The sequence below is a fragment of the Lissotriton helveticus genome, chromosome 1_2 (genome assembly GCF_964261635.1).
Source record: "Lissotriton helveticus chromosome 1_2, aLisHel1.1, whole genome shotgun sequence".
Lineage (NCBI taxonomy): Eukaryota > Metazoa > Chordata > Amphibia > Caudata > Salamandridae > Lissotriton > Lissotriton helveticus.
In genome coordinates, this window is record NC_136058.1 from 453,764,357 (window position 1) to 453,884,738 (window position 120,382).

General features: G+C 48.9%; 1 protein-coding gene across 1 annotated transcript; it reads left to right on the forward strand.

Annotated features, from left to right (window-relative positions):
• Window positions 1-7,271: 7,271 nt before the first annotated feature.
• Window positions 7,272-80,382, forward strand: LOC144808023 (uncharacterized). Its single transcript, XM_078673586.1, has 3 exons — window positions 7,272-7,330; window positions 48,997-49,061; window positions 77,307-80,382. Exon 3 carries the CDS (start codon window positions 78,022-78,024, stop codon window positions 79,039-79,041), a length of 1,020 nt encoding a protein of 339 aa, XP_078529712.1. The 5' UTR covers window positions 7,272-7,330; window positions 48,997-49,061; window positions 77,307-78,021; the 3' UTR covers window positions 79,042-80,382.
• Window positions 80,383-120,382: the final 40,000 nt, after the last annotated feature.

A 120,382-nucleotide genomic window follows, 5' to 3' on the forward strand; every position in this document is an offset into this window, starting at 1 on the left:
CACTTGCCGGGGGGGAGCACCAGTGGGTGCTGGTCTTCCAAACAGGCGACACTTGGGGTCACTGGCTATGTGCCCCGGGTCACCACATCTGAAACAATTGAAGGGCCCCTTTGGAACAGGTCTACCTGTCGGGGCCCCACTCTGCTTTGGGGGTGGGGGAGGCTGAGAACCCTTCTGCTGGTTCCCTTGGGGATTACTTTGGGGGCCTTTAGGGAACCCTTTCTGTTTACCCCTGTCCCCCCCACTCTTCTGCTGGGGACCCTGCCCACCCTTGGCGGAGTCTCCCACTGGACCCTTGTGGACCCTGGTGCTGAGCCAGCGGTCCGCCTCCTCAGCAAGCTTCCTCGGGTTGGACAGCTTGCTATCAATCAGGTGTTGGCGTAACTCAGGAAAACAGTTATCAGACAAGTGCTCCCATGCAATTAAATCAAAGAGACTTTGAAAATCATTCACCTTGTTACCCTTCACCCAACCATCCAGGGCTCTGCAAAAAAAATTCACATACTCCACATACGTAGTCCCAGGACGCTTTGCACACCCCCTGAACCTCTGTCTATATAATTCAGGGGTAAGCCCATACCTGGTCATTAAGGCCTCTTTCATGTGGGGATAGGAAATCTGTTCTGCAGTGGGCAAATCTAGCAGGGTGTCCCGCCCTTCGCTAAGGAACCTCCCCCACAACCCCGCTCCCCAATCCTTTTCAGGGACCCGGTGGGAGGACATGGCTACCTCATATGCCCTAAACCACTGTCCTATGTCATCCCCCCTAAAGAACTCCTTAACCACATCTTTGGGGATGTACACCTTGGACTCTACCTGCACCGGCGTTGTGCTGCCACCAGAAGGAGTCGTTCCAGAACCTCTCAGCTCCAACTCCTTCACTCTTAGGTCATGGTCCAGCTGGCGTTGCTGTGCCTCCATGGCCAATCTTTGCTTGTCCATTTCCATTTGCCCAGCCAATTTTGCCATCTCCATTGAATGCGCCCTTTCTGCGGCCCTGTCTGCCAGCTCCTCTGGTGACAGGCCTCTGGGGGGCTCCACAGCGCCATCTGGTGGAATGATATCCACTGGGGTCTGGGGATCTCTTGACTCCTTCCAGGCTCTCAGCGCCTTGATGTATTGGGATTTCTTCTTGCACCCAGGGTGTGGAGCTCTGAACTTTATACAGAGGGCTTTCAAATCCTGTGCTTTGTAGCCCTCTAGGCCTCCTTGTTCCCAGTCCACATCATCAATTCCAGAAATGACAGAGGGTGCCCTTCCAGCAGGGAGTGAGCCAGGCATGGCTCCAACAATGGCAGATGTCTCAACAAAATTAAAAAAAAATGGAAACCTGTGGCTGCGTTATAGGTCTGCTCTCACTATGTGGTGATCAGCAATTCACTGTATGTCAACTACAAATGCAAATTCGCAAATCCTCACCGCTGCGTCCAATGTTAGAATTGGGGGTCTCTGGTTGGCGCAAGTATGCACTTGTGACAAGCAGGGACCCTCTCCTCTAAGTCAGGGCGAAGGATGACCCCTTAGAATGACCCTTGCTCACCCTCTAGGTGCGTGGCGTGAGCAGCCAAGGCTATTCTCCAGGCGTTAGTTAGTTAAGCATTTGTAATCACACACACAGTAAAATACACCAATCCCCCCACAAATGGACACCAAGCTGTGAGTATATAAAAATACGCTTCTTTATGTAAAATATATATATCTCTTAGGTCAGACTTATCACAAGACCAAATAACGTTTTTGTAGCACCACAGGTTGTAAATAGGCAAAGGTTCTTAGTTGTAGCTTTCAATGGTTGTTTGTTTGTTCCAAGAAAATAATTCAATTGCTTTCCTTCAGAAAAACAGTTCTGTAAGTGTTCTCTCCGTGTTATCCCCTTTCAAAGGATAGCCTCTCTCTGTTCCGGGGCTTTGGGACCCTCCCCGGGCCTTCGGAGCGCCTTGCAGCGCCTCTCCTGCCTTCAAGGGTGAAACTGACTCGGCCCCTACCAACTCTCACGCATCTCGCGGTAGGCTTTGAATGGACACCAGAGAGGGGCTTGAAAAACCCTGGGCCTTTTCCAGAGGTGGGGGCTGAGCTCGGAGCAGAGCAGCAAGCAGGCGATGAGAGGAGCCCCGTGAGGAGCAGGGAGGGGTGAGAGGAGCCTCGGGGTCCCTGACGGGGAGTGCAGACGGAGCACTCAGCTCTGACTCACCCGTGGGGGCTCCTGGGCACTCGGGGACTTCTCGGCTCGGCTCTCAGTCGAGCAACAGCTGGAGGGCAGGGAAGGAAAGCGTTGCGGGCCCCGAGCCCGAGGGAGACTTGGCAGAACACCTCAGTCACTTGGATCAGAGTCGGCACAGGCTTGTGCGACTCCAACGATGGGGGCACTCTCGGATCTTGACGCCAGCGGGCGTATGCAGGCAGGCAGGCGCGGCCCGCGACCCTGGGCACGACGGTGCGGGGGTCTCCTCAGCGGGGGCGGCGCGGCCTGGCCAACCTCGGGAATTGCGAAGCGGGGTCACAGGGCACGGACTGTGCAGCTGTCGACCCGGCGTGGATCACAATCCACCAAGGAAATTCCGGCGGGAGGGGTGAGAGCGCTTCAAGGCACTCCAGTAGCAGGCAAGGGGCAGAGGAGCAGGAAGCCAAGCCTGGGGGCAGAGAGCGACTCCGATCGGAGCGAGGCTCTCACAGGGCAGAGGCTGGCAAGCTCCCGAGTGCCACAGCCCTAGGAGGGGGCGATGAGGGGCGCAGTCTGGCTCCAGCAGGGAAGCACACACGGCTCGAAAGTCAAGACGAGCAAAAGCACCAAGGACCCACTAGTCCTGGGGTCCAGGTCAGGGGGCAAGCTCAATCAAGCCCTTGGAGAATGTTTAAAGCACAAAGAAGCAAAGTCTTTTCTCAGCAAGTCTTCTCCTCTCCTTTCTCAGCAAGGCAAGCAGCAGGCCAGTCCTCCCAGCGTCTCTTCTCCTTCTAGTCGGGTAGAGGTCCTTCGTGGTAAAACAGGATTCTGATTTACAAGGAGCAGGGCTCCTACTTTTATACACAGTTTCTTTTGTTCTCACTGGCCAGGGGGGCCTCTGCATAACTGCTCTCAGCTCCTGAGCACTTGTGGTGGGTACTTCAGCTTCTGCATTCAGTGTGAGGGCAGGCACATCAGCCGCTCCCCAGGGGGGCGGAGCCGGCATTGTGAGGACAGGGGCAGCTTGAGCACTTTGTTGACAAGCTTCGGTCCTTCCTGGGCCAGGTGCAGGCTGAGTCATCAGTCGCTCCCCAGGAGGGCGGAGCCAGCATTGTGGGGGCAGAGCACAGCCTGATGCATCATTCAGGGGAAACTCCCACCACCCACTAAGGTGTCATCCTGCTATTCACAACCTGTCAACTCCCAGCCCTGTCACTCACACAACTCAGACAGTCAGATACACACAAGAGCAGAGGCGGGCTGAAATGGTTAGACAAGCAAATGCTAACTTTCTAAAAGTAGCATTTGCAAACCCAGGATATTAAAATAAACTTTACTAAAAGAAGTATTTTATTATTCTGAGTTCAGGCATACTAAACATTAATTTCTACCATGTTCCCTGAGCCTGCTGGGATTATAGAGTGTAATAATTCCAGCAGCCCATCTGGCCTAGAGGGGAACTGGTAGCCTTACAATAGTGAAAAACGAATTTGGCAGTAATTCACTATTAGGACATGCCACACACATCAGGGCATGTTCTACCTTACACTTACAATGCACCCTGCCCTCAGGCCTACCATAGGGGTGACTAATATGAAGTTAAGGGAAGGTTTAGGGGCTGGCAAGTGTGTGCACTTGCCCAGCCAGCATGACGGTACCAGACTGCACGCAGGTTCTGCAATGGCAGACCCTAGACACATTTTAAGGCTGCTTCTGTGGGTGGCGCAACCAGCGCTGCAGGCCCACTAGCAGTATTGGCATTTACAAGCCCTGGCACTCCTGGTGCACTTTACTGGGGACTAACAGTAAATCCAATGAACCAATCATGGACATCAATCACATGTACACTTTACAGTAGGGAGCACTTGCACTGCGGCACGGGTTGGCCGTGGCGCAGTGCCCTGAGTAGCGGACACCAGCAAAAACATCTGAGGCACAACAGCAAAAAGTGGAAGGGAAACTCACGCCAAGGTGCCAGGTCTAACATTCAGTATGGATTGTGGTAACCTTTATGGTTAACCCACACCTGCCACTTCTAGGGTCTACCTGCTGGTGCTAAGACACCAGGGCTTTGAAGGTCGAGCTGGGCCTCCTAAGGTCTAGCATGGGAATATGCTCCCTCAAGAGAATGGTCTGGTGGTCTGGTAATGAAAGCTGAACCTGGTTACCCAGTAGGGGGCTGCTGACCGCGGCAGAGCAGGAGAAGCGGACACTCTCCCTGTCAGAGTAGAAGGCGGAAGTGCCTCTTTCTGGCCAGACACACCCAGGCACGGCCTGTGCGTCGATGGGTGCGTGAGTCTAGCCTCCCATGGTATAAAAAATCAGCAAGAATGAGAATTTAAATTTCCCTCAAATGTGCAGGTAAAGAAGTGTGGTGGCAAAGATTTCTCACAGTGCAGTATACAGCAGTGCAGTGATAATGCATCTCTCTGTCGTAAACATCAGTGCAGTGTACACATTTTCACTGTGAATGCCCTACTGTAGTGTAGTACAAAGCAGTCCATTGTGAACATAGACCTCATAGTGTAGTAAAAGTAGTACAGTGTGCAAAGATTTCTCATAGTGTGGTAAAAAGCAGTACATTGCACAGAGATTTCTTATAGTGTGGTAAAAGCAGTACATTGCACAGAGATTTCTTATAGTGTGGTAAAAGCAGTTCATTGCACAGAGATTTCTCATAGTGTGGTAAAAAGCAGTACATTGCACAGAGATTTCTTATAGTGTGGTAAAAGCAGTGCCCTGTGCACAGATTGCCTCTTTAAGCTGTAAATATCCCTCACAGTGCCCTGAAAAGCAATGCAATGTGCATATATTTCTTATAGTTAAGTAATAAATATGTGCAATGTGTACAGATTTCACACAGTATTGTAAAAAGCAATACAGTGGGCACACACAGTCCAGTGTGCAAAGATGTCTGACAGTGTAGTAATAAGTAGTAAGGTTCACATAGATTTCTCATACAGTATTGAAAGTCATGCAGTGTGCTCAAATGTAAAGATTAAGCGTTAAATACCTTTGTGTGCAGTGAAATGCACAGTAACATGCAGGGTTCCCCAGAGAGCAGGAAAAAGCAGCACTGTATGTACAGATGTTTATATAGTGTCTCTCTCCTCCTCCTGGAGGGGGGGCAGGGGCAGATCTGGGGTCTGAGGGGGGCAGCTCTGGGGGCTGAGGGGGGGCAGGTTTGGAGTCTGGGGGGGGGCAGGTTTGGAGTCTGGGGGGGCAGATCTGGGGTCTGTGGGGGGCAGGTTTGTAGTCTGAGGGGGGGCAGGTTTGGAGTCTGGGGGGGGCAGATCTGGGGTCTGTGGGGGGGCAGGTTTGGAGTCTGGGGGGCAGGTTTGGAGTCTGGGGGGGCAGTTTTGTAGTCTGGGGGGGCAGGTTTGGAGTCTGAGGGGGGGCAGGTTTGGAGTCTGAGGGGGGGCAGGTTTGGAGTCTGGGGGGGCAGGTTTGGAGTCTGGGGGGGGCAGGTTTGTAGTCTGGGGGGGCAGGTTTGTAGTCTGGGGGGGCAGGTTTGGAGTCGGGGGGGGCAGGTTTGGAGTCTGGGGGGGCAGGTTTGGAGTCTGGGGGGGCAGGTTTGGAGTCTGGGGGGGGCAGATCTGGAGTCTGGGGGGGGCAGGTTTGGAGTCTGGGGGGGCAGGTTTGTAGTCTGAGGGGGGGCAGGTTTGGAGTCTGAGGGGGGGCAGGTTTGGAGTCTGGTAGGGCAGGTTTGGAGTCTGGGGGGGGCAGGTTTGTAGTCTGGGGGGGGCAGGTTTGGAGTCTGGGGGGGCAGGTTTGGAGTCTGGGGGGCAGGTTTGGAGTCTGGGGGGGCAGGTTTGTAGTCTGGGGGGGCAGGTTTGGAGTCTGGGGGGGCAGGTTTGGAGTCTGGGGGGGCAGGTTTGGAGTCTGGGGGGGGCAGGTTTGTAGTCTGGGGGGGCAGGTTTGGAGTCTGGGGGGCAGGTTTGGAGTCTGGGGGGGCAGGTTTGTAGTCTGGGGGGGGGCAGGTTTGGAGTCTGGGGGGGCAGGTTTGTAGTCTGAGGGGGGGCAGGTTTGTAGTCTGAGGGGGGGCAGGTTTGGAGTCTGGGGGGGCAGGTTTGGAGTCTGGGGGGGGCAGGTTTGTAGTCTGGGGGGGGCAGGTTTGGAGTCTGGGGGGGCAGGTTTGGAGTCTGGGGGGGCAGGTTTGTAGTCTGGGGGGGGCAGGTTTGTAGTCTGGGGGGGCAGGTTTGGAGTCTGAGGGGGGGCAGGTTTGGAGTCTGAGGGGGGGCAGGTTTGGAGTCTGGGGGGGCAGGTTTGGAGTCTGGGGGGGCAGGTTTGGAGTCTGGGGGGGGCAGGTTTGGAGTCTGAGGGGGGGGCAGGTTTGGAGTCTGAGGGGGGGGCAGGTTTGGAGTCTGAGGGGGGGCAGGTTTGGAGTCTGGGGGGGCAGGTTTGGAGTCTGAGGGGGGGCAGGTTTGGAGTCTGAGGGGGGGCAGGTTTGGAGTCTGGGGGGGCAGGTTTGGGGTCTGAGGGGGGGCAGGTTTGGGGTCTGAGGGGGGGCAGGTTTGGAGTCTGAGGGGGGCAGGTTTGGAGTCTGGGGGCTGGGGGGGCAGGTTTGGAGTCTGGGGGGGCAGGTTTGGAGTCTGGGGGGGCAGATCTGGAGTCTGGGGGGGGCAGGTTTGGAGTCTGGGGGGGGCAGGTTTGGAGTCTGGGGGGGGCAGGTTTGGAGTCTGGAGGGGCAGGTTTGGAGTCTGGGGGGGGCTGTAGCTGAAGCTGTTCAGACACTGGGGGGGTCCTTCCTCCTCTGCAGTAAACTGAAGGTTTCAGCCTCCGCTGCTTGTGCTGACTCTCTCGTCACTAACCCGGAAGTCAAAGCTCACTTAGACTGGGCCGTGCACGAGACTGGCCGGAAGTGACGCGAGGATCCGCTTCTGCTGCCCCTGAAGTCCTTTTTCTCGCGATATAACGTCGCCCAGCGGGGCGGACGCGGCTCAGTGCGCATGCGCAGACTGCCGAGACTCCGGAAGTGTCTGGACAGTGCTCTGCGCATGCGCAGACTGCCGAGACACCGGAAGTGGCTGCACAGTGCTCTGCGCATGCGCAGACTGCCGAGACTCCGGAAGTGGCTGGACACGGCTCCTCTGCACATGCGCAGTCTGCCGAGACACCGGAAGTGGCTGGACACGGTATTTGGACATAAATGAGCCTGAAACTCTAAAGGTAAAATCACTTTCTCGATTAGGAGTGTTGTTGTTATTCACCAGCAATCCACGCCCTGCCCTTCACGTGAGAGACCCAACGCGATGTGGCGTAGCGGCCGGAGCTGCCGTCGGTGGGGCGAGTCCCGGCGTCAGCTCCGAGGCCTGTGACCCTGGGCGAAGCACTGCCCCGCCCGGGGCTGGAACAGGAGAAGGGGACCGGGCCTCATGGAAAGGGCCCCCCCAGCCCCCACCCCGAGGCAGAGCTGGATCCAAACAGAAAGAAGCAAAGCTGCCCAGGAGGGCAGGAGCAGGGATCAGCAGAGCCCCCCCCCAGGAGGGCAGGAGCAGGGGTCAGCAGAGCCCCCCCCCCAGGAGGGCAGGAGCAGGGATCAGCAGAGCCCCCCCCCAGGAGGGCAGGAGCAGGGATCAGCAGAGCCCCCCCCCCAGGAGGGCAGGAGCAGGGGTCAGCAGAGCCCCCCCCCCAGGAGGGCAGGAGCAGGGGTCAGCAGAGCCCCCCCCCCAGGAGGGCAGGAGCAGGGATCAGCAGAGCCCCCCCCCAGGAGGGCAGGAGCAGGGATCAGCAGAGCCCCCCCCCCCCGGAGGGCAGGAGCAGGGGTCAGCAGAGCCCCCCCCCCCAGGAGGGCAGGAGCAGGGATCAGCAGAGCCCCCCCCCCAGGAGGGCAGGAGCAGGGGTCAGCAGAGCCCCCCCCCCCAGGAGGGCAGGAGCAGGGATCAGCAGAGCCCCCCCCCCAGGAGGGCAGGAGCAGGGGTCAGCAGAGCCCCCCCCCCCCAGGAGGGCAGGAGCAGGGATCAGCAGAGCCCCCCCCCAGGAGGGCAGGAGCAGGGGTCAGCAGAGCCCCCCCCCCCAGGAGGGCAGGAGCAGGGATCAGCAGAGCCCCCCCCCAGGAGGGCAGGAGCAGGGGTCAGCAGAGCCCCCCCCCCCCAGGAGGGCAGGAGCAGGGATCAGCAGAGCCCCCCCAGGAGGGCAGGAGCAGGGGTCAGTCACCCTAGAGGCAGCATCAGCAGCAGACCCACTGGAAGAACAACTTTTGTTTTTCAGACAAATGAACCTGGACTGGGCTGGAGCTGCCCCTTCTCTATGAGTTTGGGAACCCCCAGCGTTATAGGGGATGGGGAACCCCCAGCGTTATATGTTAATCGTAAACACTCGGTTCATGAGACGCGGATGCACCCCCTGGAGAGGAGAGTTGGCGCTACCACAGGCGATGGAAGAGTTTCAACATGATACGTCAGGGCATCACTTTAGGCGACAATAGCTCAGGCCTCCTCGACTTGGTGGTCCCAGAACAGGGACAATAACCATTGGGTATCGCCGTGGGTTTGGGCCCTACATCCAGACCCCTTTTCTATAACTAGTAAACCAGGGCAATGGATGAATACAGCCAGGGGTGGATGGGATGCCCTCCCCAAACATCAGGGCTGCAGGGGGGCGAATGAAGGGAGCGGTGCAGGGGGGCGAATGAAGGGAGCGGTGCAGGGGGGTGAATGAAGGGAGCGGTGCAGGGGGGCGAATGAAGGGAGCGGTGCAGGGGGGTGAATGAAGGGAGCGGTGCAGGGGGGTGAATGAAGGGAGCGGTGCAGGGGGGTAAATGAAGTGAACGGGGCAGGGGGGTGAATGAAGGGAGCGGTGCAGGGGGGTGAATGAAGGGAGCGGTGCAGGGGGGGCGAATGAAGGGAGCGGTGCAGGGGGGTGAATGAAGGGAGCGGTGCAGGGGGGTGAATGAAGGGAGCGGTGCAGGGGGGCGAATGAAGGGAGCGGTGCAGGGGGGTGAATGAAGGGAGCGGTGCAGGGGGGTGAATGAAGGGAGCGGTGCAGGGGGGTGAATGAAGGGAGCGGTGCAGGGGGGTGAATGAAGGGAGCGGTGCAGGGGGGCGAATGAAGGGAGCGGTGCAGGGGGGCGAATGAAGGGAGCGGTGCAGGGGGGTGAATGAAGGGAGCGGTGCAGGGAGGTGAATGAAGGGAGCGGTGCAGGGGGGTGAATGAAGGGAGCGGTGCAGGGGGGCGAATGAAGGGAGCGGTGCAGGGGGGCGAATGAGGGGAGCGGTGCAGGGGGGCGAATGAAGGGAACGGTGCAAGGGTTCGTACCCAAAGAGCAGGGATCCACCACTCTCCTCAGGCCAAACAGCACATTATCTATCAGGAGCACTTATCTTAATTTACACGTGACTTTATTCATTCAAATTTAATTGATACACCAATACCTCGATGTTTAAAAAAGCATTTTTAACTTTTACATATGGACTGTTTAGGCGCTGTGCAGAGGGTGGGATGGGGGAGTTCTGGGTGAGGGACGTGGGGGGGATGAGGGGAGGGGGGCCTTGGGGTTAGTTCTTACATTTAAATGACTGATTGAATTGCTTGCAATGTGATTGTTGCTTTCATACTCACAGTTTTTCCGGGTTTTCGGAACGCTGTATGTCTTATGTCATTTTTCAACAGCTCAATAGAATTTTGTTCTGAAAAAAAAAAAGCATTTTTAGACATCAATCTAAGAAAAAATCAAACATATATTAATCAGCAAAAAATGAAAAACATAAAGAAAAAGAACAGTCAGACCGTGAATGAATAAAGTCATGTGTAAATTAAGATAAGTGTACTGTGTGGCCCCCAAACCTCCCAGAGCTACTCAAACCAACAGTCACATCCCCCTGGGTAAAAGCAGGGCCCCCACTGCAGACCCACAGCCCGCACGTCACGTAAACCCCGTTCATTCCTTCCTCCTTCTCTGAGCAGCAGCAGAGAGCACAGTAAAGGAGGTGGTTTCAGTGGCACCTCCACCAGGACCAGGCACAGGAACAAAAGATGCAATATACAGACAACTCTTCAGTCTCTTGACAGAGTTAAAAGGGGACACTAGTCCTGAGAGTCATTACAAACAGAAAGAGAGAAGGGGCTCATCATTTCATCCTGGATTTATACAAGTTCCTTAGATAACAGCAAATAAACAGAGAATCTGGAGGAGGAGGAGGAGGAGGGCCCAGAATCCAAGGGAGAGAGAACAATCCCAGAGGAAAGCAGAGCCCTGCCTACTGCACGGCGACTCACTCCCTTCCTGCACTGACACTCACTCCCTGCACTGGCACTCACTGCACTGATACTCACTGCACTGTCACTCCCTGCACTGTCACTCACTCCCTCCCTGCACTGCGCTGTCACTCACTCCCTCCCTGCACTGCGCTGTCACTCACTCACTCCCTTCCTGCACTGTCACTCTCTCCCTTCCTGCACTGACACTCACTCCCTGCACTGTCACTCACTCCCTCCCTGCACTGCGCTGTCACTCACTCACTCCCTTCCTGCACTGTCACTCTCTCCCTTCCTGCACTGTCACTCACTCCCTATACTAACACTCAATCCCTTCCTGCACTGACACTCACTCCCTGCACTGACACTCACTCCCTTCCTGCACTGAGATTCACTCCCTTCCTGCACTGACACTCACTCCCTTCCTGCACTGACACTCACTCCCTTCCTGCACTGACACTCACTCCCTTCCTGCTCTGACACTCACTCCCTGCACTGACACTCACTCCCTTCCTGCACTGACACTCACTCCCTACACTGACACTCACTCCATGCACTGGCACTCACTGCACTGATACTCACTGCACTGTCACTCACTCCCTGCACTGACACTCACTCCCTGCACTGTCACTCATTCCCTGCACTGCCCTGCACTGACACTCACTCCCTGTACTGACACTCACTCCCTTCCTGCACTGTCACTCACTCCCTGCACTGTCACTCACTCCCTGCACAGCACTGACACTCACTCCCTGCACTGTCACTCACTCCCTTCCTGCACTGACACTCACTCCCTGCACTGGCACTCACTGCACTGATACTCACTGCACTGTCACTCACTCCCTGCACTGACACTCACTCCCTGCACTGGCACTCACTCCCTCCCTGCACTGCACTGTCACTCACTCCCTCCCTGCACTGTCACTCACTCCCTCCCTGCACTGCACTGTCACTCACTCCCTTCCTGCACTGACACTCACTCCCTGCACTGTCACTCACTCCCTCCCTGCACTGCACTGTCACTCACTCCCTTCCTGCACTGACACTCACTCCCTGCACTGGCACTCACTGCACTGATACTCACTGCACTGTCACTCACTCCCTGCACTGGCACTCACTCCCTGCACTGACACTCACTCCCTGCACTGCCCGGCACTGACACTCACTCCCTGTACTGACACTCACTCCCTGCACTGACACTCACTCTCTGCACTGACACTCACTCTCTGCACTGACACTCACTCCCTGCACTGACACTCACTCCCTGCACTGACACTCACTCCCTGCACTGCACTGATACTGACTCCCTGCACTGACACTCACTCCCTGCAGTGTCACTCACTCCCTGCACTGTCACTCACTCCCTGCACTGTCACTCACTCCCTGCACTGACACTCACTCCCTTCCTGCACTGTCACTCACTCCCTGCACTGACACTCACTCCATGCACTGACACTCACTCCCTCCCTGCACTGCGCTGTCACTCACTCACTCACTCCCTGCACTGGCACTCACTGCACTGATACTCACTGCACTGTCACTCACTCCCTGCACTGACACTCACTCCCTGCACTGTCACTCACTCACTCCCTTCCTGCACTGTCACTCTCTCCTTTCCTGCACTGTCACTCACTCCCTGCACTGGCACTCACTGCACTGATACTCACTGCACTGTCACTCACTCCCTGCACTGACACTCACCCCCTGCACTGACACTCACTCCCTGCACTGCCCTGCACTGACACTCACTCCCTGTACTGACACTCACTCCCTGCACTGACACTCACTCTCTGCACTGACACTCACTCCCTGCACTGACACTCACTCCCTGCACTGACACTCACTCCCTGAACCCGACACTCACCCCCCCTGCACTGACACTCACTCCCTGCAGTGTCACTCACTCCCTACACTGACACTCACTCCCTGCACTGTCACTCACTCCCTGCACTGACACTCACTCCCTTCCTGCACTGTCACTCACTCCCTGCACTGTCACTCACTCCCTTCCTGCACTGTCACTCCCTCCCTGCACTGTCACTCACTCCCTGCACTGTCACTCACTCCCTGCACAGCACTGACACTCACTCCCTGCACTGTCACTCACTCCCTTCCTGCACTGTCACTCACTCCCTGCACTGTCACTCACTCCCTGCACTGACACTCACTCCCTGCACTGACACTCACTCCCTGCACTGACACTCACTCCCTGCACTGACACTCACTCCCTGCACTGACACTCACTCCCTGCACTGACACTCACTCCCTGCACTGCCCTGCACTGACACTCACTCCCTGCACTAACACTCACTCCCTTCCTGCACTGACACTCACTCCCTACACTGACACTCACTCCCTTCCCGCACTGACACTCACTCCCTGCACTGACACCCACTCCCTGCACTGACACCCACTCCCTGCACTGACACTCACTCCCTGCACTGACACTCACTCCCTGCACTGACACTCACTCCCTGCACTGACACTCACTCCCTGCACTGCCCTGCACTGACACTCACTCCCTGTACTGACACTCACTCCCTGCACTGACACTCACTCTCTGCACTGACACTCACTCTCTGCACTGACACTCACTCCCTGCACTGACACTCACTCCATGCACTGACACTCACTCCCTGCACTGTCACTCACTCCCTGCACTGCACTGTCACTCACTCACTCCCTTCCTGCACTGTCACTCTCTCCCTTCCTGCACTGTCACTCACTCCCTATACTAACACTCAATCCCTTCCTGCACTGACACTCACTCCCTGCACTGACACTCACTCCCTTCCTGCACTGAGACTCACTCCCTTCCTGCACTGACACTCACTCCCTTCCTGCTCTGACACTCACTCCCTACACTGACACTCACTCCATGCACTGACACTCACTCCATGCACTGACACTCACTCCATGCACTGACACTCACTCCATGCACTGACACTCCCTTCCTGCACTGACACTCCCTTCCTGCACTGACACTCACTCACTCCCTGCACTGACACTCACTCCCTGCACTGACACTCACTCCCTGCACTGACACTCACTCCCTGCACTGTCACTCGTTCCCTGCACTGTCACTCACTCCCTGCATTGTCACTGACTCCCTGCATTGTCACTGACTCCCTGTACTGACACTCACTCCCTGCACTGACACTCACTCCATGCACTGACACTCACTCCATGCACTGTCACTCACTCCCTGCACTGACACTCACTCCCTGCAGTGACACTCACTCCCTGCACTGTCACTCACTCCCTGCACTGTCACTCACTCCCTGCACTGTCACTCACTCCCTGCATTGTCACTGACTCCCTGCACTGTCACTCACTCCCTGCACTGAGACTCACTCCCTTCCTGCACTGAGACTCACTCCCTTCCTGCACTGACACTCACTCACTCCCTTCCTGCACTGACACTCACTCCCTTCCTGCTCTGACACTCACTCCCTGCACTGACACTCACTCCATGCACTGACACTCACTCCATGCACTGACACTCACTCCCTGCACTGTCACTCACTCCCTCCCTGCACTGCGCTGTCACTCACTCACTCCCTTCCTGCACTGTCACTCTCTCCCTTCCTGCACTGTCACTCACTCCCTATACTAACACTCAATCCCTTCCTGCACTGACACTCACTCCCTGCACTGACACTCACTCCCTTCCTGCACTGAGATTCACTCCCTTCCTGCACTGACACTCACTCCCTTCCTGCACTGTCACTCTCTCCCTTCCTGCACTGACACTCACTCCCTGCACTGACACTTACTCCCTTCCTGCACTGACACTCACTCCCTGCATTGTCACTCACTCCCTGCATTGTCACTGACTCCCTGCATTGTCACTGACTCCCTGCACTGACACTCACGCCCTGCACTGTCACTCACTCCCTGCACTGACACTCACTCCCTTCCTGCACTGAGACTCACTCCCTTCCTGCACTGACACTCACTCCCTTCCTGCACTGACACTCACTCCCTTCCTGCACTGACACTCACTCCCTTCCTGCTCTGACACTCACTCCCTACACTGACACTCACTCCCTACACTGACACTCACTCCATGCACTGACACTCACTCCATGCACTGACACTCACTCCATGCACTGACACTCACTCCATGCACTGACACTCACTCCATGCACTGACACTCCCTTCCTGCACTGACACTCCCTTCCTGCACTGACACTCACTCACTCCCTGCACTGACACTCACTCCCTGCACTGACACTCACTCCCTGCACTGTCACTCGTTCCCTGCACTGTCACTCGTTCCCTGCACGGTCACTCACTCCCTGCATTGTCACTGACTCCCTGCATTGTCACTGACTCCCTGTACTGACACTCACTCCCTGCACTGACACTCACTCCATGCACTGACACTCACTCCATGCACTGACACTCCCTTCCTGCACTGACACTCACTCCCTGCACTGTCACTCATTCCCTGCACTGTCACTCACTCCCTGCATTGTCACTGACTCCCTGCACTGTCACTCACTCCCTGCACTGTCACTCACTCCCTGCACTGTAGTAGATCCAGAGCATACGACTGACTGACATCTTCTGAGCCAACAGTCATTGAGGGAATGTGTTCCCATGCCCCCTTACCTGCCCTCGTCCTCAGTTACTGTATCGCCCGAGGTGGGTGAGGTCACCACCAGGGATTGGGGGTTGGGAGAGGGGGATTGTTAGACCTGTCTGCCCTAGGGTGGTCTTACCCCGCATTTGTTCCCTTTCTGCCTCCATTTTTACCACCATTTGTTTGTTGGACCGAGGACTCTGGGCGCCTTACCGCTGCTGAACAGTGGTAAGTTGCTGGTGCTCTCTCCGAACAATATGGCTGCCAACGGCCCCTGCTACTGCGGAGAGGCCACTGTCCTATCTGCGCGCTCGTAGTTGGGGACAGGCTGGGACATTGTGACACTCTAACCCGGACCGTCCCGCCCCTTGTCACCAGAGAAGCCACCACAGAGTCCCCAGGGCCTTTTGGGATTTGGCGCCAGAACTTGCCGCCTTTTTGCAGGGTCACCTGACCGAGGGGTATAAAGGCAAGGGAGTGAAAACCTGACAGTTGGTGCACGGCTGGTCCTGGGGACCCTCTGCCTGAGTATAGGCTGCTGAGCTGGGGGGAAACGACACAACTGAGGCTGACTGAGCTTAGGCCCTGCTGACCCCAAGATAGCTGAGTGTTCCTGCCTGCCTGACTGACCCTACGCAGTGTGAGGGTGTGGGGCCAGAAGAGCGTAGACGTATATGTGAGTTAAAATAAAGCTAGGAGTACCCGTATCAAGTTTATTCTGGGGGTCCCCTGCATGAATTAAAAAGAAAGACTTGCCGATACTCGTTGGAAAGTTTCCTATATGAGTCTTGGTTAGTGTGTGATCTAAACAGTCGACATGTTTCTCGCGCGTGTGTGTACAATGACTCGCGATTCTTCAGGACCTCAGTAAAGAAAGTATCTTTAGTGGAAGACTGTCTGCGTTTATAGGATCTACCCGAGTATCCAGTGTACTATTCTAAAGATCTGTGAGGCCCCACGGGTTGAGAGGATTAGGGCTCTGCATCTGAACGCAACCCCGCTGGACTTCTACCTGGGTATGCAACCTTTACCACGCATTTTTTACCACGCAATACCATTACCACACATTTTTTACAACGCAAAAACTTTTACAACGAATACTTTTACAACGGATACTATTACAACGCAAGTACTTTTACAACGCATGTACTTTTACAACGCATTTCGTAAAATAAAGGGGTATTTTTAGAGTTCAGGGCTAGGTTTGGGTTTTTGGGTAAAGGGGTATTTTTAGGGTTCAGGGATAGGTTTGGGTTTTTGGGTACAGGGGTATTTTTAGGGTTCAGGGCTAGGTTTGGGTTTTTGGGTAAAGGGGTATTTTTAGGGTTCAGGGATAGGTTTGGGTTTTTGGGTACAGGGGTATTTTTAGGGTTCAGGGCTAGGTTTGGGTTTTTTGGTACAGGGGTATTTTTAGAGTTCAGGGCTAGGTTTGGGTTTTTGGGTACATGGGTATTTTTAGGGTTCAGGGCTAGGTTTGGGTTTTTGGGTAAAGGGGTATTTTTAGAGTTCAGGGCTAGGTTTGGGTTTTTGGGTACATGGGTATTTTTAGAGTCCAGGGCTTGGTTTGGGTTTTTGGGTACAGGGGTATTTTTAGGGTTCAGGGCTAAGTTTGGGTTTTTGGGTAAAAGGGTATTTTTAGGGTTCAGAGCTAGGTTTGGGTTTTTGGGTAAAGGTATTTTTAGGGTTCAGGGTTAGGTTTGGGTTTTTGGGTAAAGGGGTATTTTTAGGGTTCAGGGCTAAGTTTGGGTTTTAAATAAAATTAAATTAAAATTAAATTAAATTATAATAATTTTAATTACTTAGATTTAAAAAAAAATTATATACTTACCAATACTTACGTTGTAATGGTATGCGTTGTAAAGGTATCTGCGTTGTAAAAAAATGCGTTGTAATGGTATTTCGTTGTAATGGATCCTGCGTTGTAAAAAATGCGTTGTATAGGTATGCGTGGTAAAAATATGCGTTCTAACGTCATACATCCTTCTACCGGCCACCCATGAACCCTGCTTTCACAAAAAAACTGCCCCATAATGGTTAATGCGGGCTTTGAGGACCCTCTGCCTGAAAGTGAAAGGTGTGGTAGTGGTGCAGAGAGTTAAAGACTAAACCAGACTTCTTACCACCCGTCAATTGATTAAGTCCCATAAAGTCAGGGCCACAGGAACTATGGGCTTCTGCAGCAGCAGCGTTTTCCAAATAATTATTAAGCTGTTATTACATTATTTTATACTCACTTAAATGAATGTGAAAACACAAAACACTTTGTATTGTATTGTAATTGCATTTCCATAGCTTTTGCTAACCCTGGTGTGGTGTCGAAGTGCTTTTTCGGCGAGTAGCACGCTACTCTGGAACCCGTACAGTATTCGGGGTGAATTAGTATAGTGAAATATGAAAGTAATTTGAGTGGTGGACTGTTAGTCAGGGATTTGGATTGAAAAGGATAGAGACGGGGTAGAAGAGGTAAAAAGGTTGACATTTATATAGCGCTTGCTACCCCTCATGAGGTGTTGTAGCGCTTTTTCGGCAGTAGCACGCTATCCTGGAAGCCATAAAGGATTACTGGTGAATTAGTATAGTGAAATATGAAATTAATTTGAGTGGTGGACATGTTAGTCTGAAAGAACTAGGGAAAGTCCCAAAGTTACTCAAATAGTCAGAACCATTTAGTGTATTTCCCATATATCTCGAAATGTCAGATTTAAGCATAAATGTGAAAAACCATTTGATCAACAAATTGAAAAAAAATTAAAAAAAACCTTACACAATGTGTGTATTATAAAAATATGCAATTTATTACAAATCAATTAAAACAATGGTTATACAATGTGATAATAGTGCCCAAAGTCACAAACATGTTCAATTAAAAGAATGAAGACAATAAAGAGTACACAATCTTTTTAAAATAACACAATTCTTAAAAATAATCAAGGGATCACAGTTGTTGTAGATGTCTACAACAACTGTGATCCCTTGATTATTTTTAAGAATTGTGTTGTAATAAATTGCATATTTTTATAATACACACATTGTATAAGTTTTTTTTAGTTTTTTTTAATTTGTTGATCAAATGGTTTTTCACATTTATGCTTAAATCTGGCATTTCGAGATATATGGGAAATACACTAAATGGTTCTGACTATTTGAGTAACTTTGGGACTTTCCCTAGTTATTTCACCTTATGCTCCTTGTCCCAAATTGCACTATAAAGGAGGCCTCATTTTCTTTTCTATATATGGACATGTTGGTCTGTTATTTGGATTGAAAAGGATAGGGGAGGAAGAGAAGAGGGAAGGATTGAATTTTGTTTGTTTTGAGCTCATAGCAGTGGGAGGCTAGGTATGAGTAAAAGGGACGTGGAGGGGGTTGAGGGCAAAACATACCCCCGTAGAGAACGCATTGGACCACCAAGACACCAGACCCAGCATTGCTTTCCAGAGGGAGCAATTTGTTGCATTTCACACATTTCTAAACCCACCGATTCCCCCCCGCCCCCCCACCTTGCTACCTTACTCGCGGCAGGAAACAAGCAGAAGTTACCCTGGTATGCACCCAATGTGCGCAAGTTCTGCCAGTGCCAATGAAATACACTGACGAGTGTGGCAAAACCAAGGAAAATTCACACTCGCTGTGTTTGCATTCAGATGTGGAGCGCTGTGAAAGACCTAGTGTTGATGACAGTTGTAGACGAGCACCTTGAGAAGGCGGTATTTAATTTTACAGAACATTGAATATAATATCACTCTGTTTCGGTCATTAATATATAAAAAAAATGTGACATGGTGCAGACACTGGTGATACAACCTGCAAGAAGATATAAGCTTTTCTTTTTGAAGCAAGAAGAAAACCGGTAAATATGTAATATTAGTTTTCTACCAGCAAATTCGTTTGGTGGATGCAGCTCAGTTTACTCAAGTCAGCCATTTTCTAGGTTAGTTTAATCACACTTCAATTATTCCATGGGTCAAATGTTTTCTGTCACGAATGGAAAACCTCTGGCGCACGTTTCATTATTTTTGCCAATAATCATTAAATAATATTTCTTTTATTTTGAAGAGCCCAAAACAATGCTCACGAATTAGGGCAATGAGGTCCCAAACAAAATGCAGTGGCTAGAATATTCTTCTTATAACAATCTTCCAGACTCTCACCAAATAACCGTAGACACATTTGCTGAAAGAAAACGCACTTTCTTTCAGAAGTCTTCAAAATGTGTTATTCACGTGCAACCACTGACTGGGGGCCTGCTCGTGCCCTCCAGTGATGGCCCTCTGGAGTGAAACAGAACACGCAGATGAGGCCTCACGGTGGCCCTGGGATCCGACCTCACCCTGCTGCCATCCCGCTGAGCCTTTAACCCCTTCCATGCTGGTGACGAACCCCAGCCGTCACGCTCCACGGTGCTCGTGTGCTGATGACGGCTGGGGTTCGTCATGGCCCCGCCCTGTTCGCGCGGCTGCCGCACACGGGGGGAATCGCAGCCGCACGGAAGGGGTTAAGACCATTGACTGACGACGAGTACAGGCAAGGCAGCTTGAACTTGCTGGTGAGGGTTCCTCTTACAACATGCAGAGGATGTATCGGCACTAACTCACTGACCTCACTTCCTGTTCCAGGAGGACGTGAGGACGCAATTTCAGGCAGCAGAGCAGAGTATTAGGAACATTGTAGCAAGCACTGAGTCTGTGAGCGGCAGAGCAGATTGTTAGAAACATTGTAGCAAGCACTGAGTCTGTGAGCGGCAGAGCAGATTGTTAGGAACATTGTAGCAAGCACTGAGTCTGTGAGCGGCAGAGCAGATTGTTAGGAACATTGTAGCAAGCACTGAGTCTGTGACTCTTGTGAGAGGCAGAGCAGAACTTTAACTGTTGAGCTGCTGCTGCCACCAGTGAGTGAAGTTTGCTGCGGCCCGGGGCACACACACGGCTGTCAGTGCCAGTGCTAGCACCTAGGGTTAAGTGAGCAGCCATGCAGTCAGTGGCAAAAATGTGGTGATGCGGGAACACCACAGTGAAATGCGTTAGCATCACGCCTGATGCGTGATACTTGGCAGGCCTGCCTTGTCGCACTTCCTCTTCTCCTGGTGCTGCTGCAGCAAAGATTCAGTTTGTGCTGCTGAACCTCCAGTCTCATGTTACTGTGAGACAGTGCCAAGGTCTTCAGCCTCAGCCACGGTGGTGTTTCCTGTCACTGGTGGAGGCTGCTGGGTTACACCCCTGCACTTTCACCCAAGAGTGTCCAGTTGCAGCAGTGTCTTCACTTCCACTGAGCTTCCTCTTCCTGTCACAAGTGGAGGCAGCAGGGACACAAGCCTGCTCTTTCATCAGGTGTGTTTTGTGCTCTGTGTCCTGTTTCTCCTCATGAGGTGATATGCCTACCTCTGAGCGTGTTTCGACGTCCTGACTGCTGCATCTTGTTCCTCTGCAGCCGGCTTATTTGTGCTGCTTGGCAACACTTCTTCACACAAGGAAGGCACCAGTTCCTCAGTGTGTCCCAACATCCACTTCCACAGCAGCCGTTCGCCTTCTGCTGCTTCACTGCTCCTCAGTGGGGCATCATTTTATTAAAAGGCAGTATCATCTTTATAGGTGACATTCATTTGTACATTGGGTGTTGATATTATTATATTGACACAACTTATTATCTTACCTAAGCCTTCCGGTCAAAGGACTGTATATATAAACCTTGTGTCCTTGGTATGCTGTACATTCGGTATCCTCGGTATAAGTTGATGTGAAAGAATTTCTGGGGATTCACCTTGATTAAGGAAGGTTACATTTCCTAGCTTTTGGGAACACATATACAGCGGCACGTCATCTCTGGGAGCTGTAGAATTGGTTCACTTCACTTTTATACCTTAATAGTTATCTGTATATTCTGAGCTAAGTGGTTTTTACATCAAATCACCACATAGTTTTGGGCATTTACTTTTCTTGTCATTAGTTATGGCAGCTGCGGGGATGAATCAACCTTCCCTGTTTTTAAACGACATTGAGGAGCCTGATCTACTGTGGTATAGATGGATACAAATCTTTAATTCCTATTTGATAATGATAGGAGGGGGAAAAGGTCAGGAAAGTGTATGAGGATATTACAGAGAATGACTCGGATGAAGCTAGCGGTGATGACAAGGAAGAGGATGTTGGATACATTAGAATGCCATTGCCAACTGAATGATATTAATTCCTGCTCCTCCTCCCCTGACACCGTGCTTGTGCCCGCTCACACACTTCACGCGCCACACGCCAGGAGAGAGGTGGAGGGCGGTCTACGGTCCAGGCTCCCGGTACTTGATGGCTGTTCTCGTGCCTGTACGTACAGGCTGAAACATGGCCCCTGATGCCTGAACGGGTTGGCTGGGCCAGTGAACGCTGCTAGCCGGAGCCAAGGGCTCTGTAACTGTCACCACTACCGCCATTGCCACGGGCGTTTGTGCGTACTGCTGCCTTGCCTCTTCTCGGCATCACTGTACCTGGCTCGCACATGGAGACGGGCTGGTAACGGGTGCACGGCAGGATGGTAGAAGGAGTGAGTAGGGTTGCATGGGTGACCTTGAGGGTTGAGCAGACGTGCAGGCTTGATGATGGCATGGGATGGGAAGGTCCCATGCTTTGCGATGCCATAATGTATGGCCCCCACGTCATACCTGTAACAAGGCCACTGAAGAACATCTCACTGCCTTCCTCAGCACTACCACACCGCATACATGGACAGACACCAACACCTCCGCACACAACCTTCACCGATGGATCGCCAACTGCGCCGACACTCTAGCGTCCCTCAAGAAGGCAACTGCAAAGCAACACTACAAGAAAGCCAGCTGGGTTACTCCCGCCCTCCACAAGTCCAGAAGCACCTGCAGACGACCCGAGAAGAGATGGAGGAACAACAAAATCCCGGAAACACACACAACCTTCAAAAACGCTGTCAACGCACACCACCTCCATCTCTAAACCACAAAGAAAACAGCCGTCCAAGACAGAATTAACACCAATGCACACAACAGCAAGAACTCTTTGCCAACATCAAGGAGTTCACCAGGCTCAACAGTGAGACCACAGACGTTACACCCTCCCAAGACCTTTGCAACAGATTTAGCACATTCTTCTACCACAAGATCAGGCAAATCTACGACTGCTCCAACACCCAAGACACCATTGCATGCAACCACGCTGCACCCCCAACAGATCCTGCTCAACTGGACTCCACGTACTACAGATGATATACTCAGGACCATGAAGAGCATCCACTCTGGAGCCCCATCCGATCCTTGCCTGTATCACATCTTCCATAGAGCAGCCACCTCCAGTGCCCCAGAGCTTCGCCGCATCATCAACTGGTCCATCAAAACTGCCACCTTCTCCGACAACTGGAAACATGCTGAGATGAATCCCCTGCTAAAGAAGTCATCCACCAACCCGACGGACCTAAGCTAAAGAGCTTCAGACTCATCTCCCTTCTCCCCTTCCCAGCTAAGGTCATTGAGAAGGTTATCAACGCCCAACTCTCCGAGTTCATCAAGGAGATCCGGCTTCCGAAGTAACCACAGCACCGAGACCCCACTCCTCACCACCACTGATGAGATCAGCCCTCTCCTCGGCCACGGCAAAATGGCAGCTCTCATCCTACTGGACCTCGAAGCCGCCTTCGATACTGTCTCCCACTGCACCCTAATCACTAAGACTACACGACAACGGCATCCGCAAGAAGGCCCTGGACTGGATCCACTCCTTCCATACTGGTGGAACTCAGAGGGTCAGACTACCTCCATTCCTCTCAGAACCTACAGAAATCAGCTGCAGAGTGCCCCAGGGGTCCTCCCTGAGCCCACCCTCTTCAACGTTTACATGGCCCTCTTTGTCACCATCATCAGAAACCACGGACTCAACATCGTCTCCTACTCCGACACCCAGCTGGTCCTCTCCCTCACCCACGAACCCACAGCCACCAGAATCAACTTTCATAGTGGGATAAAGGCCCTGGCCACCTGGATAAAAGTTACTTACCTCACCCTCAACTCGGACAAGGACCTGCCCCCTGAGCGTGGGACGACTCCTGATGGCCCACCACACTGGGAACCAACTCCCACAAACCACACACATAACCTCTGCATCATACTGGATTCCTCGCTCTAAATGAACCACCAGATCAACGCCGTATCCTCATCCTGCTTCTTCACGCTCCACCTGCTTCGAAAGACATTCAGATGGATACCAGCAGACTCGACTAACGCATAAACTCTACATTGGCGTTACCCAGGAACAGCTCAGCGAACTACAGAACATTCAAAACGCCACAGCCAGACTGGGCCTTAACACCCCCTGCTGCAGCCACATCACACAACACCTCCAACAAATCCACTGGCTCCCAGTCAACAAGAAATCACCTTCATGCTCCTCACGCATGCCTACAAAGCCTTCCACGAATCAGGACCACCTGAACCACCGCCTCTCACTCCACATACCCGCCAGACAACTTCGCTCCGTACCACCTGTCCTGGCCACCGTCCCACGGATTCACAAGACCAGAACCAGAAAAAGATCTGTCTCCTACCTCGCTGCTAAAACCTGGAACTTCCTGCCCCTCCACCTCAGGCAATCCTCATCGCTGACCCTATTCAGGAAGGATTTGAAGGCCTGGCTCTACGACTAAACCTCCATGCCCAGACAGATCAGCAGCCCCCCCACCCCCAGTGCCTTGAGACCCTCACGACTGAATAGCCGTGGGTTGATTGATGGCCTGCTCCCATCCCTGTTTTTGACATTATTACTGACTGTGGCTTTAATACACTGGAAAATCAATCTGCCCATGTCTACACCTTACAGCTGCCTCTTCAGTCCTTAACGGTTAGCACACTGTTCTGCTTTTCCAGCTTTTGTATGGGTGGGGGCAGTGGCTCAGGCCAGAACGGGGCCTGTTGGGGCTGTCTGGGTGTTGAAGCTGTCGTGGATGTCTGCTATCCTGCGGTGGAAGAAGGTAGCCAGCGAGTTGCACAGGTCTTGTGACGGCGGGATGTCATTGGTGTTGAAGCTGGGGTTGGAGAGTTCCTTCACGATGTTGAAGAGCTCCTTGCTATTGTGTGTGTTGTTGTCGAGGCGGTCTTTGAAGGAGGTCCTCTTGTCCGTGTAAGTCAAAAAGGGCAATCCCTGGACACTATTCTCCAAAAAGCGAACTCTTGCCACCAATATTGTAACATTCACTCATCCCACGCATACAAAAGTGTCAGCTAAATCACCGGTCACAAACTAAATCATAATGTTTACAATCTATTTTATTAAAAGAATATATGTTAAAAATTCAGTAAAGATTAACTGAATACATCAATTTAAACACATCTCATGAGGACATTGTGAAAACAAACCTATTCTTAAAAAAAACAGAAGAAAGGCATAATACACTTTCATATATAAAATATAGTAAGGAAACAATGTATATATATTAAAAAAGAAGACCACAGTACATTTTTCAAATCCACACGAATAGTCCCACAGTGTATCACAATTTAGACAAAACAAACAACATAACCCCTTTGCAATCAATAAAGCTCTTGATGTTGCTACGGATTGATTGATTCAAAAAACCTTATGTGGATGTTTGGAGTGCTTCTAGTACAATATAATAAAAGTATCTCAGGAGCCCCCTAGGTAAATTTGAATTCTATGCAAATAAGTGCGTCGACGCGTTTCGGTGTTGTAGCCCGTTGATATGGTCACACCTTCCTCAGGACAGTTTTTTATTTATTGGGGTCTTCGAGAGCAAATGTCCGTATCCTCTCTGTGTAGTAAAAGAGAATCAATGAGTGCATGTATATAATTCCATGTCAGTACCTTGGGTGGTACATCATTATCTGGTCTCACATGCATTACTGATTTAAACAAGGGCGTTTCTCAACTTACGACAACATATCTCACTTGTTTCTTTCTAGTGCGCGCCTGTATGTCCTTACATATCAGGTCTATGAACAGGAATACTACCGATTTTTACAGGGGCAAAAGATAATTTCCCACATATTTCTCATGTCTCTTTCTAGTACATGTCTGTCGTACCACAACCGCAATGTATTCATGTACTATTCCCTGATATCATGGGAATTACCATTTCTCACTAATATAGTACTATATTTGCTTATGCATCTTCATCGTATATCAATCACAATATCTTTTCTATATGTAATGGGGATCAATTCTATAAAGTCACAATTCTCTCCACTTATGTCATCTCTCGTCCCTCCATTATGGTATAGTGAGTGACCAGTTTTACTATATAGAGAGGTCCTTAAGCATATATAAGTCCACTGACCTCTAGAGTGTATTGTATAGATTCCTCGCATTCACCCGATCTTTCACCACTTCATACGTCGTGAGCAGAAAAATCCTGTTATGCGGGAAATTTAGAATTGGGTCTAAACCATAGCTCCAGTTTCATATTTACATTGGGATTTAAGTTGATGGATAAGCATTACCTCTATTTTTCAGCCAAACCAGACTCAAAATTCTGTTCTTTAGTTGGTTAGTTTTTAGTAGCTGTCGATTTGATATTCCTGTAGGTACACTTCATAGTTGTTTCATGTGGGTTCCTATTTATCAAAAAGGGAGTAGATTTTATTTCTTATTTCTGTTGTTACTACTCTATCTTTAGGGTCTTTCCCTTACTTCCACCCTTACCTTAAAATCTTGGATAATCCTCGTTCCCCGTGGTTGAACTATCTTTCCGGATCGTCTCTCGCGTCCTGGTACAGACTTATTAAATTCGATGATTTCTACAGTGGGAAAACAATAATAATGAATGTGCCACCGGTTCTTATCTATTTATTTCATTCGCTTTGTGGCTCTCACTCTCTATTTGCCCTTCTATATTGTCTTAAACTTATTTTAATTGCCCGAAATCTTCTCCCCTGTATGGTCCGCGGTATTTAAATACAGGGCGGGGATAACTATATTTCGCCGTAAACAAGGTCTCATCTGTGCCTCTGGCTGGTTCTGTTCGCCGTCCTGTTCACGCCGCTTAGATTTAAAAACAGACAGGACCCATAACCACAACCTGCCGCTTCGGTGTCCTAATCTATATGTTACAGAGGTGTATGGTTGACCTCTCTCTCCCCTCCTCTAGCCAAGACCTTACCGGGGGGCAGAATAACCCACTAAATTAATTAGTTGCCGTTCTCCCGCTTATCTCCGTTACACCGGTTCTTTACTTCCACGGGTACGTCTCGTCTATCTTCATCCCTTTGGTGAGGGCTTGTCCTTCATCTATTTATGTAGCTCTTACCTAATTTCTTTCAGCTGAAGTGGTCGAGTATGGCTATCCCCTTGCGCGTGTGCAGAGGGCACTGTTTTTCCTCTCTAACGCGGCGGCCATTTTAACGCTATGTTTTCTATCATAGCCCCTCACTATAGAAGCCGAAAATGGTAATTTTTTAAGGCTTCATAATACTACCCCAGGCCGTTCTACAAACCCGACCTGTCCCCTCTTGTCCGCCCTGATGAGGTGGTGGTGGTTGCAGATGGCGTCCTTGTATGCTGCGTGGCTGTCCGGAGTTTGTTCACTATGCCATTTCTTCTCTAGTTTCCGGCAGGCTTGCTTGGAGGCTAGGAGTTCTGGGGTGCACCAGCTGGCCCTCTTGCTGGTGTCTCTGTGGGGGGGTTTCTTTGGTGGGGCGAGGGAGTTGGCGCAGTCCTCGATCCAGCATCTGAGGCTATGGGCAGCGTCGTCGGTGTTGGAGGGTTCGGTGGGTGGGCTGACAGTGAGGTTTGCATGTAATTGGTCTTCAGTGAGTTTGCTCCAGCAGCGGCGGGGGATCTGGTGGGTGCGATGGTGTGTGGTGGGTTTCTGGAAGGCGAAGTGGATGCAGCAGTGGTCGGTCCAAAGGAGTTCGGTGGTGTTGTTGATTGAGACGTACGGGCTTGAGGAGAAGACGGGGTCGAGTGTGTGGTCAGTGGAGTGGGTGGGCATTGTGATGAGTTGCTTCAGTCTGAGGTTGGCGATGTTATCGATCAGGGTTGTGGAGTTGTTGTCATTGTTGTTCTCAAGGTGAAAGTTCAGGTCTCCTAGGAGGATGTAGTCAGCGGAGGTCAGGGTGAGCGTGCTGATAAAGTCGGCGATGGAGTCGCTGAACTGGGGGCAGGGTCCGGTGGGTTGATAGACGAGGGTGCCTCTGAGGGTGGAATTAGGGTCTGTGTGGATCTGGAAATGCATTTGTTCGGCGGTGCTGAACGCGTCGTCGGTGCTAGTCGAGACCCTGATGCTGTTCTTGTGGACGATGGTGATTCCTCCTCTGACTCCGTTGGTGCGGTCTCTGCGATCTTGTAGCCGTCTGGGATGGCTATGGCGATGTTGGGTGCAGAGGAGTCGTTAAACCATGTGTCTGTCAGGAAGGCGAAGTCCGGGGATGTTGTGTCGAGCAGGTCCCAGAGCTCGACGGCATGCTTGCGTGCGGAGAGGGTGTTCAGTAGTATGCATTGGAGATGGTTGGGGTCTTTCTTGGCGAATGGTTCGTCTGCTCTGAGGCTGGTTTAGCTACAGTTACGACAGGTGAAGGGGCCGTGTGTGCGTTTCGGGGCGGCCTTGAAGCAGGTGTGGTGCCGTCCGGAGTTGAGAGCACGCAGAGTGCTGGCGTCGTAGTGGCGGCGGTCATCGTGGCGGGTGCAGGGGACAGGAGTTCTGGCATTGGGCGTGGTCAAGGCACGGACGGGCACGCCTTTAGGCGTGCCTTTGGTGCGCCAGCGGCGCGGCCGCGCAGCGGCTGGCATATATGGGGAGGTGGGAGGGAGGAGCAGTTGGGTGGTGGGGGCAGCGAATGGGCAGTGGGCAGTCAGGGGGGCTGGGACGCAGGGGACACAGCTGCGAGGGCGGTGAGGGACAACAAAGGTAACAGAAAGAAAAGGGACACAAAATTGAGGGTGCAATGAGTGGCACAGAAGGCAAAAGGGCACAACACCGAGTTGAACAAAAGGCAAGGGCACAGAAATACCAGAGAAACGAGTGGCACAGAGGCAAAATACAGAACCCAGAATCTCCCTCCAACATAGTGCTAGTCTGCATTTACGTAGCTTGAGTTTACCTCTTTTGATCAAACTTGAAAACTTGTCCAACACAAAGGAAAATGTGGTGTCTTTGTCTGTGTCACTCAAACATCCTCGCAAAACATGAGGTGCAATTCACAAAGCGATTTCTATGTTTCTTTCAACATAAAAGCACTGATAGTCTTTCTTTACCAGCATAAACGTCACTTTTACTGCTCACAAAAGCTGGCTCTACACCTTTAATATATTTGTGTATTGCATAAATTGTTATATGTGTGAATTAATCTTCTATCGGGGATAACTGTTCCGGACGAGAGGCCCTGACAGTTCGGACACATCAACAAACATATTTGGTAAAAACAAATCTTTTCTCAGCCCCTTCAAATTATGAAAGATGTACTCCTGCCATGGCAGACAGGGGTAAGTCTGTTTCTAGAGAGGTAAAGAGAAGGGAGCTCTCTTAAGATTGATAGAGGGGCGGTCAGTGTGATTCTCCAGAGGGAAAAACATGTCCTTCATGGAGGAAACACAACTACACGTGTGCAGCTATAATCAAGGAAGGCCTGGCTCACAAATACTTTTCAAGCCTTTTGGAGAGCTCTGGGCCCTGCTGTGGGCTCAGAGAAGCCAGTCTTATGTACAGACAGACACACACACACACACACACACACACACCCACACACACACACACATACACAGACTGACACATCTCCCACACATACATCTCTCTCACACACACAGACATACAGACAGACATACACACACACACACACACACACACACACACTGGTGTGCAGCTCTGGGCCCTGCTGTGGGCTCAGAGAAGCCAGTCTTATGTACAGACACACACACACACACACACACACACACACACACAGACTGACACATCTCACACACATACATCTCTCTCACACACACAGACATACAGACAGACAGACACACACACACACTGGTGTGCAGCTCTAGGCCCTGCTGTGTTCTCAGAGAAGCCAGTCTTATGTACAGACACACACACACACACAGACTGACACATCTCACACACATACATCTCTCTCACACACACAGACATACAGACAGACAGACACACACACACACACTGGTGTGCAGCTCTAGGCCCTGCTGTGGGCTCAGAGAAGCCAGTCTTATGTACAGACACACACACACACACACACACACACACACACACACAGACTGACACATCTCACACACATACATCTCTCTCACACACACAGACATACAGACAGACAGACACATACACACACACTGGTGTGCAGCTCTGGGCCCTGCTGTGGGCTCAGAGAAGCCAGTCTTATGTACACACACACACACACACACTGACACATCTCACACACATACATCTCTCTCACACACACAGACATACAGACACACACACACACACACACACTGGTGTGCAGCTCTGGGCCCTGCTGTGGGCTCAGAGAAGCCAGTCATATGTATAAACACACACACACAGACTGACACATTTCACACACATACATCTCTCTCACACACACAGACATACAGACAGACAGACACACACACACACTGGTGTGCAGCTCTGGGCCCTGCTGTGGGCTCAGAGAAGCCAGTCTTATGCACACACACTGGTGTGCAGCTCTGGGCCCTGCTGTGGGCTCAGATAAGCCAGTCTTATGTACAGACACACACACACACAGACTGACACATCTCACACACATACATCTCTCTCACACACACAGACAGGCGGACACACACACACACACTGGTGTGCAGCTCTGGGCCCTGCTGTGGCTCAGAGAAGCCAGTCTTATGTACAGACACACACACACACACAGACTGACACATCTCACACACATACATCTCTCTCACACACACACAGACACACACACACACACACACACACTGGTGTGCAGCTCTGGGCCCTGCTGTGGGCTCAGAAAAGCCAGTCTTATGTACAGACACACACACACACACACACACACACAGACTGACACATGTCACACACATACATCTCTCTCATACACACAGACATACAGACAGACACACACACACACACACACACACTGGTGTGCAGCTCTGGGCCCTGCTGTGGGCTCAGAGAAGCCAGTCTTATGTACAGACACACACACACACAGACTGACACATCTCACACACATACATCTCTCTCACACAAACAGACATACAGACAGACACACACACACACACACACTGGTGTGCAGCTCTGGGCCCTGCTGTGGGCTCAGAGAAGCCAGTCTTATGTACAGACACACACACACACAGACTGACACATCTCACACACATACATCTCTCTCACACACACACAGACATACAGACAGACACACACACTAGTGTGCAGCTCTGGGCCCTGCTGTGGGCTCAGAAAAGCCAGTCTTATGTACAGACACACACACACACACACACACACACAGACTGACACATGTCACACACATACATCTCTCTCATACACACAGACATACAGACAGACAGACACACACACACACACACACTGGTGTGCAGCTCTGGGCCCTGCTGTGGGCTCAGAGAAGCCAGTCTTATGTACAGACACACACACACACAGACTGACACATCTCACACACATACATCTCTCTCACACAAACAGACATACAGACAGACACACACACACACACACACTGGTGTGCAGCTCTGGGCCCTGCTGTGGGCTCAGAGAAGCCAGTCTTATGTACAGACACACACACACACACACCGACTGACACATCTCACACACATACATCTCTCTCACACACACAGACATACAGACAGACAGACAGACACACACACACACACACACACACACAGACTGACACATCTCACAAACATACATCTCTCTCACACACACAGACATACAGACAGACAGACACACACACACACACTCACACACACATACACACATGCATCTCTCTCGCGCACACACAGACATACAGACAGACAGACACACACACACACACACACACACACTGGTGTGCAGCTCTGGGCCCTGCTGTGGCTCAGAGAAGCCAGTCTTATGTACAGACACACACACACACACCCAGACTGACACATCTCACACACATACATCTCTCTCACACACACAGACAGACAGACACACAGACTGACACATCTCTCTCACACACACAGACATACAGACAGACAGACACACACACACACACACTAGTGTGCAGCTCTGGGCCCTGCTGTGGGCTCAGAGAAGCCAGTCTTATGTACAGACACACACACACACACACACCGACTGACACATCTCACACACATACATCTCTCACACACACAGACGTACAGACAGACATACACACACACACACACACACACACACACACTAGTGTGCAGCTCAGGGCCCTGCTGTGGGCTCAGAGAAGCCAGTCTTATGTACAGACACACACACACACACACACAGACTGACACATCTCACACACATACATCTCTCACACACACAGACAGACAGACATACACACACACACACACACACACTGGTGTGCAGCTCTGGGCCCTGCTGTGGCTCAGAGAAGCCAGTCTTATGTACAGACCTCGATGCACAAGAAACAAAACAGAAACAAAAACTAAAATTTCAAAGAGCTAAGGATGCCTGAATTTACACTGAATTACATCCCCTCCAGGGACACTTCTCAGGTTTGACTCAAAACTAGGTGAAGATGGATCCAGTTTGGTGTTTGTTGAAGAAACAGGAACTAGAAGTGTCCTGCTCCTGCTGGAGTCTCACAGAGGATCCCTGTGAGTCCTGTCATGGACTGTGAGTGTCTTAAAAAACCCATGTCTGAGTATTTGAAGGCGCCAATGCTTGTTTCCCTGCTGGAGGCGGCGGTTCCGTCAGCGGCAACCAGAGGGCGCTCCTTGCCTGCAGATGAAACACTGAGCTGCACATGGGATGGAAGGAGAAGGGTTTCCTCTTCCGGGTCAGCGGCGGCAGAGACAGCACCAGCAGCGGCGGTGACATCACTTCCTGTCTCTCCCCCCTGTGTGCAGCCGGCAGCCGAGGAAGAAGGATCCATTGCCTGTGTGTGCAGCGACCTTCATCTTCAGACCCTCAGAGACCCCCCAGACCAGCCCCCCCAGATCTCCCCCTGCCCCTCAGACCCCAGATCTGCCCCCCCCCCCTACGGCCCCCAGGAGGAGGAGAGCGCCTGGACACGTCTGCACAGGTTTCTGCTCAGGTAGGAGATTGTCAGCACCTTCTGCTGTGTTTGTAGAAATAGACTGAATAATCCTGGAGGGAATCTCTGCAGGAGCCGGGCTGAGCTGGGCCCTTCTATCCGGGGCCCCTGGGGCTGAGCTGGGCTCTTCTATCTGGGGGCCCTGGGCTGAGCTGGGCCCTTCTATCCGGGGCCCCTGGGGCTGAGCTGGACTCTTCTATCCGGAGCCCCTGGGGCTGAGCTGGGCTCTTCTATCCAGGGGCCCCTGGGGGTGAGCTAGGCTCTTCTATCCGGGGGCCCTGGGGCTGAGCTGGGCTCTTCTATCCGGAGCCCCTGGGGCTGAGCTGGGCTCTTCTATCCGGAGCCCCTGGGGCTGAGCTGGGCTCTTCTATCCAGGGGCCCCTGGGGGTGAGCTAGGCTCTTCTATCCGGGGGCCCCCTGGTGCTGAGCTGGGCTCTTCTATCCAGGGGACTCTGGGGCTGAGCTGGGCTCTTCTATCCGGGGCCCCCTGGGGCTGAGCTGAGCTCTTCTATCCGGGGGGCCCCTGGGGCTGCTCTGGGCTCTTCTATCCGGGGGGCCCCTGGGGCTGCTCTGGGCTCTTCTATCCAGGGGCCCCTGGGGCTGAGCTGGGTCCTTCTATCCGGGGCCCCTGGGGCTGAGCTGGGCTCTTCTATCTGGGGCCCTGGGGCTGAGCTGGGCTCTTCTATCCGGGGACCCTGGGGCTGAGCTGGGCTCTTCTATCCGGGGCCCCTGGGGCTGAGCTGGGCTCTTCTATCCAGGGGTCCCTGAGGCTGAGCTGGGCTCTTCTATCCGGGGCCCCTGGGGCTGAGCTGGGCTCTTCTATCCGGGGGCCCCTGGGGCTGAGCTGGGCTCTTCTGTCGGGGGGCCTGTTGGAAAGGCGACCCCAGGGGAGACAGAAGGTGTCTGACTGTCCGTCCCGAGACCCACCTCTCTCTTCGGAATAGGCCGAGCGCCGTAGGGAGGCCTCCTTGGCGAGGCTCCTCTCCTACAATCGTAACAGCAGAGCAATTACACTACTTACAGATCGACACCACACAGGAAGGATATTCACAAGAATCTTTATATAAGTAATCAAAGCAAGTTCTTGGCAGGATAGCGGGCAAGGATCGAGGGATCCGTAAAGTCTTGGTCTCGGGGAAAGGGGGTAGCGGGACAGTCTTGGCACCCACTGGTGCGTGGATAGTTCAAGGGGTCAGGCTGCGACAGCGTCAGCAGGGCCTCGACGGTGGTTCAGCTTGGTCAGGCCGCGACAGCGTCAGCAGGGCCTCGAAGATAGTTCTGCTTGGTCAGGCCGCGACAGCATCAGCAGGGCCTCGAAGGTAGTTCAGCTTGGTCAGGCCGCGACAGCGTCAGCAGGGCCTCGAAGGTGGTTCAGCTTGGTCAGGCCGCGACAGCGTCAGCAGGGCCTCGAAAGTAGTTCAGCTTGGTCAGGCCGCGACAGCGTCAGCAGGGCCTCGAAGATGGTTCAGCTTGGTCAGGCCGCGACAGCGTCAGCAGGGCCTCGAGGATGATTCAGTTCGGTCAGGCCGCGACAGCGTCAGCAGGGCCTCGACGGTGGTTCAGCTTGGTCAGGCCGTGACAGCGTCAGCAGGGCCTCGAAGATAGTTCTGCTTGGTCAGGCCGCGACAGCGTCAGCAGGGCCTCGAAGGTAGTTCAGCTTGGTCAGGCCGCGACAGCGTCAGCAGGGCCTCGAAGGTGGTTCAGCTTGGTCAGGCCGCGACAGCGTCAGCAGGGCCTCGAAGGTAGTTCAGCTTGGTCAGGCCGCGACAGCGTCAGCAGGGCCTCGAAGATGGTTCAGCTTGGTCAGGCCGCGACAGCGTCAGCAGGGCCTCGAGGATGATTCAGTTCGGTCAGGCCGCGACAGCGTCAGCAGGGCCTCGAAGGTGGTTCAGCTTGGTCAGGCCGCGACAGCGTCAGCAGGGCCTCGAAGGTTCCAGGTGCAAGAGTTCGGATCAGGATCAGCCGCGACGAGGTCAGCAGGGCTTCGACTCCAAGATACAACTACCGTCCTAATCCAGGGCTGGCCCAGATATAGGACTGGAGGGCTTTGATGTCCGGACCCTCGCGTCTGGGGGTCAGAGGGGCCGGGATGAAGGTGTCCAGACACCCAGCAGGGGGGTGGAGGCCGCGCCCAGGGAGGCTGGAGAGCGATCGATACCAGGCGTCCGGGGGCGGCTAGAGGCCCATCGAAACTCTCCTCCTCCGGGATCTTGTCAAGTGGCCACTTTACCACCTAGGAGGATCTTGGTGCCTCGATGTCGGGGCTTCGCTGGGGCCGGGGCCAGGGATGGCTGCGGCCACGTGTTCGGGTCGTGATGGCCCCAAGATGGAGTCGGGCCGGAAAGGGTGGCCTGGTCAGGTTGCCAGGCGGGCAGCGTTGGCGAGCAGGTTCCAGGGAGGGGGAGAGTTGTAGGTGGCCGGGGAGGCTGCTCTCGCCGATGGTTCGTGAATGTGCGTGTCAGGGGGGTCGATAGTAGGTAAATGGAGGGCCGATGTCGTTCTGGGCCCTCCATGCGGAAGGGGTCGGACCACGCCACGAAGCCGTGTCCAACAGGGCCCTGGGGCTGAGCTGGGCTCTTCTATCCGGGGCCCCTGGGGCTGAGCTGGGCTCTTCTATCTGGGGCCCTGGGGCTGAGCTGGGCTCTTCTATCCGGGGACCCTGGGGCTGAGCTGGGCTCTTCTACCCGGGGCCCCTGGGGCTGATCTGGGTTCTTCTATCTGGGGGCCCTGGGGCTGAGCTGGGCTCTTCTATCCGGGGGCCCCTAGGGCTGAGCTGGGCCCTTCTATCTGGGGGCCCTGGGGCTGAGCTGCGTTCTTCTATCCGGGGGCCTATCCGGGATCTGTGCGCTGCAACTCATCTAACTTCACTATGAGGAATCTATGCACAGGAGCTGCCCGTGAAGTAAAGGTGGTGGGGCAGGGTGGGGTGGGGAGGGAGTCAACAGCCGACGATGAGGGAACATTTAAATTAAAAAAAGAAAACCGCTTACCTTGTGCTTGCTTATTTTTAATGGGTTTCCATTTTGAACCTCTGGTACCTTTCAAATGCCATTGCGCTAAATCAACATTGTACCTTTGCACGGAAGGATGAATCTGACACTATCAGTGTGGGAATGGATGGATCAGCCTTCTGTCATGTGAGCAGCAAGGCGTGAATATCTGTGAGCTGTGCAGTGCGGTCGCCAAAGGTTTTAATGTGAGTCTATAGTGGTTTGAATTTGGCGTTTTCACAATTTCCCTGCATGCAGCACATGTCACTGAGTATTTCTGAGACATAACAACCACATGACGTGCAGAGCCATCTGTATAGAAGACTCTCTTTTAGTCCTCAGTGGGTAGGATGTTGGGAGTTTGTGGTATATTTTGTGTATAGTGCATAAATTCTTGAATGCCGAGAGTCGGATCATACTCAAATGTTACATCAACTCCACTTAAAGATGCAGGCCATTGCGTCATCATCTGTTGCTGCCAGTATTATTACTATACACTCCCCCCTGGTCAGGTGTCGTTCCGCGTCATCATCTGTTGTAGTCAGTATTGTCACTATACACTCCGCCCTGGTCAGGGGTCGTTCCGTGTCATCATCTGTTGTCCTCAGTATTGTCACTATACACTCCGGCCTGGTCAGGTGTCGTTCCGCGAAGGCAATTCAACAATCAAATCCATAGTCACAGTGTGCCAGGAAAATGGAGGGGTAGGCAAAGGTCTCAATAAACCCTGGGGAGCCAGCTTATCTGTCTTCCCCATTGCACAAATCTCACAGCCTTCCACATGAACTCGAACATCTTTGGACAACCCTGGCCACCTAAACTGTCTCCTTAATAACTCCTCCGTTTGATAGATTCCAGGGTGACCAGCCAATGGACTGTCTTGACAGTCGATCAATGCTTGTTGTTGAAGTTCTTTGATTGGTTAGTACAAGGTCTTGGAATGAAACGGTAATCTATCGACAATTTCTCAAGTTGACTCCTTCTCTGCCCAGGTCCGCATTTCTTCAGAAGTTAAGGCTTCATTCACCTTGTCTACGAGAGTTTTCTCACTAGTGGCTCCAACGATCTTAGTTTCAGGAATTATCTTTTGATCTCTGATAGATTTGGGGGTCTCTGGTTGGCACAGGTAGGCACTTGTGACAAGCAGGGACCCTCTCCTCTAATCAGGATAAGGGGATTAAACTCCTGAAATACCCCCTGCTCACCCTCTAGGTAGCTTGGCCCGAGCAGTCAAGGCTTATTTCAGAGGCGTTGTAAGTTAAGCAGCTGTGACCACATACAGTAACTGTTAGAAATGGGGTTTCTGGTTGGCTGAGGCTTGCGCCAAAGCCAGGCAGAAACCACCACTCTAGTCAGGGCAAGAAAGTTACACGCCAAAGATAACCCCTGCTCACCCCCTTGGTAGCTTGGCACGAGCAGTCAGGCTTATCCCGGAGGCAATTTGTAAAGCATTTGTGCACGCACCCACCAGCAACAACATCCCAGGCCCCCCACAAAAGGAACTCCACACAAGGTTATATCAAAAAGAGCCTTTTGTATTGTCAAAACACATCAGAATAATAATCACAGGATGTACATTGTGCCAACTGACACGGGCAATATTTACAAGGGATTATGTACACAGGACAGGGCCACATGGACCACTGTCAGGATCATCACAAAGTGAACTTGGTAAAGGTGAACTAAAACCTACAAGTAACATTAGGTCATAGAACGTACAGTCAGTAAACACTGATAATCACTGCACTTGCAACAGTCTGTGCCATGAAATCCATCGTACACAGTATCCAACCAGTCTAACTACATTAGACCCTCACCACCTAAGTAAAACCTTTCACTAGGGGGTAAATCACACAGGGAGGTACAATCTCCCTAACATACCTAAACAGGTAAAACAACCTCCTATGCATACATCATATCTAGAGGCTTCCAACACAGGGTGCGCAAAACATACTACACACAGAACATTTCCTAACACCCAAAGCATTAGCACATAATTCACATCAAGGTCCCGGTTGCGCCACTGCTCCAAAACGTAAACGTGGCAGCTGCCCACTACTTGCTGGGCAGCTGAGGACAAGAACAGGGCCTAAACGCTGCAGCTGGCACTAAGTGCTGCTCAGCTGTGGAAGACCAAGGTAGGGGCGAAGGAGTGCGACTCACTCCTGAGTCCAGAGACAGGTCCCAAGAAAGAAAAACCTAAACGGTGCAGCTGCCCACTACTTGCTGGGCAGCTGTGAAGCAAACTGCAACATGGGCCCTCAGTGGCCCTTAGGGGCAAAACTGCGCCAAATGCTGGAGCCCTCAGGCTCTAGAAAACATATTGCGCACTTTTGGAGCCTTCTAGGCTCTGGAAGAAACAGTGCACCGCGTTGGAGCCCTCTGGCTCTGAAACAACTGTGTGCATTGGAGCACTCTGGCTCCTTAAAGAAAGAAATACCCCCAATGGGGGAGCCCTCTGGCTCTAGGAATAACGTTGGGGCGGCCCACTGCCATCCGGGGCTGCCCTAAAGGCACCCTGGCCGTGGTGCCTCAGTCAGGCACTGGGGGCTTTTAAATCAAATTAGCCCCATCGTTGGAGCAGCCCCACTATCAGGCTGGGGCTGCTTGACAAAAAAGGAGGGATCCAGCGCTGTGCCTGCACGGCATCACGAGTGGTGCAGCGAGCACCTTTTGCCCCCCTGCCCCCACGGGGGCTTCTGACATCAATCAAGGCTGCCTCACTCACCGGACCTCAGGCAGGACTTCGGGCGGGCTCTGCTCGCTCCCTGGAGCAGCGGCCATACTTCGCTTGTGGTGCGGGGCTTCCCTGTTCCTCTCGGGAGCCCCCCGCTGCCTATGGCGGCCGCTGCCACCTCCTCACTTCACTTCTAAATGGAGCCGGCGAGGCTCCGGGCAGATCTCGGGCGGCGGGGACTTCCTGTCTTCCAGCAGAAGTCCCGCCCCGCTTCAGGCATCGACTACCTGACTTCCTGCTATGCCGCAGCTTTGGCGGCAGCACTTTTTGGGGGATAACAAGGGGTAGGCACCCTCGAAGTACAAAATAAAGGTAGAAATAGGGTGGGCACCCGTTAAGGTGCATATAAAAAGGGGTTGGCATGCTTAATAATTTCCACAAGAAAACGAAGATGCAGGGTGGGTGCCTGCGCACTCGGGGGCATTAAAATAAGCGGGGTGGCACCTGCGCTGCCGGCAAAAGGGCAGGGGCGCTTCCCCCCGAGGGAAAACGACAGCGCTCTGCCCAGCAACCATGATAAAGCACCCACAAGGCGCTGGGGGCCCAGAAATCACCAAGAGCCCCAGGAAATGACCCACACAACATGGAGGGTCCCAGCAACAAAGTCCTCCTAGGTGAAGAGGGCAGGAGGGTGTCCAGAAAGAAGTCCTCCAGCAATCCAGGGGCTGTGCAGGTCCCAGGGAGGCAAGGCTTCCCCTGGGCCCCAGTAGCAGCACGCCCCTGGAAATTTCAAGTCAGGAAACAAGAACCAAATCATGGGGTCACAGCCCCTCTTTTATACACCTAGGGCCCGATGTAGGTAGGCCGTTACCGATCGGTAACGGCCGAAAATACCGATTTAGGGCCCTTACCGATCGGTATACTGGCATCGAGATGTAGGGCTTAAAAAAAAGTACAAATCGGAGCGAAAACCGAATCGGAATGATTACCGAATGTAAAAGAATCCGATACGTACATACCGAAAATCGGATACTGTACGAATCGGTAACACACCGAATCGGATGCAAACACTGAATCGGTGCATGTACCGAATCGGTAGTGACACCGATTCGGACATAAGCCGAATCGGTGCATGTACCGAATCGGTAGTGACACCGAATCGGACATAAGCCGAATCGGTGCATGTACCGAATCGGTAGTGACACCGAATCGGACATAAGCCGAATCGGTGCATGTACCGAATCGGTAGTGACACCGATTCGGACATAAGCCGAATCGGTCCATGTACCGAATCGGTAGAGACACCGAATCGGACAGAAGCCAAATCGGAGAACCTACCAATTCGGTAGAATCACCGATCGGGAAAATCCCCGCTTCGGACAGATGGGGAGATGTAGGGAGGCACAGAAACACCGATTTTGGCTCAAAATCGGTAGAATCCACTCGGTAATTACCATGGATTACGATCAGGTGGTAACCAACTCCAACCCATAAAAACAGCCCCAAAATGCATTGCAACTTGCAGGATGGCAGCTTTTTATGTCATAGCGAGGCGGCTACGGCTACAGCAGCAAGGAGAGAGGGAATGGCAAAGAGAGGAGCAGGTATACAGACAGCGTATCACCCTGGTCATGCTGACAGATGCAGAGATCCTACAGCGGTACAGGCTGGACTCCGAGACCATCACAGACCTCATTAGGGACCTCCAACCCCTGTTGCAGCACCCCACCCCAAGGGCACACGCAATCCCTGTGCAGGTGCAGGTGCTATGCTGCCTACACCTGCTGGCGTCTGGCAGCTATCAAAGTGTAGTCGCTGTGGCAGGAGGGGTGACCCAGAGCAGCCTGTCAAGGTTCTTCCACAAGTTCCTTGATGCCATGATCCAGAGGATGGCCCACTACATTTCCTTCCCTGCAACCCAGGCAGAACTGGTACAGACCAAAGCAGACTTCTACCAGATGGCAAGATTCCCCCACATCATTGGCTGCATAGACGGCACACACATTCCGATTTGCCCACCATCTGACACAGAATACATCTACCGCAATCGGAAGTCCACTCACACCATCAACGTACAGGTGATCTGCAATGCGAAATGCACCATCACAGACCTGGTAGCAAAATTTCCGGGTAGTACCCACGACTCCTACATTTTCCAACAGAGCGGCATCTATGCACGGCTGATGGCTGGGGAATTTGGAGAAGGATACCTCCTAGGTGAGACACATCATCAGCCCCCCATAACCAAAAACAGCAAAGTGAAATACATGTATGCATGTAAGTAATTTTACCCCTTTTCCTTCTAGGCGACAGTGCATATGCCCTCCGCTCATTCATTCTCACCCCCTACCTCAACCCCTCTACACCCAGCCAAAGGAGGTATAACCGTGCCCACAAAAGCACCAGGAATGTTGTGGAAAGGACATTCGGCATCTGGAAAAGCAGGTTTAGATGCCTGCACAAGAGTGGAGGTGCAAGGCAGTATACCCCCATCACCTGTTGCAAAATCATAGCTGTCTGTGCAATGTTACACAACCTTGCGGTGAAGAAGGGCACTGAGGTGGAGTTGAGTGACTACGAGGACCATGATGACGACGAAGCTGTGCCACTAACACAGCCAGCTGGGGTGTGTACGCCAAGTGATGGCAGATATAGACGTGAGGAGATAACAGCAAACTATTTCTGAGTGAGTACAAATGCACAGACAGGTGAATGGTTGTGTTGAATAAGCAATTTTTAATACTGTTGCTACACAGTTACTGCACTGATGTGCAACAAAAAAAAGGTGTAATACCAATGAAAACAAAAGTCTAGGGTCCAGGTTGCCTCACCCGCCCTTGCTAGGCTATTTCTTTGAGCGCTTTGCAGCCCCACTGTGGTGTCCCTCACCCCCTTCAGAATGACCAGCGGCATCTGCGGAGCGCCTGGTGCTCCTGCGTGGCTCTGACGCAGCGCTGGCCGGGCTGCTGCGGCTGCTGCTGTCCCCAGCATCGCCCAGGTCCAGGGCAGGATTTGCGGCAGTGTTAGAGATGATCAAGGCCTCCATTGCTGTCGTGATGCGGGCCATTCCCCTTGTCAACTCTGCGGTATTTTGTGCCAGACTAGACTCCATGTTGGCACCGCGCTGACAGAGTTGTGCCGTTGCTGCAGCAAGGCGGCTTAAGGAGCGGTTCTGCACCCGGGCATCCCGCCTGCGCACCACCTCTTGCTCCTCCAGTCTGCCACATAACTGTGTGATGGCAGTGGTTAGCCTGGCTAAACCTGCTACTGCCTCCTTGTTGGAATCCACAAAGGCCTGAAATCCTTTCACCATTTCCCCCATCTGCAGGTTGTGCTGCAGGAGCTGGCGTTGGCATGCCATGATGGATTTCGCCTGCTGCCTTTGGATCTTCACCATATTACCTTCGAGGCCCCGGAACACACTGGCCTCCCGTGCTGGGTCTGCAGTGGTGGGAATGGCACGGCGCCGGGTACTGCTGCTGCCCGCCTGCTGAGTGGGCTGGGGTGCCACTGGTGGGGGTGTGGTGCTGGCCGGGGCCTGAGCCCCTGCTCCCAGGACAGGGTGTACTGGAGCCACAGTGGCAGGAGCTGGTGTAGGTGGAAAGAGCTCCCTTGTCGGGGAGTTCTCTGGGGAGAACTGCAAGGGGGGTGTGCTTTGCATTTGTGGGGAGTGAAGTGCATCAAAGTCAATTGACAGGTCTCCCTCAATACCCAGCCCTATGGTGTTTTCCTCCTCCTCCTCCTCGGCAGCCTGACTCGTGCTCGGCCCTGCGAGTGCAGTGGTAGATGGTGCTGCTGCCTCCTTTGGCAGTGGTTGTCCGCCTGATGGTGCCCCTAGGTACAAAGAAGCATTTGTAAATAGAGTGCCGATGTATTACAGTCAGTACAATTAAAGCATTCCACATGTCCTAGCATCTCCGTAGAATGTGTTCCACTGTTTCATGTCTTGTGATTCTGCACTGCCATATTTTGATACCTTCTGCTGACTGGATGTACCATGATGCTTGTCTCTTGTATGTTGGTTACAGTACTGTGCTGGGGTTTGGCTATGCATTGTGTCTAATGGGGAGGTGTCTGGTAGGGTGTGTCCTGATGCGCATGCCTCTTACCTGTAGCTGTAGCTCTGGCTGAGCTGTCCAGGGTCCCAATTCCGGTCACGCTCTCCCTCTCAATGGTGCTGGAGACCAGTTCCTCCAGCTCGGTGAGGGGTGGCGCCGGGTTCCTGCCACCACCAGTGACTCCAGCCTGCTTCTGGATCTCTGCCATCTTCCGTTTGGTCAGGCTGCGGATGTCGTAGAAGCGCTTCTTCAGCTCGTCCAGGGACCTGGGGGTGACACCCACAGCGTTGACCTTTTGGGCGATTGCGCTCCAGAGCCTCCTCTTGGTGCTGTCTGGCACATTGAGGGACAGCTTTCCGAATAGCTGCCGGTGCACCCTCACCACCTCCTCAACCAACACCTGCAGCTCGGTGTTGCTGAACTTAGGCTTCCTCTTCTGGCTGGACTTCTGGCTCTCACTCTCGTTTGCCATCTTGCTCTGTAAAGTTCACTACCTCCTACTCCCACTGCTGCTAACTGTGACTGTTCAGCTCAGGCTGGCTCTCCAGAAAGTTCTTAATTGGCTGCACCTGCCAGGGTTGCCACTCCCTGTTTGGGTGGGGGAGGGGGAGCCACCTCATTGGCTGAAGCGGCTTTTACCGAATCGGTAAAATCCGAATCGGATGATACCGATTCGGATTTCACCGATTCGGTAATATCCGATTCGGATCTAGCCGATTCGGTTTCTTCAATGCATTCCTATGGGCTTTTTGGCCATGGGTGTGTTTTCATACCTCCGATTCGGTAATTGCCGAATCTGATTTTTCCGACTCAGCTATTTCCGATTCGGTGGTAGCCGATTCGGCTAGTTCCGAATCGGTGGTAGGCGAATCGGTATTTTCCGATTCGGTCAATGCCGATTCGGTACGTACCGATTCACATTACCGATGCCGACCGATTCCCTATTATTTCGCTGTTTGTTTGCTACATCTCGTTTTCCGATTTCAGAATACCGATTCGGCCCGCCTCGGTATTTTGAAATCGGAAATTCCCTTTTACCTACATCGGGCCCCTAATTCCTTTGTGACACAGGTGCAGGGCAGAGACGTCAGACACTCCACAGGAGGTGGAGCCAGCATTGTGACAGGAAAGCACAGCCCTGTAGCACTTTGTTTGGCTCATCCCCTCTCCCTATTCAGAGGACAGGCTAGGGACATCAGCCGCATCACAGGGGGCGGAGCCAGCATTGTGGAGTGAAGGCCCAGCCCTATTCAGGTCCCAGGTACACTCCTCCCTCCCATCAACATGCAGATCTCTCCATTCACCACCGGGGCAGACACATCCTGACTCCTGGAGCCAGGCACACCAGCCAGCTCCAGCCAATCACAAGCCAGACAGTCAATTCACATTCACTGCCCAGACATGCCAACTTCTAACAGTGGCACTTGCACACTAGACACAATAAATCCACGCACATCATCATGCAGCATTTAATTACACGAGTTCGCACATACCAAACTCGACCCTGCACTCCCCACACATAAGGAACTACCATGGTTACACATATTCCCCATGCATTCCTAGGGGAGTGCAGGCTGCTCACCACACATACACAGAGAGTGCACGCACTTTACACTGGACCACAGTGAAAAAGTGCGCAGAGGCCTAAAATCACCAACACCAGGTTACAGAAACAGGCTAGGCAGTAGCAAAAAGTTTCGGGGTGAACCTGCCAAAAGGGCTAAGTCCAACAGTAACTCAGTGACAACACTACAAATTTATATAGAGTTACCACAAGACCATAAACGACAAAAATACACACTATGATTACTTTAAGATGGTAGATTTAAGCTTAGTTCAGTTCAGTTCTTAGATGCGACACTCTGCGGCAATGTACCTTAGGAATGCGTTGCGCTTCCACGACAAGCAATGTCGCAGTGATGGGAAATGTGGCAAAGTTCAGGTGCAAATAAATAAAGACGTGAAGATCTTCCAGATGCGGCACGCTTCTCAGGGATGCGAGAAGTTTTCGGTTTGATGCGTGGACTACAGCGGCGACATCCAACATGCGACGGCAGCAGCTCCAGCGGTGATGCTCTTCTCCCATGATGCGTGGAGCTTCCACACGATGCGACAACTACAGCGGCGACATCCAAGATGCGACGGCAGCAGCTCCGACGGCGGCGCGCTTCTCGGGGGATGCGAGGTGCTCTTTGTCGATGCGGTGCAATGCGACTGTTCCAGTGGCGACACCCTCCTTCGGAGTTGCGATGGCAGGCACAGCGACGGCAACACACTCCGACCTCGTTGTGAGATTCTTCTCCTGATGCGGTGCAGTGTGACAGATCCAGCGGCGACACCCTCCTTCGGAGTTGCGATGGCAGGCACAGCGACACACTTCTTCTCGTTGAGTCGCACTTCCAGCTCCTTGCTGTAGCGTGTAGCAGTTCCTCAGAAGGCCCAAAACAGCAGCAGGCACTTCCAAAGAACTCTGGGGAGCTGGAGTTGAAGTATGTTGTCCCTGAGACTTCAGCAGGAGGCAAGCTCTTTTCCAAGCCCTTTGAGATTCTTCACAAGTTGAAAGCAAAGTACACAAAGGTCCATTCTCCTTCCTTTGGCAGTACGGCAACCACTGCAGGCCAATCCCTCAAGCAGCACTTCAGCTTGAGAATAGTCTCTCCTCAGTTTCTTCAGGTTTCTCTCCTCAGTAAAGGTTTCTTCTTGTAGTCCAGGTGATCTAATTTCATGGGATCAGGGTCCCAATATTTATACCACAAAATCCTTTGATCACTGAGAGGAGAGAGGCCTTTGCCCAGGCAAACCAGTTCTGAAGCACTCTGTTTACCAGACTTCTCCTTTCCTTTCACAGTGCAGGGCAGAAGCATCAGAGACCCCACAGGAGGGGGAGCCAGCATTGTGGAAGGCAAGTACAGTCCTGGAGGACTTTGTTTACAGGACTCCTTCTCTTCTTTCAGTGTGCAGGGCAGAGACATCAGATGCACCACAGGGGGTGGAGCCAGCATTGTGGAAGGCAGGCACAGCCCTATTAAGATTTCAGGTGCAACTCCTCCCTCCCATCTAGATGCAGATCTCTCTGTTCACCACTGGGTGACTCATCCTGTCTCTTGGAATCCCCCAGCCCTGTCACTCACAAAACCAGACAAAGGAATACACAAACTAGCAGAGGCAGGCTTGAAAGGTTAGGCAAGCAAATACCTACTTTTTAAAAGTGGTATTTGCAAACACAGAATATTAAAACCAGCTTCACTAAAAGATGTATTTTATTATTCTGAGTTCAGGCATACTATTACTGAACTCGATTTTCTACCATGTTTTCTGAGTCTGTTAGGATTATAAAATGTAACAATTCTAACAGCCCATTCTGGCCTATAGAGAACAGGTAGCCTTGCAATAGTGAAAAACGAAAATGGCTGTAATTCACTATTAGGACATGCCACACACATCAGGGCTTGCCCTACCTTATACTTACAATGCACCCTGCCTACCATAGGGGTGTCTGATCTGAAGAAAAGGGAAGGTTTAGGGACTGGTAAGTGGGTGCACTGGCCCAGTCAGCATGACAGTACCAGACTGCACACAGGCTCTGCAATGGCAGACCTTAGACACATTTTACAAGGCTGCTTCTGTGGGTGGCACAACCAGTGCTGCAAGCCCAATAGCAGCATTTGGATTTACAAGCCCTGGGCACACTTAGTGCACTAGACTAGGGTCTGATAAGTAAACCAAATAGCCAAACATGGAACCACTGATTAATACATTAATTTATAATATGGAGAGCATATGCACTTTAGCACTGATCAGCAGTGGTAAAGTGCACAGAGTCATTAATCCAATAAAAATAGGTCAGACAAAATACAGGAGGAAGGTAAAAAGTTCAGGGATAACCCTGCAAAAAGGCCTAAGTCCAACAATCTCTAATGGGACTCTTTCTTCCATCTGTGTCAATGCGAGACAAGGCCTTTCCGTTATTTCTGCCCGGCCGATAATTATTACAAAGTCATAATCGGAGAAATACAGGGACCCCCTAAGTTGGCATGCTGTGGGCGTTCTGGCAGACTTCAGAAACTGAAGAATCCGGTGATCGATGAATACCGTCACCACATGTTTTGCTCTGAGACGGTAATGTCGCCATTCTTGGAAGGCATCTTTGAAAGCGAGTATTTCTTTTTCTGAAATAGTATCAGTTGCAATTTTCTAGAGTAATATGCCACCGGATGCAACTGTTCAGTCTCTTAGTGTCTCTGTGAAAGTACCCCTCCGATGGCCTGTTCAGAACCATCAGTCTCCAGGTAAAACGGTTGCGTAGGATCCGCAAGCAGCAGAATTGGCGCAGCGGAAAAACTCTTCTTTAATTACTGGAAAGCATCTTCTGCCTCGGTAGACCATTAAAAGGGTACTCCTTTCTGTAGCAATTTAGTAATTTGAGGTACCTTCAGGGAAAATTCTCGAAGAATCTGCGATAGAAATGTGCAAACCCGATGAAGCTCTGTATTTCATTCACAGAGGTTGGAGTAGGCCGATTTAAGAACCCCTCATTCTTTTTAGCATCCATGGTAAGACCTTCTGGAGCAATTACAAATCCCAAGAAATACACAGGTTTCACTCCAAAAGCGCAATTTTCAAGTTTTACGTAAAGCTCGCTTTCCTTCAGGCAATGCAAAACTCTTTTGACCTGTTGCTGATCTTCTGATGAGGAATAAATCAAAATGTTTTTGATGTAAACAATCGCGCATTGATCAATGAACTCCTTCAGAACATCATTAATGAAGTACTGGAACGCTGCTGGAGCGTTGCTCACACTGTAGGGCATCACTTGGTACTCATATAATCCATACTTTGTTCTGAAAGTTGTTTTCCATTCGTCTCCACTTCTCATTCAAATTAAATGGCACACCCCCTGTAAATCTAACTTCAGATTTTGGCATCTTTTAGTTGATCTAGAAGAACTGAAATCAGGGGAAGAGGATAACGATTCTTTATTGTAATCTAGTTCAAGGCACAATAATATATACACATTTTCAGATCTCCGTCACGTTTCGGAACGAAAAATAACGGTGAAGAAACGGGGGACTGTGATGGTCGTATGAACCCGTTTTCTAAGTATTTTAGAACGTAATCTTTAAGATGCCGGTTTTCAGCTTCAGTAAGCGCATACATTTGGCTACAAAGAAGGTTAGATCCAGGTTCCAAATCGAATTTTGCAGTCATACGACCGATGTGAGGGCAACTTCTTTGATTCCAATTCACTGAAAACTTCAGCAAACTCTTGATATTCTACCGGAAGACTCACAGTTTACCTCACACACCATCATCTTTTGCTCGCATAATAAAGCTGCTGGATTTCCATATTGCTCTTTTTCCTTTTCTCCGAAGCAATTCTCTAAACAATAACTTGAGTTAAACTTCACAGTTCGATCACTCCAGTTAATTGTTGGGTTGTGTTCAGTTAAGCAAGGTAAACCCAGGATTATTCCAAACTGCGGAGCATCGATCAAATTAAATTGAATCTCTTCCTTTTGACCTTCGACAGAGACAAGTTCCACAACTTGCCTCTGACTGGTTATTGGGCCGGAAGATACATTTGTACCCTCAACAGCCCTAACTGCCTCACTTCTCTTTTTAGGCCTCAGACCAATTTTCGAGGCATATTTAAGGTGACAAAAGTTCCCCGTAGCACCGGAGTCCAGCATCACAGCTACTCCTGAAAGAACTCTGTCTCGAAATCTTAGGGTCATCGTCAGAATGAGGTGTGGAGCGGAAGATTGTAGAGTATTAGCCACTTGATGAGAAATTGGAGTTGTATCCTTGTTAGCAACCACCAGCCCATCTCCTTCTACTGGTGGTGCAGAGAGTTTTCCTTCTTGAAGGTTTTTGGCTTCTTGGGACATTCCTTTTTTATAAAATGTCCACTGATACCACAATAAAGCCATAGATTATTCTGTCTACGCTTTTCTTTCTCTTCTTTGGAAAGGGGGCCTCTAATAGTTCCAATTTGCATAGGTTCGACTCCATGTTCTTTATCACCAGATTTGACAACCTCTGCTCTGACCCGGTCAAAGCGTGGTGCACTGGGCCGAAATTCGCGCCGTCTTTAACCCCTTCTTTCCTTTTGTCGATAGTCTATCTCTAAAACGAGATCAATCGAAGCTGAAACTTCTGTAGGGCGATTTGGGATCTGTGACAAAGCATCCTTTAAGTCATCTTTCAAACACCGATAGAACAAGGCTGCCCTTTTGGCCTTCGGCCATTCAGTTTCTACAACAAGTTTGTTAAATTGGGCCAGGTAAGTGACAAGCTCTCGATTCCCTTGCCTCAACTCCAGTAATTCATTATTCGTAGCCTGTGCCTCCTTCCGACAATCAAGATACGACAAAATGAAAGCTATACAATATTGTGCATCTGGAAGACAGTGGGCCGACACATGGAATACAATGAGCACTGAGTTAGGAAAATTTGGGCCTTCATTTCAAATTTGATTACCTTAGTTTTCCCCCTGACTCCAATCAACTCTTGTTGAATCTCCTTAAGAATATTTCCTACATTTTTTAAATTGAACCCTTTAGCCATTCTGCTCGGGTGAGTATTGACGTGGGCACTTCACTCTGTCAAGGGTCGTGGTTACTCACAGTGCCGACAGTCCAAGGAGCAGAACAATGAGATTTTCCAAATTCCACCACTGGTTTTCCCACAGCCCAGCCACCAACTGAAGAGTTAACTAGTGGCCTTGCGAACCCACCTGGGGGAAAGGGGAATGGGACAGAGAAGAGACTGCCTGACCTTCTGGCTCTTCAAATTTACTTCTTCCTTTCTGCTGTACTCTGTTTTATGCCTTTCTTACTCTCTCTCTCTCTCTCTGCAAGCATGAGTGGAAATCGATGTAACAGAAAAGCACACCATTACTGATGTCCTTCAATTCCTTCTCCACTTTCTTACTCTCTCTCTCTCTCTCTCTCTCTATTTCCTTACCCAGAGTGCCTATGGCATTTGCTCCTCTTCTATTCTTTAATATAAGTACTTTATTCTTTGGTAACTTGCATTATAAACAACATTTTAGCACCCTTTAACTCTGAGTTAATTTATTCTTTTTCACTTCACTCTCTGCCTTACTTTCTTATCTGAATTCTTCTTACTTCTCCCTTAGGAACCTTCTGGAGCCTCCGCCGTCAACCAAGCAACGAAGAAATCACAAACTGAAGTATTCAATGGGTAAGTATTAATTCTTCTCTTTATATTTCTTTTTTCCTATTTACTTTAAGTTGGTATTTCTCGCTAGTTCTAAATTACCGAACGAAGTAACTGATGCACCGAAGTGCTCTAACCTGCGCCTAAGCCTGGCACAAAACTGCACTATTTCTATCTAACTAGACTACAGAAAGAACATGACTAATCTCTGAAAATCAGTTGGTGAAGTGCCTCGGTTCTAAAATCAACTGGCGCACTTTACAGCTAGTCTAGACCTCACGCCTGTGTCCAGGAGGGCAGGACTAGGCCGGCAACTTGCACCGCTGTCCTCCCTGTTGGTAGTACAGGGGAGAATGCCCAGTTCGGCGCTATAATCACCTGCGACCTTTTGCGAGCGGGTTATCCTTGCAATGCCGGTTCAATGGCAGATACTGCGAGTCAAAGAAGAGCTTTGATTCCTTTTTCCTGCACCCTGACACCTGTCCAGGGGGTGCAGGAGAGGTGAGACCTGTACTGTGCTGAGGAGGTGAGACCTGTTCAGGGGGTGCAGAGGAGTTGAGGCCTGTCCTGGGCTGGAGGTGCAGTGGAGGTGAGGCCTCTCCAGGGGTGCGGAGGCGTGAGGCCTGTCCAAGCGGGTGCACAGGAGGTGAGGCCTGTCCAGGGTGTCCAGAGGAGTTGAGGCCTGTCCAAGGGGTGCAGAGGAAGTGAGGCCTGTCCATGGGGGTGCAGAGTATATGAGGTGTGTGAAGGGGGCGCAGAGGAGGTGAGGCCTGCCCAAGGGGGTGCAGAGGAGGAGAGGCCTGTCCAAGGGAGTACAAAGGAGTTGAGGCCTGTCCTGGGCTGGAGGTGCAGTGGAGGTGAGGCCTCTCCAGGGGTGCGGAGGCGTGAGGCCTGTCCAAGCGGGTGCAGAGGACGTGAGGCCTGTCCAGGGTGTGTGGAGGAGTTGAGGCCTGTCCAAGGGGTGCAGAGGAAGTGAGGCCTGTCCATGGGGGTGCAGAGGAGTTGAGGCCTGTCCAGGGGGGTGCAGAGTAGATGAGGTGTGTGAAGGGGGTGCAGAGGAGGGGAGGCTTGTCCAAGGGGTGCAGAGGAGGTGAGGCCTGTCCAGGGTGTGCAGAGGAGTTGAGGCCTGTCCAGGGGGGTGTAGAGGAGATGAGGCCTGTCCAGGGGTGCAGAGGAGGTGAGGCCTGTCCAGGGGTGCAAATGAAGTGAGGCCTGTCTAGGGGTGCAGAGGATGTGATGCCTGTCCAGGGGTGCAGAGGAGGTGAGGCCTGTCCATGGTGCAGAGGAGGTGAGGCCTGTCCAGGGGGGGTGCAGAGGAGGCGAATCCTGTCCAGGGGTGCAGAGGAGCTGAGGTCTGTCCAGGGGAATGCAGAGGAGGTGCAGCCTGTCCTGCGTGGGTAGGAGGAGAGGCCTGTCTTGTCCTAGTGGGGCGATTCAAAGGAGGTGAGGCCTGTCCTGTGCTGTTATTAAACCTGCCTTGTTGGGTTAGGAGGAGACGCCTGGCTTTTTGAAAAGTATCCGGAGTTATTATCGAGCCCCAGATGGCTCCTGACAAAGGCACACTTCTCCTCCAAGCATGGAGTTTATTTTTTAAACCACTGTCTTTAGTGAAGTAACGGATACTACAACCCCCAGAATGCACTTATGTATTATATGAAAGTACAGGCATGAATATTCAGGGGATCACTCTACAGAAATATTTGGTACCTTTCTGGGCATCGTGGCAGATAAGAGAAGAACAGTTAATGTGCAAGGACTTTCATTCTCAGCCTCTTTCTGCAGATTGTGAATCCAGTGAGATCAGAGATAACGTGGATCTCTCTCAAGGAGATTTCACACAGTTTTATCTGTTTCAGGGAGAAATACAATGAAAAACTGGGGGTGCAAGTCCAGCGCCCCAGGCTCTGGTGTCCTTGGATCAATGTGCTGGCCCGTGCCTGGTCCTGGAAGAGAGGACGAACCGGCTGTTTAGTCTGGCCTCTGTAAGGGAGCGAGAGCTGGCTCAGTATCCTGGTCCACCAGACCCCCGGCTCAGCATCCTGGTCCTCACCATACTCCGGCTCACGTACTGGTCCTCACAAGCCCCTGGCTCACGTCCTGGTCCTCACAAGGCCCCGGCTCACGTCCTGGTCCTCACAAGGCCCCGGCTCACGTCCTCGCCCTCACTAGACTCCTGCTCACCTCCTGGTCCCAACCAGGCCAAGGCAGATAGGGGGATCAACTGGTTTTTGGCCACAATGCCACCTCAAACAGGAAGCAGACATATGCAAATTAGCTTTAGACTCCTTCCAATAGGAGCATTCCAGCCTGAAGAGCCAATCCAGATCCTTTCTGGACCGGAACAGAAGCAACCCAAGACTGGTTTCAGCCTATCTGGGCCTCGACTGTAGGGTGTGGTTTGATTCCAGCGGTGCAGCGAGCACGGGACCCACATCTGGGCCCTGACTCTAGGGTGCAGCTTGATTCCAGCGGTGCAGCGAGCACAGTACCCATATCTATGCACACCTCTCATATTTAGGAATAAGAGAAATGATGGGTGGAATGTTTGAGTTCATCCCAGGCTCTGGTAATTACGCTGGGACACATCCAAGCCCAACCTTCTTGTTCCTGCCCTCCGTCGCACCTCAACCTGCAGCCATTCATAGTGTTTCACCCAACATTACTTCCAGATGTCTGCTCCAGTAGTCACAGCAGTTCTAACTCTAATGATCAGCCTGGATGTATGACGTTACAATGCATACTTTTACCACGCCTACCATTACCACGCAATTTTTACAACGCAGGATCCATTACAACGAAGTACTATTACCACGCATGTATTTACAACGCATATACCCTTACAACGCATACAATTACAACGTAAGTATTGGTAAGTATATAATATTTTTTAAAATGTAATTTAATTAAAATTAATATAATGTAATTTAATTTAATTAATTTAATTTAATTTAATTTAATTAATTTAATTTATTTTAATTTAATTTAATCAATTTAATTTAATGTAATTTAAATTTAATTATATTTAATTTTTACCCTGTACCCTTTTACCCAAAAACCCCAAACTGACCCTGAACCCTAAATATACCCCTTTACCCAAAAACTCCAAACTGACCCTAAACCCTAAAAATACCCCTTTACCCAAAAACCCAAAACTGACCCTGAACCCTAAAAATACCCCTTTATCCAAAAACCCCAAACTGACCCTGAACCCTAAAAATACCCCTTTACCCAAAAACCCAAAACTGACCCTGAACCCTAAAAATACCCCTTTACCCAAAAACCCAAAACTGACCCTGAACCCTAAAAATACCCTTTACCCAAAAACTGAAAACTGACCCTGAACCCTAAAAATACTCCTTTACCCAAAAACTGAAAACTGACCCTGAACCCTAAAAATACCCCTTTACCCAAAAACTGAAAACTGACCCTAAACCCTAAAAATACCCCTTTACCCAAAAACTGAAAACTGACCCTGAACCCTAAAAATACCCCTTTACCCAAAAACTGAAAACTGACCCTGAACCCTAAAAATACCCCTTTACCCAAAAACCCAAAACTGACCCTGAACCCTAAAAATACCCTTTACCCAAAAACTGAAAACTGACCCTGAACCCTAAAAATACCCCTTTACCCAAAAACTGAAAACTGACCCTAAACCCTAAAAATACCCCTTTACCCAAAAACTGAAAACTGACCCTGAACCCTAAAAATACCCCTTTACCCAAAAACTGAAAACTGACCCTGAACCCTAAAAATACCCCTTTACCCAAAAACTGAAAACTGACCCTGAACCCTAAAAATACCCCTTTACCCAAAAACTGAAAACTGACCCTGAACCCTAAAAATACCCCTTTGCCCAAAAACCCAAAACTGACCCTGAACCCTAAAAATACCCCTTTACCCAAAAACCCAAACTTATAATATTTTTGATAAAATGATATACTTACCAATACTTACGTTGTAATGGTATGCGTTGTAAAGGTACCTGCGTTGTAAATACATGCGTTGTAATGGATCCTGCGTTGTAAAAGTTGCGTGGTAAAGGTTGTATACCATCAGCCTGTCTCTCTGCTCCTGATGTTCACCAAAGTAACTGAGGCCGCGGTGAACAAGCAGCTCACCAAATACCTTGAGTCCCACCAACTTCTGCACAAAGTCCACCCAGGGCTCCAACAGAGCTCTCTGCAGAGACCGTGCTGGCTAAAGCCACGTGGGATATTAGAGACATTATGTGAGGGGGTGGAGAGGTGAGGGCTCTGATTTGATTAGATCTGTCTGCAGCCTTTGACACCATCTCCCACTCAACTTTGCTACCGAGATTGGGGATTGTGGGTCTTAGGGGAAAGTGCTTACCTAGTTCTTATCCTTTTTGAAAGATCTGACCCAAGGGGTGGCATCAGCTAACTTCGGCCCCTCAGACGATCACCACAGGAGGCCCCCAGGGACGTGTTTTGAGCCACAATCTTTTCAATCTTTACATGGCTCACTTGCCCAGCCTGATCGAGTCATTCGATATCACCTCTACTCGAATATACACAAATCATTAGATTAGAATTAAATGCAGATAAAATGCCCAGTAATTTCAGGAGCTGCCGCCAGGAAGTTGATGATTGGATGACCTCAAATCCCTGACGCTGAAAAGTGAAAAAAACGGAAATAGTGGCATTTGGGTCCGGAGCCTCACGGCACAAGGGTAGTGTTCGGTGTCGTTGGGAGATCTGTCCACCCCATTCCATCTGGTCATTAACCTGGGAGTTTGGGTGGACTCTCATCTGTCCTTAAAAGGATACTTTAAAGTCACCTGCTCTACAGGCTTCTGACTGCTGAAAGTTATCAGAAAAATACTTCCGTTCATCCCGGCTTCATCTAGGAATGACCTGGTTCTGGTTCTGATCCTATCGAGAAGGAATTTCTGCATCTCTTTATACTTATCGCCTTCATAGATTGCTGCTGCTACAAAAACAGCAGCTGGGTTGGTTCTGAGGATAAAAAAATCAACGTCGATCTCCAACAAACTGGTCAAATTGCACCGGCTTCCTGTCCTGAAAAGATGTCAATTTAAAGCACTTTATGTCATAAACGCTCTACAACCAGGGGTTCATTCTTATTTGTCCTTTCTTTTTCCCTGGTATCAGCTGGCCGAAGGGTGAGATCCCACCATGCTTTTCTGGGTAAAGTCTCTAAGTTTAGCAAAATCAGAATAGATGGCTGCTCTCTGCCTGTGGTGACTGCAGGTACATGGAATGGTACCCCTTTTGTATCGCTTTGTTCGCCCTAAGTGTCGCAGGGTATGCTCAGACGTGAGTCCCTTGCTCACTTGGCCACTGGATTCAAGATAGCCTGGCTGATGAGGATTATGAATCCGAAACCGGTCCCATGATGCTTGTTTCCGGTCCATGGAAGACATGGCTTGGCAGTTCGGGCTGGACTGTTCCCATGAGGCACAGGGTCAGACTGATTGCATATAGCCATGTCTGAATGGGGTGGCTGAGTGGGCTAAAGAATGGTGATGGATTAAACCCAGATCAGTTGACGGGGGGTGAGTGTTTGATTTGCTCAAACGCTCCGTCCATCATCCCCTTTTGTATCACCTGGAATGGAATGCCCTCCCACCTGCCCTGTGCAACCAAGAAAACACAAGTTTTTTTTTTTTTGCAAACAAGAAAACAGGAAACAAATCAAAACCTTTCTGTTCGTGTTCAGGGGCTGTGCGATTTTGATACTTATGTGCTCATATTAGCGCCGGGACACTTCTTTCCCGAACTAGCTGTGCAGCGCTATATAAATTGGCTCTCATATCCCGTCATAAGCCATCGCTCGCTGGGCCACAGATTGTTGCTGCAATAGACGCCCTAGGAGGAGGAAAGGCACCGGGATCTGAAGGTCTGGTGTCGAGTTTTACAAACAAATACCAGCTGCATACCTGCTGGAGGTGTATGCCGAGGCATTGAAGGGCGGTGTGTCGCTGGCGTCTATAAGTGATACAGTCATATCAGTGCCCCCTAAGCCTGGAAAAGACCCTGTAAGTGTACCTCTTATTGCCCTCTGCCACTGCGTAACAGTGATAATAAATTCTTGCCTGAGGTGGTGCCACTCGGCTATCCCTCCTACTAGAGAAAATAGCCTCCCCTGTACAGTTGGGATTTGTCCCTCATAAATCCACAGCGGTTAATCTACGGACGGTAGTCGCAGTTTTCGCAGTGCTGCATCAGGTAAACCCAAACATGAAGTCAGCTGATGCCGATAAGACGTTTGACTCCCTGGAGTAGCCTTTTGTGATCGAGACGTTTAGGCGGCTTGGTATGTCAGGGAGTTTGAGATCACGTATGAAGCGACTAGACACACAGCCTATGGCCTGCGTTTACGTAAATGGGCTCAACTCAGATGCCATTCAGATCGCCTGGGGCACTAAGGTTAGTGTCATAATTTCTGATGTCTTTGTCTCAAAGTGGAGGGTCGCTAATTTGAATCCTGGTTGGTGCACAAGGGAATAGTGACTTGTATATTTTTACAGTGCTGTGACGTCTGCCCGTGAGAGACAGCACTTTGAATAAGAAAGCCAATAGTTTAAAGAAAGAATTAAACAAAATATAAAATAGGCTCCACAAAATATAGGATGGGCTGTACAGAGTATAAGATCAGTCGAGCATAAATTGCAAAAAGAAAAAACGTGTAAATTCTTACTGTGCTATCAGATGTTACTTTTTTAGTAACCGCAATCATACCGTAGCTAGTGTTAACCTTTTTTTTATGGTTTCCATGAAAATACTGCATTAAAGAAGTACTGGTAACACCCTCACAGTAATCTTAAAAAGAATTACTCTTTGTCACCATGAACCTCCAGGTTTGTCGCGCCCTCGGGTGGTCTGCTCCATTGTCTGCACTCATCTAGTGCAGCTCGGTGATGCCAGCACAATGGTAACAGCCTGGCAGGGCGCACACAGCTCAGCTATAAAAGTCCTGCTCGTTGGGTAGCAGGAGCTTCCAGGCAGCAAGGATCCCGAAGTGAGTGTCCACATGCCAGTTTGTGGATCGTGTTCACAACCCCACCAAACCATATCAGCATGCTACGATTCTTTGCCGCCATCACACAAGCAAAGTGACCCAGGGTTACAAATGAGCCATGGCGGCTCCGGGCCATTGCTTACATTGATGGCCCCACCCAGGTCTCTGGCCCTCTGGATAGCTATCTAAACAGAGGACATGCCCTTTTGAGAAGCTGGTAACCCCAGTGCTTCTTCGAACAGTTCTTTTATCGCGGCGCTCCATTTTAAGTGACCCACTCTCACCCCAATGGCCTCCTCAACATGGTGCGATTTTTGGCTTCCAGGATCAAGACCTAACGAGAAGAACAAACGCAGAATTCAAATGTTTTGATAGACCAATGTCATAGTCACAGTTTGATGCACGCACTGTAGTAGTTCACCGTATTAGTAGGTGTTTTGTAATTAGGCGCTCCTACCTGGAGACTGTTGCTATGTGGTCACTATTAATAAGGGGTTATTGTCCGTCATTGCGGATACACTGTCTAACTTGATATTTCTGCTTTTCCTTAAACTTTGTGTTGATCTAAAAGTACCAGTAGGGGGGCGTGGCTAAGATGGCGGCGGACTACGACGTCTTTCCCAGGCCCTCCGACACCGCCCAACTTTCAGCGTTGTGCAGCGCCCTACCTGGTGCCCATCCACGCCATTGAAGGGGCGCATCAGGGCCTCGGTGCCGTCCCGATCCCGGTGGTAACCCCCTTTTTGCTCCTGGTGTGGGCATTTCGCCGATCGGCGTGGAGTGGCCCTGACTCCCCGCATGGTCTGCGCTGCGGAGTCTGGAGAGCGGCTGCCCCTGGATCCGGGGCTTGAGAGAGGTGCAGGGGAAGCAGTGACTGTTGCAGAGCTCGGGGCGGCCTCTCCCGGCGGAGCGGAGGTCGGCCCAGAGGTGATTGGAGAGGGAGGGGAGCTCCCGTGATACAGGCAGCGGTCGAGCTCCCCGGTTGCGGCCCAGAGGTGAGGAGCGAGTGGGCGGTCGGCCTGAGGCCCGGGACTCGGTCTGCGGGTTGGCGGATGGCGTGGGGCCCCCGCGGGGGCTCCGGGTGGTGGGCCCCGGCATCGGCAGTGAGTGAGTGCGGACCCAAGTCTTGGCAGCTCTCCAGACCGCATGGGGCCTGTTGCAGAGTAGACAAGCGGCGCTTCATCCCGACCCGCGGATCGGAGGGTGGCGCAGTGGGGGGGCCCTTCCCCCTTGTAATCTGAAGAGCGTGACCGCCTTGGCTGGTGTGCAGCCTCCTTTCGGCCAGCATTTCGGCGGGCGGCGCACTCTGGCATTCCCTGCCGCCCCCTGGCACTGGCGCTTCATTGAGGGGCCCCTCTCAGGGGTAGTAGATGGGGTGAGATGGCGGCCAGGCACAGTGAAGGGGAGAGACTTAGTGGACACCCAGATACTGACGTGAGAGCCTGGGTGTGGAGAGCCCGGGAGATACGGTGGCCTACCTGGAGTGGTGCCTAGTGTGGTAAATAAATAAATAATACCCTATTTTTGACTAGACTTATAGCATAGCAGATAGCTCAATAAATAAGAGTCAAGATTCGAGGTAGTAGGAGTTTCTGCAGGTTTATTACAGCATAAGGACAGGATCAGGACAACCTGCATAGGAACAGAATGACAGGGCCCAGCAGGACAACTGGGGCCCAGCAGCTGCCGGGGCTTGGTCTGGGATGAGCGCGCTAACATTCAATAACAAAACATTGACTTATATACATAGCGCAAACACATAGCATTACATTGCAGTAGGCGTAACAGTAGGTGGAGTAGAAGGCGTGACGCGTAGCAGTCGCGAGAGATAACAGAAATAAGGGGTGTAACTGGGAGTTTACTTAGACATGTGATGCAAAAACGTAACAGAATATGTCCTGAATGGGCGGACACATAGGAGGGGGCTACCTAAGGAGCCGGGACCTCTAACCTAATGGTGCGCGAAAACTGGCAATGACGTGTTACTAGGAGAAGCTGGGGGCTACGAACTCTGTGCTAGGAGCAGAGACTAGAGTCTGGAGGGTCGGAGCGACATGTACCTAAACCCTATCTGGTATCTAATGTTTAGGGAACACGTTGATATAAACTAGAAGTCATGAGGGGAAAAGCTAACTTGATTCTAAGACTGGACCATGCATTATTCTACATGTAGTGCGTGAAGAATATTAAATGACCATTAAATACAGTATTTCTCTAACATGGAGACGAGAAGGCTAGACAATGACGGAAACTATTGATGCAGTTCAGTAGCTTAGGAATGCAGAGGAGGAGGACTGAACTGATAGCTGGAACTATAACATACTTTTGGCAGACTCAGAGGCAGAGCCGGGGTGCACCGGGCACTGCAAGGCAGGAAGTAAGTGAAGGGTCGAGGATACAGGTGGGGGCTGTATCGCTCCTCAGCGAGGCTTTCAGGAGACAGGAGCTGAATCTGTGGTCCGGGCCCTTTTGAGGCCTGGAAACGGAGACTTTATAATTGAATAACGTGCACACTGAGAAACGTGGCAACATTACTTACATAGGCCTGATATTCGTAGTATTCACGAGGACTGGAAACTAACATACTAGAGGTGGACACAACTGTAATTGCGTCTTTAATCAGAAATGGGGAATAACATATGCATATTGATCATGCACACATAACATATGATGGATGAAGCGTAGGGACACAGAACATGGCAAAATTTACTTTTCCACATTCCCTCCTTGTCACTACGTTTCCATCAGGAAACATCAATATTCATGATACCGTCTATCATTTCATACAGTACCATTTGCTCGTCTCGAATTGTCTTGGAGCGGGATTTAGAACGGGGCTTGGGACTAGGAATACAAGAGGTAGCACACATGCTGCAAATCGCAGGGCCACATTGTATACAGAGGCAGCAGCTAAATATGATCGCTACTGCAATACCTAAGAAGGACAGGACTTTCCATCCCCATGCGGAAATTATATTCCAGAACCAACCGGACCATGTCCAGGTGCCTGGATCTTGGTGTAACAGATGGGCAATTTTATGGAGTCTGGTTATAGCTGAATAAACAGACGGCGCGTTATTTGGAATGAAAATGCAACAACTGGATCCGAGAATTCTACAGGCCCCGCCCCTATCGGCCAGTATGACGTCAAGGACGAGACGATTCTGTAAAACGACAATTCTCATAAAGGATTGCTCTTCAGTTAAGTTACCTAGAGCGGAGGCAGTCTCATCTACTACTGCTTCAAGGGTTCTTGTTAACCTACGAATAAGCTTACTATTTACAACTGTACCTAAATAAGGGAAAACACCTTTATCTATATCAATGAATTGCTCTGCGGCAGTTTCAGTATAATCGACAATCGGGAGATTTCTCTTGTGTCTAGTGTGTACTAAGAAAGAATTCCTATGATAGTCAGGTGGGGCTAAAAAAACAGGTGGCAGTAGGAAAGCAATGTAACAGGTTCCCTCCCAATCGAGGGGCAGACGGACATATGCAGTTTGACCACAAATAAAATAAGAATGACGTGAAGCTTTGAAAATAGATTTCCCACTGTCACTATACTGGATAACAGTAGTACATTCACTATGACCTATATGTACAGAACCATAACTACGGACACATAATTCGCCTTTGACTGGTAGTACTGAAATAGCGGGTGAGTCTGGAGTAGTATCAGACTGAACATTCAGAACCATGAAATTCGACGAATAATTTCCTAAATTATATACTTCATTTTCTAAATCTAAACCTGTTCTGTGGGGGAAACCTTGCTTGTCTGGGAAACATGTACTGTTAAGAAAAGACATATCTGTTGAGGATGACGTTAACGTGGACCATGCTCCACACGAACCATTGTGTGAGAATGGATAAGGAAAGAGTGGCAGAACTCCCTTCGGTGTCTGGAAAGGGGGGAGTCGACCACACACCCAACAATTAGTGGCATTGCTGGTCTGGTGTGAATAATGTAACATACGGATAAATGTGTTATTACGCATAGCGAGGCGGTATGCATATTCGTGAGGAGGCAGATCACTAAACGTGTGCTCTACTGTAGCATGAGCAGACATATTTACATGAGGAACTGAAAAACACAGGTAGAAAGCATAGCTGGTGCAGGAAATCATTATGCTGAGAAATAATACGAAACTCAGAAAAACGATACATTTAATTGAGCTTTGACTGACTCTCTCACTATGGGGGTCTATTTTATACATGTCAGAAACAGTCTAACCGTTTCACCTAGGGGAGGACTTATACAATCAAACTGGCTGACTTATTAGACCTGAGCTTTAACTTATACTCCTGTTGCGGAGTTTTCTCTAACAAGGGAGGGGTTGTAATAATGTTTTGTGCGGGACAGTCCTTTAAAACAATGTTCTGGCAATCCTTCGAATCCTGGGAAATGTTCTTGGGAATGTTTTTAAAGACTGGTTTCGGTCCTTTGAAAAGTTTTACATGAGAAAGGTGGACCCACCCCTTCCTGCCTTCCAACTTGACGGCAGTTCGGGTGGTCAAGAGGACCTGACGTGGCTCCTTCCAACGTGGTTCCAGCGGACTTGATCTGTCAAAATTTCTGATCATCACTAGGGAGCCTGGAACGATCTCGTGCGGTGCCACCTCAGTATTGTCTGGAAATGCGGCGGCAACCTGTGAACGACATGAGTTGAGGGCAGACATCAAGGAAGCTAGGTAATCTGTCAACATATTACATGAAACATCGGTAATACTTCGGGGTCTAGGAGTACCCCACATGTTAGGGGGGCGGCCGAAAACGACCTCATACGGGGACAGACCTGATCTGGAATGTGCGACCATACGCATGTAAAACAGAGCGACTGGCAAAGCTACTAACCAATCCACACCCTTGTCTTTACATACTTTTGCTATACAGATTTTCAGAGTCTGATTATGCCTTTCGACTAGTCCAGCTGCTTCTGGATGGCGTACACAATGGAACTTCCACTGGTACCCTAACAACAGGGAAACGTGTCTCATGAGTTCAGATGAGAATGGCTGGCCGTTATCAGAATATACGACTCTAGGGAGTCCATATCTAGGGAAGAATTCACGAACCAACTGCTTGGCAGTGGTCGCGGCTGTGTAATCTGGGACTGGATATGCTTCTGTCCATCTGGACAAGGCGCATACAACTACAAGGACATACTTGAAACCTCGACATCGCTCCATTTGAATATAATCCATCTGGAGGACCTCAAAAGGGTGGTCAGGGGGCTGGAAACCACCTTGTTCCACCGGAACACTTTTACCTGGATTAAACTGACAACATATCATACAGGTACGGACTTTCTGCTTGGCTGCAGCTCGTAAATGCTTGTTGAACCAAATGGTCTGGATACTGTCTAACATAGCTTTTTCTCCTAAATGTGCTGGACTATGTGCGGTATTGATAATGACTTGAACCATAGAATCGGGGAGAAACCATGTGGCTCTACCCTTCGTTAACCATCCTTGATCTGTCTGGACCCCTCCTTGTACAGACCATTTCTTGATTTCATCGGGAGTAGCATGTGACTGGATATCTATGACATCTTGAGTAGGGTCCTTAACTGTCATGCATGTAATCAGATCTGGAATATGTGTCTGATTAACTGGAATGTCTGGAGTCTGTGCTGTAAGCTTGGCTGTGCGGTCTGCTAAATCATTACCTTGGGAAATAATGTCAGTGACTTTCGTATGTGCTTTGCACTTCATGATAGCAATAGATGTCGGTAAATGTATGGCATCTAACAGGGCTTGAATAAGGAGACCATGCTGAATCTTGGTTCCATGAGAAGTCATGAAACCTCTCTCCTGCCAGAGCACTCCGAAGTCGTGTACAACTCCGAATGCGTAACGTGAATCTGTGTAAACATTAACCTTCAGGTTCTTGGCATGTATACAGGCTTGTGTCAGAGCAACTAGCTCTGCTGCTTGAGCGGACAGGGTATCAATACGGTGTGTTTCAATAACTTCAGTGTCAGTAGTCACTGCATACGCGGCGACTAGTTCTCCTGTACTAGTTCTCATACATGAACCATCCACATAAAGTGTCAGGTCAGGATCTGGTAACGGAATGTCTGTCAGGTCTTGTCTTGGCTTTGTCGTAATGTTAACTACTTCCACACAATCATGTGTGTCTGGATTTGAACTAACTGATGGTAACAGTGTAGCAGGATTCAGGACGTTGCAGCGTCTAATTTCTATGTGTGGCTGGAACAGTGTCAATTCATAACCTGTTAAACGTGCAATTGTCAAGTGCTGAGTTTGTGTTCGGTTTAAAAGAACTTCTACTGAATGTGGAACTTGTACTGTCAGGGAATGTCCTAAAACTATAGAATCACTTTGTCTGATAGCTAGTGCTGTGGCTGCAACTGACTTGAGGCACGCAGGCAACGCCTGGGCGACTGGATCTAATGTGCTCGAAAAATAAGCACAGGGCTTGTATTGACCTGCTTGATCTTGTGTGAGGACAGATAATGCTGTACCTTCGCGTTCAGTAACGAAAAGTGTAAAAGGCTTACTGTAGTTCGGTGTAGCTAGAACTGGAGCTTGACATAGGGCTTTCTTTAACTCGTTGAAACTAAGTGTATGGTCAGATGTCCAAGGGAGGACAGTCGATACGGCTGCCTCCTGTGTCGTTAACTGTATCAGTGGCTTGGCTAGAAATGCATACTGGGGAATCCATTGTCTACAATAAGAAGTAAGGCCGATGAAGGCACGTACCTCCTTCTGGGTTCTTGGCTGGGGAAGACTCGCTATTAACTGGATACGGTCGGTGTTCGGTTTAAAAGAACTTCTACTGAATGTGGAACTTGTACTGTCAGGGAATGTCCTAAAACTATAGAATCACTTTGTCTGATAGCTAGTGCTGTGGCTGCAACTGACTTGAGGCACGCAGGCAACGCCTGGGCGACTGGATCTAATGTGCTCGAAAAATAAGCACAGGGCTTGTATTGACCTGCTTGATCTTGTGTGAGGACAGATAATGCTGTACCTTCGCGTTCAGTAACGAAAAGTGTAAAAGGCTTACTGTAGTTCGGTGTAGCTAGAACTGGAGCTTGACATAGGGCTTTCTTTAACTCGTTGAAACTAAGTGTATGGTCAGATGTCCAAGGGAGGACAGTCGATACGGCTGCCTCCTGTGTCGTTAACTGTATCAGTGGCTTGGCTAGAAATGCATACTGGGGAATCCATTGTCTACAATAAGAAGTAAGGCCGATGAAGGCACGTACCTCCTTCTGGGTTCTTGGCTGGGGAAGACTCGCTATTAACTGGATACGGTCGGGTGTCAACTGCCTACCCCTCTTGGACAGCAAGTGTCCTAAGTATACCACTTGCTGGACACAGAATTGAAGCTTCGAAGGTGACACCTTGTGCCCCATCTCGGCTAGAAAATACAGAACTGTAAGTGATGCTCGCTCGCAGTCACGTTCAGAACGGGCTGTGATCAGTAGATCATCGACATACTGGAGCAGGGCAGTGTCAGTTGGCATGTGAATGTTGTCTAGTTGTCTCTTGAGTGCTTGACTGTAAATACTAGGGCTTTCTGTGAAACCTTGAGGAGCGCGTGTAAACATATAGCTCCTTCCATTTAAACAGAATCCGAAAAGAAACTGGCTATCTGGATGAATTGGAACACTAAAAAATGCATTCTTGAGGTCAATAACAGTGAAAAACATGGCTTCGGAATCAATGGCTGTTAACAGGGAAGAAATGTCTGGAACAACTGGGTACTGAGGAATAATACATTTGTTAAGCTCTCGTAAATCAATCACTAATCGATATACTGGGGGTGCATTTGGATCAGTACGTTTCATGACTGGAATGATCGGAGAATTACACACATTGGAGTCAGTTTCTACAACTACTCCTTGAGCCATGAGCTCGTCAATAATTTTGGATAAGGCTGCTACAGCCTCAGGTGGCAATCTGTACTGTCTGATTCGTGGTAATACTACACCTGGTTTGAGAGTCACACGATAGGGTGTGATTTGCATGTAACCTACATCAGTTGGACCTTGCGCCCATAAATGCTGCGGAACCTTAGACAATCTGGAATCAAAATCTCGTAATACATAGTGACCCTTAAAGTCACGTAGGAACAGACGTATTCCCTCTGGGGAACAGCAAATAACTGCACCTAATTCTTTCAATGTCTTAATGCCTAATAGATTTTCTGGACATGACTTAGTAAGTAACAGATCAGTAGTACGGGACAATGGACCTACTTCTAGAGTAACTGGCTTAGATATTTCATTAACTATGGGTTTTCCTGAAAATCCAAGGGAAACATTTCTTGAGCCTGAGAGCGGAGCCCCTGGTACTTCGGCGTGACTAATTGTGGTCCTACTTGCCCCTGTATCGATCAAAAACTTTCTGTCTTTCCCTAATACTTGACTGTGAACATAGGGACCTTCTTGATCTACAGGTATCTCGATGAGAGGCAAGCCTACCTCCCTCTCTAGGCTGTTTCATGAATATGACTGGTACTCTGGATACTCGGACTGTGCATACTGGTACATCTGCGATGTAACTTGCTGTGTTGCAGCAATAGGCTGCGGTGCTGTAACCGTCTGTTGTGCATTCTGTGACTGAAGAGTCTGTGAAACTTGTTCTTGTCTAGGCGGACGTGGTCTTTCTTTAGTCTTACCAGTAGCTATGTTGTGTTTCAGAACTGCACACTCGTTTATAAAATGACCTGGCTGTTTACAATAGTTGCAGTTCCCTTTAACGGGAGCTGCAGGATGACTGGCTTGATTCGGACCTCTCTTCTGACTGTCTTGAGGAATAGATTGTGCAACTAGCACTTTCATTTTCGTGTCTTTCATACGTTTTCTTTCGTGTTCTTGCTCTTCTCTGATTCTATTCTGGTGGTACTGGAGCATCTGGAGCATCTGGGACGGAGTATTTGCTTGCCAGGTGCTTTCGACTTTCAAAACTCGGTTTTTAATTTGTGGACTTGAATTCTCGACTAATTTGGTAACGAAAAGGTGAGGGTATGACTCACTACTTGTCTTGAGACCACTATTAATACTGAAACATTTCTCAAATCTAGAATAAAAATCACTAATATCCTCATCTTGTTTCTGTTTACAGGCTGAGATTGCATCCCAGTCTTCTTTCCTAGTTGTCAATAATCTGGGTAAAACTTGAATCAATAATTCTGGTAATTCTTTACATTTATCTCCAAGACCGGTACCTGGTACTCGTGCCTTGTCTTCAGCTTCTAGAGCTGCCCAATCGATCTTTTTCTCTCCCACCTCCCATTCTTTTTCCTTTAACTTTTCATACACCCCTGCGGGTAACAGGACCTTTAACATTTTAATGATATCTGGGTAAGTGTATTCTCCCATACGGAGCATGTCTTTTAATTCTCTATGGAACCCCGCTGGATCTTTGTCATGACAGGGGATTAATTTCTTCATTTCAAGGAGTTCCATCTTTGATATCGGAGTGTATACAAACACTCGTTGCATTACGCCACCCGCCCCTTGGACTGGGTGGACTTCTCGTAGCGGATTCTGTCTGTCTATGTAGAATGGTTTACTTTCTGGGGGTGAGACATGAGCAAAATGCGGGTTCAGGAACGTTCTATACTTGTGGCGCTGTTCTAGAATGACACTTATTAAATCGGTACCTAGACCTCTCCATCTGTACTGGAGTAACTCGTTCAGGATATCATGTAACGGGCCTGGATCAGAATGTTGACCCTCATACAGGGTAATGAGGTGCTGGATCATATACATACCCACCAGTCGTTGCTCGGCTGGGGGCAGTTTCAGAAACATTTGTGCCACTATTTCGTCTGGAAAAGTGGTAGAATCAGTAATCCATCGGACTGCTGATCGGGCTAGTTCTTGTTCGTGCATGGTACTTAATTCGCTATAACCGACTCGTGATTTCAGAATGTGATCGGTAGCTTGAAATACTTGTTCTAAAGAGCTTTGTTCTGGTGCTAGATGTTGAAAAATAGACTTGGGTTCTAGACGTAAATGGCGATCTGGAAATCTGGATTTTCCTACATACGCTATTCTGGCGGGATTCTCGTCTTCCTCTTCAGGATCAGAGATACTTTCTTTCTCGCTTACTTGTGCTGCTTTACGCTGTTCGTGTAACCTTATTATTTCTTTACGAATTTTCTTGTACATACTTTCCATGGCACTAATGGTCTTGTGCTTACCCTCGGCTATATTATCACTCCACCTTGTTAGAATTCTCATTTCGGCGGGATCTTTAGACGGATAATCTTGTTCTCTTATTAAACAATTGATCAGGAACTTTAATATCATGAGCTGAATCTCGGCTTTCCTTTGAGACATAATCTCGCCAATACTTTCTGGATCATCCCCTGTACGGATGAAACGATATATTCTGTCTAGATCTTCTTTCATATTTGGTAAGGTGACTAGATACTCGGTCACCCTTCTTACGCGTACGGAATATAAAACCATATTATACTCGCCTGGGACTGTGTCATAGACACATTCGGCAAGGGCTTGTCTGATTTCTGTAACAGACTTATTACTTTTAGGAGTACGCTGTGATGCTTGGGCATGTAATTCGAGTGCTGATAGACGCTTGTGTGGCGGTGGGGTTTGAGGAGGACCTCCTCCTGCGGCCCCTAGACTGGAATCGTCGACTGACATTCTTCGTGCTTGCAGGGTCGGTAATTGTAACGTGGGCTGAACTTGTATGACAGGCTGACCCGGGGGTACCGTAACAGGTACTCCGGTGTCTGGAGAAACGGGAAGTGCCTGATTTACAGGGACAGGTGGAGCGCGAACTGGATTGGCATATTCTGGAACTGTGTCGTCCAAATAGGACGAAATAAAAATATCAGCTGCGGTCGGTTTGTGACGTAGCTTGGTCGGAACTAATGGTGGCGGGAAATTACTGGGTGCCTCTGGGGTCGCTTTTGGCAAGCCTTCGGCAAGGAGAGGATACATACCCTTAATAAGGGCATGCCTCTGTCTGTCTGACTGTTCGACTTTGACTTGTTCACCTATCTCGATTAATTCTCTTTCTTGGGCTCGTTCTTGGGATTCTCTACTTAACTCTGACTTTCTGACTTCCTTTTCCGTTCTTCTATGCGCTTCCTTACGCCATAACTCGATGGCATCTTTCTGTGACTGTCTGGCTTTCTTTTTCCATAATGCTTCTTCTACTCGCATGATACATTCGGCATCCCATGTACCCGATACGGGCCATCTATACTTTTCTTCTAACTGTTTGGTATACTCTACCCATAAATCTAGATACAATATGGCGCTTATGCCATGTTTCTGATACATAAAGTGACCTGGACTGTCCCTAGGCGGAACAGGAACTGCTGCTTCCAGCAGACCCTTTCTAGTTTTTAACTGACGTAACTTGGAAAAGAGCGGCATTCTAAACTTGAATCGGAACACAATACAATACACGAAAAACAATAACAATTGGGAAAACAATTCAGGCATACCACGACATTGGAAATACATTAAACAATATTATAAATAACAGTTCGAACAGAATACTACCTGAAAATACTGAAAACAGAACAGAATTCTCGAGAACGGAACAGACTAGAGTTACTGGATGCACTGCTGTAACAGTACGGAACATACCGGTCCCATAAAGGAACGCATCAAGACCCGTATCCACCTAGGTGAACACTTCGTTTGTGGGCTTGGGTACCACCAACCCACGGACCAGGAGTCAATTTAGACTGACCCTGTCTAGACACTACCCCAGCAATGGTACTCACCGGGCAGCACGGAACGGAAGGCCTCGAACGGGACTGGACTACGACGGACTTCGGACTTCGGACTTCAGTTACGGGTGGGCCTCCGGATACCTCGGACCTTGGACTCTCGGCTTGGGCTCTGGTCGGGACTCGCCGCGTTCCTCCACCGTCTCGTTCGGATGCTGGACCGCCTCCTCCGTCTCCTCCGTGGGCCTGAGGGATACTTGAAGCAGAAATATCTGCACTTGGCCAGTATGGTTCCGTCACGACTGCAGAGGGTCAGGGGGTCGGCGTGGCTTCACCGACGCGTGGGGAAAGGGCAAGTCCCTATTCGGGCGCCATTATGTGGTAAATAAATAAATAATACCCTATTTTTGACTAGACTTATAGCATAGCAGATAGCTCAATAAATAAGAGTCAAGATTCGAGGTAGTAGGAGTTTCTGCAGGTTTATTACAGCATAAGGACAGGATCAGGACAACCTGCATAGGAACAGAATGACAGGGCCCAGCAGGACAACTGGGGCCCAGCAGCTGCCGGGGCTTGGTCTGGGATGAGCGCGCTAACATTCAATAACAAAACATTGACTTATATACATAGCGCAAACACATAGCATTACATTGCAGTAGGCGTAACAGTAGGTGGAGTAGAAGGCGTGACGCGTAGCAGTCGCGAGAGATAACAGAAATAAGGGGTGTAACTGGGAGTTTACTTAGACATGTGATGCAAAAACGTAACAGAATATGTCCTGAATGGGCGGACACATAGGAGGGGGCTACCTAAGGAGCCGGGACCTCTAACCTAATGGTGCGCGAAAACTGGCAATGACGTGTTACTAGGAGAAGCTGGGGGCTACGAACTCTGTGCTAGGAGCAGAGACTAGAGTCTGGAGGGTCGGAGCGACATGTACCTAAACCCTATCTGGTATCTAATGTTTAGGGAACACGTTGATATAAACTAGAAGTCATGAGGGGAAAAGCTAACTTGATTCTAAGACTGGACCATGCATTATTCTACATGTAGTGCGTGAAGAATATTAAATGACCATTAAATACAGTATTTCTCTAACATGGAGACGAGAAGGCTAGACAATGACGGAAACTATTGATGCAGTTCAGTAGCTTAGGAATGCAGAGGAGGAGGACTGAACTGATAGCTGGAACTATAACATACTTTTGGCAGACTCAGAGGCAGAGCCGGGGTGCACCGGGCACTGCAAGGCAGGAAGTAAGTGAAGGGTCGAGGATACAGGTGGGGGCTGTATCGCTCCTCAGCGAGGCTTTCAGGAGACAGGAGCTGAATCTGTGGTCCGGGCCCTTTTGAGGCCTGGAAACGGAGACTTTATAATTGAATAACGTGCACACTGAGAAACGTGGCAACATTACTTACATAGGCCTGATATTCGTAGTATTCACGAGGACTGGAAACTAACATACTAGAGGTGGACACAACTGTAATTGCGTCTTTAATCAGAAATGGGGAATAACATATGCATATTGATCATGCACACATAACATATGATGGATGAAGCGTAGGGACACAGAACATGGCAAAATTTACTTTTCCACACTAGGAGGACCTTGGGGTGTCTTGGCCTAACTGCTACTGCCTGCGAGGACTTTGGGGAGCATGTGGGGCTGTCGGTGGTGGAGTGCCGCGATGGCTGGAGCGGCCGGGATGTGTGCAGGTGGCGGCCCTGATGGAATCTAGTCCTCTGCAGTTGGTGGTGTAGGGGCCCACTCCCCCGTGGTTGCTGCCTGGGAGAGGAGATTGCTGGTGAGAGGAAAGTGCGTCATCGACCCGTGTGGCGGCGGGCGGCGCTTTCCGGCGGTTACCTGGGCCTGGACTGAGCGGAGAGGTGCACTTGTAACGGGAGCCTGTTGGTGCCTCAGGGGCCCCTCATCAACATCGCTTTGTCGGCGGTTAGGGGCAAGAAGGATAAACGCCCGAAAGATCTACAGCAGAAGATGGTGGGTCCGACCGCCTCGCAGCCCTAACACCAAGCTGCGCAGCCTGCTGATGCGGACGCGCCGACGACTAAGGCCTTCATGATGGAGCTCTTTGCCGCCATTAAGGAGGACATCTTGGACCTCCGCTTCCAGCTCTCCTCAGATGTCTGGGAGATGCGCCGAGACGTCGATGCTATAGGGGAGAGAGTGGTGACTCTGGAGGAACACGACTTGGGAGCTGCTGAGGAGATCCACCAGCTTCAACAAGACGTTCACCGCCTGAAGGAACAAAATCTGGACCTGTGCGCTTGCACCAAGTGGGGCCCTTTCGCAGGGGGGTGGACAATGGTTGCACGATGGGGGGGCTGCATGATGTGTGGCGCGCTCACCACCCCGTAGAACGCGATTATACATATTACTCCTCATCTCATAAAACTTATGCGCGCTTATTTATGCGCGCTTAGATCACTTTTTGGCTACGACCTCTCTCTTCCCCCACCTGTCCGCGGCAACTATCACCCCGCGCTCTTTGTCAGACCACGCCCTTATTTCTGTTCAGCTTACCGGTAGTGGGCAGCGGCCGCCATTGTCTGGCTGGCGTCTCCGAGATTCTCTCTTCCATTCGGAGTTGGCAGTCACTCGCATTAGGGAAGTTATCACCCAGTACTTCACCACCAATGATGGAGATGGTATGGCCCTGGAGTCCTTTTGGGAAGCTCTCCAGCTAGTGGTCCGGGGAGAGTTTCTTGCGCTGTCTGCGACTTATGCTCAGATGCGTAGGAAGAAATGCACTGCACTGGAGAAGGAGGTGTGTGAACTGGAGGCGATACATAAGAGGACAGGGGCTCCATGCGTATGGAGGGAGTAAGAGACGAAGAGACGCATGCTAAAACACCTTGACCTAGATCGAGCGGAGTATGCCCTTTTGCACTTTCGTCACAAGTTTTATCTTACGGGGGACAAGGGGGGCCGGATGTTGGTGCACAGGTTGAGGGCTCGGGCGCAGCAGTCAGCCATCCAATCCATCAGGGACTCTCAATCAGTGGAGCAGACTACAGACTCCCTTATTGTGGACTCCTTCCAGCGGTTTTACCAATCCTTATATCAAGGAGAGCCCTCGGACCCCAAGCGAGTAGCGGCTTATTTGGCATCTAGCAGCGTTACGCCTCTCCTTCAGGTCTCGGCAGAGGCTTTGGATGCTGAGATACGTATCGAGGAAGTCATCTCTGCAATTGCGCGGCTGAAGTTGGCCAAATCTCCGGGGCCGGATGGCTATTCGGCTGTTTTTTATAAGACGTTTTGTGTGGAGCGGGCTCCCTTTTTAACACGCCTTTTTAATTCCTTTCTAGAGGTGGGGGAAGTGACCCCCTCCATGGCGGAGGCTGCTATCACAGTCATTCCCAACCCCGGGAAGGACCCAGCAGAGTGTGGATCATATCGTCCGATCTCGCTCCTTAACATTGACGCCATGCTCTTCGCCAGCATCTTAGCCGCACACCTCAGCCCGTTGATGGACGGCATCATAGATCCGGACCAAGCGGGTTTTATTCCGACGCGACAGGGGGGGGACAACACTAAGAGACTTCTGCAACTCATGGATTTAATTCAACATTCTCGTGCGCAGGCCCTCTTTTTATCCATAGACGCGGAGAAGGCCTTCGATCGCGTCGATTGGACATATCTGTTTGCTGTATTGAAAGCCTTCGGCCTGAGGGATAACTTCGTGCGATGGGTTCGCTGCCTGTATGCGGCTCCGAAGGCGGCGATTCGACTAAATGGGTGCAAGTCTGCTCTTTTCCCTATCACTAGATGGACGAGGCAGGGGTACCCCTTGTCCCCGCTGCTTTTTGCGCTCTATATGGAGCCCTTTGCTCAGCGGGTGCTGTCCAACGGGGGCGTTGCAGGGATTCAGTTTGGTGCAGATATACATAAAATCAGTTTGTACGCGGATGACGTGATTCTTTCGCTTACGCAATCCAACTCTTCCTTGCGGCACCTGTCGGCAGAACTGCACGAATTTTGTAGAGTAGCGGGATTTAAAGTTAATTTCTCCAAAGCGCAGATAATTAATGTGTCGGTCCCGGCAGCTGATGTACTGGAACTGCAGAAGGACTTTGCCTTCCAGTGGGTTCACTCCGACATCCCGTACATGGAAATCCACCTTGCCCCTACAATAGCACAGACAGCTTCCATTAACTACAAGCTGTTAGTGGATCAGACAGCTAAATCGCTGTCCGACTGGTCCCGTCTTCACCTGGCTTGGTTCCGTAGACTGGCGGCAGTTAAAATGATAGTACTCCCGCGCATCTTATACCTCTTTCAGATGCTCCCACTGAGTCCTCCGCCGGGTTCCATCCAGAAGCTACAAGGGCATATTAATAAGTTTTTGTTGAATCATAAACGCCGATGGCTTCCTTTATCACTGATTACAGCCGCTAAGGCCAGCGGTGGGATGGGTTTCCCCTAGCTGAAGGCGTACTTTCAGGCAGCCTGCCTGCGGTACATCCTTGAATGGCGACGCATCAACAGCAACATTCCAGGAGCCGCTGGAAGGAATCTTAAGTTAAAGACGCATCACCACAGTCTGGTTGTAAATACCTCCGATCTTGGACATGAATGGGGGAGAGGCATAAATTTACTTAGTGATTCCTGAAGCTCACTATTTCACAAATTGTAGGTCAGGCTTAAACACAGTCTCCTGGGTACACAGTTTCCTAGTGCAGTAAACCACACATGGGGTGGTGGAGATTGTGAGGGAGAGGCCGAGGGACTACAATCCCAGAATAATGACCTGTATAGTGGCCCTGTCGAGAAATAACATTTGGTGTCTATTTCCAGCATCTTTAGGTAAAGTGGTGAAATCAGGATTAAATGTTATGTCTCCCCTCGGCCCCTCCTAGGATGTTTGCTCTGTGTGTAAAGGCGCTTTCGTGTTCTGGATTCATGTGAGGTGCAGAGCCCATTTCAGGTGTCTCCCTTGTATCTACGCAGCCTCTAAAGTTGTGTGCTGTTCCATAACGTTAGTGATACTCTGCATTCTCTCCTCTCACTGCATGTCCCGCCGCTGCTTTTTAGAGTCACTCCTTTTATTGAAATTCTTTGTAAAGCAGATGACCCTTGTAGGAAAATGTATAATATCTCTGACACCCCTTAGTACGTAATATCCCGTACCTGGCCCAAAACAAAAATTGACTCTGCATGATTTACTACATGGTAAATACTTCCTTAAAATATTGCTCACTTTGCCCAAGCTTCACTCCATATGAAACTAGTCTTTGCCCTCCCACCCTCTTGTCCACACAGTACCCTGGATCCCGCCAGCTATTACATGCTCACCTGCATCGGATTCTCCTCATGCCTGGCCTGTGTTATTGCATTGTTTGCATCAGATTCACCTCGTGCCCGGCCTGTGTTATTGCATTGTTTGCATTAGATTCTTCTAGTGCCTCACCTGTGTTATTGCATTGTGTCCGTCAGATTTTCCTCGTGCCTGGACTGTGTTATTGCATTGTGTCCGTCAGATTCTCCTCGTGCCTGTCCTGTGTTATTGCACTGTGTCCGTCAGATTCTCCTCATGCCTGTCCTGTGTTATTGCATTGTTTGCATTAGATTCTCCTCGTCCCCGGCCTGTGTTATTGCATTGTGTCCGTCAGATTCTCCTCGTGCCTGGCCTGTGTTATTGCATTGTTTGCGTCACGTTTTTCTAGTTCCTGGTCTGTTATTGCATTATTTGCGCTGCTTTTGGTATGTTATTTTTCTAATAGTTGCAGCTTTTCTAACAAACATGGCACCTTTTATCCCAATCAAGTGCATCTGACTGCAAGGACACTGCACTCTCGCTGCAGTAGCAAGCTACTTCCTATTTATGTAGCAACAGACAGAACAGCATGTCTGCCAGAGATGTCGTAGGGTCAGAAACAGTACATAGGTAAGTAGGTATGATGCAAAACAAACTGTTGAGTAAGGATTTAAACGAAGAAGCTGCTGTGATAGACGCCAAAACATCCATGTCAAAACAGCAGCAGTAGGACAACGGTACATGGAATGATAATGGTAGATTTATTTACACGTCTGTGCAGTGCGTGTCACTTAATGTTCTTTTCTTCCACTCTCATGAGATGGTTTTGCAAGGCAACTCTGAGCTCACTGAGTGTGGAGCTTCCTCGAATCCCAGAGACGGGCCGTTCCAAAGACGGTAACAGAGAAGGTTGAAAGATCTGAGTCTTGATCCTGGCAGATGGACGGGTGATCCCTGAGGGGGTGTAGTTGGTCTGTGCGTTGCCACGGCTGTCCACGGGGGTGTAAGAAATGTCAGCAATTTGTGGAGGGCCCTCTTTTGGGCGAGAACCACCCAGCTTCATGCAATACGGACTTAAGGGTTTGTGTCTGCGCAGGATGAGTTACATTCTGATAGCAAAATGAAGGACCTTGTCCAAAGCGGATAGATGTTACAAAGGTTTAACATCTTCAGTTACGGCAGATAGAGAAAGTCCATTTACCTCGAGGTTCTTGAAAAGCTTTCTGCGCTCTGCTGGTGCAGGCAGGATGTTTAGTCTCTAGTTGGCATTTGCCAGGGGATGTTCAGATACAGTGGTTGAATTAAACCTTGGAGCAGCACTTGTAGTGTTGACTCTTGGAGCCTTGTAGTATGTGCTGGATGCGGTAGAACTGTCTTAATGTTCCATGGAGCTCAGAAAACCTGTCCTCTCCGTCCTCTCAGAGCTCGAGCTCTGTGGCTTGACCAGTTGAACTGCAATAAAGAAGATGACCTGGACCAGTTCTACCTCTCCCAACCTTTGAACTGATCATTGAGGAAAGAAGCCCTTGTCTGGAAGGAAGATCTGCACAGGGCACCGCTGACAGAGTCCTGCCTGGACGGAAGATCTGCACAAGGCACCGCTGACAGAAGTCTACCCTGGAAGGATGATCTGCACAGGGCACCGCTGACAGAAGTCCAGCCTGGAAGGAAGATCTGCACAAGGCACGGCTGACAGAAGTCCACCCTGGAAGGAAGATCTGCACAAAACTGAACTGACGGAGGTTCCGCCTGGTGGTGACCTCAACGGAGTGTGAGACCCACAAACCACAAGATCCCTCAAGCCCAGCTAGCCACACTGGACGCAATGTACACCAAATGCCTGATTTAGATTTCAGCGGATGGTTTATTCCATCAGAAATGTGACAGGTATCCTGCCCGCCCCATTAAAAATACATTGCATCCTGTGGCAATTATAAGGCAGACAGGATATCTGTCACGTTTTGATAATGCCTTGATGTATTTTGCAGAGTTTTACTCCGCTGAATTCCACAAAGTGCTGGGGAAACTCCGTTGCACTCTGCAGACTTCTGCTAGTGGCAGAGTTTGTTAAGTTGCGCTGTGCTCACTGATTTTTAGTGCCAGGAGTTTAACCCGCACTGTAAAATCAGCACGAACAGCACTGCGCGTCACGCCAGAGGACGATGCTGCTTTCTGCCGCTCGAATTGATATTCTAATCGAATGGCAGCTTCATCAACGAGAATGGCAGATTTTAACACTCGAGTGGTCGCGACCTGCCGGGACCTCCCGCAATGAGAAACCTCGCCAGGAGGAGGTCCAGCGTGCTATATTTTCTCACAAGCGCTCGCCAACTTACCGTCGGAGAACCGCTTGAGAAAAGAACTCTGTTCTACATGGAGTTTTTTGGACCAGGAGTGGGCAAAACTTTGCGAGCTCGGCCGGCAGAGCGGAATTCTTCACCCACCCCTAGTTTTGAGGCAATAATCTGTTGGACAAACTTCAAACTAGGCCCTATATCTGCAATAAGTGTTGTAGAAGAAGTGAGATCCATGGCCTAGTGACTATCAGGCCGTTATCTGCTTCTGATGAACCCCACACAGTGAGTTCGCAGCCAGAGGGCAGTGGGGGGGGCCGAAGGACATGAAATTAGGTAAACTTGAATATGAGAAATATGGAACGGTAGAAATGCTGCATCACCTGTGGATAACTGACACCTCCTCCCGCTCTGCCAAATGCCCATCCGGTCACAAATGGCATCCTGGGCCCCAAAAGGACAACGTCATGCCAGATGCCATGTAATGGTGGAAAAGGGGGTAAAAAGAGTAGAAGGCACACATCTGCTGCGGGGATATGTCAGGTAAATTATTGGTTGTGATGGATTCTCTATAAGTACTAAATTACTGATATCGTTGAATATTAAATTATACGACTCAACGTTTGTTTGCTTTATCTGCGCTTATAATGTAAAGGACGGGCCTTACAGTGAACCCCTCGCTCTGTTTTACACAAAAGCCCCGGAAGGAGCTGCATCTTACAGAACTTTATCTACCTTAGAAAGAACTAAAGACTTGCTTTTTAAAGTTGTCTTTCAGGGCCAGAACCGGGTGATGTAAGCTACACTAGTTTTAGGGAGATGGACAGATGTTATGGCGATAGGAAACCCCCCTCAAACCACAATAATGTTCCAATCTTCCAGGATAGAAGAAACCAGAAATGCTTGAACCAAGGGAGCTGTTGAAAGTGTCAAAGGTGACTTATGAACAGCGAGGTAAAGACAGGAGTTGGTATTTGAGATGATCTTAAGTAAATCGGAAAGAATGAGAAAATGTGTGTAAATGGAGTTACTTTTGTTGTATACTTCGTAAAGAGTTACTGGAAATTTTACAGCCCTTCCTGATCCATCTCTTTTTCTAAACTCTATTGTTGTTTAAATGAAATCTTGACCATATGCGTCTATCTTAAGCTATACCTCTAGCACTTGGGTGCTCCGTGAGCGCCTTTACTTTGCTCAGTTACTCTGTAAACATTGGTAAATCACCTCTTTTCCAGACATTAATAAAATGTCACCTGATCAACAGAACATTTAGTTAAATATCTGTGTATGATGAAATATTCCTTGCTAAGTTTCAAAAGCGATACTAAGATTTTGCACTGTGCTTGCGTCACAAAAGAGGCACAAAATGGCGCAAAATCTTTTTTCCTAATTTACTTTCCAGCGCTAAACTTGTTTAGCACTGGAAATAACGTTAAAGTAATGTAAGACTGCGCATAGCATTGTTTGGCATTACTTTGTGCCATGGGGGCCTGCCAAGGGTGGTGCATGGGTGTTCTTGTGCAACCACAAAACTAGGTGCAAGGAAGTAGAAATGCTTTCATTTCTTCTTCCTTTTCTGACTTTGCATGTGTGCTGCACTGTGCAACATGTATGCAAAATGGTAAAAGCTTTCCCTCGTGTCGAGGCATAGTAATTTGTACAGGAACGGTGTCCTCCCTGTACAAAACCCATGCTGGACTCACAGACACACACACGCTAGCGCTCCGGTGCTAAGGTGTGTGCATGGCGCACGGCCGCTGTAATCCGTGCCGACGCAAGGGTAAGTGAAGGAGAGAGCCGTATCTTTGAAAATATGGTGCTCTCCTGTTCCCTTCCTGTCGCGCCACGCAGCGTAGCCTCGCGGAGGAGGGTTGCGCTGCATTGTGTGGAGATTTGGTAAATCTCCCCTGAAATGTCTGTTACAATCAGTTAAACATTGTGAATTCTCATTCCATTATGTTTCCATTTAGTAATTTTAAATATCTTTACATCCAACAGAAAACAAGCCTTGAATGAATGAAATGACCATCAAAAATGAAGCGAATGCTGTAAATCTTCAATAATAGCAGAAATAACGAGCTTCAGTATTCAGGAAAACATCAGCGCAGTCGGCGACAGGAACCTGCACACAAACTGACAGATCCCGGATGAAGCATCAACGGCAGTTCAGTGATTGTAAGAGTCTGAGCTGTGCACCTCCACGCCACAAGACGAAGAAATGACCTTAGGAAAATTAAGGCAACAACAATAACAAACCACCTCCTGTATAAACAAGTGTCCAACACCAGCTTTGATCATGGGGTCGGTATGATGTGATTACCACAGTGCTTTGTTTTATAAAATGATGACAAGCCATAATTCCGTGCTCTAGGTGAATTGTAAACTCTTTCTGGCCAAACCACAGTAACAAGCGGAAAGCACAACAGAGCGGAGCCGGACAACTGACGGGTAAAGGAAAGAGGAGTTTGTCTATCTACAATACAACAGACTTTCCCAATTTGCACCGGCCAGAAGGAAGCTACATCTTTACCCGCAAGCGTGCATTGCCATATTCCAATCTAAAGGCACAATCGCCTACAAAGCACCTTCTACATATTAGGAGTGTGGCAAATATTTGGTGGCTATCGCATTTTATTGTTAAAACAGAAATCAAACGTGGAAAATACTGCACACATATAAAGTGTGTGAGAAAAAGCCAAGTGCTTTATCAGCCATGTCGTCCCATCAGGAAATGCAGTCATGGGATTTAGACAAATATATACCCGACCCACAGACACTACCCAAGAAAGAAGAATCATACACATGCAGCAAGAGCTTTAGTTTGTCATCACAACTCAAGCTTCATCAGCAAACCTACACAGGAGAAACAACATTCAAGTGCAATGAATGTGTCAAGAGCTTTAGTCGATTATCAAGCCTTCAAAGCCATCAGCGAACACACACGGGGGAAAAGCCATTTAAATGCAGTGAATGTGTGAAGAGCTTCAGTCGCTTATCAAACCTCCAACAACATCAGCGAATACACACAGGGGTAAAACCATTCAAGTGCAATGAATGTGGGAAGAGCTTTAGTCAGATATCAGACCGAAAAAGTCATCAGCGAACACACACGGGGGAAAAACCTTATAATTGTAGTGAATGTGACAGTAGTTTTCGCCGCTCTTCAGCATTAAGGGTTCATCAGCGAATACACACAGGGGAAAAACCTTATCATTGTAGTGAATGTGACAGTAGTTTTCGCCGCTCTTCAGCATTAAGGGTTCATCAGCGAACACACACAGGGGAAAAACCGTTCAAGTGCAGTGAATGTGCAAAATGCTTTAATCACTTATCAAACCTTCAAACACATCAGCGAATACACACAGGGGTAAAACCGTTCAAGTGCAGTGAATGTGCAAAATGCTTTAATCACTTATCACACCTTCAAAATCATCAGCGAATACACACAGGGGAAAAACCATTCAAGTGTAATGAATGTGCAAAGTGCTTTAGTCGCTTATCACACCTTCAAAATCATCAGCGAATACACACGGGGGAAAAACCATTCAAGTGCAGTGAATGTGCAAAGTGCTTTAGTCGCTTATCACTACTTCAAAATCATCAGCGAATACACACAGGGGAAAAACCATTCAAGTGTAATGAATGTGCAAAGTGCTTTAGTCAGTTATCACACCTTCAAAGACATCAGCGAACACACACGGGGAAAAACCATTCAAGTGCAGTGAATGTGTGAAGAGCTTTAGTCACTTATCAGACCTACAAAGACATCAGCGAACACACACAGGGGAAAAACCATTCAAGTGCAGTGAATGTGGGAAGAGCTTTAGTCAATTATCAATGCTACGCAAACATCAACAAACACACACAGGGGGAAAGCCACTCAAGTGCAATGAATGTGGGAAGAGCTTTTGTCGACGATTAGAGCTACAAAGTCATCAGTGAACACACAGGGGGAAAACATAGAAGGGCAGTGAAAGTGAGAAAGGCTTTTGTCAATTTTCGATCCCACACAGCCCTCAGTGAATACACTCCTTCATTTAACTCACATGGAAATAATCCTAGAGATGCAGGGACTCTGGAATGAACTTAAGAACATCAAAAATAATATTGACCCATCTGAGGACATAGACAAGAGCAGAACAGTGCAGTTATTGTGAGAGGAATGAATTATGGAAAAAGATAAAATTCAAATTATGTAGGACATTGAAATACCAGATGATAAAAGACCCTGATAGCAGTAAAGAAGAAAATCAGATAACAGTATTTGCAGAATTATAAAAGTGTTTGTTTACAGTGATTGTTCACTTCCGTACACATAGCAAAGTGACATTATGTACCAGGATACACAGTGGGAGACAAGCACAATGTGGATTAAAAGAAAAGAAACATTCTTGATTTTTATTTGGTGAAGAAGAGATACAAAGGAAAACATTCAATCGCCCCTGACCACACTACCTGTAAAAGCAACACTGAACAATACTGGGACTAACAGCGGTATTTTCAGCTAACTTGTCGGATTAGTGATAAACCCTTTAAACCCAACACACCCAGAATGGACATGTTGTCCGGGCTCTGGAGATGGAAGCTTCGTTGGTAAAATGCATGTATTACTAATAACAAATGTCACTTCAGTATATGCAGTATATGTAATGAAATAAAGCGAAGCACAGGTGTTATTTTTAGATATAAAGGAGCATATACCTTGTTTTTAAGTAACGTTTGCTGCATCTTTTACACACTGTTATCGGTTGATGGATCTGCTTGTGACTCAGGCCTTATTACTAAGTGCGACCCATGGCTCCTCTCCGACTTGGCTCTCCCTATTCATTTTGTGACTTGCCAAACTCTACTTTGTACCAGAATTGAGCCACTGTAAGCATCAGACTCCGTTTCAAAACAAGAAATATAAAATAATGTAAAAATAATTTTTCGGTTATAAATTTTTTACATCATGTGTTTTTCCCACTATCAGTTTGTAACTACACTCGGAATTGACTGAAAGTGTAAATATTTTTAAACAGAGATGTGGAACTTGGAAATTACATTTTTAAACAGTTTTCAGCGAATAAATAAAATGTGCTTTTAATTTGCGCTTGTTTCCTGACATTATTCTTTATCCAGCTCCTAAGCCCCAAAGTGTTTCACATTTACAATGTATTAAGCAATAGAAGGACTAGTTTTGTCAAGTTCTCTGTTCCTCTCTTGCGCCACTCGCACAAACAAACACTCAGAGGCCTGTGTCTGCAGTGCTGGGGCACAAAGTAACAATTACCAGTTGCAGGCTAAGGATCTAGGTGGAACTGAGTCCCGTTTCTAGGTGATAGTAGGGGGACCCCTTCAAACTGTGGCTACCCTCTGACTTGTGCCGTGCTGATGAAGCAATAGTGAAATTGAATAATTTATGATGAATTGAAATAAGAGAAAGAGAAGAACAGAGCGAGGTGCAGGATATATTAAAGAAAAAGAAAAAAAGAGATACAAGACTTTACCCTGTTCTGTGTACTAGCACTTTACGTAAACACGTTGTGCTGTGCGTTGTGAACAGGCTGTCACGCCCTTTGTATGTAAATGAGCTTCTGTGACCAGACACCCCAGGTTCCCATCTCTTCTAGTGCGGATGATAATGTGAGCACTGTAAGGAAATCACAAACTAGGACTATATTGAGAAACAATCGGCTTCCAGGTCACACTGCTGTTGTTATGTAGTTCTTTATTAATTCTGTTTCATTTACTTTAATTTGCAGCATTCCTCCAGGCTACTTTTTCTCAGTATTACACTTCAGGTCGCTCATTTGTCGGCATGGGTTTTGTCCTCACACTAGTCTAGGATAGTCTTTCTCAAGGTAGAAGGCGCTGTAATAGGAATAATAAATCAGACATATATAAAATTGTATGTAAACAAATGTGTGCCTTTCAGTTATCAGGCACCACCAGACTCACATTTACACTTGTAATTGAGCACCAGACTAAAGTGACTCCTCCCTGTATAAGTATGTGCCATCAGTAATCGGGCTGATGGTTCCGCTGATGGCACAGCAAATACAGTTTTTGGGATTGTGCGCATTGGCCTAAATTTTAATTGCTGAAGTTGCACGCAGTTTCGCTGATGCGCACAGTTAATAAGGCTTGTGGATATTGCGCACTGTAAGCAGATCACTGAAGTTCACCCTTAAGTAGTAACTAGGTCAAAACATAGTACGTGGGGCGTGGCCGGGTGCCAGCGAAGATGGCCGCCTGACTCGGGAGCTCTGTGGAGCCGAGCCTTCATCCCGCATAAATCCGCTCAATATCCGGAGAATCCTACACTCCATATGCGGCGCTGAATCGGTGCTAGGATGGGGCACCGACTGATGCGTCTCCGGCCGCGCTGCCTGCAGCGGAAGCCGAGTTACGTCCCTGTGGTCTCTGGCCGGCTGCCGAAGGGAAGCGCTGAAGCGGCGCAAGTGGCCTCAGGCAAGGGCCCGGCTCGGCGGCCTAGTTGGCCGGTTACGGAGCTCGACTCGGCCTGAGGGGAGCCATCTGGTCTGCATCGTGTGGCCCAAAAGTGTAGCGCCGCCAGTTTGGGACTACCACACGCTGTCCTACATCGAGGCTGGCTGCAGGCACCAGTGGTTGGGAAGGTTTGGAGGCGGACCGGAGGACACCTCAGGAAAGCAACCGGGGCTGCGTGGGTCCCGGTTCAAAGACAGTAAGCTAGACGCGGAATCCGACTGTCGGTGAGGCAGTGGGCGGCTGGACGGGCCCAGCACAGCAGGGGCGCACATCAGCGTAGGGGCCCCCGGCAGAAGAGTAGACGGACTGCAGGAGAATCGAGAAGGCGGGACGGAGAGGCCGCGGCGGTGAGTGAACCCTCTCCCGGAAGGCAGGGGTGACCATCACATGCGTGGGGGCAGATAACGTGCGACACCCCCCCCCGGGCAGGACAGAAGGCGGGCTGCGGAGAAGGGACGCCTGCAGCCTGCATACACGAGACGGAGCTGCGGCCAGCGGGACAGGGCTGTGTGCGGCAGTGAACCGTGCCACCTGCTGGGGTGCGGCGAAGAGCATAGCGGAGGGAGCGCTTCACAGCCTTGGGCCTGGACCGGTGGAGTGGAGGCCTGCCTGGTGATTTGAAGGCCTGAGCTGCGGGAACCCTAGGGGTGTGCCGAATATCAACAGTGGCTGCAGATGCCATTCTTGGATGGACCGGGGCGTGTTGCGTGCCACAGACTGACCGCGTGGGATTATAGCCAACATGAGGCCCAAATACAATACAGCGACGCAATCAAACAAACTGGACAAATACACGGTCCAGATGGGGACGCCACAAGCGGAGAACGCTGCAGGTGACCAATCAGGCACGAAAGAACCATCGCTGGCCTCCATCAAGGCGGCCATACAGTCACTTTGCGCCAACTTAGAGGTGAAAATTGACAAGGTCTCCATCGAAGTAAATCTCCTCCGGGTCGACCTCGGGGAAAACATCGGAGAAGACGAAAGTCAACGAGGCCGACATCAAGGTGCTACAGAAGTCAACCAAGGCACTGGAACCACGTGTCAACGACCTAGTGCACCAACACTGCCAAGTGCCGTTGCGGCTGGAAGACCAAGAAGGGAGGGCCCGCAGAAGCAATATGCGCGTCGTAGGCGTACCGGAAGATTTGGAGGGGCCCAGTGTGGAACTTTTCCTGAAAGACCTGATCCTCAATCACTTGAAGCCTAAACGCCTCTCCAACATATTCACCGTGGAAAGGGCGCACTGTGCACCTATCCCTAAACCCAAACCAGGGGCGCCGCCCAGGACCATTATTGCAAAAATCCTGAACTATAGGGATAGAGACGCCATCTTGCAAGCAGCTAGACAGGCCGGGGACCTCTGCTACGACAACGCCACGATTCGGTTTTTTCCGGACTTTACCCTTCAGGTACAATGAGAGAGGCGCTCCTTTGTAGGCGTGAAGGCAGCGCTGAGGGAGAGAGGCATCAAATACATGATGTTTTTTCCTAACAAGCTCAAGGTTCTTGCTGGAGGCAAATCTTTATTCTTTACCTCGCCTGCAGACGTGCAGGACTGGATTGACTGGAAGATGTCGACAGCTTGGGATCAGGCCAGAGGTGGGAGTTGGAGAGACGCACGGGCTGCGTTGCCAGAGTCTGTGGCCGGCAGGTCGGACGTTGATGGACAGAGTCAGCGCTCGTGGAGGTCGAGGTCTGCAAGTCCTCGTTGGGGGACGCTTCGAGAGGCGACTGAACATTGAGGGCGACGGACCCACAACTGTGGACCTCTGCTTACTGTAATGTACCGAGGGTTTGTGGTTTGGGTGTGGGTCATGATTTTTCGAAGGACTTCTGGTTGGGGGGGAGGTAGAGACGATGTTGTATGATACGGGGAGGAGGGCCGTGCTATTGTTGGTGGCTGTGCTGAAGATCCCCCCTCTCTTTTCCAACTCCGTGACCCAAGTGAGCCCGCGAGGGACTGCCTTCTCGTCCAAAGGAGTGTAATGCAGACTGAAAATGAATGACTCTATAGATACATGGAGTGTAGGTTTTTCATGGTACACTGTTACAGTTTACGGGGTGGGCATGGGTGGCGGCTGGAGCTGGAGCCGGCGCACACCCCACTTGCACAAGGTTCATCTGTTGGGAAAAGGGGGTTGTTTTTCTGTTTTATTATTCTCCCGATTCCAGGTTGGGTAACGGGCAAAAGGCGCTCTGCTAATTGGGGATGTGGGTAGTTCGAGACCTATTGAGCAGGGAAGCAGGGTTGGGGGGGTTGCATTTGTTGGGGGGAGGGACGAGAGTGAGGGGGGTGAGACAAGGACGGTTGCACATTGGAGGGGGAGGGGCGAGGTTGTTAGCAGCACACCACGGCAGGGCACATATTCTGAAACAGCAACATAGGACACACAGGAGAGCACTGGTTAGCTACAGGGTCCATGGCTATGAAGTGGGATAAGAGTCTTAAACTAATTAGCTGGAACGTCAATGGTATGGGGACAAACTCAAACGGTTTATCGTGCTGCAGTTTGTGAGGAAACACTTGCCAGACGTAGTCTTAATGCAGGAGATGCACCTGAGGGGGAACACATGCCAGGCACTAAACAGATGGGGATACACACTAGCGGCACATGCCGGTTTCACTTCGGGATCTCGAGGGGTAGGTATTTTGGTGCAACGCACCTTTCCCATGGTGGTGGAGGTGGATCCCATAAGGCGCTTTGTGGCTATTTCTGGGAAATGGGAGAGCCGTAGACTCACCCTAGTGTCGGTCTATATCCCTCCAGGCCTCCAGACACAATCCTATAGTGACCTGGGAGAGCTCGTACTGTCCCTCCCGGAAGATAGACAGGCAGCCGGCAAGAGATATCGGGTGGGGCAGCGGTGGCTCCCCAATCTCCTGGAGGAGTTCGGACTGGTCGATCTATGGCGTCTCCTACACCCGACACAAAAACAGTACACTTTCCTGTCAGGTCCACACCACACTTTTTCGCGCCTAGATTACCTCCTGGCACCAATGCACCAGGACATGATGATACGTGAAGTCACCCACCTGGCAAGGGGCATCTCGGATCACTCCCCTCTCTGGGTGCATCTTACGCTAGGCGACCGGCAGGTTAGCTGTGTCGCTCCCATTGGCGCGTGGCATTTGAAGGGTGAAGCTATACTGAAGAACGTTACCCAGGTGATCGATCGCTACTTTGATGAAAACTCGGGGTCTGTGGACTCGGGGGTGGTCCTATGGGAGGTCTTCAAGACGGTGGTAAGGGGAGAAGCACTCTCAGCAATAACGGGACGCCACAAGGAACATGAGACGCAACTGCAGACTCTGGAGTCTTAGTTGCATACCCTTGAGGACACTGCGCACTGCACTGGGAGCCTAGACACGATACACCGGCTCCAATTGAAGGCCACAGAGTACAGGGACCTTGCTACAGACGTAGCCAGGACATTGGCGAGGGACAGAGAAGGGAGGCTCTATGATCAAGGAGATAAGGCAGGCAAACTTATAGCGTGGTTGGATAGGAAGCAACAGGCTCAGAAGGTGGTCGCTGAGTTGCAGATTGCTACGGGAACGGTTCTAACGGACCCGCAAGATAAAGTCAGGGAGTTAGCGTCATACTATCAACAAGTTTACGCTCGGAGATCCACAATGACGGAAAGTGATTCGGCGGCCTTCTTGGAGGACATTGTCCTCCCATCCCTCTCCGAGGATGAAAAAGAGACTCTAGAAGCACCCCTGGTGGTGGAAGAAATAGTGAAGGCCATCAATGAACTTCGCCCTGGGAAGGCCCTAGGGCCCAATGGGCTACCTGTGGAGCTCTATAAGCTCAAACCAAACGTCCTGGGTGAGCACCTCAAGCGGATGTTCGAGGAAAGTAGGGAGCTAGGTAGTCTGCCCCATGACCAGCGAATAGTCACAATCCTGGCAATCCCCAAGGTGGGGAAGCCTAAAGAGTTCCGTGCCTCCTATAGGCCGATATTATTGCTCAACGTGGAACCAAAACTCCTGGCCAAGGTTTTGGGCAACAGGATCAGACTGGTCCTCCCATACACTGGTGCACCCAGACCAATCAGGCTTTATGCCTCACCGCAAAACAGCGTTGAATCTACAACGCCTCCATGGGGTGCTGGGCTGCTGCCACCGGCTGCGCAGAGAGGCAGTGGTGGTGTCATTAGATGCGGCCATGGCTTTCGATACCCTAGAGTGGCCGTACATGATGACAGTACTTCGAAAGTTGGGGTTCGGCCCTAGCTTCATTAGCTGGGTACAGCTCCTTTATGCAGATCCCTTAGCTCAGGTCGTGGTCAACAACAAACTTTCAGAGGCCTTCAGTTTAGGGAGGGGGCACGACAGGGATGCCCCCTCTCACCCCTGCTATTTGCTTTGGCCCTTGAACCATTGGCAGCGTGGGTGCGGCAGACCCCCTCACTGCAGGGGATACGATGGGCAGACGGCTAGGAGGATAGGATCTCGCTTTACACGGACGACATCCTCCTGTACCTCACAAAGCCACAAGAGTCCCTAGCGGCAGCACTAGACATTTTCCGGAGGTTTGGGGAGTACTCCGGTTACAGTATTAACTGGGGGAAATCTCTCATTTATGTTTTGAGCGAACCCCCCTCGCAGACACCTGCCGATTGCCCGATCCAAATAGCCAGCGACGTGTTCACATACCTAGTCATTTACATATTCAAAGACCGTGCTGCACGGTACGAGGGAAACCTTTTGCCTCCCCTGCGGCAGCTCCAAAGAGACGTAGCGGTCTGGAAGAACCTTCCACTATCGCTACTAGGCCGGGCCGCCCTATTTAAAATGATGGCGCTGCCAAGATTCCTTTATGTCCTCCAGAATCACCCGGACCTAGTCCCAAATAAATACTTTGCCACTTTGAGGCAACCCAAAGGGACCTTCTCTGGGCGGGTACGCCCCGCATCTCCCTCCAGAAGCTAACTCTGGGCTGGTTTGATGGGGGGATAGCATTACCTGACATCAGGAAATATTACTGGGCGGCGCATCTATCGGCCATCAATTGGGGGACATACTGTGCAGGTAATGACCCTGGGTACGAGATGGACAAATGGCTCCTTCCAGGGGGGAACTTCGAGGCGGCTCTTTACTCCAGACAGGGAAGGTACCGATTGACGGGCCGACCAAACACTCTGTCCAGCTGTGGCACATAGTTCAGAAGAAACTGGGCTGGGTGGGCAAACTTACCCAGGCAACCCCACTGTGGGCCTCTGAGAGGCTAGGCACCCTTAGCCGCACGAAGGGCTTAAGGAACTGGGACTTAATAGGCATTTCTCGGGTCAAGGACGTATGGGGCCCCGCGGGAGTGCTCACATTTGACACCCTTCAACGTACATATGATCTGGCTCAGATAGAACACTTCCAATACATGCAAGTCCGACATGCACTACAGGCCAATATTCCTCCTGGGACGCAGCTCCCAGAGTCCTCGCCACTAGAGGACAGACTTCTAGATGGCCACCTCCCGGAAAAGGCCATATAGCTCACATACAAAAAACTCATTAACCATACCCCTGACCCACTGTGGGCCCTTAAAGAGAAGTGGGAGGCAGACGGACTGGAAATTGACGACGAAGAATGGCGCGAGGCGCTAGTGTCCCCAAAAGAGATAGCATTACCAGCCAAGTTGTGACTCATTCATTTAAAAGTCCTACACAGAGTGTATATTTCTGGTACCCGGCTGGTCCTGATGGGCCGCAGCGATGACGGACTCTGCCGAAGACGGTGTGGGGAGGTGGGAACCTTTCTACACATATTGTGGGAATGCCGGGAGGTGCAAGTTTACTGGGCACAGGTGCTTGATTGTATGAGAGATGTGTGGGGGTGGAATTGCAGCCTGAAGCAAAGAGGTGCCTCCTTAACATCTGGGAACCCTCTGACCTCCCTGCAAAGGGCAAAATATGGGCCACGCTGGGTCTGGCAATACCAAAAAGAAACATCGCAAGACTATGGGGGGCGGCCACACCACCAACACTGGGGGCCTGGCAGAAAGATATGGACTCGAATATGGTGCAGGAAAAGACGGTATACGTGTCTAGAGGCTGTCCGAGGAAATGGGTTGCTGTATGGGCTAAATGAAATGAGTACAGAGGCAACATCTGTGAACCCCCCATGATCAGGACTGTTGACGAGTTAATTGATTAATGTATAGAAGAATGTATGAACTGGACCTACTTTCATGATGCTTATTGAAACGTCAAACTATTTAATCCATGTGTCTTCCTGGAAATGTACTATTGCTAATGATAATATGCTAATACGTGCTTGTGCTGTGGTGATTATGATCTTTCTTTATTTTGAAAATGAAAAGAATAAAAAAAAAACATAGTACGTACATCATACATAATGTCACTGCCCCTCCCTTCTTGTTGACATCTCCAGGAGTTCCCCCTCTCTCGTGGCTGAAGTGAAAGAAGGTTTTCACACATTATGCTCGTGTCTGTGGCATTTCCTTAAGCGCAGAGAGGAAAGCCTCATTGTTAATGCATTGTTTGGGCTCTGAGGGACAAGAATTCTTTGAACACCTTCCTGAACTCTCTGATAGTGACTCTGCCATTCTTAATGAATACGAGATCTGCTTCAAAAAGTTGGACTTGCACTACCTCCTCAAAGTGAGTACTGTCCTTGAACCATATCTTTTTGGGAGAAGGATGCAAAGGCAGGATGAGTCAATCAAACAGTACATCACTACCTTGCGCAAATTGGCTTCCACGTGCAATTTTGGTGCAGCTTAGAGGAGCGCTTAAGAGATCAGTTCATGTTGGGATGCGCCCTCGACAAAACGAGAGACGCCCTGTGGCAAAAAGAAAAGCCATTGCTTCAAGAAGTGCTGACCATAGCCAAAAGTCACTAGCATTCAAGAGCGTGTGTTGATATTATACGCAGACAGTTCAGGTGAAAAAAGCAGAACATTGATGTCAAGGTGCTGGTGGATAGATTTGTTGAACCCAAATCGAGCACCACTTCAAAACCCTTTAACACAAAAAAAATTCAGGTGAAGTACTTCAGGTGTGGCAACCCTGGCCATATGGCCAACTTTGAAGACTGCCCAGGCTGGAAGGCCATGTGAAAAACTGGTGAGAGAAAAGGTCACGTCTCAAAAAGCTGCAGAACGGGCAACAAGCATAAAAAAGTCATGGAAGTTGAACTTTATGAAGAAGAATTGGAAGGAATCAATATTCTCCCAGTCACAGGGAACGCTAGTGATGGCCCTCAGGAGCTAGTTTTGATCAATGATGGTCCAGTGAGCATGCTCTTTGACTCTGGGGCCAAGATAACTCTAGTTCCAAAAACATTTTATGAGCGTAATCTGCTGGGCAAAGTCACCCTGTTGAAGCCAGACATTAGACCAATAGGTTAAGGTAGGGTGACTATTGAGTTGCTGGGTTATTTCTGGGGCACAATTGACTTCAAAGGGAGAGTCATCCCTGGTAAAATCTATGTCTTGATGAAGCAGGACCCGCTCATAAGTTGGTTCCATCAGCTTGATCTACATACTGCCTTGATCACAATGAGATCTGTCTGCGTAAAAGAATTACCACCAGTTAGGGTTGTTAGTAATGCTAATCGAGACTGGATCAAAGAATTCCCTGAGGTCTTTGCTGGTGAGCTGGGTGAGCCTCAAAAGCTATGTACATCGGATAAAGGTCAAATCTAATGCTGTTCCAAAAACAGCTAAGGTCCGGAATTCCCCTCTGTTAGTAAGGGAGTGCATGAAAGTTGAATTAGACAATCTCTTAGCCAAGTGCATCATTCAAGAAGTTGAAGCAACGGAGTGGGTCTCTCCTGTTATTATGGCCCTCAAGCCAATGGGGAAGCCAGGCTCTGTGTCGGCTCGAGGGAGCTCAACAAAGCAGTTATTGTTGATCATTACCCTTTACCCAACATAACTAAAATGCTGGATTCTCTTTCTCTTGAGGGGGCAAGGCATTTTTCTTCCTTGGACTTGACCTCCGCCTATCACCAGGCCGGGCTTCAATCAATCAATCAATCAATCAATCAATCAATCATAGCATTTGTAAAGCGCAGTACATACCTGTGAGGGTCTCAAGGCGCTGGGGGGGGGAGGGGATGCTGCTACTGTTCGAAGAGCCAGGTCTTGAGGAGTCTCCTGAAGTTTAGAAGGTCTTCGGTCTGCCGTAGGCGGATGGAGAGGGTGTTCCACATCTTGGCGGCGAGTTGGGAGAATGATCTGCCACCGGCGGTCATTCTTCGAATGCAGGGGACGGTGGTGAGGGCGTGGTCTGCGGAGCGGAGCTGGCGGGCGGGATTTTAAAGGCTGAGTCGTCTGTTGAGGTACGCTGGTCCGGTGTCGTGGAGTGCCTTGTGTGCGTGGGTGAGGAGCTTGAAGGTTATCCTCTTGTTGATGAGGAGCCAGGGCAGGTCTTTCAGGTGGGGTGTGATGTGGCGACGGGAGATGTCGAGGATCAGGCGTGCTGAGGCGTTCTGGATGCATTGAAGTCATTTCAGGAGTTTAGCTGGGGCTCCTGTGTAGAGTGCATTGCCGTAGTCCAGTCTGCTGCTGTCGAGGGCCTGGGTGACCGAACCTAGTTTCGGTGGGGATCCACTTGAAGATCCTGCGAAGCATGCGGAGAGCGTTGAAGCAGGAGGAGGAGACGGCGTTGACCTGCTTTGTCATGGAGAGTGTGGAGTCGAGGATGACCCCTAGGTTTTGTGCGTGGTGGGTGGGTGTAGGGGGTGCTCCTAATGATGTCGGCCACCAGGAGTCGTTCCAGGCCGAGGGGGTGGAGCCGCGGATGAGGACCTCCATCTTGTCCGAGTAAAAGCACAGTTTTACTTACAACTTTAGGATGGTTGTAAATAGCCCCGATCTTGGACATAAATGGGGGGAGAGGCATAAATTTACTTAGTGATTCCTGAAGCTCACTATTTTACAAATTGGTAGGTCAGGGTTAAACACAGAGTCTCCTGGTTTCACAATTTCCTAGTGCAGTAAACCACACGTGGGGTGGTGGAGATCGTGAGGGAGAGGCCGAGGGACTACAATCCCAGGATAAGGACCTGTATACAAACATCTTGCACATCAATTTTCATCATATCACTAACTTCTTGGTCTAATACATATTGGGAGTTCACATTCTTAACGTTGCGTTTGGTGGGTATACAAAGTGAAACACAAAAGGAACAAAGCATCGGGCCACATTGTATACATAAACAGCATAACAGTAGGATCGCAAAAAATATACATAGAACTGTCAACAGTTTCCAGCCCCAGTTAACAAACAATGTCCATAACCAGCCAGTTAAAGTAAATGTTCCCGAATCGGTATGAATCTCAGCAGCTATTTTATGCAGCTTAGAGATTGCATCAAAAGCTGAAGGGGCATGATCAGGGATGTGAACACAACAGCTGCTCGTTCCTACTAAATCATAGAGGTGTCTTCAGCTAATGCTAAAAGGGCCGTCTGTGGAAATTGGCAGAAATCGCTGCTAGCATGAGGTGAAGCCATTTTATTTTGGCATCCATTTTAGTGAACCATGTGTTTGACATGTGCTCCTTCCGTCTTCACTTCTTCAAAAATAGGGGAAAACCCGGTAAACCTACGGCATCTGGGTAAGTAAAGTTATATATCAAAAAACAAATGATGCCTAGGACACCAATAGAACACTTTTAGTATTATGAGAGATAGCTAAATTGTCCCATCCTATGACAAATATATTATCTTTAACAGAATGACTTCTTGTATTTCTTTTTGTAAGGCTTCCCACCTCCACACAGAGCACACAATATATTCTTTTTTTCTTATTTGTCTTTCAATTTAATTGAAAAAGAATTAGATTTAGGCTAGTCTTATTTTTAAGCCCATTTCGTACGTGTAAACAAACAAACACATATATATAGGTATATACACAACACTTTTTACATAAATATATACAAACAAATATACATACATTGATCCATTGACATTTCTTTTTCCAATGTTGTAGCCCAATTTCTTTCTAAAAGATGCTTGCTACATGTAAAGACTAAGCATTCCTTCTCAAGTAAGATCAACCAGACCTATCAACAAGGAGTATAACACGTCTATATCTTTTTTTAGACCTATCTTAAGTCCTTTGCTCCTTGCAAAAAATGTGTTTTCTTCACAACTTAATATACTTTGGCTGGAGTCTTCTTTGAACAAAATGTCGACGCGTTTCAGCCCTCACAGTATGGGCCTCATCAGGACTCGGGCTAATAGGATATTCCGTCTACGGGATAAAAAAATCATATATAACTATATACATCCTATAGTAAGTATGTTAAGAGATCAGGGTTTTATATTCAATATTTACATATATACATATTCGTATACCAAAGTAGCCTCGAAGTGGTCAGACTAGATAAGGAATCACACCCTTAGTGCCTTTACTCTAAAACGTGTGTGCACCCCGTGCATTTCAACTTGCAACAGACCTTCCAAGTATAGTGTTGCAGTGAATGAATAAACCACCCTGTGTCGTGTTTCAATAATAAAGCCAACAAGTAACAAGCCACCTTCATGCACCTATAGTCGTCCGTGCAAAAACCTATTTACCGTTGTATTTGCCTTCAATAATGTATGTGTCCTCTTAAAATGGACTTTCAAGGAAACGCTTTTATTCCATCATGGAGAACTAGAAAAAACAGCAACAGACACCTTTTAGATACTGCTTGTGTCGTTTTTAATACCACATTGGCCACAGCTCTTAAATACGGCTCACCTATTGTGTCCGTGGGAGTCACTGGACATTACTCCGTAGCTGATTCTCTTAATTTTCGCGTATGGGCCCCCTTGCAATATGGTACCCTTTCAACAAATTCCAAGCTCTTGTTCTCGAAGTATACTAGTAAAACATGGAAGAGCGGGAGAAATAACTGACATGCCGTGGCGTACAAAAATGTTTTTCTTATATAGAGCCCGCAGCTAGGAAATGCCACTTACTTAATATCATCCGGAGAAATCCAGCTACTTATTGTGCACACTGCCATACAAGAGTGAGCTTGCTCATCCTGCATTTAAATCGTATCCAGGCTCTTCCTCTCTACGGACCCTAATAGTACAAGGGAAGCGTGATTAGTTCTTGTCACGCTATCGCATTTAAAACCACTTTCTGTTACTGGGCCCAACAGCCAATGCCACTTACTTTATTTTTTTCGGAGCAATTCATAGTTTGCACACCTTCACTCAAACGTGAGCCGGTTCCTACTGCCGATCACGTGACACGAAACAAACTCTTCCCTACTCGACCCTAAAAAAGGACTCTGTAGCCTGTTTTCATGATAGATATAGAAAAAAGAGGCTGTGTAGAATTAAAAGGGGACTCAAAGTATAACTCTATACTACGCGCCCACTCTCCAATTATGTTTTAATTGTGGCTGAATAAAAATAGAATGAATAAAACTACCACATAGTAAATGATAATTAAAAAAACAAAAAATGCTTGAAACATGCTACATTTTCTTAGGAAAACAAGTGAAAGAGTAGAAAGTAAGAACCCCAATCTGCCACTCCTAACAATCTAATAATTACATTATATGCCAGCACTTGGTCTATACAATTTGTTTAAAATAGAGGGAAATACACTCAATCAGCTCAATTCAATGTTAACACTCAGGGCATAATATCAAATACAGAACGGTAAATACATCTGGTTTATGAAAGCTAGTACACTCAAATCAACGCCCAAATTTCATCTCTATCATTTAGAGCATTTAGACCAATAGTCGCCGTCTTATATTTTTCTATTAGTCTAGCCTCCAACCTGTCCAACTTCATTTTAATTTCCTCCTGTTTCATTTTTCCTAATACATATAGGACTGTCCACGTCATATAATTTTCTGTATGTTGATGGGTTTCATAATGATGCACTAGGGGGGCTCCTTGTACTTTACATTTAACCCTGGATTTATGCTGGAGAATACGTTTCTTCACAGCTTGGGTGGTCTGTCCGATATAAAATTTATTACATGGACACTTAATACAGTATATCGTATTTGTTGTGTTACAGTTCGAGAAACTCTTTTGGTGATGTTTATATCCATTAATTTCAAACTCTTTTGTATCAGTAGTTAGGTTACATGCCACACAGTTTTGACACCTATAATGTTCTATTATGGGTGGTAGATTCAGGAGTCCTCGTAAATCTTGAGGTGGAGAGTCTACTTTTCTTGTTGCTCTTACTAGGGATTATCTTATGTTTTTGCCTGAATGACTTTTTTTACTTTATTAGCTTTAGGATCGTACGTCAGTACGCATGTAAGAGGAGTATTTTTTTCTTTAATTTTTGGCACCAAAAGAACCTTTCTAGGGGTAGACCAAGCCCTTTTCAAGGCAATCTTAACTCGCCGTTTAGGGTAACCTCTGGCTACTAGTTTGTCCTTCAGAATCTCTGCATTCTTGAAATATTCCTCTTTTTTACTGCAATTTCTCCTTACACGGAGAAATTGCCCATACGGCAAATTCTCCTTAAGGGTATGAGGGTGACAGCTCGTAAAATGTAGCAGAGTATTACGATCAGTACTTTTAGTATACAAACTTACTTCTAGGTGGCCTTTATCATCTTGGATGTTAACATCCAGAAAATTCAGTTTTGTTTGGTTACTGGACATTGTAAAATGCAGTTCTAGAGTTCTTGAATTCAAACAGTTGTGAAATTCTTGCAATAGTGTGTCGTTACCATTCCACACCATAAAAATATCATCAATATAGCGACACCAAAAATTTACCTCGTTCTCTAAAGGATTGGTGTCGCTATACAACCACTTTTTCTCAAATTCCGCCATCACCAAATTGGCGATTTCCGGAGAAAAACTACATCCCATGGCCACACCAGAGATTTGTAAATATAACTGGCCTTTGAAGTTGAAACAACTGTTTTTTAAGCAAATAGTAGCCAGTGACACAAGAAAATCTGTAGGTACTTGGTGTGGACGTTCCCTCTATTCTAATACGCATCTCATTACTGCAATAGCCTTATCTTGGGGGATATTAGTATACAATGATTCGATATCGAATGATACTAATAGTTGGTTGTCACAGTTAAAAGGCCGGTCCTCTATTTTTGTTATAAAGTCCATAGTGTCCTCTATATATGATTGGGTTTCTTTGACCAATGGGAAATGGAAAAAAGTCTATATATTTTGCCAAGGGTTCTAACATAGAACCACGGGCCAATACTATGGGCCTTCCCGGAGGATCGTCTTCACTGTCGCCTGCTTTACTATTCTGCCTGAGTCATCAACTATAGTTAACTCCTTCAGTACTGAGCCAGAGCATTGCGCATGCTCAGAAAGGCTTGTAGCTGTTAGAATGCACCTGTCTTAAGTGTAACTGTCAGACTATTTCAACTGATGTCATCAGTTTCGTTACCCCTCCCACTTGTGAATAGCTATTCTTGTGTATACTTGTACCGCCTCTTTTAGAGTCTCCATGCATACTCTGCAATAAAAGGTGTATATAAGCACCTTGGTGTCTGTATTCCATGTACTGCCTCATACATTGCCTGAGGGTTCTGTATCGATGTAGTCCCACTCATGAGTGTTAATAAAATATTTGCTTGATATTACAGCTTTCGTGCCAATCTCTATTTTGTTAGTCCAAGGACCTGAGGACAAAGAAGGGAGAACCCCTGTCCCGGTAGGCCTCTGAAAAGGCTCGCTTCCACAAATTGGCGCCCATCACGTGGGGCTCATCGGAGACACGGCTGCCCAATGCAGTGGTCTTGACAGAGGTTTTGAATCTCGCTGAAGACGTACGCTGCACGAGGAGACCCTTGTCTTTGCAGACCGAAGTGCTTTTCCAATTTTCCTGATTTGACCCTCCAGGTGGTGACCGGTCCCGACTGAGATCCCTTTGGCGTTCGTCTTACAGTGACCATTAGGTCGATTCAGAGCTTGGCAGTTGGAAGCTGGAGATTTTTGCTCGGTAAGGTCGCTAGAGAGGCACTCTTGAATTTGGATTTGCTTGGCCAAGATTCTGGTTTGGTTTAGGTAATATGTGTGTTGCAACATACATAGGCAGGCAATGAGGAGATTTTTCTCTTACGTTTGAATTTATGAACGGTACTGTATTTGTGATAAGTACTATTGTTATAATATTATATTTACTATAATATTTGCGACATGCCTGTTTCTAGCATGCTTCGTCGGATGTGTTGCTTTTTTGGAGGTACCAAAATGGATTTAGAACGCAGTCAGCCGGCTCCCCCTGAGGGGACACTGAATAGGTACATGTACATTAAAAACTGTATTTCTTCCATAATGTATAGCGCACTGTGGAATAAATACACAAAAAAGATCCTGATTTACGATGGCCAATAAATGGGTCATTTGACCTCAGGAAGATTCAATATGTGAAACAATGGCGTTCAAGCATAAAAGTAGACAAGATATATTTGATTGTGTACGAATGTGGGAGAAAGACGCGCATGAGAGAATGAGAAAAGAGCAAGCTATAGCAGATAAAGAACAGCTCAAGAATATTTATATGAAAGCACTGAAAATGAAGAATAAAGAGATGAAGGAATTAAAAGAGAGAGAGGATAGGGAGCGTCATCTAGAGGTAATTGGCCAATACCCTGTGCGGTGCCCCCTTTATCCTGAACTTATTAAACCTCAGGATGATTTAATTTTGTTAGATCGATCTCCGCCTCCATATACTTTTCCCCGCTGCACCCGAGGATGCATTAGATGTCGATGCATCTCTCTTAGATCGGAAAGGGGCAGATGCAGAAGGTAAACAGCAGACTCGCTGTACCACTTCTGCTCCAGATCTTATAGCAATGGTTCAGCACTGGCCAACATCCGAGGAGTTATATTTTGCGGAATCGTTTACTGGGGAAGTAATACATAGTTTTAGGAAACATTCCGATAATCTAGAGCCTGCTGATATAAAATCTGATCATAAACAATTGAATGACGGACTTTTTTCTCCCTTCACAGGAGGCCGATTTAATTAGACGAGTGGTTAAACTACGAACTGATGCATTCCGTTTGCGAGAGGAGAAAAAGGCAGCTGGTGCACTTCCAGCTGAACAAACAGATCAGACCCCCGTGCCTTGCTGCAGATCCAGGGACAGATAAGGATGACAGTAATTCTGTCGTTCATGGGAAACCTATGCGTGAAGCTGCGCCTTTATATGTTCCTCCTAGGCGTGCGGGAACCAATGATAATAAAGATTTAACTGCTGTGAAGGGCTATTTGGTTTATAATTGGGTTTATACTCTTTGGGGTAGAGCGGATGCCATGGCTCTTAACACTGCTTTGCCTGACCGGTGGAAAAATCTGGCTGCTTTTTACGAAGAAGTTGAAGGAGCTATTAATACTTGCACTATGACTTTGCCTGATATTGACATGTTTTTGGGCTTATTTTCCCCCTGATACGTGGAGATTAATTTGGAAAGTAGACGATCATACAGTTTTTGGAGATACTTGGGTGGAAATAGGGAGAAAAGATGCAGCGAGAGAACCTGTAGAGAAACCGCAACAAGAGATATTAGACCTTCCAAAGGCTATAATAACTAAGTTAAAAATTCTTATACCTCCTAAAAAGATAGATTGGACTATGTTAGCGTCTTGTTAGCAGAAAGTGGGCGAATCAGTTTCAGATTTCTTTACATGTTTTGAGGAGACATTCCATGACTTTAGTGGGAAGTCATTGACAGATGACACGGGCAAGCATTTGTTTGTTGACAAATTTGTCGCGAACATGTTGCCAGAAATAGCTAGTCGCCTAAAGGCCAGCGAGAGTTCATGGACTAAATCTTCCCCAGCCTCTCTATGGACTATGGCTCAGTATTATGTTTTTTTTTTTTTTATGAAAACAATTCCATTACAGTTTATCCATATAGTTTAAACATACAAGAAAAGCAAATTGTATACTTTTTCAAGGAGAAAGGGAAAAAAACCAACAAGAACGAATGTTAATAAATTACATACAAGAAGTAAAAAAAAAGTACTGATAGCTAATGTTAGCTCTAAATAAGACATTCATAAAGCAAAGCTACCAAATTTTCAAGGCTCACGGTTCTTCAAAAAAAAAAAACACATTGGGGAGGCTTACATATCAATTGGAAGAGGATAAAGCGGACCAGGCTGTAATGGGAGACCAAATCTTTTCCCCCCGTATCCTAGAGTTTAACCCCCTGGTAGCATAAATCGCTGATTCATAATTATAAGCTGCCAGAAACCGAGCAAGCCACATTTGGAAGCTCAGAGGATCTTCCTCTTTCCAGCGAGCGGCCAAAATGATGCGGTATACCGCAGTACCGATAAATAGCATTGATTCCTCATTGTGGTGTAGTCTTAGAGTGCAATCATATCCCAGCATAAAAATTGTGGGAGATTCCGGCAAATCCCGTTCAAACACCTCCTTCCAGAACTCCCAAATCATCTTCTTAAAAAGCCCCAAGCTGTCACATTCGTAGAACATATGCACGAGAGTCGCGGGTCCACTTTTACACCTGGGACAGCGGTCGTTATCAGTTTTCCCCCATGAGTGCAATTTAGCGGGGGTTTAGTAGAGATTATAAACGGTTTTATACCGTTGAGCTCTTAAGTTGGTAGAAAGTAAGAGTTGGGAGGCCATTGTCAACACCTTATCTAAATCCACATCTGGATCGTCTAATTTGCGGGCCCAGGTTGCTTCTGTACGTTCTATGTCATCTGGTGAGTTGGAGAGAAGAGTGTTATATAATGTACCTATTCTGGAGGAGGATTTCTGGATATCTTCAATAAGGGATATTCTATTCCAATTTATAATGGGAAGCAAGTGATTAATGCTTGATCTAACTTGAATAAATTTCAAATAGTCGCTGCTAGTTATGAAATATTGAGTCTGGAGGAGATTAAAATTGAACTTTTTCTCAGGACCTAGAAGATCAAAAAGAGAGGTGATTCCATACCTCTCCCAGTTAGCAAAAGTCCCATCATTTATGTTTTGCGGAAAAAGAGACGATTGCCGAAGTGGGGTATATCGGCTATATTTAGGAATTTGCATACATTTTACTATTTTAGACCAGGCTCTCCAAGCCCCAGTAACAATCTTGAATTTGACTTTTTTATAATATCCAGGGTCATAGTGTCTCAGTAGAAGCCCTCTGGCTTTAGGACCAAGGGCCAGCTGATATATTGAAGGAATGCCAGCCCCTACTTCCGCCTTCATTGGACTGACCATAGGAGCAAATTGCTGCATATAGGCAGCCCAATAGTACAGGAATAACTGAGGGATAGCCAGACCGCCACGATTGTAAGGTAGGGACAAGTATTTTAATGATCTTCTGATCTTGCCGTATTGCCAGATGAATTCGGAAATCTGGGAATTGAGAATTGTGATAAATTTGTCATCTACTAATATAGGAATGGCACGGAATAAATATAACATTTTAGGAAAGATGGTCATTTTAATATAATTCCCCCTACCCTTGATGGAGAGATGGAGACTATTTACTCTAGCTAAGTCCTGTCTTATCGTGTCGATAAGGGGTTCATAGTTACATTTGATGATGTCTTGAGTTTCAGTAGTAATATGCACTCCTAAATACGTAGCCTTATTAGCCCGCCTAGAGTCAGAGCAAAGCGTATTTTACGTGCATAAAATCACCGTCTTGCCGTTGTTTAGGGAGTAGCCTGAATAAGACCCAAATAAAAGTGCGGTTTCCTCTATCTCGGCTAGGGCTGTCTCAGGGGCGGGTGTTAAAATAGCGACGTCATCCGCATAGGCTAGGATTTTGGTTTCAAAGGTGCCTGTCACTACCGGATGAATTCTAGGGTTAGCAAGAATTTTCTAAATCAGGGGATTAATGTACAGAGCAAAGAGAATTGGGGAGCATGGGCACCCCTGCCTCGTTCCTCTTGAAATGTTTATCAAGCCTGATTCCTGCCCCATTATATGTAACTTCGCTGTTGGATTAGAGTACATAGCTTTAATTGCTCTTATAAATATAGACCCAAAGTTGTAGTGTTCCAGAATGGCCCACAAATACTCCCAGGACACCTGATCGAATGTCTTCTCGGCATCGAGAAGGATCATTGAAGCTTGGCCCCCTGTCACCGACATAATGTCAAATATTGTAATTGCTCTGCGGGTATGGTCGGTGGTGCCCTTTTCAGGGATAAAGCCATGTTGCCATGGACTGACCAGTTTTGCAATGATTCTCCTCATCCGGTTGGCCAAAATCTTTGAATAGAGTTTAGAATCAGAGTTTATTAAAGAAATTGGTCGGTATGAAGCAGTGGAGTTAGCAGGCTTGCCTATTTTAGCAAAAACAATAATACTGGCAGCTTTCCAGGACTCAGGGGTACTTCCACTCCATTGTATCCCCAGGAAGAGATCTAATAATAATGGGAGTATTATATTACCTAAGATTTTATACAGTTCCAGCGGGATTTTATCGGGGCCGGCCGCTTTCCCGGATGCCAGTTCCGACAAAGCGAGTTCAAGCTCTGAAATGGTAATTTCGCTCTCTAGATCATCCTTAGAAAGGCTGTCAAGACTATTGTCTGGGCAGGATAGGAAACTACTAAGAAAAGATTTAGTTTCTTCACTATTATGATCCCGGTCCTCCTGATAAAGCTTCTGATAATACCCCTGGAACACTTTGAGTATGTCTTCTGTTTTAGTATATTCTACGTTGTTATCTTTTATTAATGAGATTGCATTCAGGGAAGCCTGCTGTCTGGTTCGCCGGGCTAATTGTTTCCCTGCTTTTTCGCCATTCTCGTAGAGACTTTTACGCTGGGATCTATAGGATTCTGCCGATTTTTGCGTGAAAACTTTATTAAGCTCAGTTTTACATACTAAGATCAGACGAAGTATAAGAGACCCATCTAATAGCCTGTTCTCTGCAATTGCTGTTATATGTGCCGTTTCCAGGTCGGCTAATTCTGACACTTTCCTAGAGTGCTCGGAGGCCTGTTGCTTCTGAAGTCTAGCTACATAACTGAGGGTTTCACCCCTAAGAGCATCCTTATAGCTGTTCCAGACTGTATTTCTGGTGGCACTATAATGGTTTATATCAAAATAAGCTTGAGTCCAACTCCTGATATAAGTGATATAATCATTATTGGCCAGCAGCTTCCGATCGAATGTCCAGTTGCAAGTCTTCCGAGTTATGGGAGATATTTTCACTATCAGAGCCAAAATATTGTGATCTGATATCAACTTCGGGTACTTTGTGATGGCGGCTTTATTTGAGATATTTCTGGTGGTAAAAATATAATCAATCCTGGTATATTTATTGTGAGGGTGAGAAAAAAATGTGTATCCTGGGTCCTTAGGGCACTATATAGACAAAATATCTACAAGATTATGGCTAGCTATAAGTGAGCTAACTGCTTTAAATACCCTAGGTTTACGACCAGAATAATTTGGGCTGGTTATATTATTGAAGTCTGAACCGAGTGAAATATTAAATTCCCCTGTAAGGATTAGTGGACTGGGCCATCCTGCTAGATCAATTTCTAATGTCTCAAATACAGATGGGTCGTCTAGGTTGGAGCCATACACCGAACATACGGTTGCTCCAAGAGCCAGCTCCACAATTGCCCATCTACCATGTTGGTCCTGGGCCTGCCGCACTGGTTTGCCTAAATATATTTTGCCTAGGATGGCAACACCCCGTGTGTTAGCCGTATGTGTTGTGGCCACTAGGATATCATACCCCCGGATTTGTAATAAACTCCTATTGTTCAAAGTCAGGTGAGTTTCTTGTAGACATATAATGTCTGGGGAGTGCCGCTTAACTACTTCAGCAAGCCGACCCCGTTTATCCCTATCTAAGAGCCCAGCAACGTTCCAAATCCAAACGGTTATCCTCCCCATTGAATGCTGCAGTTTGTTCCTTTATTTCCTGTCGCTGAATTTATGTCTCCTTTAAGAAAAATTATCTTGTAGATGGAGTGTAGTTTTCTTTGCAGTGGAAATATTTGTTTTCTCCCCTCTCCCACCCAGCTTCCCCCTCCCAGTCTTCTTCCCCTCTCACACACCCCCCCTCGCTCCCAAAATGAGGCAGACAGACTCCATCAGTCTTAAGAGCGATGTGTGTGAGATATGAGGCCAGAAAGAAGGGAAAACATGGCGGCCGCTAGCTAGGGCGGTGCGCTCGTCCTGATGAAGCTCCCGCGGACATGCCCCAGAGATAGTCGGGTCGCTATCCTAAGCTCATGTGAGTGGCGATATTGAACGGAGAGCCAGAGACAGCGAAGAAAGTTGAGAGAGAGAAGCTACGGCGTGATCAGACAAGCCGCTCTCGAGAGGCGGCGGAGGTGTATGTGCCGATCAGCCCGGGCGCAGGACCTAGAGGGAGGGGAGGAGAACGTGAGGAGACCACGAGCAGGAGAGCGGGCGGAGCCACTTCGCGGTGTGCTGTGGCCTGATGAACTGAGCCGCTCCGAGAGGCGGTGTGTAACACGCAGGCTTAGGCTCTCCTTGAACTCGGTAGTATGGTGGCATCCAGCTGACCCGTTTGAAGAGATTCCAGGTGGTGGCGGCATGTGCGGAAGGTGAGACGGCAAGCAAGCAAGCAAGCCGAGCGGGCTCAGGTTCTGCCTCCGGAGAGGAGCGGGGGGAGAGTGGCGTGAGCAAACGGGGGGGGGGGGCTGTCCGCAGTGCGCTGCGTTACGTGTATTGCCCTAAGAAAAATATTTTAAAACAGCCCTCGAAGCCCCCAAAAGCTCCCAAACCCTTGTAGACCACGAAAACGGGATAAGTACCGCCGGCATCCTTAAGCTGCAAAAGCAACAATAAAAGCACAGCAAAAGTGATATTCCGGCATTAAGACCTTGCTCAGTGGGGAGTCCCGAGTGACTGAGGCGATTAGATTAGAATAGACTCGGGCCCGGGCTCGGGTCCAGCTAGGTCATATATAAGACATATACGAAGACATCTACGGTATAGATTATTATAGATCACTATATACCTGAGTGGGAGCGACACACTGACCCTAATCCTCTCAGGAAAAAAGTCTGAAAAAAGATCGGAAAGACCGGTAACATAAAGAATAGCCTGGGATCTTCAGAGGCAACAGTGCTGTTTGAGAATTAAGGTGGATAGCGCTGCAAATGTGTTAGGGACAGATTCTTCTTCCCGTACCTTACCGCTGGGGGGACGCAGCTGTGGAGCTCCGAAGAAGTAGAAAAGCCACAGTGTACAGCGTCTCTGCAAGAAGAGTGGCAATAACTACTTGGCGCGGTAAGGAGGGCCAGCAGAGAGGGAGGGTGTCGAGCTCTTCAAGAGGGGAGGTGCAGACTGTTGAAAACCAGGACCTTATAGATATACAAGACTGTCACTCTTCACAAAAGATAGACCCTGTACCCAGAGCCTTTAGGTTTAACGCACAGCTACAAACCTCTTGTCTGACATCGAGTGAGACTTTATATCCAACCATTGCTAGAATCCTGGGGAAGCGGAAGGCTAAGGGAAAAGGAAAAGGCAGCAATAAGGACAAAGAATTAGCCGCTCCTACGGGTCCCAACGACACAGGTCAAAAACAAGCGGCAGAAAGAAGTTCAGGAGAGCCGTCTTTCATAGAATCTGAGCCGGAACTTGATGATGAGGCAGTAGCTGAAACATTACAATCCCCAGTCCTAAGGGTATCAAAAAGAGGTAAGGAACGTCAGCTACGGTACACCGCTCCGAAGGACCTACCCCATAAGGCCAGCTCGAGTAAGGGGTGTTCTAAAACAAAAGCTAGTTCAACCTCCCGAGTTACACCCTCGTTGAAATCTTACTTTAAAGTCCTCCCCCAGGTATTAAACTTAAACCAGGAGCCCCAAAAATCTTCGTGTACTCAAACTGCACCCGTATTAGTGGAAGATATTGGTGCTTTAACCACTTCTATATCTCCCTTATCTGTCTTCGGTAATCTTGGTAATCTGGAAGAAAGGGTGGGAGTAATAGTAGGGGCAAGAGATTCACTCAGCGGTATAGGGATGGAGGATCCAGCTGAGCGAACCGCTGATTTAACCACCCCACCAGACCAGCAAGCTTTGGCCATAGGATCTGCAAGTAAGATAAACGACTTAGATCAAGACACTGGAGGTTGTAAAGATAATGGCAGCGACGATACCATTCAAACCATACTTCTTAGCATGAGGGAAGAGATTAGAAGCGGGTTTGAGGAATCAAAGAAATGTTTTGAGGAGTCTAGACACACTCAATCAGAGATCCGCACAATGTGTGAAAATCTAGAATCTAAGGTAGATGGTCTCTCACTAAGAACTGGAGGACTAGAAAATTATGTGGAAGAGCTCGAGGCTAAATTGGAGTCTGCTGAGGTGAAGATTCAGACACTAGGACGGGAAGGCGATTCAGTCAAAGAGAGGGTCGAGTCTCTCGAAAACCTTTCTAGAAGGAACAACTTGAGACTTCTAAAAATACCGGAGGGAAAAGAAGGAGGAGATTTTAAAAAGTTTGTGGTAACCTTACTAAAAGATTCTCTAAACCTGGATGAAACTTTGGCTGAGATAGAAACAGATATCCAGAGGGTACATCGGGATCCGTTCCGTCTTAAACAGGGCAGGGATAAACCAAGGAAGATCCTAGTGAACTTCTTAACATACTCCCTGAAAGAGAAGATCTTGACCGCAGCCCTGAAAGCCAAGACTTTGAAAACTTCTGAATTTTCTTTTGAAGTGAGATCTGACCTCTCTAGAACAACACTGGACAGGCAGTAGGAATTAGGTCAAAGAATGGAGAAGTTTAGGAGCCTGGGAGCCACTGTGCAGTTGATATTTCCTGCCTTTCTAAGGATAATGTACAATAATAAAATGTACAATGTCAGGTCCCCCTTGGAAGCCGACGAGTTACTCGCCACCATTAATGCACATGCAAACTCTCCGGGCTGTGGATGACATTTTTTGTTATTTTCTGTAAATGAGTTAAAAGGAAAAAACTAGATTAAAAAAAAGGGAAAAAAAAGGGTAATGTGGGGAAATAAACAAAGGGAAAAAGGAAAAGGAATGAGAAGGAGGGAAAGGAAGGAAAAAAAAAAAAAAGAAAGAAAGGGTATGGAAAGGGAAGGGAAAGGGAAAAAAAAATAACATAAAGAATATAAAGGGAAAAAAAATGTATTAAAAAATATGGGAGGAAGAGGAAAAAAAACAAGAAAAAAAAACAACACACGACATTATTACATTTGGGTAAGGACACATAATTTTGTAATTAAAACACTATTGGGTGATACATTATAAAAAAGGAAGCCTATATTTCTTATTCCCACACTACTCCCCAAACCTATCCTTAGATACCAGAGTATTATTCACAGAAATAATACTTTATAGAATACCTATTAGATAAGGGACCTATAATTTTTTCTCTATGGATCACCACTGCTTATATTTTTAGCATAGCGACCGGTAAAATGATTGATTATATAGATACTAGGGTATGGAACGGGAACATGTCAGGAACGATAAGCTGGCAATCCATCATGCCAGAGTAAAGTGGGGGGGGGGTTTCTAGGGGAGGGAGGGAGGGAGAGGGAAAAGCAAAACATAAAAGTCCTCATAAACCGAATTTTATAATAACGAATAATATGGATCCAATTGTGTCTCCAAGTGACCACTTAGCTAAAACAGAAAGAGATATAGCTAAGGATAAGTCGCCTCCAAAAAAAGGTAACAGAGTTGAGGGATCAGAAACAGTGTTAAAGAGTCTTAAAACTAATGTCAGACATTAAATTCCTATCCTGGAACGTAAATGGTCTGCGCGTCAGGGCTAGAAGAAATAGAATCTTACAATACCTACGAGACTCACCCGCGCAGATCATCGCGATCCAGGAAACACATCTGAATAGACAGGAGATCACGGACATACTTAAAAAGCATAAATGGGTCGATAAATGTATAACTACGGACCACAATGCTAGCATTCGTGGCAATGCTATCATCTTTAAAAAATCAGCAAAGGCCCAGATAATGAGTTGGAAAACTGACGCCAGCAGTAGATGGTTGTTAGTCAATGCTAAACTAAACTCAAAGGCTGTCACTATCATCAGTTATTATGGACCTAACCAGGATGACTCTTCTTATTTAAATATTTTGCAAAATCAGCTGATTTCTTGCTCTGACCCTATTATATGGGTCGGAGACTTCAACCTTGTCTTAGATCCAAAACTAGACAAATCTGCAACCTCCAGGGCTGTAGTACATAGCAATATGAGGGATACACTGCTTAGAAGTATGTTGAATCTTGGCTTAATTGACCTATGGAGACAAAGAGCTGGGAACGCTATGGGTGTCTCATATCACAATTATAAATACGGTCATAAATCACGCATAGATTATGCTTTATTCAGTTTTTCAATTAAGGATCAGGTTAAATCTATAACATATCTGCCTCTACACCTGTCAGACCACTCTGCAATTTTTTTTCTCGATAAAATTGGAGCAGGAACCCACTCACCCGTCCTGGTCTTTCGACCGAACAATTCTATTGGAGGATGAAGAGAAAGACTATCTGACGCAGGAAACTGTCTCCTTTTTAGAACAAAACTTAGGCTCTGCCTCTCTAGTCATCGTATGGGAGGCTTGGAAGGCCTTCATCAGGGGATGTATTACAGGCAGGGCCTCATTCAGGAGAAAGAAATATGAAGAGGCAATTCGACATATAGAGCTAGAATTGACCCAGCTAGAATTGCCAGACCAGCTCCCCTCTGACAACCAAGAGGAGAAAAAAGAACTAAAGGCCAAGCTAGACAAACTATTACAGGACAGGATAAGTAAAAGGTGGCAGGCAAGCAAACTCGCCCATTTCGACCCACTTGTGGGACACCCCCGCGCCGCACGGCCACCAGCTGCTGCGTGTGCCCCCAGTGCCTGCCTCTGCCTCAGCGCCGGCCTCGCTGCCGCCCTGAGCGCTCTCCTTGGTTTTTTTCCTCGTTTTGCCTGAAATTGTGCTTGTATTTTTTTTTCTTCCCCAGAGCGTGTCACTGTCTTTTTTCCCCGTGTTTTTGTCTGTAATTGTGCTTGTTTTTTTCCTCCCCAGAGCGTTTCACTGTCTTTTTTCCCCCGTGTCTCTGCCTGTAATTGTGCTTGCTTTTTGCCGCTTCTCTTCGTGCTTGGCCCCCTCGCCGCCCCCCGCTCCCGCTTCCCGCCACCGCCTTCAGCCCCGCCCCTTTTCTCTTCTGTTTCCCTCCCCGCTCCCGCCTCCCAGCTGCTCCGCCCACCCGCGCACTTCGCCTTAAATGGCGACCGTGCGAACGCGCAGCGGTCACGCGCAGCGGGCGCGCCGATTGTGCGCCGAAGGCGCGCCAAAGGTAAGCCCGTCTGCGCCCGTCCGCGACCGGATCGCGACCAGCGCCAGGACCCCTGGCCCCCACCGACGGAAGCCGACCCGACGAACCTACAGCGCCGCCGACCTCACCGCACTCAACACCGGCCACATCCCAGGATGTCACCGAGCCGCCCCGAAGCACACCCACGGACCCTTCAGCTGCCACGCCTGCAAGTTCACCTGCATCCGGACCTTCCCTGCACCCGCCAAGCCGAACTCCAGCAGCACCCACCTCAAGTGTATCCTGCTCAACACCCGCTCCGTCCACAGACACGCCGTAGAACTCTGGAACCTGCTCGACACCACCGCCCCCGACGTTGCCTTCATCACCGAGACCTGGATGAACGCCTCCTCAGCCCCAGACATCGCCATCGCCATCCCAGAGGGCTACAAGATCACCCGGAGGGACCGCGACAACCAGACCGGAGGAGGCATCGCCATCATCCACAGAGACACCATCCGCATCACTACCAACACCGATGACACCCTCACCACCGCTGAACACCTGCACTTCCAGATCCACACCAACCCAAAGACCACCCTCAGAGGCACCCTGATCTACCGACCCCCGGGACCACGCACACGATTCAGCGAGGACATCGCCGACTTCGTCAGCCCGCACGCTCTCCCCTCCGCTGACTACATCCTCCTGGGGGACCTCAACTTCCACCTGGAGAACAACAACGACCGCAACACCATCAGCCTGCTCGACAACCTCGACAACCTAGGACTCAAGCAACTGGTGACCACCCCCACCCACTACGCCGGACACACACTCGACGCCGTCTTCTCATCCAGCAAAGACGTCACCTTCAGCCACGCAACAGAACTCCACTGGACGGACCACAGCTGCGTCCACTTCACCTTCAGAAGAACGACGATCCACCACCACCAGCAACAGGTTGCTCGAAGAAGCTGGAACAAGATCACAGCCGACCAGCTCACCGCTTCCCTGAGCCAGCACCCTCCCGCCAACTCAGCGAACCCCAGCCAGGCCGCCGACAACCTCACGAAATGGATCAACGACTGCGCGGACGAACTCGCCCCTCTGAGAACCCCACCCAGCAGACCCTGCAGCAGAAAAACACCATGGTTCACCGACGAACTCAAGAGCTCCAAGAAGAACTGTCGAGCCCTCGAGAAAGCATGGAGAAGGGAACCAACGACGGACAACATGACCACCCTCAAGCTCGCCACCCGGAAGCACCACCAACTGATCCGCGCCACCAAGAAAAATGCATACAAGGACCGGCTGGACAACAACGCACACAACTGCAAGGAGCTCTTCAACATCGTGAAAGAGCTATCCAACCCCAACGCCGGAAACAATGACATCACCCCGTCGCAAGAACTCTGCAACTCCCTCGCGTCCTACTTCCACAACAAGATCACGGACATACACAACAGCTTCAACAACCAACCAACGCCAGCCACAACCGCAACGACGCCACCCACCACCACCCTCCGCACCTGGACCCCGATCAGCACCGAAGACACCATCCGCACCATGAACTCCATCCATTCCGGATCTCCGACTGACCCCTGCCCTCACCACGTCTTCAACGAAGCCGACACTGTCCTCGCACCCCACCTGCGGGACATCATCAACACCTCCTTCGACTCCGCCACCTTCCCTGAGAGCTGGAAGCACGCCGAACTCAGCGCTCTCCTCAAGAAACCCACAGCAGACCCCACCGACCTCAAGAACTACCGTCCCATCTCGCTCCTCCCGTTCCCGGCCAAAGTCATCGAGAAGACCGTCAACAAACAGCTGGCAGCCTTCCTCGAGACGAATGGATCCCTCGACCCCTCACAGTCTGGCTTCCGAGCGAACCACAGCACCGAGACCGCCCTCATCGCCGCCACCGACGACCTTCGAACCCTGATGGACAACGGAGAAACAGCGGCCCTCATCCTCCTGGACCTCTCCGCGGCTTTCGACACTGTCTGCCACCGCACCCTAATACAGCGCCTCAGCAACATCGGAATCCGGGAGAAGGCACTGGAATGGATCACCTCCTTCCTCGACGGAAGAACACAAAGAGTCCGCCTACCACCGTACAAGTCAGAGGCCACCAAAGTCATCTGCGGCGTCCCTCAAGGATCCTCGTTGAGTCCCACCCTCTTCAACGTCTACATGAGCCCCCTCGCGGCCATCGCACGCCAACACAACCTCAACATAATCTCCTACGCTGACGACACCCAGCTGATCCTCTCCCTGACCAACGACCCCACCACCGCCAGAGCCAACCTGCACGAAGGGATGAGAGACGTAGCCGAATGGATGACGACCAGCCGCCTGAAACTGAACTCAGACAAGACGGAGGTCCTCATCCTGGGCTCCTCACCCTCCGCCTGGGACGACTCCTGGTGGCCTCCCGCCCTAGGCACCGCACCCAAACCAACGGACCACGCACGCAACCTGGGCTTCATCCTGGACTCCTCCCTCTCCATGACCAGGCAAGTCAACGCCGTCTCCTCATCATGCTTCAACATCCTGCGCATGCTACGTAAGATCTTCCGGTGGATCCCCACCGAGACGAGGAAGACGGTCACCCAAGCCCTCGTCACCAGCCGACTGGACTACGGCAACGCCCTCTACGCCGGAACCACTGCCAAACTCCAGAAGAGACTCCAGCGGATCCAGAACGCCTCGGCGAGACTCATCCTCGACATCCCCCCTCATCCTCGACATCCCCCGACGCAGCCACATCTCCGGACACCTGAGAGATCTGCACTGGCTCCCGGTCAACAAGAGAATCACCTTCCGCCTCCTCACCCACGCACACAAAGCCCTACACGACCAAGGCCCGAGCTACCTCAACAACCGGATCAACTTCTACACTCCCAAGCGCCTCCTCAGATCAACCAACCACGCCCTCGCCGCCGTCCCCCGCATCCGAAGAGCGACAACAGGAGGAAGATCCTTCTCCTACCTGGCCGCCAAGACCTGGAACTCACTTCCCACCAATCTGCGCCTGACCCAAGACCACCTCTCCTTCAGGAAGAAGCTCAAGACCTGGCTGTTCGAGCAGTAGCGGCACCCCCCCCCCCTCCCAGCGCCTTGAGACCCTACGGGTGAGTAGTGCGCTCTACAAATGACCTGATTGATTGATTGATTGATTGAGCAAACTCGCCCATTTCGAATATGGTGAATCTGCTGGAAAACTGCTGGCTTGGAAAATTAAAGCTGATCAATCCAGAAACTTTATTAAGGAAATAAGGGTAACTGGGGAAGCCAATACTAGGTCAACAGATACAGCTATCGGGGAAGCCTTTAATGAGTTCTTCCAGAATATCTACACCGAGCAACTTATTGTAAATCTAAATGAAAGGAATGAATGGTTGAACAATATAACCGTCCCAGAGCTGGAAAGTCACCAAACTGAAAATATAGATAAAGCTATAACAGAGTTGGAAGTTTCCAACACTATTAAACAACTAGCACAGGGCAAAGCCGCGGGACCAGACGGTCTCCCCGGAGAATTATACAGAGTACTCAATTCTATTCTTACCCCATTCCTTACAAACCTTTTTAACAACATAATGATTAGAGGGGAGACACCACCTAGCTCTTGGGGCGAAGCCAATATAGCTTTAATATTAAAAACAGGCAAGGACCCAGCCGAGTGTGGATCATATCGCCCAATCTCGCTTCTCAACAACGACTACAAAATCTTTACTTCAATCCTGGCTGCGAGATTGGGAAGCGAGATTGGGTCGATTATTGACCAAAAGGGGTTTATTAGAGACCGGCAATTGGCTGACCTAACCTATGATTTGGTGGGAGCTGCGGATATTGCTTCAACCTTTGGCTCACCCCTGGCCATCATGACCCTTGACGCAACAAAAGCGTTCGATAGGGTAAACTGGGAATACTTAAATTTAATAATGAAAAAATACCATCTGGGCCCCAAATTTTGTCGGGCCATAGGCCTACTATATAACAACGCTAGAGCATCCCTATTAATAAATGGTACGCGAACATCTCCTTTTAAAATTAGTCGAGGAACAAGACAGGGTTGTCCCTTATCCCCCCTTCTCTTTAATTTATACGTAGAACCGTTTGCACAATCTATAAGGGAAGATACTAATATTCCCCATTTTAATTTTTCGGGCTGGGAAAAGAAGATTGGTCTTTATGCCGATGATATAATTATATACACAACGGATCCTGTGTTGGCATTCCCAATTATTATAAAGAAAGCCGAGGATTTTGGAAAATTTACGGGATATGAAATCAACGCAGGAAAAACCGAAATCATGGTGTGGAACATCCATAATCTCCAGCTCCCGGTAAAAACTTCATTGAGGTACTTGGGAATTATTATTACCAAAGATCTAGAAAACCTGGCTCAAAACAATTTAGCCCGTATTTCCCGAGAATCTCAAATCTTGATGAAAGCTTGGTCCTTTCTCCCGCTTACCATCTACGGGAGAACTAGTTTGATAAAAATGAGTATCCTCCCGAAATTTACTTTTATTTTCAACTCCATCCCGTTAGTTTTCGACACCAAACAGCTTGCAAAATGTCAGCAAAATATTAATTCATTTGTTTGGGGGCATAAATCCAGCAGATTAGCCTGGAAAAGGAGAAGAGAAAAAGGGGGGCTTGCATTGCCAGATTTGGAATACTATGCCTGGGCATTTCATCTGACCCATTCCCGGATGTTACTTAAGATCCCCTGGGAAAATGCAAATGGGCTTATGTATAAAGCAATGCTAATGGGTTTGGGCCTTCCAGTGAACGGATTCCTCTTTAAGTTTGGTCATCAAAAGTTCTTTAAAAAAAATTAGATTAAAGTCACTACTTAGTATTTTAAAAGAATGGTCCCAAATAAAGTTTAAAACCGGCATAGGATACCTATCTAAACATGCCCCGATTTGGGACTTACCGGGATTAACACCACAAGAAACCAACACAGTTAAAAGAGTCTTGTTAGACGCAGGTATCACACAGTGGGGCGATCTCCTGGTGGAAAGATCAATCATGGACTGGGATATTTTTAACTCCAAGGTAACATCATCACTCTCTTGGTTAGTATACTTGCAATTAAGCCGCTGGCTTCGGATTCAAACTAAGAAGAAAGCAATGATGGGAGAAGAGAGAGTGTTAGAAAATATCTTAGTCGGAAGACCCCCCGGGAAAAAGGAAGTAGCACTTTTCTATTGGCATATCATAGAGGATGGAGAGAGAGATCCTAATCTCCCGGAAAAACTCTGGGGTGTGGAGGGAGAACCACATATGGAGGACATATGGGAGGAATCTTTCACCCTCCTCTATAAAATTATCAAGCCAGCATGGTTGAGGCGCAACCACTTTTTCACACTTCACAGAGCGTATTATTCTCCTAAAAGCCTGTCGAAATTTCAACCCGGGAAGTGTTGTTGCAAATGTTCCCCTCCAGCTGCCTCAGATCTCCACATGTTTTGTGAGTGCCCGAACATTGCTACCTTCTGGAACGAAGTCAGAACAACACTTGAATCCATTCTTGGTCTACCTATCCCGTGTTCGTGGCTTTTAATTATTTTTGGAATAAATGATAATATTAAGGGACTAGAGAGAGAATTTCTGTTTTATGCAATTTTATTGGCAAGAAGAGAAATTTGCAGAAACTGGGTCAACATAAACCCCCCAACACATGCAGAATGGTTGTCCTCACTATATGCAACATCTAAGCAGGATCTATCAAGAACATGTAGCCCTCGATCTTTGAGATTTTGGGACCTTTTGATCAATTGGAGAAGGGACAGTTAGTTAACCCGGGGTTTTTTTTTTTTTTCCCCGGGTCCGAAGATTAGGCCTAAGATCTCTCTGTCCAAAGGGTGCCACCGAAACAGATATTGGACAACTGGCCGAACCGGTCTGAAGGGAGAATGCTCGTCCAGGCTCTGCTGGCGACGCTGGGACCGACTCTCTGAGCACTTGGAGCTTATTATTGGGCTTCTTGGTGTAATAAAGGGGTCTCTCCTCGAGTCTGTGTAGATAGGAGCGCAGTTGGATCGATTTATTGGCTAATGAGGACAAAAAAAAAAGAGCGATGTGTGTGATCACAGCAGCCAGGTCCCCCCCGCCATGCTAAAAAAAGAAAAAAGAAAACACTTATTACCGAAAGAAGTAAGAAAAAAAAATTACAGAGCACGACTGTCACACCGGACCAGCTACATAAGCTTTGTTTTCTTTGTTACTTAACGTTTGTTGAGCCACAAAAAAACTTTAAAGAACACATTAAGGAAAAGAGAAAACAGTGAAGAAAACAATCCAGTGCTATCCTTCAGACTACTTGAGATCAGTTCCTGACCAACCTCAGGGTAGGGTGCCTTAACTAATACCTTATTTACAAAAGTAATAACATGAAAACAAATCAGCAATGTGGCTTATCCATGCCCAAAAGCTTATCAATACACAGTGCTTAGGGAGACGCTGGGGCATTCCTACAAACACTGCGCTAGATACCCGGGCCAGCCATTCAAATTACTCCTGCATTATTTAAGCTTACAAACTGTAGTTTCAGAGATTTGGCTATTTTAAGCTATCCAAATATTCTTGGGCCTTAATTTCAGAGACAAAGTACTTAGTCTGCCCCCCATAAATGACCTTTAGGCGTGCAGGGTTATTGAGGTAAACAGTCGCCTTTTTATCTTGAAAAGGTTTAATGAGCTGGCGCAACCTCCACCTCCTTTCAACAGTGGTGTGGCAAAAATCGGGTCTCGTAAAGTAAGAGATGTCCTTTAGGGTACGTTTGGCCTCTCGCCTAGCTTTCTTAGCGACCGCCTGTCTGAGCAAGAAATTCCCAAAATAAACTAGGATAGCCCTAGGGTAAGCTCCAGGTTTTGCGGGTGTCCTCAGTGTGAGTGGCATACGGTGTGCCCTCTGTACCTCGGCATTCCCAGTTCCATTTCGACAACTCTGGGAGGGATTCGCGTAGCAAGTTTATAACAAAGGAGCGAATATCATCCCCCTCGGCTTTTTCTGGTACGCCCAAAATGCACAGGTTGTTCCTGCGCTGGCGATTTTCGAAGTCCTCCAGCTTCCAACGCATGTCTCCAATTTGCGCTTCGTTGGACTCAACTCGTTCTCTAATAGCGACCACTTCAGTCTCGTTTGTTAGAGTTCTAGTTTCGACTTCAGTTAAACGGTCGCCAAATGATCCACAGGTCTTTACTAGTTTACTCACCACACCTTGCACCCTTCGTAGTGCAGCTTGAGCTCTTCGCCCATCTTGGGAAGTCTCTTCTCGATGGGCTGCAATTGCCTGTAGGACGGCTTCAATATATGGTGGAGCCGAAACCAGGGCGGGGGCAGTGGTGACACCCGAAGAGGGGAGGGCCACGGGAGTTAGTTGCTCAGTATTCGAATGGTCCCAGTCCAGGCCTGCCCCGTGGGTCTTACTAGTCCTCTTTCTGCCTGCCTTTTGTCTAGGTTTAACAGTCAAGGAAAGGGCTTCTGCAGCATCACCCTCTTCAGACAGGCTATCAGATTCATCAGTGAGATATGATGTATCCCCCCATTCATCTACCTCGAGTTCAGCCTCATCAGAGAAAGAGAAAAAGTCTGTGGCCTCTTTCTCAGGATCTTTTTCCAAACCCCTGAGCGTGGCGTCCCCCTTGCCAGAGTCTATGGGGAGGCCAGGAGTGTCCGATAAGGCTTGAAATGGGGTGCCCCCTGCTGCAGTAGATAAGGCTTTATCTCTGATTCTCCCAGGGGAGGGGCTCGGGCGCACGCTTAGGCTTTTCGCGTTGGCATTATCTGGGATTTGCAAAGAGGGATTAATGCCGGGGTTTCCCTGGGACTGCACTTGCCCTTGATCGCTGCTTGCTCCATTAAAGTGTGCCAGTGTCTCAGTCGAGATCGTTGCTTTCATCTGCCCCCCCTGAGCTAAGGCTAACCTCGGTTGACTCAGGCCCCCCATTAGCATAGATAGCCACGATATTACTCTGCGTGTGCAGGATTGGCACATTATTCAATAATTTGCTCACCTCGGTAAACACGGGTACCAATAACTCTGCTGAGCCGCTGAGAGTTCCTTCAGTTTCGATTCGGGGCACAGGCTCAGATTCAGTCTCAATACAATTGTAATTCCCAGCCGCTATTGAAGTCTCCGTAATATCACTCAGAGCGGGGCTGTTACCACTGCCTGCGGGTGAGCCCTGACACTGCTTCTCATGACCCGGAAGCAAATTCGAACCCTTCCGCATCAGATTGACGATAGTCGGCCCAGTTGGATCCTTACGAACATTCTTCTTCCGTGCCCCGGCTGTATCTGAAATTGCAACCCCTTCCGTCCTAGATGTTTGTGAGGGTGAAGATACTGCCGGGGGTAGCGCCGGGCGTACCACCGGGGACGGTGGTTTTCCCTGTGTAGCATTCTGCTTCTCCAATCCGCGGCGCTCGGCTGCCTCTCTCTGGGTCTGTCTAGCCGCCCTTGCACAAAAGTGCTGGTGGGACCGCAACCTTAGGAGCCATCGCCGCAGGAGCCGAGGCTGGGACTGGAGCTGTGGCAGAGGTCCAGTTCGCACTTGCTTCTGTACGGTGAGTCCTGCACACGCAACAGGCAGGGGTTCGTGAGGACTGCTGCAGGGGTCGTGTTAGGAGGAAAAAATGCCATAGTACCGCACGGCCAATATAAATATAAATATAAAGTACAACCACCGGATGCATGGAGGGGGTGGGTCCGGCACTGCTTTGACGATCCGGCAAGATGAGTTCCACAATTTGTGTAGGCTGGTTTAGGACTAGTAGTTCAAAACGATTCAAATATTCAGTTTAAATATTCAGCATGTCAGCGGGTCTTCAATGTTGGCAGGTTAGCAGGTTACGACTCGTATTGATTAGAAACGGGAGCTCCATAGCATAGCATGAACGGAGGGAACCTGGAGCGTGACCACCGCGATCCACATCAGATCGCCATCTTGCCTCCCGACCATGGCTCAGTATTATGAACATCAGGAATTGAAAGAGAAAGGCAAAGGGGATAAAAAGGCTGAGGATTTAAAGACTAAAGTTATGTTAGCTCAGGTTTATAGTCCATCTTATAAAGGTGGTGGGAGAGGCGGACATGCGATGTATCGTCCTGCTGTACCCTCTTTCCCTCGAGCAACTTTGTCTACCGATCAGTGTGCTTATTGTAAGGAGATTGGACATTGGCGTTTTGAGTGGTCCCTCTTGCAATTACAGCAGTATCTGCGTGGTAGAGGATATATGAGATGCCGCCCAGGGACCTTAGGAAATAGGGGAGGTATGACTAATCGTACTAGGTTTGAGGCAGTTGAGCATACTCAAAATTCCTCTAATGCTTTTGACAGGCGAAAGCAATATCAAATGTCCGATTCTTCAACTGATGATTTGAAGGACTCTAATTATGGATTGGAATGCCTAGGATGGGGTAAAGAACCAGTTGAAGTCCCATTAGATCAGAAGGGTCCCTAAGTTAATGCAAACATAGGGTGGTCGCTTTTTGGTTGACACAGGTGCTACTCGTGGTGCCCTGTCTAAACAATTGGTTCCTAGGGCTCCCCTGTCTGGCTTTAGAATAAGATCGATAGGATTCGATGGGACACCTTCCCTTAGCCCACTGTCACAGCTGCTTGCAGTTCATGTTGATAAATTCACTGCAGCCTGTTTTTTTTGCTTTCCCTGCAACCTGTCCCTTTTTGCTTTCCCCTTATATACCGGACAATATTGTGGGTCTTGATATGCTCAAACATTTTCGTGCTAAGATACGTTGTTCCCCAGAAGGTGTGCATGTTATTGTAAATGATAAATATCCCATAGTTGAGGGGTCTTGTGTCCTTAAATAAAATATTGCTTTGGCATCACTACCTAGTACGTTGTGGGCTATAACAGATACTGATGTGGGACAAATGGTTATCCCACCAGTCCATATTCAAGTGAAGGAGGGCGCTTCATTGCCTCAACTGCCTCAATATAAAATATCTCGAGAAGGTGAAGTGGCACTAATACGTATTGTTCAAGATCTGATTAGAGTAGGAGTTGTGGAAGAAGTCCCTTACACTATTTGTAATAGTCCTATCCTTCCCATCGTGAAAAAAGACACTGATACTAAAATATACAGGTTTATTATTGACTTACGAGAGGTTAATAAGATTATAGTGCCCCAATACCCAGTAGTCTCTGACATCAAAACACTTCTTACTATGGTTCCTCGGACTGTAACTACATTCAGAGTGATCGACATGAAGAATGCTTTCTTCTTGATACCTATTCACCCTGACAGTCGTTATTTGTTCGGCTACACTTTGAATAATCGATCATTCAGATTTTGTAGAGCTCCGCAAGGGTATGCAGAGAGTCCCAGGATTTACAGCCAGGCATTGAAAAGACAGCTTGATTCTTTCCCTGTGACAAAAGGGGTTGCTCTTATACAATATGTCGATGAAAACTTGTTGGCTGCTGATATCCCTGAACAGTGTGAAGAAGGTACACTGTTATTGCTCTCCTTTATTGAATCTCACCATCACAAGGTTTCCCGGAAGACATTGCTATATTGTAGGCAGCAGGTTACCTATTTAGGTCACCTCCTGTCTAAGGAGGGACATGCACTCACACCAGATAGCATTTAAGCTATTTTAGACACGCCTGTGCCCCGTACTCAGAAGGATGTTCGTGCACTGATTGGCCTTACTTCTTTCTGTAGGCAGTGGATTCCTAGCTTTTCTCACATTGTTAAACCCTTGTTGGCCTTTTTGACTAAAGACACTCCGATGCCTCTCCCATGGACTACTGAATGCCAAAATGCTTTTCAACAGATGCGTCAAGATCTATGTTCTGCACCAGTATTAGGAACTCCAGTCTACACTAAGGCTTTTACACTCTATGTACACAAGAAAGATGGTTGCGGTCTCTCCGTTTTAACACAGACACACTGTGATAAGCAGCGTCCTTGTGCATATTTCCTGGTTGTCCTTGATCCACTCGCTCGTGCGTTGCCTGGATGTTTTCGTTCTGTGGCAGCGGCAGCTGTGTCCGTAAGTCAGAGTGTCTTGTCACATAGATTGTGTTAGTACCCCATGCAGTTGACGCCCTGTTGAACCAAACAAAAACGCAGCACTTAACTAGTGCTCGCTTGATAGGATATGAATTGACACTTTTGGCTCCTCATATCACCTTGAAAAGATGTTCGACCCTTAATCCGGCTACTCTATTGCCATTCCCAGCTACTCAGTCTCAGTCGCAAGAGTCCCATCACTGTATATTCCTTACTGAGGAACAAACAAAGGGTCGGGTTGACCTACAAGATACACTGCTTTATAGTGTTGATGGGGAATTGTGGGTTAATGGGTCTTGCCTGAAATTGCCCAATGGCACAACATTAGCTGCGTACACAATTACAACACTTCAGACATTAGTTGAGACAGCCCGCATCCCACAGAAGTAAGCTCAGGCAGCTGAGTTGATAGCACTAGAAGGAGCATGTGAGCTTAATACTCATTTTTCTGTTAATATCTACACTGATAGCCGATATGCTTTAGGAGTGGCTTATGATTTTGGGCTACTCTGGAAGGAAAGAGGCTTCCTTACATCACATGGGACACAAATACTGCATGGGGAATTAGTACGTAATCTCCTTTCTGCCCTGACATATCCTAAGAAAGTAGCAATTGTTAAGTGCAGTGCACACAAGAAAGTAACTGATAAAATAGGGCAGGGCAATGCCTTCGCGGATCACACAGCCCATGAGACTGCAATGTAGCGAAGCACTACATCTATGTACATGGTTAAGTCACAGGTTGAACGTTGGCATGATGCCAGGCAAGAGGTGCTGGACATGCAGCGATCCGCCTCTGCTGAAGAATTAGATCAATGGTCTAAGGAGGGAACATTGGATGATGAGGGCTGCAGGAGGAATAAAGACATGACCAAGTGGAGATTGCCCACAGCCTACTTACATCCCATGATTCACATGGCACATGGGCCGGCACAAGTTGGAGCATCCTCCATAGCAAAGCTACTTATGCAAGTTTGGGATCATCCAGAGATTGCCGGCACAGCTAAAAAATAGTCCAGTCTTGTCTGATTTGTCTTCAGTATAATACCGGAAAGGGAACACGAACTCCAACAGGAGGGTTTGCCACACCAACTGCCCCTTTTGAGGTTCTGCAAATGAATTCCATCCAGCTTGAACGCTGTAATAACCTGAAGTATGTCCTGGTAGTGGTATGTGCCTTTAGGAAGTGGATCGAGGATTACGATATGAAAGATAATACAGCAAAGGTGCTCCTAAAGGAGTTCTTCCCCAGATTCTGCATTTCTCGAGTCCTGTGGAGTGACAACGGACCTCATTTCATTGGGCAAGTTGTTGAGTATGTCTTGAAAGGATTGGGAACTTTACCCAAAATCAGCAGGGTTAGTGGAACGATACAGTTCTACACTCAAGCTTAAGTTGGCTAAAATACAGGCTTCCAGATCTCTGAAATTGCCTGATGCACTGCATTTGGCATTGCTATCCATTAGATCGGTGCCACATACACAGTCTGGCCTCACACCGTATGAGGTAGTGTTTGGGATGCCAAAGAATATTTGGGGGATTCCTAAGCCACGCCCTATACATGATGTACCTCATGTGCTGATGAGCGACTACTTGTCTCGGTTGACTGACAGCTTGCTTTCTATTCATCAACAGGTTATAGAAGCTCTTCCTGACAGGTCGCAAGGTGATGGTCATGATCTGTAGCCTGGTGATTATGTGATGATCGAGGTGTTCCAGCAGTCGAGCAGCCTGGAACCCAGATGGCGCTGACCTGAGCAAGTGCTCTTGGCAACCAGAACTGCAGTCCAAGTGACCAATCGGAAGTACTGGATCCACTCCACCCATTGCAAGAGGGTACCGTCCGCTTTGGTGGAACCTGCTACATTGACTGATCATCGCGACATCCTGGACACAGAGAGAGGCAAAGCTGCGTCACCTACAGAACCTGAGGAAGTCTTCCTGGACCATACGATCCCCGGTGCATCTCGATATCAGCTGCGACCCCGGAAAACAAAGACCGCATTGCTGAAAAAGACTGGTTGAGTCACCGCCCTGGGTTGGTGAAAGACTAAGATACAAAGGGGGGTAACACTGTAGAACCATTCTCAACCCTCAGTGAAGAAACCAGCGGCTGCCCAGGACCTTAGGGCTTCATCTGTTTTGTTTTTCAACATCGAAGCGAAAACGTCTGTAGAAAAGAGATCAACTGCAGCGAAAGTTTGTGACAGAAATGTTTATTGTTGGACTGTGGAAAAGTAAATTTTGCCATGTTCTGTGTCCCTACGCGTCCTCCATCATATGTTATCTGTGCATGATTAATA

Bases quoted from the DNA above. Each gene is read 5' to 3' on its own strand.
- LOC144808023 (XM_078673586.1), top strand. From the start codon at position 78,022: ATGTCGTCCCATCAGGAAATGCAGTCATGGGATTTAGACAAATATATA.